The sequence below is a fragment of the Neoarius graeffei genome, chromosome 15 (assembly GCF_027579695.1).
Source record: "Neoarius graeffei isolate fNeoGra1 chromosome 15, fNeoGra1.pri, whole genome shotgun sequence".
Lineage (NCBI taxonomy): Eukaryota > Metazoa > Chordata > Actinopteri > Siluriformes > Ariidae > Neoarius > Neoarius graeffei.
The window spans coordinates 71,739,479-71,883,657 of NC_083583.1; the positions used below are offsets into that span (position 1 = coordinate 71,739,479).

Below are 144,179 nucleotides of genomic sequence, written 5' to 3' on the forward strand. Positions count from 1 at the left end.
GTTAGCCCTTTGATATCTTGGCAACCTTTCCAGGGTTTACCCCACCTCTTGCCTGAAGTCAGCTGGGATTGGCTCCAGTTTCCCCTGGGGCCCTGATAGATAAGCAGTATAGATAATAGTGGATACTTTGCTTACACTATATACATATACCAACCTAACAAACTAATTATAATACTAAAACTACAGAGCAAACAATCATTTACTACTTCATAGATTTATGTAAAATAGGATGTATGCATTAATGCACTACCATCTAATTAGATGTTTGCGTTTTCGTGTTGTCTCTGATTGTGCTGTGACTGACAAAGTATTCTTGTTACAAGAACACTGGTGTTGAAGTTTTGATGGAATTAGTGTATTTTTAGATACAGTCCCCTCAAAGTATTGGAACAGCAACCGCTGTTTTTGCTGTACACTGAAGACATTTAGGTTTGGAATGAAAAAAATAAGATGATAGAATTTCACATTTCATTTCCTGATGTTTACATCTGGATGTGTTGAACAACTTAGAACATGGCAACTTTGGTAGCACCCAATTCTTTGGTCAGTAAAAGTATAGGACCAGATGGTCTGAAAGTAAATTCATTTAAATAAATATGGTTGCATATCCCTTGCTTACAACAACTTCATTACCAAACTGTTTCATTCTTCTTTTATGATGCTTTTCCAGGTTTGCACTGCATCTTCTTTCAGTTGTTTGTTTTATGGTGTTTCTCCCTCCAGTCTCCTCTTTAGGAGGTGAAATGCTGCTCGATTGGGTTAAGGTCTGGTGATTGACTTTGTCAGTCAAAAACCTTCCACTTTTTTCCCTGATGAAGTTCTTTCTTGTGTTGGCAGTGTGTTTTGGGGTCATTGTCCTGCTGCATGATGAAGTTCCTGTCAGATTGGATGCATTTCTCTGTAAATTGATAGACAGAATGTTTCTGTCGACTTCCGAGTTCATTCTGATGATACCATCATGAGTTACATCATCAATACAGATTAGTGAGTTTGTTCCAGAAGTAGTCATGTAAACGCATGCCATGACACTTCCTCCACCCGTGCTTGACTGATGAGCTCGTATGTTTTGGATCATGAGCAAATCCTTTCTTTCTCCATAATTTGGCCTTTCCATCACTTTAGTAGAGGTTTATCTCAGTTCCAGAACTTTTGTAGTTCATTTTGGCATTTCCTCATGATTTACAATTTGGCCTCCTGATTCTTACTGCTGATGTTTGCATCTACTGGTATGGACTCTATATTTTTGCTTTCAAAGTATTCTACAACCGTGTGGAGGTTGTTGATAATGTCACTGACTGTTGGTTTTACTTCACAGCTTTTACAATGTTACTGTCATCATCTCCTGTTGGTTTCCTTGGCTGACCTGTTCCATGTCTAGTTATTAGTACGCCAATGCGTTATCCTTTTTAACAACAAATGCAGTTTTCACAGGGGAAACCCAAGGCTAAAAACCAAAAGTAGACATTCAGAGCCAAGTTTAAACAATCTATCTCGAAGGCCACATCTGGGCAACAAGAAACACCTGTCAGTCATGTGCTCCAATATTTTTGATCACTTAAAAAAATGGGTGGGTTCAAACAAAAGGTGCCATGGTCTAAGTTGGTAGAAATATCGGGAAATGAAAGTTGAAATTCTCATCTATTGTCTCATTCATCTTTTAATCACAAATCCAGTGTCTTCAGCGTACGTATAGCAAAAGAACTGGCCTTCTTGTTCCAATACCTTTGGAGGGGATACTGTGCATTTCCAGTGTTTGAATGCTGTAGAGTATTTTTTGCATAAAACTGTGCCAAACTGTATGATTTTACACAAAGGTGTGTGAAAAGTTCTGAAGAAATGAATGTGGTACTGAAAAATTCTTCTTAAGTTGTACAAAAGTTTAAAAATAAACACATTCAACTCTTATGCTAACTCAGAGAAGCGAAGTCATTTATTTATATGGGAAAACACTTCACAGTTTGCACAGATAAAATGATATCATACACTAACAGACACCATGCCATGAGAGCCAAACACAAAGGACAGGAAGCAAAAGACATAGAATATCAGAGGCAAATTAACTTCCGTTTCAGTTGTTTCCAGTATGCCTAACGTATAATGTGCACCCTGCTGACTCATAAGATGATACTGAAAGAGATGGATGGAATAAGACTAGTATAATTAGATGACTTTGGTACAGGAGCACAATTGTAACACACTGGTTTGATAAAGCCAGTGAAAGGTGACAGCACTGAGACAGAAAAGATGATCAGAGTAATCTTCACCTGTGGTAAAAATTTATTGTAATCGATGCAGAGTGCATAAATGTTATCCTTTTTTTTTTTAAAGATTTTTTTTGGGGCTTTTTGCACCTTTATTGGATAGGACAGTGTAGAGACAGGAAATGAGCGGGAGAGAGAGAGACGGGAAGGGATCGGGAAATGACCTCGGGCCAGAATCGAACCCGGGTCGCCCGCATTCATGGTATGGCGCCTTAACCACCTGAGCCACGACGCCCCCATGTTATCCTTTTTTAAACCCCAGAATAACAGTTAAACCATGGTAACCATAAACTAACCATACTGTATTAGTCAATATTAGTTTGATTACATGTTTAAATGGGTAACTATTCACCTATTTACATGTACTGTACATAATGAAGATGAAGTGATCTTTTTTAAGTACTTAATATTTTCCCAGCCACCCTAAAGCTATACCACACAGGCTAATAAATATAACATTTTATCAGAGATCCTGATGTACATGTAATTTTCCAGTGTTTTTTGAATGGTGAACAAGAAAGGTGGCTCTTGAACCTTTTGCTGCGATCGAAGGGACCCGAGTCAAAGAACATTCGACTTTTCAGTTTTCACTTTGTAAAAGGTTTGTAAATTCCTCTGATTTACAGTGCCTTGAAAAAGTATTCATACCCCTTGAGCTTTTTCACATTTTTCCACCTTACAACCACGAACTTAAGTTTTTTATTGAGATTTTATATGATAGACCAACACAGAGTAGTAGCACATAATTGTGAAGTGAAACGAAAATGATAAATGGTCTTCCAAATTTTAAACAAATAAAAATCTGAAAAATGTAGTGTGCATTAGTATTCAGCCCCCTGTACTCTGATACATCTAAATACAATCCAGTGCAATCAATTGCCTTCAGAAGTCATCTAATTAGTTAATAGAGTCCTACTGTGTGTAATTTACTCTCAGCATAAATACACTTGTTCTGTGAAGGCCTCAGTGGTTTGTTAGAGAACACTGAAGAACAAACAGCATCATGAAGACCAAAGAACTCACCAGACAGGTCAGGGATAAAGTTCTGGAAAGTTTAAAGCAGGGTTAGGTTATAAAAAAATATCCCAAGCTCTGAACATCTCAAGAAGCACTGTTCAATCCATTATTCAAAAATGGAAAAAGTATGGCACAACTGCAAACCTACCAAGACATGGCCGTCCACCTAAACTGACAGAGCGCGCAAGGAGAGCACTGGTCAGAGAAGCAGCCAAGAGGCCCATGATCACTCTGGAGGAGCTGCAGAAATCCACAGCTCAGGTGGGAGAATCTGTGCACAGGACAACTATAAGTTGTACACTCCACAAATCTGGCCTTTTTGGAAGAGTGGCAAGAAGAAAGCCATTGTTGAAAGACAGGCATAAGAAGTCCCGTTTGCAGTTTGCCAGAAGCCATGTAGGGGGGACAGCAAACATGTGGAAGAAGGTGCTTTGGTCAGATGAGACCAAAGTTGAACTTTTTGGCCTAAATGCAAAGTGCTATGTGTGGCGGAAAACTAGAACTGCTCATCACCCTGCACACACCATCCCAACTGTGAAACATGGTGGTGGCAGCATCATGTATGGAGATGCTTTTCTTCAGCAGGGACAGGGACGCTGGTCAGAGTTGATGGGAAGATGGATGGAGCTAAATACAGGGCAATCCTGGAAGAAAACCTGTTGGAGGCTGCAAAAGACTTGAGACTGGGAAGGAGATTCACCTTCCAGCAAGACAATGACCCTAAACATACAGCCAGAGCTACAATGGAATGGTTTGGATCAAAGAATATTCATGTGTTAGAATGGCCCAGTCAAAATCCAGACCTAAATCCCATTGAGCATCTGTGGCAAGACTTGAAAATTGCTGTTCACAGACGCTCTCCATCCACTCTGGCTGAGCTTGAGCTATTTTGCAAATAAGAATAGGCAAAAATTTCAGTGTCTAGATGTGCAAAGCTGGTGTAATTGCAGCAAAAGATGGCTCTACAAAGTATTGACGCAGGGGGACTGAATATTAATGCACATCACATTTTTCAGATTTTTATTTGTTTAAAATTTTGAAGACCATTTATCATTTTCGTTTCACTTTACAATTATGTGCTACTCTGTGTTGGTCTATCACATAAAATCTCAGTAAAAAACTTTTAAGTTCGTGGTTGTAAGGTGGAAAAATGTGAAAAAGTTCAAGGGGTATGAATACTTTTTCAAGGCACTGTATTTTGTTTGGATTTGCAAATGACTTTTCTTGCCATTTCCCATTATTTCATGGTGTTTTTAAGTTCAGGAGATGCTTAAATCCTCAGATATGTTTGTGTTTACTGTTAGATCATGGTCGCTATCTTGTAAACTAATGTGTATGTTTTCAGTTTATTTATCAGGATGTCCTTATAATATGCAGCATTTATTTATTCTCACTGCATTTTCTCTGTTTTAATTAAAAAAAAAACAAACATCGTTTGCTGGAAGAGAAGAGCAGGGAGTACTGAGAATTGAGCTGCTGTGGTTTGTTTACACTTGATGCTAAAACTTGTAGCGTCCTAGCAACCACTGCAAAGATGTGTACAAAAAGCCCAAACATGCCTACTTACCCAGGCATAAATGATGCAAAATTTATCTTATTGTGTCTTGATCCCCAGATCTTTAACCCAGCCACATATATTAAAAAAAAGTCGTATGCTTCCATGTTCTTCCAGGTTTTCATCTGTATGGCCATGTAGAATGATGTCTGCAGCACCAGTTAGTTTCAGATATCAGGGAACTCAACAGATGGATAATTGTTCAAATCATAGGAAAAATCCTTTTTTGCTAGCACGTAAGAGCAACTTCCTGAAAGTATCTTGACCATGCATTGGCCTCTAAACTACAAAAATAGTTGGAGACCGTTCACTAGCTCTTTGCACAATGGTGGCCAATTTGGTTTGCCTGACCACCACTTCATTCACCAGAAGTAAACACACAAGCAAAAGTCAAGTGACTGAATAAACCTATTTCTTGGGGCCCCAGGTTTTGGAGAGGCCACCTTAAAGCTAACACTACATCCATGAAAATTTCAAAACTCAGTGTGCAGAACTTGCCCAAAACCGTTGATGGATAATGTGCAATGCGATACCAGGAAGTCACCTAAAGGAGCCCCATCTTCCTTGCTTGTGGGATTTTATTTTGAATTGTCATACTTTTCTAAATGGCAAGAAGTTGTCATTCTAGAAGCTAGAAAAGAAAGAAAACAAGAAGAAGAGGAAAAGAGGGAGCAGAAATGTAGGAAGTGGTCTGTTAACAAAATCATGAAGGATGACAAATGTAGACTAAGCCATTAAGAAATGTAAAGCTTGACCAAGATGAATTTGGCAGGAAAACAGCTAGCTCGTATTTGGCTCTCGGTTCGTTGGTTGCTTGGTTTTGTAAAGTATATCCAGAGTATAACACCCAACACTTTACCATGGTATTCTATTGCAGCCTATGTGATGTAACATTGATTTATCTAATTGGGAAGCTTGATTGTATACACACACACACACACACACATAGTGGTACTTGAAAGTTTGTGAACCCTTTAGAATTTTCTATATTTCTGCATAAATAGGACCTAAAACATCATCGGATTTTCACACAAGTTCTAAAAGTAGATAAAGAGAAGCCAGTTAAACAAATGAGACAAAAATATTATAGTTGGCCATTTATTTATTGAGGGAAATGATCCAATATTACATATCTGTGAGTGGCAAAAGTATGTGAAACTTTGCTTTCAGTATCTGGTGTGACCCCCTTGTGCAGCAATAACTCCAAATAAAGGTTTGCGGTAACTGTTGATCAGTCCTGCACACCGGCTTGGAGGAATTTTAGCCCATTCCTCCGTACAGAACAGCTTCAACTCTGGGATGTTGGTGGGTTTCCTCACATGAACTGCTCGCTTCAGGTCCTTCCACAACATTTCCATTGGATTAAGGTCAGGACTTTGACTTGGCCATTCCGAAACATTAACTTTATTCTTCTTTAACCATTTTTTGGTAGAATGACTTGTGTGCTTAGGGTCGTTGTCTTGCTGCATGACCCACCTTCTCTTGAGATTCAGTTCATGGACAGATGTCCTGACATTTTCCTTTAGAGTTTGCTGGTATAATTCAGAATTCATTGTTCCATCAATGATGGCAAGCCATCCTGGCCCAGATGCAACAAAACAGGCCCAAACCATGATACTACCATCATCATGTTTCACAGATGGGATAAGGTTCTGATGCTGGAATGCAGTGCTTTCCTTTCTCCAAACATAACGGTTCTCATTTAAACCAAAAAGTTCTATTTTGTTCTCATCCGTCCACAAAACATTTTTCCAACAGCCTTCTGGCTTGTCCACGTGATCTTTAGTAAATTGCAGACGAGCAGCAATGTTCTTTTTGGAGAGCAGTGGCTTTCTCCTTGCAACCCTGCCATGCACACCATTGTTGTTCAGTGTTGTCCTGATGGTGGACTCATGAACATTCACATTAGCCAATGCGAGAGAGGCCTTCAGTTGCTTAGAAGTTACTCTGGGGTCCTTTGTGACCTCGCTGACTATTACACGCCTTGCTCTTGGAGTGATCCTTGTTGGTCGACCACTCCTGGGGAGGGTAACAATGGTCTTGAATTTCCTCCATTTGTACACAATCTGTCTGACTGTGGCTTGGTGGAGTCCAAACTCTTTAGAGATGGTTTTGTAACCTTTTCCAGCCTGATCAGCATCAACAATGCTTTTTCTGAGGTCCTCAGAAATCTCCTTTGTTCGTGCCATGATACACTTCCACAAACATGTGTTGTGAAGATCAGACCTTGATAGATCCCTGTTCTTTAAATAAAACAGGGTGCCCACTCACACCTGATTGTCATCCCATTGATTGAAAACACCTGACTCTAATTTCACCTTCAAATTAAATGCTAATCCAAGGGAGGGGGGTCACATGACCAACATGGCAGCTTAGTGGAGAAGCTCCAAAACCATGGGCTGCTTTTTTAAAAAAAAATACCCTTACAAACTTTCAACAACTCTCAATAAAGACACAGTGCGGTATGTCAAAGTCCTTGGCAGTGAAACAGTGTGACATTTTTACTTGTGGACGCAAGCAAGGCACTAAAGCAACTCCGTCGAGTCTATCGAGCAACACAGATGCTAATATGGCTAACATAACGGAGGTACTAAGCGAGCTAAAATCATTACGGTCGGACTTTGGAACAAAGTTGGATAACATCGACACAAAACTGACTGGAATGGCAAAATGCTTTGGCTACACTTGAAGGTACTGTGATGGAGATAAAACAAAATGTTTTGATTAATACAGCTCGTGTCAAAGAAGCCAAAACTCGCATTGACCAGACCGAGAGGGCAGTAGAGAAAGCTGAGACAGCTTTGGAATCGGCTACCAAGTGAATCACTTTCCTTGAGGCCAAAACAGACGACCTGGAGAACAGGGGAAGGAGAAAGAACCTGCACATATTTGGCTTAAAAGAGGGAGCAGAGGTAGAACAAACTCTCCTTAACTTTATTACCGACATGCTGCCAAGATGGCTGGAACTACCACCAGAAAAGTCATTCATATTAGAGTGGGTTCATCACACAATGGCCTCGAGAAAACCAAACCAAAACAGAGCGGTGCTGGTCCGCTTTCTAAATCGCCAAGAGAAGGAACTTGTGTACCGGGTGACAAGGAAATTAGAAATCATGCACACTGGGGCCAAGATCACATTTGCTCAAGATCTCTCTGTGGAGACGTTACGCATCCGACGGGGGTTTCACCCGATCATAAAGCTGTTTGTCGACATCAACGCCTTCCATGGATTCTTAGACAACCCCTGCAGGTTTAGGATCCTGTATGACAAGAAGATTTATATCTTCTCGACACCACAGGAAGCCGAAGATTTTTATAAAACTCTCCCACTACAAGCAGCAGCAGGAGAGGAGCCATGTGAGTGAGTTGTGAGGGACATGTTTCTGATGTAGCCTGGTGGCTGCATAAAGACACTTGGATGTACTACACAACGAATCACAGCAGGTGATATTCAGAATGTATGGCAAATGCAGGCTTAAAGAAATACGGTACAGGCTTAAAGAAATTAGTACACTCAAAGTACTTGATTTTTACACACACACACACATATATATACACACACATTTTATATATATATATATATATTTTTTTTTTATATTTATTTATATATATATATATATATATATATATATATATATATATATATATATATATATGTGTGTGTGTGTGTGTGTGTGTATATATAGTAATTATTATGTAAACTTAATAACACGGTTGATGGATACTGTTGGAGCGCTATCTGTTGAGTTCACACTGATTGGTTGCTCTCCAATATTGTGGATCAGCGTCTTCCAAATCCACCTTGATTCCAGGGGAAGGGTAGGCATTTTACAAAGGTAATGCCCATGTTTAGTAAGGGGTTGTTTATATTAGGTTCAGTGTGTGTGAGTGCTTGAATGTATGTGTAAACTTGCATCTCTATAATAAGGTTTCTCTCTTTTTTTTTTCTTTTTTCATTATTATTCATGTACGTCTGGGATAATAATGTTATAATTGTATATGGAGAGGACTAGGGCAGCATGGTGGTGTAGTGGTTAGCGCTGTCGCCTCACAGCAAGAAGGTCCGGGTTCAAGCCCCGTGGCCGGCGAGGGCCTTTCTGTGCGGAGTTTGCATGTTCTCCCCGTGTCCGCGTGGGTTTCCTCCGGGTGCTCTGGTTTCCCCCACAGTCCAAAGACATGCGGGTTAGATTAACTGGTGACTCTAAATTGACCGTAGGTGTGAGTGTGAATGGTTGTCTGTGTCTATGTGTCAGCCCTGTGATGACCTGGCGACTTGTCCAGGGTGTACCCTGCCTTTCATCCATGGTCAGCTGGGATAGGCTCCAGCTTGCCTGCGACCCTGTAGAACAGGATAAAGCAGCTAGAGATAATGAGATGAGATGAGATGGAAAGGACTAAACAGGAAAATAGTCTGATTGCTAATATTACAAGTTGGAATGTCAGGGGATTGAGGAAAACAGCTAAATTAAAACAAGTATTAAATAGGATAAAAGATCTAAAATCTAGGATTATCTTGATACAAGAATCACATCTGACCACAACAGATATACAAAGGCTAACCAAAAGATGGCCTGGCCAGGTTTTTCATGCTTCTCCATGCTTCCAAGCTAGAGGGGTTGCTATTCTTATACACAAATCGATACCATTCCAAACAATAAAACTCATCAAAGATCCACATGGGAGGTACATTTATAGTATAAGTCAGTATTCTGTCACAAAACATAAGCCTTATTAATATATATGGTCCCAATGATGATAACCCGTCCTTTTTTGAAAAACTATTCCTAACCGCGTTGGCTCTGGAGGGCCTATACATTATAGGAGGAGACTTTAACTGTACCCTAGACCCAGTTTTAGATAGATCTACTCAAACTGACAACACCCATACAAAAACCAGAAAAATACTCCATGATTATATACGAGACCTTAGACTATATGACATCTGGAGAATTAAAAACCCTAATAACCGGGAATATTCATGTTACTCTGGTTCATATAAAAGTCATTCACAAATTGATTATTTCCTAATATTCATAGAGTTACAACCTCAGGTTAAAAAATGCTGATATAACAGCATTGTAAATAGGGACCATGCAGCAGTGTCTATGGAAGTCCAATTGGGTAAAATTGATTATTGTCCAAAAAGGTGGAGATTACAGTCGTTTTTGTTAAAGGATCCAAACTTTGTCAAATTTATAGAAAACTCTGTAGACATGTATTTTGAATTAAATAAGAATGAAACCACAGCTAGTATTAGATGGGAGGCTTTCAAAGCCTACATAAGGGGAGAAATTATAAGCTATACCAGTAACAAAAATAAGCAATACAAACAAGAAATACAGTCATTAGAAAAACAAATTAAAAACATAGAGAGCGAGTTCTATCATGACAAAGATCCCAAAAAACTACAAAACCTAACTATTATGAGAGCTAAATATGATAAACTGACAACTGAAAGAGTGGCTAAGAGTTTAATGTGGACTAAGCAAGCATATTATGATCAAGGAGAAAAAGCAGGTAGATTACTGGCCTGGCGAATTAAGAAAACACAGGCTGAAAGGACAATTCATAGTATTAAGTCAAAAACAGGTAACTTAACGATTGACCCCACAGAGATAAACGATACTTCAGAGAGTTTTACAAGCTGTTATACAAATCAGAATATAATGGAAATGAAGAAGCTCAGAACACTTTTCTTGACCAGTTACAATTCCAGACATTATCAGAGGAGGATAAAGCAATACTTGATAGTCCACTAACAATAGAGGACCTTTTAGAAGCAAAAGGAGATGTGAATAGTGGTAAAGCACCCAGACCAGATGGGCTGCCAATAGAATTTTATAAAGAATTTAAAAGTAAATTGGTACAGCCACTTCTAGACATGTATAATGAATCATATGAATTAGGAATGCTACCTGATTCGTTGAGAATAGCTACTATAACTCTTTTATTAAAACCAAATAAATCCCCAACTGAATGTTCCTCCTACAGGGGAATTAGTCTTATGGGATGTGAAACCAAGATATTATGTAAGTCTCTTACTAGGAGACTAGACAAATATTTACCTAAATTGATAACTGATGACCAACAAGGTTTTGTTAGAAATTGACAGGGCTATCACTGTTAGGGTTTTGCTGGGATTCAAACCTGGTTTGTTGGTGTGATGATCCAGCAAACCCCCACTAGGCCACCAGGGGAATGACTCAAATGCAGCGGCGTGAGGCGGAAGTAGAAAAAGTAACAAAAGGTTTATTTATACTATGTACACTATATACAATCCAGGGCAAAACAAAAACAAAGAGTATAATTCAAAAAGAAAAAGGCAAAAATGCAAAAGCTCAGAAGATCCACAAAACACAGTACAAAGGAAACTGGAGATAAACATAACAGCACAAAGACTCCGTGACAAGAGGACTGAACTCAGGGGTATAAATACACAAACTAATTAAGGACACAGGTGAAGATAATCAGGACAAACAGGCAATTAACAAAAACACAAAACACAGGAACAGTGGCGGCCTCTAGAGGCCAAAATAAACATGACACGAAAAGGAAATAACAGCGGCCTCTAGAGGCCAAAACAGTCCAAGTCCTAACAGGACCCCCCCCTCTAGGAGCGTCTCCTGACGTTCCCAGGGCGATCCGGATGGGCCGAATGGAAGTCCCGACACAGTTCTTTATCTAGGACATCCCGAGCAGGAACCCAGCAGCGCTCCTCAGGACCATAGCCCTCCCAGTCCACCAGGTATTGCAACCCGCCACGGACCCGGCGGGAGTCAAGCAGGCGATGCACAGTGAACACAGTCTGCCCCTGGAAGATGCGGGGGGGTGGGGGGTTCCTAGGGGCAGGGGCATACGTAGACGTAAGTACGGGCCGCAACAGGGAAACATGGAAAGTGGGGTTGATCCTCAGAGTCCGGGGCAACTGGAGCCGGTAGGAGACAGGGTTCACCCTGCGCACCACCTTGAAGGGGCCAATGTAGCGAGGAGCAAGCTTGCGGTTCTCCACCCGCAGCGGAAGGTCCTTAGTGGACAGCCAAACCCGCTGCCCAGGGCGGAAAGTGTGTGCAGGTCTTCTATGGCGGTTGGCCTGAGTCTGGTTGGTTCTGGAGGTCTGTATGAGGGTCTTCCTGACCTTGCACCAGGTCTTGCGACACCGTCTCACATATTGGTTGACCGAGGGCACCCCCGCGTCCTCCTCCTGGTCCGGGAACAGAGGTGGCTGGAACCCGAATTGGCACTGGAATGGCGACAGCTTGGTGGCCGATGACTGCAGGGTGTTGTGGGCGTACTCTGCCCATGGCAGCCAGGTGCTCCACGATGTCGGGTTATCCATAGCCAGGCCTCGCAGGGTGGTTTCCAGGTCCTGGTTGAGCCTCTCCGTCTGACCATTGGACTGTGGGTGAAACCCAGAGGAGAGGCTGGCAGTGGCTCCGATGACCTTGCAGAACCCGTGCCACACTCGGGAGGAGAACTGGGGCCCTCGGTCTGAGACGATGTCCTGTGGAAGACCAAAGACTCGGAAGACATGATTAAATATAAGTTTCGCTGTTTCAAGAGCAGAGGGGAGTTTGCACAGAGGTATGAAGCGGCAGGCCTTGGAGAATCTGTCAACAATGACCAAAATGACCATGTTACCTTGTGACTCAGGGAGACCCGTGATGAAGTCGACTGCCACGTGGGACCAGGGACGCCGGGGAATGGTCAGAGGATGCAGGAGACCCTGGGGACGCTGTCGTGGGTTCTTGGTTCTGGTGCAAACCTCACAGGACAGGACAAATGACCTTACTTCCTGCTCCATGTTAGGCCACCAGAAGCGTCTTTTCAGGAAGTCCAGGGTCCTCCGAGCTCCCGGGTGGGCGGTGAGAGGGGAAGAGTGACCCCACTGGAGAACCTTGGCCCGGGCTTGATGTGGGACGTACAAGAGGCCCGGTGGCCCTGTCCCAGGACCGGGGTCCTGGCGTTGGGCTCGTCGAACAGCCTCCTCAATACCCCAGCGGACAGGGGCCACAATCCGGGACACCGGGATAATAGGCCCGACTTCATTCTCCCTGTTAGTGGCAGAGAACAGCCTGGACAGTGCGTCAGGTTTGGTGTTCTTGGAGCCGGGACGGTACGAGAGGGTGAAGTCAAACCGACTGAAAAACAGGCCCACCTAGCCTGTCGAGGGTTCAGTCTCTTGGCTTGCTGGAGGTACTCCAGGTTCTTGTGGTCAGTCCAAACCAGGAATGGATGTTGCGCTCCCTCCAGCCAGTGCCTCCACTCCTCAAGGGCCAGTTTGACTGCTAGCAGTTCTCGATCCCCCACATCGTACCGGGACTCCGCAGGACTCAGGCGGTGGGAGAAGTAAGCGCAGGGGTGCAGCTTTCCTTCCGAACGTTGAGAGAGTACCGCGCCGACACCACTGTCCGAGGCGTCCACCTCCACGATGAATGGTTGGGAGGTGTCGGGGAGGACCAGAATGGGTGCCGTGCAGAAGCGGGCCTTGAGGTCTTTGAACGCCTTTTCTGCCTGAGGAGACCAGCCATAAGATCCACCTGTCCCTTTGGTGAGGTCTGACATGGGTGCTGCCACAGAACTGAAGTTCCTGATGAACTTGCGGTAGAAGTTAGCGAATCCTAAGAACCGCTGAACCTCCTTAACGGACTTGGGAGTAGGCCAGTCCCGGATGGCCAGGGTCTTGGCAGGGTCCATTTGGAGTTGGCCTGTCCGTACAATAAATCCCCGAAAGGAGACCTCGGGAACATGAAATTTGCATTTCTGGGCCTTGGCGAACAGATTGTTCTGTAGCAGCCTCTGGAGAACCTGGCGGACATGGTGGCGGTGCTCCTGCACGGTCTTGGAAAAGATAAGGATGTCATCGAGGTAGACAAAGACGTACAGGTTAATCATGTCCCTTAAGACGTCGTTGATTAGGGCCTGAAAAACAGCTGGTGCGTTGGTGAGTCCGAAGGGCATCACCTGGTATTCGTAGTGCCCAGACGGGGTGTTAAAGGCAGTCTTCCACTCGTCTCCCTGTCGGATACGGATGAGGTGGTATGCGTTCCGTAGGTCCAACTTGGTGAAGACGGTGGCGCCTTGGAGCAGGTCGAAAGCAGTGGACATCAGCGGAAGGGGATATCGGTTGCGCACAGTGATCTTGTTCAGGCCCCTGTAGTCAATACATGGTCGAAGCCCCCCATCCTTCTTGCCGACAAAGAAGAAGCCGGCACCAGCAGGTGAGGTGGAGGGTCGAATGAACCCAGAGACCAGGGCGTCTTTGAGGTATTCCTCCATAGCCTTGCGTTCTGGCTGAGAGAGGGAAAACAGTCTGCCACGAGGAGGGGTAGTCCCAGGGAGCAAGTCGATGGCACAGTCGTAGGCCCGGTGCGGAGGAAGAACGGCGGCCCTGCTCTTGCTGAATACCTCATTGAGATCCCAGTACTCTGTGGGAACTTGAGATAACTCGGTGAGATCAGGAGGCTCGGCAGGAGACACAGGAGAGCTAGAGAGCAGACAAGAGGCATGGCATGCAGGGCCCCATTCCACAACCTGGCTTGTTACCCAGTCTATGCGAGGGTTGTGGCGAGTAAGCCAAGGAAGGCCTAGAATAACTGGGAACTCAGGTGAAGGAATCAGGTGCAGGGATATTTCTTCCTTGTGACCTTGAGACTGGAGGAAGACTGGAGAAGTAACTTGAGTGACTCTTCCATCACCTAACGCTTGGCCATCGAGGGCAGACACAGACAGAGGGACTTCAAGAGGTGCAGTAGGTATATTGATGCTTTGGGCGAAGTGAATATCCATAAAGTTCCCAGCCGCCCCTGAGTCTATCAAAGCTTGACAAGAGTGGACAGACTCACCCCAGGAGATGGAGACCGGGATGTAGATTCCTTGGCCAGGGAGTCCGGGAGAGAGGGTAGGCCCCGTCACAACCCTCCCTCGGCTGGACGGGGCGGTCCTTTTCCCAAGAGTTCGGGACATGATGCTCGGAAGTGACCAGGCTTGCCACAGTAGATGCAGCACTTGTCCCTCCTTCTGCGCTCCCTCTCAGATGCGGAGAGGCGAGTACGACCCACTTGCATGGGTTCTGGACAGTCACTGAAGGAGGTAGACGGTCTCCAGGTAGAGGTAGGGAGGCTGGGGGGGCTCAAGGCTTGGTGGCGTTCTCTCATCCTGTTGTCCAGACGAATAGCATGTGAGATGAGGGTTTCGAGGTCACTTGGGCATCCAATAGAGGCCAGACCGTCCTTGATGGGGTCAGACAGACCATGGTGGAAGGCTGACACCAGGGCAGTCTCGTTCCATCCACTTACTGCTGCGAGTGTTCAGAACGAGATGGCGTAATCTGCGACGCTTCCTCCTTGCCGGATGGACATGAGCTTTCGGGCTGCGTCGGTACTGATGTCTGCCTGATCGAAGACCCGAAGCATCTCTTCAGAAAACAGCTGGAAATCAAAGCACTCAGGTCCCTGTCTTTGCCAGATAGCAGTAGCCCAGGCTCGCGCCTTACCAGCTAATAAGGTGATCACAAAGGCAATCTTGCGGCGATCCGTAGTGTAGGTGGTAGGCTGAAGCTCAAAGGTGAGTTGACACTGGGTAAGGAACTCTCGGCACTCACTGTGCTTGCCGTCATACCTCTGTGGTGCAGGAAGGCTGGGTTCGCGAGGTGAAGAAGGCAGCATGGCAGGAGGCACTGGAGCGGGAGCTGGATCAGGAGCAGGAACTGGATCAGGAGCAGGAGATGCAGGCAGAGATGTCAGCTGTGCCAGGGTTTTCCCAATTTGCTGAAGCAGTTCCTCGTGGCGAGCAAGGGCCTCACGCTGGCTGGTGAGCGTACGTCCATGAGCGTCCATGGTCGCTCCGAAGCGTGTCAAAGCTGCCATAATTCCCTGAAGGTTGGCCGGGTAGACAGTTGAAGCAGCCTCTGCTGAGTCGGTCATGACGGAGTCTTTCTGTTAGGGTTTTGCTGGGATTCAAACCTGGTTCGTTGGTGTGATGATCCAGCAAACCCCCACTAGGCCACCAGGGGAATGACTCAAATGCAGAGGCGTGAGGCGGAAGTAGAAAAAGTAACAAAAGGTTTATTTATACTATGTACACTATATACAATCCAGGGCAAAACAAAAACAAAGAGTATAATTCAAAAAGAAAAAGGCAAAAATGCAAAAGCTCAGAAGATCCACAAAACACAGTACAAAGGAAACTGGAGATAAACATAACAGCACAAAGACTCCGTGACAAGAGGACTGAACTCAGGGGTATAAATACACAAACTAATTAAGGACACAGGTGAAGATAATCAGGACAAACAGGCAATTAACAAAAACACAAAACAAAGGAACAGTGGCGGCCTCTAGAGGCCAAAATAAACATGACACGAAAAGGAAATAACAGCGGCCTCTAGAGGCCAAAACAGTCCAAGTCCTAACAATCACAATATCAGACGGGTTCTAAATATATTATGTGAGAAACACAACACTAAGGTGGGGTTTACATTAGACCGTATCAGCGGATCATCAGATTAACGTTTTTAAAATGATTAGTGTGCACACAGCAACACCAATACACGATTCGCGTGCACACAGCAACACCAATACACGGATACGCTCGGCTCCGCAGGCATCCTGCGCTCCAAATCACTCTGTCCTGAACAGCGAGTGCCCTCTGGAGGGTGCGCACTCCGGCCCTGCGCAGCTCACAGAGCGCGCGAGTGAAGTGCACAAGCAGTGATTCGGGACTGAGCCGCTGTGTGTGTGATCCCAGTGCATATCACTTACCACTTGCAAGTGGAAGGATGGCAAGCCTAAAGACAATCATAACTACACAATGGGCAGCATTTGCATCAGTATTTGCAGTATTTTCATACTTTTATACTCTTTAATGAAAGGTGATACAAGGCGGAAGTCCGCGCCGTTTTTCAGCAGTCGCGTCACATGACCAACGCCAGCGAATCAGGAAGGTGGATGTCACAGTAACGTTGTCCAATGACGACGCCAGCTAGAGCTCAGCACAGCGTATCCGCGTATTCTCAATGTTTACACAGCACCGGACCAGACACGATCTGGATTGAATACGTGGACGCTGGTGGATTCCCGTTTCCCGGCGTTTCCAGGCGTTTTAATGTAAATGGACAGTGCATCCGCGAAGAAAATGAGACAGATACGGTCTAATGTAAACTTGGCCTTAAGACACAGCAATGTTAGCTCTAGATGCATGCCAAGCGTTTGACAGAATAGAATGGAATTATCTCCTGGAACTACTTCCAAGATATGGATTGGGTGAGTCATTCCTTCAATGGATTCGACTACTATATACAAATCCTACAGCACAAATTCTAACTAATAACATTTCAAAACCCTTTAGCCAACAGCGATCAACGAGACAGGGATGCCTTTTGTCACCACTACTTTTTACATTAGCAATAGAACCTTTAGCTGTAGCGGTGAGAACACATGCGGGAATATCAGGCATAAGAATTGGTAAAAGAGACCACCTAATTTCTTTATTTGCGGATGACATCATATTTTTTCTGACAGATTTGAAAAAGAGCATCCTGAACCTGACAAGGCTATTAGAAGACTTTGGAAAATTCTCTGGGTACAAAATTAATAATTCTAAATCTGTATTAATGTTTCTTAATGAGAAAGAGAGGGGAAACCCCACAATAACAACACCATTTAGAACAACTACTGAAGGTTTCAAATATCTGGGTGTTAAAATTACTCCACAACTCAATAAAATAATCCGATCAAACTATGACCCTCTGGTAGATGAAGTCACCAAATTATTAAACCGATGGTCTAATTTACCCATATCCATGATGGGACGAATAAATGTTATAAAAATGACAGTTTTACCTAAATTCCTGTACTTTTCCCAGACACTTCCTCTGCCATTACCAGCAACGTTTTACGATCATTTAACCAAGTTGTTCAGTCAGTTTATCTGGAACAATAGGAAATCAAGACTTTGCCTAAAAGTACTACAACCCCGATTCCAAAAAAGTTGGGACAAAGTACAAATTGTAAATAAAAACAGAATGCAATAATTTACAAATCTTAAAAACTGATATTGTATTCACAATAGAACATAGACAACATATCAAATGTCGAAAGTGAGACATTTTGAAATTTCATGACAGCAACACATCTCAAAAAAGTTGAGACAGGGGCAATAAGAGGCTGGAAAAGTTAAAGGTACAAAAAAGGAACAGCTGGAGGACCAAATTGCAACTCATTAGGTCAATTGGCAATAGGTCATTAACATGACTGGGTATAAAAAGAGCATCTTGGAGTTGCAGCGGCTCTCAGAAGTAAAGATGGGAAGAGGATCACCAATCCCCCTAATTCTGCGCCGACAAATAGTGGAGCAATATCAGAAAGGAGTTCGACAGTGTAAAATTGCAAAGAGTTTGAACATATCATCATCTACAGCGCATAATATCATCAAAAGATTCAGAGAATCTGGAAGAATGTCTGTGCGTAAGGGTCAAGGCCGGAAAACCATACTGGGTGTCCGTGATCTTCGGGCCCTTAGATGGCACTGCATCGCATACAGGCATGCTTCTGGATTGGAAATTACAAAATGGGCTCAGGAATATTTCCAGAAAACATTATCTGTGAACACAATTCACCGTGCCATCCGCTGTTGACAGCTAAAACTCTATAGTTCAAAGAAGAAGCCGTATCTAAACATGATCCAGAAGCGCAGACGTCTTCTCTGGGCCAAGGCTCATTTGAAATGGACTGTGGCAAAGTGGAAAACTCTTCTGTGGTCAGACGAATCAAAATTTGAAGTTCTTTATGGAAATCAGGGACGCCGTGTCATTCGGACTAAAGAGGAGAAGGACGACCCAAGTTGTTATCAGCGCTCAGTTCACAAGCCTGCATCTCTGATGGTATGGGGTTGTATTAGTGCGTGTGGCATGGGCAGCTTACACATCTGGAAAGATACCATCAATGCTGAAAGGTATATCCAGGTTCTAGAGCAACATATGCTCCCATCCAGACGACGTCTCTTTCAGGGAAGACCTTGCATTTTCCAACATGACAATGCCAAACCACATACTGCATCAATTACAGCATCATGGCTGCGTAGAAGAAGGGTCCGGGTACTGAACTGACCAGCCTGCAGTCCAGATCTTTCACCCATAGAAAACATTTGGCGCATCATAAAACGGAAGATACGACAAAAAAGACCTAAGACAGTTGAGCAACTAGAATCCTACATTAGACAAGAATGGGTTAACATTCCTACCCCTAAACTTGAGCAACTTGTCTCCTCAGTCCCCAGACGTTTACAGACTGTTGTAAAGAGAAAAGGGGATGTCTCACAGTGGTAAACATGGCCTTGTCCCAAATTTTTTGAGATGTGTTGTTGTCATGAAATTTAAAATCACCTAATTTTTCTCTTTAAATGATACATTTTCTCAGTTTAAACATTTGATATGTCATTTATGTTCTATTCTGAATAAAATATGGAATTTTGAAACTTCCACATCATTGCATTCCATTTTTATTTACAATTTATACTTTAGTCCCAACTTTTTTGGAATCGGGGTTGTATACCAGCCTTATGAGAGAGGGGGGCTTCAGTTTCCAAATCTCAGGTGGTATTATATGGTGGCCCAGTTAAAATCAGCTACACATTATTTTTGTACTTCACCCCCATCTTGGGTAAGCATTGAACAAGAATCAGTTCCAGAATTGTCCTTACATAGTTATTTATATTCTTCAGATGAAAAAAGACTTAAAAAACATACAAAAAATCCCTTCCTGAAAAACACAATTTTAGTGTGGCACGCTGCACACAAACATATGGGAGACTCTGTATTCTCCCAATTCACCCCTATCTGGGGTAATGAACAATTCACACCTGGTAAAAAAGATGGGGGTTTTAGATCATGGCATGCGAAAGGCATCCAGAGAATGAAAGATTTATAGATGGATGGAGTGTTGCTTACCTTCAGTCAGTTATGTGAAAAATATCAAATTCCTCCAAAGCATTTTTTAAAAATATCTACAATTGAAAAATTTCATGTCATCCAGATCCAGACAGATTATGCGTGTCCCACCATTATCAAAAATAGAAGAAGTCTCCCTTGGGTGTATGGGAAGGAAACACCTACCGGTACTTTCTCAACTCATCTCACTATCTCTAGCTGCTTTATCCTGTTCTACAGGGTTGCAGGCAAGCTGGAGCCTATCCCAGCTGACTACGGGCGAAAGGCGGGGTACACCCTGGACAAGTCGCCAGGTCATCACAGGGCTGACACATAGACACAGACAACCATTCACATTCACACCTACGGTCAATTTAGAGTCACCAGTTAACCTAACCTGCATGTCTTTGGACTGTGGGGGAAACCGGAGCACCCAGAGGAAACCCACGCGGACACGGGGAGAACATGCAAACTCCACACAGAAAGGCCCTCGCCGGCCACGGGGCTCGAACCTGGACCTTCTTGCTGTGAGGCAACAGCGCTAACCACTACACCACCGTGCCGCCCCATATATATATATATATATTATAAATAAACAGAAAAGCGGACATCTTGATATTGCTCCTTGTATAATCCCTGATGAAATGCAAATTAAGATGCCCCTGCTTTTTATAATCTTTATATATTGTATATGCTATGAAATTAATTAAACAATAACCGTATCTATTACTTTTTATCTCTGTGGGAGCATCAATAAACTGTCTTTCAGCAACAGAATAAAGAGGAACTAAAAGTGACAGGAGGGCCTTTTGCATTTTCCTGCCTGGGTTCCCCACACTCCCTAGTACCACCCTTGGGTAAAATTGTAACACAGGAATCCTTTTCCATCCATCCATGCATTATCAGTAACCACTTATCCTGTGCAGGGTCGTGGGCAAGCTGGAACCTATCCCAGTTGACTATGGGCAAGAGGCAGGGTACACCTTGGACAAGTCGCCAGATCATCACAGGGCTGACGTGTAGAGACAAGCAACCATTCACATTCACACCTATGGTCAATTTAGAGCTACCAATTAACCTAACCTGCATGTCTTTGGACTGAAGAAGAAGAACAACAACTTTATTCATCACACACTTGTGAAATTCCTCTCTGCATTTAACCCATCTGAAGCAGTGAACACACACATGCACACACACATGAGCAATGAGCACACACACATACCCAGAGCAGTGGACAGCCATGCTAACAGCACCCGGGGAGCAGTTGGGAGTTAGGTGCCTCGCTCAAGGGCACCTCAGCCCAAGGTCATCCCATATTAACCTAAATGTATGTCTTTGAACTGTGGGGGAAACTGGAGCACCAGGAGGAAACCCACGCAGACACGGGGAGAACATGCAAACTCCATACAGAAAGGCCCCCGTTGGCCACTGGGCTTGAATCCAGAACCTTCTTGCTGTGAGGTGACAGTGCTAACCACTACACCACTGTGCCACACAGGACTCCTTTTGGTTTTTGTGAAATTCTATTGTACTCATTGAAGGTATGGGGAAACATGCATGACAAGAGGTAAACATGTGCATGATATTATGTGAGAAGTATGAAGTTTGTAATGTAAATCATCTTTGAGTAACTGCAATTATACTGGCTGACCCCTATATACAAAAGTGTGCTATTCTGCCTGTATTTTGCATACTTCTATCTGTTGAAGATCAGTCAGTGTGCTAAAAGTAAAGTGTAAGAAAGAGAGTGATACATAGATGACAATGAAAGGGATGTGGGTTCCATATTTGCAGCTTATCACAGTAGATTCAGACATCCGTTCAGTCTTCCTTCCTTTTTGATATGGTTCTGGATGCATTTTAAAACATGCCAAGTGACAAGCAGTTGTTCCATTATTAGAAGACATTCCCTGATGAGAGGTAGGAAGCACTTTGATGAGTTATGAATTTGCACTGTTGAAATGGAAATTGATATTGATAAAATTATGTATTTTCAGTGCAGAGTTGTGTGCTGTGATATATGAAAGGTAAACAGAACTTTATTCTTATATTAATTTACTTCAGTAGTTTACATAATTGTATAATAAGGTCTCTCTCTTGTATGAGTGTAGCTTAAGTAATCTTTAATCACATTTACATCTATTTAATTAATTGAATTTGGATACATGAAGGTCAGGAATTATGATAAAATTATTTGCCTATCCTTCCACTTGTGAATTTATTAAAATAAATAAAAGAATTATAATTAACTGACAGACTGTAACTGAATTTATAACCTGTGTGGTCTACATTTCTAATCTGTCTTATTTCTGTGCCGTTTTGCAGTTTGAGAGAATGTGGTTCATTCTTATTCTACTGCATCTGGAATTGCATCTCCCACTCAGCCTTTCCTGCCCAAGTGGCTGTGTGTGCCTTCCAAATGGGGATGTTCGATGCACAGGGAACATCACTGAAATCCCACATCTGAAAGCCAATGAAACCTTCCGTCTGATTCTCAGTAACACTCGCATAACAACCCTTAATCCCCAAAGTTTTCAGGCTCTTTTTCTTTTAATGCGTCTCCAAATTAGCAGGAGTCCTCTTGCAACTATCCACCCAGAAGCCTTTCATAATGCTTCTCAGCTCCTGTCAGTTATGTTGTCATCTAACTCCATTTCTGTCCTTCCACCAAGAGTGTTCAGCAGCCTGGGGAACCTAAATCAGCTTGACATGAGCAAGAATCACCTGATGTCTCTCCATGCAGACATGTTTAAACAGCTGGTCAGTCTCAGACAGCTGGATATCAGCAAAAACCAAATTGTAAATTTGGATGCCAGAATCTTCCAGGATGTGACAAACTTGAATTACCTGAACCTGTGTGAGAACATGCTACAAAAGATCCCACAGATATTGTTCCACAACCTTAAGCAACTAAAATTCCTGATACTGTACTCCAACCAGCTGAATACAATAGAGGAAGGTTCATTTGACCATTTGCATAACCTGTTCAAGCTCATGCTGAATAAAAACCAAATTCGAGAACTCCCTCCTCGACTTTTTTGGCACATGCCCTCCCTGACAACCCTGACTCTGTCTGGCAACCAACTTCGTTATATTCCAAGAGAGACTTTTTACAATCTACCCAACCTCACTAAACTCACACTCTACGAAAATCCACTAATCTCACTGCCGGACCAGCTAGTAGGTCACATGTCAAGACTTCAGGAGTTCTACCTGTATGATACCAATCTTACCACTGTGCCCTGGAACCTTTTTGCTAACATGACTGGCCTCAGGATTTTGAAATTACACTTCAATGAGAAGCTTGCCTCACTACCAAAGGATCTCTTTTGTTGCTTGCCCAAGCTTCAAATTTTATCTTTACAAAGGAACCTACTTCAGGATTTACACCAAGACCAATTTTCAGCCCTAACCAATCTTAAGGTGCTACAGCTCCATAGTAACCGGCTCCAGTCCCTTTCGGCAAAGATCTTTCAAAATCTCCACAGTCTAACCAAGCTTGAGCTGAGTAACAACAGTCTAAATAATCTCCCAGGAGATATTTTTGTACATGTCACTACACTACAATCTGTTACACTTGGGAGCAACCCGTGGAAATGTACATGCAGTATTCTGGACATTGTAGAATGGATTAATGAAAAACAAAATGTAGTTACTGACCTGCATGATGTATTATGCCATGAACCATACGACTTACTTCATAAAACACTGGTGGTGTTAACCGGTGACAGTCTGAAATGTGGTGTCACCACTACAGGAGACCGGCATGTTGCTGTGACCACTGTAGGAACACATTCTTCAGAAAGAACAACAGCATCATCTTTCAATGGCAGAAGAACCACTAGCAATGTCACAACAAATACCCTCTCACCAACGACGATTCTTTCAATCCATCCAACCTCACTAACCCCTTCTACAATTGCTTCTACAACCGATGGAGTACATATTGATAACAGCAAGTCCAGTACATTCTATAACACTGTGGTCCTTGTTAGCAGCCCTGATATTGTCCATAACAATCACCACCAACAATGGGTATACCTGTGGACAGTACCGGCTACCGGAAAATACAGTGGGTTTTTGATGGCTTTGCATGTTGTTCTCATAATCAGCGGAGTTCTTCTGATCATAGTCAATGCTTATGCATTGTACCGTTTACACAAGGCTTTGTGGAAAACAGGGATGACTCCGACTAGAAATCACACAATCATAACTAAAAGATTGCGGAGTTTTAACGGCAAACTCTAGAAAAAGTATATTGCATTTTATCTTTTATCATTAATTTCTAGCCACAATGTTATTCAGTGACATATTCTGTTATCCTGACTTAATGTTAATGAATTATAACGTGAATATTACCATTTATGTACAACTTTGTTTCCGAGAGAAAAATCACTAAAACAAGCATGTTTGTCAAAATTGTCTACAAATGAGTTTTTCCACATTATTTAAAATTCATATTTCACAAGTTACTTAATCAGTTTTGATTTTTAAACAAAATAAAATGTCATATTATGAAATTACTACGGAGCCGTAGAGGGGACATGGTGAATAAAAAAATAACAAAGCGTGGGAACGACTTATAAGGCGTGTGCACGAGATATTAATGCGCGCGCACGAGTTATAACCCGTGCGCACGCTTTGCGTTAAGGCGTGCGCTCGGGTAGTTAAAAGTGAGGGGACGAGTTACAAATCGTTCCCTCGCTTTCATTAAGGCGTGTGCACGAGATATTAAATCGTTCCCTCGCTTTCATTAAGGCGTGAGCACGAGATATTAATACGTGCGCTCGAGTTATAAAGGCGTGCGCACGGGTTATTAAAAAGTGAGGGAACGTCTTAAAACGCGTTCCCTCGGTTTATATCCAAGGCGTGGGAATGATATCCTATGTCGTTCCCTCGACTTATTAAAATATTCCCACAATATCCTTGTTTTCGTTGATCTCGTTGCCTACACACACACACGTACACACAGGCTGTAGGTCACCATGGTAGCTCCGGAAATGCTAGACGCTATTTTATTATATTTTAATACTGGACTCAGATACACAGAAATCCTCGATGCACTTGCATCCCAATATGGCTTTATTATAAGTCTGAGACACCTCAAGAGAGTTCTGAGAGAGAATGGGCTTCGCCGTCGTAGTTTTTCTGACCTAGGAACGACTATAGATAGCCCAGGTCGCCTCCACGGGTACCGCTGGATGCACGCAAAGTGCCTGGAACATGGCATTCAGGAAAAAACAGAGGATGTACGGATTATCCTTCAACTACTGGACCCAGAGAGTGTTGCGCTACGCCGTCGTCGTACACTTCAGCGCAGACAGTACTTTTCCAAAGGACCCAATTTCATTTGGCATGTCGATTCTTCTGACAAACTAAAACCGTTCGGAATCTGCATAAACGGATGCATAGACGGGTTTTCCCGTAGGATCGTCTGGCTGAAAGCCGCACACACAAGTAGTAACCCGCGAGTGATTGGCAGTTACTATGTGGATGCAGTGGAGAGGTTAGGTGGATGCCCGAGAATCGTACGAACTGATTTTGGAACTGAGAATGTGACTGTGCGAGACATCCAGAAGTTCTTCAGGCGTGACGGAGAAGACGACAGGGCAGGGGACTACATCTCCGGGGCCAGCACTGCAAATCAGCGTATTGAATCTTGGTGGGGCCAGTTGCGTAGACAAGGGGCTGAAAACTGGATCGAGTTCTTCGGAGAGCTGAAGAACTTCTGGATGTCTCGCACAGTCACATTCTCAGTTCCAAAAAGTTCGTACGATTCTCGGGCATCCACCTAACCTCTCCACTGCATCCACATAGTAACTGCCAATCACTCGCGGGTTACTACTTGTGTGTGCGGCTTTCAGCCAGACGATCCTACGGGAAAACCCGTCTATGCATCCGTTTATGCAGATTCCGAACGGTTTTAGTTTGTCAGAAGAATCGACATGCCAAATGAAATTGGGTCCTTTGGAAAAGTACTGTCTGCGCTGAAGTGTACGACGACGGCGTAGCGCAACACTCTCTGGGTCCAGTAGTTGAAGGATAATCCGTACATCCTCTGTTTTTTCCTGAATGCCATGTTCCAGGCACTTTGCGTGCATCCAGCGGTACCCGTGGAGGCGACCTGGGCTATTTAGTTGGCTGATGATGAAATCTATAGTCGTTCCTAGGTCAGAAAAACTACGACGGCGAAGCCCATTCTCTCTCAGAACTCTCTTGAGGTGTCTCAGACTTATAATAAACAGAGGTGTCAAAAGTATTACCATTTATTACTCAAATAGAAGTATAGATACTATGGTTTAGAAATACTTTTCATGAAGTAAAAGTATCAGCTGAAGCTTTTTACTCAAGTAAAAGTAAAAAGTATACTGATTTCTAAACTACTTTAAAGTACAAAAGTAAAAGTAATGAAAGAGGAAAAAATGCTATTAAGGACAAAGGCGCAGCCTAGAAGTCCACATACAGTCCATTCTCCTGACCCATTAAAATGTGTTTCATGGAGCACAAGTAATAATGACTTGTTGTCTGTAAGTGTTGTAATGGTGTAAAACTTCATACCTCAGAAGTAAGTTATCAATACATTTTTATTGAAAATGTATATATTAAAACACACACACACACACACACACACACACACACACACACACACACACACAAACATGTCTCGACCACATCACCCCATCCTACTGATCCACACAGATGGAAAAAACAACTAAAGTAATACGATTTATTTGAAAAGATTGCAGCATTGTAATGTCCAAAATATTGTATAACGCAATATTTTTGCAGTATGCTGGCAATCATTTTGTGTCCAAAGTTGCATTGCATTCACTGTCTCAACGGCAGTAATAATACAGTATTTGAATGCTATGAATGAATGAATGAATGAATGAATACTACACTAACACTACTGTAAAATTACAGTTTTTTTCTTTTTCATATGGGACGTGCAGTAGAGGCAGCAGGTTCCAGTTAAAATGCAAGAAAAACACTTTCTCATCCCTACTAGTTACTGGCTCACCGAGAGAAGTCAACAGAATGTTTGTGTTCCAGCAATGCGAGGCTGAACACAGGCGAGGAGAGAAAGGGCGGCCGCTGGAATGCCGACACACTACAAGCTAATATAACGTTTACTAAGCTAAGACCTGTCACTTTACTCACTAACCCCCACCAAGATACCATAACTGCGTTTGTAAACTTAACCTGACTCAGAAAAGAGAATGCCGCATGGTTCGTGGGGGGGCGTCGTGGGGATTCCACTCCTGACAAACGAACGAGAGCCCGCAATTTACTAACGGTGTTGAAGTCAGAGCTCTGATTGCTGTGTGCTTGGAGCGCCCTGAGTGGCAGTTTATTAGGTGGACAAAGTAATATAAGTAATATAAAGATTGGCGCAATGAAATGCAAGTAACGAGACTATTATAAACGTAACGAAGTAAAAGTAAATGCTTGAAAATGTAACGAGTAGAGATAAAAAGTAGGTTGAAAATTATTACTCCAGTAAAGTAGAAAGTACCAAAATTTCTACTTAAGTAAAGTAACGAAGTATTTGTACTTCGTTACTTGACACCTCTGATAATAAAGCCATGTTGGGATGCAAGTGCATCGAGGATTTCTGTGTATCTGAGTCCAGTATTAAAATATAATAAAATAGCGTCTAGTATTTCCGGAGCTACCATGGTGACCTACAGCCTGTGTGTACGTGTGTGTGTGTGTGTAGGCAACGAGATCAACGAAAACAAGGACATTGTGGGAATATTTTAATAAGTCGAGGGAACGACATAGGATATCATTCCCACGCCTTGGATATAAACCGAGGGAACGCGTTTTAAGACGTTCCCTCACTTTTTAATAACCCGTGCGCACGCCTTTATAACTCGAGCGCACGTATTAATATCTCGTGCTCACGCCTTAATGAAAGCGAGGGAACGATTTAATATCTCGTGCACACGCCTTAATGAAAGCGAGGGAACGATTTGTAACTCGTCCCCTCACTTTTAACTACCCGAGCGCACGCCTTAACGCAAAGCGTGCGCACGGGTTATAACTCGTGCGCGCGCATTAATATCTCGTGCACACGCCTTATAAGTCGTTCCCACGCTTTGTTATTTTTTTATTCACCATGTCCCCTCTACGGCTCCGTAAATTACAGATATTTAAATCACAATTTCTACAGAACCAACAGCTTGTTTCCCAAGTTTCAATGTACAGTGGTGCTTGAAAGTTTGTGAACCCTTTAGAATTTTCTATATTTCTGCATAAATATGACCTAAAAGATAATCAGATTTTCACACAAGTCCTAAAAGTAGATAAAGAGAACCCAGTTAAACAAATGAGACAAAAATATTATACTTGGTCATTTATTTATTGAGGAAAATGATCCAATATTACTGGCGGCACGGTGGTGTAGTGGTTAGCGCTGTCGCCTCACAGCAAGAAGGTCCGGGTTCGAGCCCCGTGGCTGGCGAGGGCCTTTCTGTGCGGAGTTTGCATGTTCTCCCCGTGTCCGCGTGGGTTTCCTCTGGGTGCTCCGGTTTCCCCCACAGTCCAAAGACATGCAGGTTAGGTTAACTGGTGACTCTAAATTGACCATAGGTGTGAATGGTTGTCTGTATCTATGTGTCAGCCCTGTGATGACCTGGCAACTTGTCCAGGGTGTACCCCGCCTTTCGCCCGTAGTCAGCTGGGATAGGCTCCAGCTTGCCTGCGACCCTGTAGAACAGGATAAAGCGGCTAGAGATAATGAGATGAGATGAGATCCAATATTACATATCTGTAAGTGACAAAAGTATGTGAACATTTGCTTTCAGTGTCTGGTGTGACCCCCTTGTGCAGCAATAACTGCAACTAAACATTTCCGGTAACTGTTGATCAGTCCTGCACACTGGCTTGGAGGAATTTTAGCCCGTTCCTCCATACAGAACAGCTTCAACTCTGGGATGTTGGTGGGTTTCCTCACATGAACTGCTCGCTTCAGGTCCTTCCACAACATTTCCATTGGATTAAGGTCAGGACTTTGACTTGGCCATTCCGAAACATTAACTGTTATTCTTCTTTAACCATTCTTTGGTAGAACGACTTGTGTACTTAGGGTCGTTGTCTTGCTGCATGACCCACCTTCTCTTGAGATTCAGTTCATGGACAGATGTTCTGACATTTTCCTTTAGAATTTGCTGGTATAATTCAGGATTCATTGTTCCATCAATGATGGCAAGCCGTCCTGGCCCAGATGCAGCAAAACAGGTCCAAACCATGACACTACCACCACCATGTTTCACAGATAGGATAAGGTTCTTATGCTGGAACACAGTGTTTTCCTTTCTCCAAACATAACGCTCCTCATCTCATCTCATTATCTCTAGCCGCTTCATCCTTCTACAGGGTCACAGGCAAGCTGGAGCCTATCCCAGCTGACTACGGGCGAAAGGCGGGGTACACCCTGGACAAGTCGCCAGGTCATCACAGGGCTGACACATAGACACAGACAACCATTCACACTCACATTCACACCTACGCTCAATTTAGAGTCACCAGTTAACCTAACCTGCATGTCTTTGGACTGTGGGGGAAACCGGAGCACCCAGAGGAAACCCACGCGGACACGGGGAGAACATGCAAACTCCGCACAGAAAGGCCCTCGCCGGCCACGGGGCTCGAACCCAGGACCTTCTTGCTGTGAGGCGACAGCGCTACCCACTGCACCACCGTGCCGCCCATAACGCTTCTCATTTAAACCAAAAAGTTCTATTTGGTCTCATTCGTCCACAAAACATTTTTCCAACACTTTTGTCCACGTGATCTTTAGCAAGCTGCAGACAAGCAGCAATGTTCTTTTTGGAGAGCAGTGGCTTTCTCCTTGCAACCCTGCCATGCACACCATTGTTGTTCAGTGTTCTCCTGATGATGGACTCATGAACATTAACATTAGCCAATGTGACAGAGGCCTTCAGTTTCTTAGAAGTTACCCTGGGGTCCTTTGTGACCTCACCGACTATTACACGCCTTGCTCTTGGAGTGATTTGTTGGTCAACCACTCCTGGGGAGGGTAATAATGGTCTTGAATTTCCTCCATTTGTACACAATCTGTCTGACTGTGTATTGGTGGAGTCCAAACTCTTTAGAGATGGTTTTGTAACCTTTTCCAGCCTGATGGGCATCAACTAAGCTTTTTCTGAGGTCCTCAGAAATCTCCTTTGTTCGTACCATGATACACTTCCACAAACATGTGTTGTGAAGATCAGACTTTGATAGATCCCTGTTCTGTAAATAAAACAGGGTGCCCACTCACACCTAATTGTCATCCCATTGATTGAAAACTCCTGACTAATTTCACCTTCAAATTAACTACTAATCCTAGAGGTTCACATACTTTTGCTACTCACAGATATGTAATATTTGATCATTTTCCTCAATAAATAAATGATCGAGTATAACATTTTTGTCTCATTTATTTAACTGGGTTCTCTTTATCTAATTTTAGGACCTGTGTGAAAATCTAATGTTGCTTTAGGTCATATTTATGCAGAAATAAAGAAAATTCTAAAGGGTTCACAAACTTTCAAACACCACTGTATGAAGTGTTACTTTTTTAAGAGTAAGCTTTTTTTTTAAGAAACCTTTATTCATCACATGCACACTTCAAGCACAGTGAAATTCATCCTCTGCATTTAACCCATCTGAAGCAGTGAACACACGCGCACACACCCCCAGAGCAGTGGGCAGCCACACCAGAGCGCCCGGGGAGCAGTCAGGGGTCAGGTACCTTGCTCAAGGGCACCTCAGCCCAAGGCTGCCCCACTTCAACCTAACTGCATGTCTTTGGATTGTGGGGGAAACCGGAGCACCCGGAGGAAACCCACGCAGACACAGGGAGAACATGCAAACTCGACACAGAAAGGCCCTCGCCGGCTGCTGGGTTCGAACCTGGAACCTTCTTGCTGTGAGGCCACTATGCCGCCCATGCTAACCACTACACCACCATGGGGGGGGGGGGGGGGGGGGGGGACAAAGAAAACAACCTTAGTAAGTGAATACAGGTAAATGTATGCATTTCTTTTACACATTTGAGACTTATATTTGGCTTATTTTTTTAAGTAAATGCTTATAATGAAGGGGCACGGTGGTGTAGTGGTTAGCACTGTTGCCTTACAGCAAGAAGGTTCTGAGTTCGAGCCCAGTGGCCGATGGGGGGCCTTTCTGTGTGGAGTTTGCATGTTCTCCCCGTGCCTGCATGGGTTTCCTCCACAGTCCAAACACATGGCGGTTAGGATAATTGGTGACTCTAAATTGACTGTAGGCGTGATTGTTTGTTTGTGTCTATGTGTCAACCCTACAATGATCTGGCGACTTGTCCAGGGTGTACCCTGCCTCTTGCCCATATTCAGCTGGGATAGGCTCCAGCTTGCCCGCCACCCTGCACAGGATAAGCGGTTATGGATAATGGATGGATGGATGCTTAAAATGAGTCAAACAAATATCTGGAAATAGAACATGACTATTTCAAACTTGAAATGAGAACAAATATTTATCTATAGGTTTAATAATCATATTTGGTTTATTGCATTGTACTACTAGATAAATTTGAGCATATTCATGACGTCATTCATTTGAATCAGCTGATTAACTGAAATATTTCACATCTTAACTCATGGGTCTTTGTTTATTTTTAAAGTTTTCAAATGGAATTTCCTATTTTTGGTCAACATAGGCAGAAACCATCATCATGCAGAATGATTTAGTTAGCGTCACATGGTCAGGTTGGTATTGGTATGGTTCATGCAGCCACATTCGTACTTCTGCAACAATTTCTGGATATTAGTAACAATTAAAAGGCTATACAAATAAGTAAAGTAATCTAAGTAAAAGTTGCTTCCCTCGATGCACCAATTAAAATCCTATCAATATAATCTTCATGTCAGTGTTCATGGAATGTGCACTTCACACAAAGCGAGGTGCACATTTACTTGTCTGTTTTACCACTGTGCATTTACATGGCTAAAAATACTGCTGCATGCTATGTATGCAAAACTATTGGACTCTGACAGGCTGGATTATTACTGGCTGGGGTGGAGGGTGGTGTATTAGAGGGTTTCCACTTATTCTATGTATACTACAGCGATTTGCCAATTACATGTTTAGGTCAGATGTTTTAGGTCATATTTATGCAGAAATATAGAAAATTCTAAAGGGTTCACAAACTTTCAAGCGCCACTGTAAGTGCAGTTTTTGATTGCAGAGTTGTTCAGTATTGGGTATTTGTTTTCCACTTTTCATTTAAATGCTAGGTAGTTGAAAAAAAATCATTGATAGACGAGATGAGATGTTAAGCCCGATATATTGACACCGCGAAATATCGCGGATGGCAGGCTAATGTGGCCTACCAGTGCACTGTCAGGTAATCGTTCTCTATATCCACTAGGGAGGGCGGTTTAATCAAAAGGGCTCTTATTTAGTATTACAACGAAAGTAGGAATTTATCATAACTACCAGGATAAATCGTTTGGGCACAAGTCTTGTTGAGGTCAGGGGTCACCGCAATTAGAGTCAGCCGAGTCACTGTCCGATTCCGAGGCCGCACGGTCAAACCAGTGAGCCACATTCACCAATTGCTTCGCAACGGCCATAGCAATATACATATATGCTGTACTCGAGTTGAGGGGGGATGGGGGGGGATGCCATCCCCCCCTGGAATAAAAAATGGTCAAAATCATCCCCCCTCTAAAACGGGCATCCCCCCTCCCTTCCCTTGAGCAATTTTATCAATAAATGTGGACATTACTTCTACTGTATTTAACATTGGAATTAGAAATGCCATTCCATGTAGCTTTGCTGAAACTGAGCATACAATAAGCTACCACGAGAGAGGGCACGCGCAAGCAAAGCGTTTGAGGAGGTGACATTCAGTTGGGGTTCCGTTATTTTTTATTTCATTCGGCGTCAGTGACAGCAGCGGATTGCAGCATCATGGCCAAGCGGAGTGGACAGCAAGACCTAAGCAAGTTCGGATTTAAGATCGCAAGAAAAAACATTTCAGGAGGTAAGTCAAGAGTTACGAATATCAGTCACACTTTCTGTGAGCCCACTATCATGCTGTAAAGTTACCGATATGTAGCCTAATTTGTGGGCGGCGGATAACAACACAGCTATCGTAATGAATGTTAGTTTGGAGTCTAGCCAGCTATCGATAGCTTACTCAGGTTCATGTTAGCTTTGATTTCTTGTATAAGGCCATTAATTTAATCAGCCTGGACATTCGTTTGTTATTCTTCAGGCAACAAAAAGTGTTATTCAAGACTGGAAGGCTAAAATAAACGACACTAGCAGTTTTGAAGGCTTCATTGCCTCATTAGAGAGCCGGTCACAACATGTAAGGCAGAGCAGGATTGGTGTAGGACTCGACAAAGTGTCTGCTAAAATGCAGCTTTCTTTTTCTTCGTCATAGGCTCTTCTTCTGTCTCCTCAATGGGCCTTTTCCCCTTTCCAAAGAAACTTTCCAAAGATGCCTGCTTTTAACTCATTTTGCTAGCTTGTATCCAGTATGTATTAAAGTGCTGGTATGTATCGAAGCAAAGTATCAAAGTATCCAAGGCAGCTCCTTGGTAACTGTCAACGTTAAGGTGTCACGTGACTTAGATAACAGCGGGAATCAACGTTACAGAAAGAATCCGGTCATTTTTCAAAGCTCAAATCCTCGTTCAGATAATAAATAAATCAGAAATAACAGATTTAATTAAATTATCTTATCCACTGCTCTTTATTCCAGATGACAGTCAGCAGCAACTGCAACACAGTGCGACAGGAGCTGGAGGGGACCCGGAGTGTGAGACAATACAGGAGCAGGAGCAAGCAGGAGAACCAACAGCTGAAGATTTACTGTTGCTTGTTTTAGCTTATTGGTTTCCTACCTACCTCTGTATTTAGCTCAATGTTCCCAATGTTCAGCTTTGAATAAAAATTCTATTGACTTGACATGAAAAGATTCAGTTGTTCATTTACATTGCCTGCTGAGGTTTTAATAAATTATTTACCAAATGATTTAAAAGGAGCCTACCATGACTATGAAGTTACACTTCAAATTTGTCATCTGCATTTCACCCTAATATGGAGAATGTGGTAGGTATGTCAGCCAGGAGACTGACTAAATATGACACACGACATCCACACTGTGCATGTTTTACAGTAAAATACCAGTGTATTATGTTTTTTACAACAATAAAAAGGGTACACAGTGTGTACTACACACTTTATCAGCACAAAATACTGTATGTCTGGTAAATGAACAAGGTCCACAGACCTACGTTGTGTGCAAACTCTCCTAAAAGCAAACCAGTTTTCCACCGACGGACCGACCGATGGGTCGACACGCGACTAAAAATTTCACCATCCCCCCTGGTTTGATTTTACAACTTGACCACTGCATATGGTTTCACCTCTTGATATTTAATTTGGAGAGTTCCTACTTCAAAATCGGTATCGCTTTCAGACATTTTATACAACCTCTCATAACAAAAGTCTGTACATGTGTGCTTGGTTCGCAAGTAAACACAGAACTGCTCTCAGTCTGTTTGCCTTGAATGACATCATGACAACTGTCCCCTGGCAGTAAAAGTGCGCGCAAGTGAGATGTAAACAAACCTTCGGAATTTGCGCAAACCAGTATATTTTAACCATTTTATTCAATGTTAGGGTGCAAATTAGACACCAGGAAGATTGAATTCGCTTTTTGGGTCGTTCTTCTAGACAATAAAGTTGATATTCTACGTTCCACCGCCAACCCTTGCCTATGACCTTTAAGTGTTTATTGCTAGCAAATGATCAGCAAATAGAATGACAATTTTAAGCTTGAAATTAGGAATAGGTCTAGAGAAGGATTAATGGTCTTCCATGTTATATAATAATCTCATAACGAGGAATTTTAGATAATATCAAATCCTTAATAAAATAGAGCTCTTTTTATTGCTTCAGAGTGATTAAACCAGAGAAAAATTGAGAGCTAATAGCTACATTTTGATGATTTAGGAGCGCTGAGTTTTAGGTTGTGCTATAACCAAATTTGTGTCATATTTCCTATTATAAAATTACAATAAACCAAACATGCGATTCTGTTTAAGTTCAAGCCTGAATTAGTCTTGTTCTGTTAGCAGCTATTTTGACCATCTTTAAGCATTTTTATGCATATTACTCTACACTGCAAAATAATTAGATCTTAACAAGTGATATCATAAATATAGCCACATTTATCTAATATTACCTATTCTAGGATTATGTAATCCTTATGTAGTGTACACTAAACTAAATGATTTTTAAACCTTTTTCTGCACATTTTACTCATTTAAAGCTTGATACACAATCTTGTTCTTCTGCCAGATAATTTTTTTTAACTTAAAACAATTATTTCTAGAAAGAAACAAAATCATCTGCCAATAGAATAAGAAATGAGTAAAAGGACCTAAACAGGCTGAACAATCTTATATTTGATTTATAATAATCTCATAATAAAAAATATTAGATACAAAATAGATTTCAGCTGTTCTATTCTCATAATAAGTGAAAAAAAATCTGCCAATAGAGCAAGTAAAAATACAGATAAGAGTAAGAGTGTATTTTATTTTAGGAAGTATTAATATTTCTGCATTCCAAAATAACACGTCTTGGAAGTAGAAAGGGAAGCATGAGATGACATTGAAAGTTCATATATTTTTCCTCTTGCGTAGAGACACTGATAAAAGAAAAATTATAGAAAAACAACCCAAAGTGCATGGAAATATGTCTGTGAAGGTTCTCAGTCATCCAGAACATCGTAAACTGTAGGTAGTGAAGAAGGCAACTGGTTTGAAATCCTTGAAGATGTTTCACCTCTCATCCAAAAGTCTTCTTCAGTTCTGTCTGACTAGTGGGGAGTTCCAGGTATTTATCCTCTAGTGGACCAAAAGCAACCCTAAGGAGAGTCATTGAGGTCACATGGGTCATTGACCCTCTCAGTCATCCTGTAGGATCCTGCAGGGTCACTGGAGGTCAGGTGTGAACTGTGTTAGTAGCCTTGAGGGTTGTTAGGGTGATCTGTGGGTTGTTGGCTCTCTCTGCCATCATGGGAGTCATTGAAGTCAGCTGAGAATGCAGTTCTTGGCACACTTCCAAGAAAACTGAATACAAATCCACACCAAGACTCAGCTGACTTCAGTCAGTGCGTTTACATGCACATAGAGAAAATCGAATTTCTACCATAGCTCGACTGAAATCGAAGTTCTAAATGCCATGGAAACACCTTAGCTCGGCTGAAATCGAACCGAACTGGATTTCTCGTAATTGAGCTACGCGACCTAGATTATGTGATTGTAGCCGAACTACTTAGTGCATGTAAACCCTATCGAGCTACATAGTCAAGCTACATACTTCAGCATTGCCCCTTCCGGAAGTGACGAGTGACGAGATCACAAGCGGGAAACACAACAGCCTCGGTCGGCATGACAACAGTAGTAGAAACGTGCACTTCTGGAGCAATGAGGAGATAGAGTTCATGCTCATTCGGCTTAAGGAGTTTAATATATATATATATATATATATATATATATATATATATATGTTGCTGTCCTCGTCGTCGTTCTTCTTGTGAACACGGAACTGATAACTTTGTTTATACTCTTGAATAGCTCTTCTTCATGACGACAACGGGAAGTGTACCAACACGATGGGGCGTGTAGCGCCACCTGTGGCTCGGGTGCACAATGTACCTCACACAATAGCTCGATTTCCTTGTGTGCATGTAGGATTGGATTTCTCTGGCACCCCTGCTGGGACCCTTAGCTCGATTACCGACAGTAGCTCAATTTGGATGCGCATGTAAACGCACTGAGTGATTCACATGATGGCAGAGAGAGCCAATGACCCACAGATCACCCTAATGACCCTATAGGCTGCTAACACCGTTCACACCTGGCCTCCAGTGACCCTAACAACCTACAGGATGACTGAGAGGGTCAACGACCCATGTGACCTCAATAACTCTCCTTAGGGTTGCTTTTGGTCCACTAGAGGATAAATACCTGGAACTCTCCACTAGTTCTCTGAAGGGGGCTTCATCAGAAAAAATAACTTTTTGCAGGACTTTTTGCAGACTGCAGAGGACTGAGATAAAGTTATTTTCTCTGATGAAGCCCCCTTCAGACTGTTTGGGACATCTGGAAAAACGATTGTCCCTAGAAGAAAAGGTGAGCGCTACCATGAGTCCTGTGTCATGCCAACAGTAAAGTATCCTGAGACTATTCATGTGTGGGGTTGCTTCTCATCCAAGGGAGTGCGCTCACTCACAATTTTGCCTAAGAACACTGCCATGAATAAAGAATGGTATCAAAACATCCTCCAAGAGCAACTTCTCCCAACGATCCAGGAGAAATTTGATAATGAACAATGCTTTTCAGCATGATGGAGCACCATGTGACAAGGCAAAAGTGATAACTAAGTGACTCAGGGAACAAAACATTGAAATTTTGGGTCCATGTCCAGGAAACTCCCCAGATCTTAATCCCATCGAAAACCTGTGGTCAATCCTCAAAAAGTGGGTGGCCAAATAAAAACCCCAAAATTTTGATAAATTCCAAGCACTGATTATGTAAGAATGGGTTGGCATCAGTCAGGATTTGGCCCAGAAACTGATATTCAGCATGCTAGGGCTAATTGCAGGAGTCTTGAAAAAGAAGGGTCAGCACTGTAAATATTGACTCTTTGCATAAACTTGATGGATTTGTCAATAAAAACATTTGAAATTTATGAAATGCTTATAATTGTACTTCAGCATACCATATAAACATCCGACAAAAAGATCTAAAAACACCGAAGCAGCAAACTTTGTGAAAACCAAAATCTGTGTCAGTCTCAAAACTTTTGGCCATGACTGTGTGTATGTATATGAGAGAGAGAAAGAGAGATCAAATTCAAAATGAGAATATATTTTTCAAAAAACAATAACATTTCTCAGTTTCAACATGATATGTTGTCTTTGTACTATTTTCAGTGAAATATAGGGTTTCCATGATTTGCAAATTATTATATTATGTTTTTATTTCCAGTTTACACAGCGTCCCAACTTTTTTGGAATTGGGGTTGTTTGTATGTGTGCGTGTGTATATAAAACACACACACACACAGTGGTGTGAAAAAGTGTTTGCCCCCTTCCTGATTTCTTATTTTTTTTGCATGTTTGTCATACTTAAATGTTTCAGATCATCAAACAAATTTAAATATTAGATAAAATATAACACAAGTAAACATAAAATGCAGTTTATGAATGAAGGTTTTTATTATTAAGGGAAAAAAAATCCGAACCTACATGACCCTGTGTGAAAAAGTGATTGCCCCCTAAACCTAATAACTGGTTGGGCCACCCTTAGCAGCAATAACTGCAATCAAGCGTTTGCGATAACTGGCAATGAGTCTTTTACAGCACTATGGAGGAATTTTGGCCCACTCATCTTTGCAGAATTGTTGTAATTCAGCCACACTGGAGGGTTTTCGAGCATGAACCGCCTTTTTAAGGTCATGCCACAGCATCTCAATCGGATTCAGGTCAGGACTTTGACTAGGCCTCTCCAAAGTCTTCATTTTGTTTTTCTTAAGCCATTCAGAGGTGGACTTGCTGGTGTGTTTTGGATCATTGTCCTGCTGCAGAACCCAAGTGTGCTTCAGCTTGAGGTCACGAACAGATGGCCGGACATTCTCCTTCAGGATTTTTTGGTAGACAGCAGAATTCATGGTTCCATTTACCACAGCAAGTCTTCCAGGTCCTGAAGCAGCAAAACAGCCCCAGACCATCACACTGCCACCACTATATTTTACTGTTAGGACAATGTTCCTTTTCTGAAAAGCTGTGTTACTTTTACGCCAGATGTAATGGGACATACAGCTTCCAAAAAGTTCAACTTTTATTTCGTCAGGCCACAGAGTATTTTCCCAAAAGTCTTGGGGATCATCAAGATGTTTTCTGGCAAAACTGAGACAAGCCTTTATGTTCTTTTTGCTCAGCAGTGGTTTTCATCTTGGAACTCTGCCATGCAGGCCATTTTTGCCCAGTCTCTTTCTTATGGTAGAGTCATGAACACTGCTAAGGGTGGCCCAACCAGTTATTAGGTTTAGGGGGCAATCACTTTTTCACACAGGGTCATGTAGGTTTGGATTTTTTTTCCCTTAATAATAAAAATCTTCATTTAAAAACTGCATTTTGTGTTTACTTGTGCTATCTTTGTCTAATATTTAAATTTGTTTGATGATCTGAAACATTTAAGTGTGACAAACATGCAAAAAAATAAGAAATCAGGAAGGGGGCAAACACTTTCACACCACTATATATATATATATATATATATATATATATATATATATATATATATATATATACATACATACACACACACACGTATGTGAGCTCATGCATATGAAAAAGCGTGAATGGCATTTTCCTCCAAATGTGTTACAGTGCCATGTGACATCGCATGAGCAGCATTTTGGAAAGATCACTTTGAACATTTATGGAGAATTTTGAAAAATACATAGACAGAAAGACAGATAGATTGATAGATAGATTTTAATTGTCACTACAGAGTACAGGGACCCAGCAATGAAATGCAGTTTAGCATCTACCAGAAGTGCAAATAGTGTAAATTTAACAAAGTGCAGGTTGAATGTTTTTACCGATCAGCCATAACATTAAACCCACTGACAGCTGAAGTGAATAACATGAATCATCTCATTTCAGTGGCACCAGTCAATGAATGGGAAATATTAAACAGCAAGAGAACAGTCAGTTCTCAAAGTTGATGTATTGGAGGCATTAAAAAAATGGGAAAATGTAAGGATCTGTGCGACTTTGACAAAGACCCAATCGAGATAGCGAGACACTTGGGTCAGAACATCTCCAAAACAGTAGGTCTTGTGGAGTGTTCCTGGAATGCAGCATGTTCTCCCTGTGTCTGTGTGGGTTTCCCCCACAGTTCTAAGACATGCAGATTAGGTAAAATACCCAGCCACTGGGGTTTGCACAAGTCAGTGCATACTTAGTGCCAGTCCAAAGCCCAGATACTTTGGGGAGGGTTGTGTCAAGAAGGGCTTCTGGTGTAAAACCTATGTGGCTCATTATGAGCCGCTGTGGTGACCCCTAATGGGAGCAGCCAAAAGAAGTAGTAGAAGATGATGCACTCATGCTTTTCAAGTGGATATCAGACAGCAGTAAGAGCAGACCCTCTACCACTGAAGGATCTTTTCTTATTAATAACGCTACCATAAAATACCTTTGAGAGTTCTACTGAAAATGTTTTCTTTAAATATGTTAATAATTAGATAAAATTATACCTTGTAAATTCTGATCTATGTTTCTTTTGCAGCAAACTCCATATTTGTGCTTATAGTGTAGCAACAGTATACTTTCTTTGTGAAAGCAAATAGCTTTCACAAAGAAAATGCATCATCGCAATTCCTGTTTCTCATCACAGCAGCTGGTATGCAATAAATGTGATTTTTTTCCCCCCTAAAAAACAAACAAAAACCCCCCCCACACTTGTTTAATGAATGCATTCCTTTTATAATAATAATAATAATAATAATAATAATAATAATAATGTGTATTTGCATTAATAGTTTTTTTCTATAAACATTTTTTTAAATCTCAGAAGCTATATTTTTTATATCAGTTGATGGTTAAACTAAGTACGAACAAACAAACAAACAAATACAAAACAATACAGATTTCAATTACTACTCTTGAGGTTCTCACAAAATTCTGATGAGGGCCAGGCAGAATCAGTGTGTGAAACCCTGATCTAGAGTTAGCTAGTATCTAATATCTTGTTCAGCTGTCATTTTTTTTTATTAAACTGTTTTTCCCCATCCAAGATAATCAATTATGTTAATTTCTTCATATAAAATAATATGATCATGTGGGTGGAAGGGCCAGCATGTTAGTTGTCAGTCAGGTATTCATTTTCTTTTACCAATCAATAAAACATGCTATAAATTGTAACCAGACTGCATTTGGCATGTTTTACTGATTTATTTCCCACCACAAAAGCTCTGTCTTTCAAAGGCAACCACCCCCCAAAAAATAATTAAATAAATAAATAAAAATTAATAAACTCCTTTATACTGACAGATAATATCCATACAAGACATGTTTGAGTGGTGACTTGTTCATAGTTGCACCTGTATACCATGTCCAGATTTTATTTTGAAAGAAACACTGCCTCTGGGCTTTGCCATTTTACTCTCTGAAGTTAAAATATCACGCTCTGAATATAAATTATGGGAGAGAATCCGAGATTGTGACGTCACTTACACAATACATGATTTATCGAGGCTGAAATCTAGTGGATGCATTGCTTCTAAATTGTTGTAAACAACCTTAAAGATGCCTGAGTGTCAAACAAATTAAAAGCCTTTGTCACATGTACAGCTCTGAAAAAAATTAAGAGGCCACTGCAAAATTATCAGTTTCTCTGGTTTTACTATGTATAGGTACATATTTGAGGAACATTAACATTTTTGCTTTATTCCATAAACTACTGACAACGTTTCCCCCAAATTCCACATAAAAATATTGTCACTTAGAGCATTTAATTACAAAAAATGACAACCGGTCAAAATAACAAAAAAGATGAAGTGTTTTCAGATTTTGAATAATGCATAGAAATCAAGATCATATTCAATTTTCAGCAACACAATACTATTATTTGGTGGGTTCAGGTGTTGTTGCAGGCATCCCGACTGCCAGCATCCGAAGGAACCACCTGGTTTTCAAACTTGTGGAGAAATCCCGTATCCCGGGCAGCCTGGTGTCAAACATCAATGAAGTTAATACTCAACCGCGCCTTAACTGTAAGCACTTTGCTGTACATGCTGCAGAGCTTGAGAACAGCACCCCCCTCACCCCCAACTGGGTCATAGATCAGTGGCGCAAGGAATGAGAGGGTGCTAATTCCACCTTGCACAATTGCACCCCTGAGCCCTCCATTAAACCTGCTGGGCACTCCCTCCCATGCCCTGCCTGGGTTAGGCTGAACCGTCTTCGCACAGGTTGGGGAAAAACTCAGGCCTTCCTCCACACCACTGGCGTGGCAGCTTCTGAGAAATGCTCCTGTGGCGCCCCCCAAACTGTGAGCCACCTACTCGAACCCTGTCCTGTCTTCGGTGCCCCCAAAGGAACCCCGGTGCTAAAGACTCTTGATGGCCCCACCATCAACTGGCTCGCTCACCCCAACCTCCCACTGTGACTCCTGGTCGGTTCATACAAATGATGATGACGACGGACACAATACTAATGTTTGAACTTAGGATGAGTTCAGAAATCAATATTTTGTGGAATAACCCTGACATTTAATCACAGCTTTCATGCATCTTGGTATGCTCTCCACCAGTTTTTCCACATTGCTTTTGGGTGATTATATGCCACTCCTGGCACAAAAATTCAATCAGCTCAGCTTTGTTTGTGACCATCCATCTTCCTCTTGACCACATTTCAGGGGTTTTCATTGGGGTTCAGGTCTGGAGATTGGGCTGGCCATGACAGGGTCTTGATCTTGTGGTCCTCCAACCACATCTTGATTGTCCTGCTGGAAAACTCAATCCTCAGAGTTATGGAAGATTGTCAGAGCAGAAGGAAGAGAGTTTTCTTCTAGGATAACCTTGTACATGGCTTGATTCATGTGTCTTTCACAAACAAAAATCTACCCCATTGCAGCCTTGCTGAAGCACCCCCAGATCATCGCCAATCCACCACCAAATTTCACAATGGGTGCCGAGACACTATGGCTTGTAGGCCTTTCCAGGTCTCCGTCTAACCATTAGACAACCAAGTGATGGAAAAGCTGAAAACTGGACATATCAGAGATGATGACCTTACTCCAGTCCTCTATGCTCCAATCCGTATGGTCTTTAGCAAACCTCAGCCTGGCTCTACTTTGCTTCTCATTGATGAAGAGCTTTTTTTATGTAGCTTTTCATGACTTCAACCTCACCCAGAGGAGCCCGTTTCAAATTGTCCTTGCCATGCACATAACCCCAGCTGCCATTTGCCACTCTTTTTGTAGGTCACTTGATGGTAATCCTACAGTTGTTGAGTGACATTTGAAGGAGTTGATCATCATCCCACTCACTGGAGAGTCATTTTCGCCCTCTGCCAGTCTGTAACCGTGTTGTCCCCAGTGTCTGGTGCTTGACCTTGTTCTGATGAACTGCTGTCTTTGAAATTTTGAGGATGGAAGCAACTGGACGCTCACTGTATCCCTCTGCCAGTAAAGCCAGAATTGAGCCCTTATTTTTCTCATTCAAAACTTTTCTTTTTGAATCTTTTGGCATGATGAATCGATCATTTTTGTATTCCAATTCAATTTAAGGTACTACTAGCACTGTTTTTGCTATCTAAACTGGTTTTATTGCAAGAGGCTAGTGATGACCACAGCGTTTTTTTTTTTTAAATACTCTCATTAAATAAGATTTTGTTCAGGTGATCAACTAATCAGAAACTCATTCAGTAAAATAGTGTGTGCTTGTGTTGGAATTCCAGCACAGACACTGGAATGAAATGGCTGCCATACAGTACATAGAGATGCTGATTTAAGAAAAAATTGAAGTGGTCTCTTAATTTTTTTTCCAGAGTTGTACATTACAGCACAATGAAGCTCTTTCTCTGCATTTAACCCATCAGAAGCAGTGAAAACACACACACACACACACACAGGGGCACACGGGGATTCTTTTTTTTTTAAGAATTAGAAGCCTTTATTTGATGGCTGCATTACTAAGGTAAACTAGTGATCCGGTTTCGTCACAAGCAGATATCCAGTGCAAGGGCAAATGGCTGCAGCCCGATAAGCCCTATGTTTAGCAATATAAGAACTTTTAAAATGGATAAATTGTTATAAAGTTTTATTTTTAATATAAATGTGGGGGGCACATCAGTGCACTTACCATGATCAGCAAATGCGGTTTATTTTTGGGTTTTGTTTGACTTTAAAACTTTCTGCTGTTGGCCTGATTGTGCTTTCCGATCAGATTTTGCAATCTCTGACTTTCCATTCAAATTGTTCAATAATCTAGAAAATCCAAAAAGCTAATACCAAAAACAGAGCTTTTAGTAGGTTTGAATGGTGACAGAGGTTTTACAATTCAAGCATTAATGGGGAAATCCAGTTCCTGTTCGTACTTAAGTGTCTAGAATAGTACACAGGGATCACTTTAATGCAGAAATCATGTATTTTTATGTATAAAAATTACCCCCCCCCAAAAAAAAGTTAAAACAAAAGCGTGCTCAGAATTTTAATGCATCCTACTTAAATTTTTCCCGATTGCCTTGGCAAATCCATTAGGATTATGTTGTTTAACAAACAAAGCAAAAGTGAACAGAACAAAAACGTCACAACATTGTGGTCGCCTTCACATGACCTCATCGCAACTGCGGATTTGTTTATGCGGCCATGTTGCCTAGTGAGCTTGGTGTTGGACAATGACTGGTACAAGTGTACACGAGTGATTGTAAGCCCAGTCAGTACATGTACAGATAAACTTGAAGTTACTAGTGCATCTCAAAAAATTAGAATATTGTGAAAAAGCTCAATATTTTCCATCAGTTATTTAAGAAAGTGAAAATGTTATATATTATAGACTCATTACACAAACTGTTTCAAGCATTTTTCTATTTTAATCAGTATGGCATACAGTACAAAAACATTAAAAAAAACATCTCAAAATATTAGAATATTTCATTTCGAGTTTGAGTAAAACAGTATGAACACAGTGTATCTCTCGGTCTAGTTCAGTACACACAACCACAATCATGGGGAAGACTGCTGACTTGACTGTTGTCCAGAAGATGATCACTGATGCCCTCCACAAGGAAGGTAAGCCACAAAAGGTCATTGCTGAAAAGGGTGGCTGGAAAAGGTGCACAAGCAACAGGGATGGCCGCAGTCTTGAGAGGATTGTCAAGAAAAGTTGATTCAAGAACTTGGGAGAGCTTCACAAGGAGTGGACTGAGGCTGGTGTCAGCGTATCAAGACCCATCACGAACAGACATCTTCAAGAAAGGGGATACAACTTTCGCATCCCTAATATCAAGCTACTCCTGAGCCAAAGACAATGTCAGAAGTGTCTTATCTGGGCTAAGGAGAGAAAGAAATGGACTGTTGCTCAGTGGTCCAAAGTCCTCTTTTCAGATGAAAGTACATTTTGCATTTAATTTGGAAATCACGGTTCTAGAGTCTGGAGGAAGAGTGGAGAGGCACAGAATCCAAGGTGTTTGAAGCCCAGTGTGAAGTTTCCACAGTCTGTGATGATTTGGGGTGCTATGTCATCTGCTGGTGTTGGTCCACTGTATTTTATCAAGTCCAAAGTCAACACAGCCATCTACCAGGAGATTTTAGAGCACTTCATGCTTCCATCTGCTGATGAGCTTTTTGGAGATGCTGATTTCCTTTTCCAGCAGGACTTAGCACCTACCCACAGTGCCAGGACTACTACCAAATGGTTTGCTGACCATGATATTACTGTTTGATTGGCCAGCCAACTTGCCTGACCTGAACCCCATAGAGAATCTATGCGGTATTGTCAAGGGGAAGATGAGAAACACCCGACCCAAAAATACAGATACGCTGAAGGCCATTATCAAAGCAACCTGGGCTTCAATAACACCTCAGCAGTGCCAAAGACTGATCACCTCCATGCCACACTGCATTGACACAGTAATTCATGGTAAAGGAGCCCCAACCAAGTATTGAGTGTATAAATGAATATATTTTTCAGAAGTTGGAGATTTATGTATTGTAAATCCTTTTTTTGATTGATCTTAGGGAATATTCTAATAATTTAAGATACTGGATTTCTGATTTTCATGAGCTATAAGCCATAATCATCAAAATTAAAACAAAAAAGGCTTTAAATATTTCACTTTACATGTAATGAATATAGAATATATGAAAGTTTACCTTTTTGAATTAAATTATGAAAAAAGGAACTTTTTCATGGTATTCTAATTTTTTGAGATGCACTAGTACATCTAAAAGAACAATGCCAGAGAGATGTAGTGCTTTTGGACAAACAGATGTGGAGAAAAGCCTGGTTTAACTTTTCACCGCTTCCCGGTGTAGCCAGAAAGACAACAAAAATGGAAAGCCGCAGTTAAATAGATGATAAAAATATTCCCACGTGTATGGAGAACATTTTATATCAGGTTAGTGTGAAAGCTCTGTGTAACATTAAAATGTATATCTGGATGTGGGCTTTGGATGCAATGCATTTTACGCGACGTAATGCTTGGCAAGACGAGCAGCATGTTTATGTACTGATAATGTAGATGAGGCCAAACACCATAAAATTTGCTAGATCTAGGCTCTGGCTTGTTTATTACTATTAGAAGTCCATGTTTGAGCTTACCTTTGCCATAAGGCATTTTTCTTTATCAGGAATTTCCCATAATATTCCAGCACAAAACCTGCCTTGAAATATTGGTCAGCGTCTACACTTTTGTAAAGCCTTTAGCATCTCCAGCGTATTTAAAAATCCCAAATACTAAACAGGATGTCGTAGTGTCCCAAATACAGTAGCTGGTTTGCTGAACACTTCAAGTGGAATAAATACATTCGTGGGTAAATTAAGTAGTAAAAGAAGCCTTTATTTTTGTCACATGTAAATTCAAGCACAGCAAAATTCCTCATCTGCATTTAAACCCATCTGAAGTGGTGAGCACGTGCACGCATATACAGAGAGAAAGAGCAGAATACATACATTTGTGGGTAAACTATATGAATTCCTGATGCCTGCATGTTTTAGCTTTTGGATGTAATGCGATCTGATGGTATAAAATAAACCTTTAATTGCTTCAGAGAGATTGTACTGACTGCAATCCTCTTGATTTTCATTATTAACAGTCATGGCTGTTTCTTTGTGTGCCCAGCAATACGGCAGATGCTGCAAGAAAAACAAAAATCTGTGATATCAGTGAAAGTCCTCCATTTTCTATTCCAGGTTAACCACTTGCAAAAATTTACCAAAAAACCTTTAACTCTGGACTGTCAGTGGAAAAAAAAAAAAAAATGGCAAGATCGTGGCCACTCACTGCAACTGTACGGCAAAATATAATTCAATATTGTGTGCACGTTATATCTTCTTTTTTTCTCTGACTGTTTAATATAAATATATAAAATATTTAAGAAAAAAAAAAGCCAGGGTCCCAATTTGGCCAGTCATGTAGGTCCCTGGACCCAGAACAAAAAAAAAATCCCAAGTGCCATCCCTGACACCGTTGTGATTTCAGATGCAACCAAAGTTTGTTTAGTAGAAATAAATGGATGGGGAAATTTGACCATTTTTATTGCTGAACTACACTCATGCAAGCATGTGGTGATCGTGAAAACAACAAAAACACAATATTAATTTAAAACAAACACTCTTCTCTGAATGTAACTCCCAGTAACATTTCAAAATGTTAACACAATCCATCGTCAATATTTCTAATAATTGGTAAAATAAATGAATGAAACAAGTGGCAAGGGAAGGTTTTTACTTGAAGACTCAGCACACCTCCTTTTTGACAGTACTACCACCCTTTTTTATGTTCTGGAGTTTCCATTTAGGACACCTGTCAGTTTTGAACATTGTATTGTGTCAGTAACATCCACTATGTGGCCAAAAATATGTGGACACCTGACCATAACGTCCATATGTGGTTCTTCCCCAAAGTTGAAAGCACAACCCTGTTCCAGCATGACAATGCTCCTGTGTACAAAGTGAGCTCCTTGAAGACATGGTTTGCCAAAGTTGCATGTCTTAGAACTGTGGGACCCACATGACCAGAACACCCAGAGGAAACCCACACACAGAAGTCATTGAGTGTCCTTCAGAGAGCCCCGACCTCAACCCTACTGGACACCTTTGGGATGAACCCGGCACGCCAACTGCACCCCAGGCCCCCTTGTCCAACATCAGTGGACAACCTCACTAATGCTCTTATTTCCAAAGGCACACAAATCCCCACAGCTCACTCCAAATCAAGTCATAACATGTTCCTGAATTTTTTTTTTTTTTTATACACACACTGGAAATTATAATTTCCCATACCCATTGTTTCAAATATCTTAGTTTGTTGGAATCATGACACCATGTGGCTTTTTCAATAGAACTGCTTAAGCAGAGCAGGTTTGTCCAAAAGCCACAGTAACTGAGCAGAGATTAAAATGACCTTTGTGTACCCCAAATTGACAAAAAATTCCCAGGCTTGTTGAAATAAGAGTTAGCTCATTTGATGAAATACCAACCCTTGATGAAAATAAAAACAAACAATCAAACCACACTAGTTCTGGCAATTATATGAAAATAAGACAGGTTTATTTAAACATCTTTCCGCATGCAAACATGAAGTCTTATGAACATCACAGCAAGCACCACACTTGAATTCAGCATCTCGGTGTCATTATTATTATTAATATTATTATTAATTATTACAGATGGCAAAAGTACATTGAGAGATTGTGGAAAATTACACAAAGTACTGGAAAGCGTGTTGGTTGCTACTTTGCTTCTTGAATCTTTTTGGCACTTTGCTTTTCTTTAGCCTGATGAAAGAAAAAACAACAACAAATAATTAATTCAGTCTCACTTCAAAGACACTTTGGGTGTAAATGTTCTGGAAGTTAGTTGAAAGGCCAAATGCCTAGGTTTTAGACCATGTATATGGAGGACAACATGACTACAGTTGAAAATTGATGCCAAAATGTCTCTGATGCCCTCTAGTGTGTGACTACATTAAAAATGTCAAACACTTCACACCGTATACTCGAAGAGGCCGAGAATGAGGTTTTTTGCTTGTGTTCCGCTAGTCCTTAGAGTAAACTGTGTGCTAATATCTTACCTAATTATTGCAAAGAGAAATATGCATTTTCTATTTAAAAAAACAAAAACAACCCACACCTTTTTAAAACTCGCTTCAATCACAGAGCAAAAGGTCACCATCAGAGGGAGATATGAAAATTTGAACAGGGAACAGTATGCATTGGAAAATTGCTAAAAGACATTGTAAAGTTGGCAGCTGAACATGATGATCGATTTAGATACACCAATGTGTCTGCCCATCTGACTCCTATTAGTGCTGAGATGATCAGCAATGAGTGCAAGGGCGTAGGTTTGCATATGGACCACAGGGACATGTCACAACCAATATTTTAGGATGGCAAAATAGTCCCTACCAATATTTAGCATTTTATTTTTATATAACAAAATATGAATTTATTCACATTTTTTGCGAACTCAATAGTAGGCTATAATCTTAGTCACTAGTTTTTTCGACGTGCCAGAGTGACAGGTTATCCATGCTGCAATTTCATTGGCTGAAACAGAGTGTCTGCAGGCTCACGTTCTCCTCACATGGAAGTAAACAAAGCGCTTCTAGTGGTGGTAACGACGAAGAGACCACAGGTCCGTGTGTTGTGCTGATAACGTAAGTCGTCTGTGATAGCCTGCTACTGTACGTCTTCAGAAAAGTGTACAACTTAACATTACTGTTACCTTGGTATTCAAACTCATTTTGTCTGATTATCTGCTTTGTAGATAACCTAGACAATGCCACCAAAAAAGAAAAAAAGATATACGGAGCTATTTCAACACAGAGAGTAAGTAGTGCCCAGAACAGGTTGACATTATTTAGCTATAGCCTACAACACGACGCAAACCTATCATTACAAAATGTTATAGGCTAGGCTACCACCAGTCTTTCTACTGTGGAAAATTGAGAGACTGCTAACGTAGCCTACATATTAATGACAAGGGGCAATAATATTAACCATGCAATTCATGCCAAAATGTTAACCATCTCCTGTTTTGCTGTAGAAATTGGTAGGCTAAAGTTAGTGTAGCCTGTTACTAATGCTACTATTAAAGCTGACACTATGAAAGCTAATTAATGAATCATTTGTGTACAGGAAAGACAGCATAAGGCCAATGCAAACTTAGAACAGATTAATGAGGAATCAGTGCTTGAGGTGAGGATGTCATCATGTCATATTAATATAGTCATGTCAAGTCATGCCATAATTTTGGTTGTTTTATTAGTAGCTTAGGCCAAATAAATTTGCATGATAAAAGGTGTATTCCTACTAATGTTAGGTTTCTGGTTAATTTTCATTAACACATGATTTGATCACATAGGAAACTCAGAAATCCAGTACAAAGGATCTAGAGCAGGTTGAGAGAGAAGAAGCTGGAGGGCTTCAGGTGAGGTCTGAATGTTAAGGCATTTAGAAGCATCAAAGGATTAGCAATGAAACGGAAGGATCTTTGGAAAATTAGGACTGTGTTTTGGTTGTGATGCATTTTGAATAGGCTAGCAGAAAATGTCAGCTTATTTCCTTAATATTTCAAATTGATGTGAAATAAATGTAGGTGTAATACATAGAACTATGTATCCCAAGATAGGTCTGCAATTTATTCAGTTTTATTTATATATATATATATATATATATATATATATATTTTATATATATATATATATATATATATATATATATATATATATATATATTTTTTATATATATATATATATATATATATATATATATATATATATATATATATATATATATATATATATATATATTTTTTTTTTTTTTTTAAACATAGGATGCTCAGACATCCTGTGAAGATACTATAGGACAGGTAGAGTCAGAAGTGGCTGAAACTGCAGGGCTCCAGGTGAGATTTTGATTCTGTGATGGGAGATACTCATCTCATCTCATTATCTCTAGCCGCTTTATCCTGTTCTACAGGGTCGCAGGCAAGCTGGAGCCTATCCCAGTTGACTACGGGCGAAAGGCGGGGTACACCCTGGACAAGTCGCCAGGTCATCACAGGGCTGACACATAGACACAGACAACCATTCACACTCACATTCACACCTACGGTCAATTTAGAGTCACCAGTTAACCTAACCTGCATGTCTTTGGACTGTGGGGGAAACCGGAGCACCCGGAGGAAACCCACGCGGACACGGGGAGAACATGCAAACTCCGCACAGAAAGGCCCTCGCCGGCCACGGGGCTCCAACCAGGACCTTCTTGCTGTGAGGCGACAGCGCTAACCACTACACCACCGTGCTGCCCATGGGAGATACTATGCATTCCAAATTATTTTAGTCAATCTACTTCGTTGTTAGTGTTACTCTTTATAAAATCTTGCTACTGTGAATACAGAGCAGGTTAAGTTTTGTTTGCTCTCTAGGAGACAGTCAGTGAGAGTGACAGAGACTCTCAAGCAAGTCAGTGTAGCAGTGTCCTGGACATGGGGAGTAAACCATACCAGCCTGATCCAAAATTCATTGCAGTACAGCAACTGCCAAACAAGAAGCTATGGTTTCAGGCAAAGTGGTATAATCGCTATCCATGGCTGCATTATAGTCCCACACTACAAAAAGTTTTGTTTTGAGTGTGCAAGACATTCACAATCAAAAAGACCACTCTGGAATAAAAGAATGACCCTGCATTTTGCTTAAATGGTTTTGGTAACTGGAAAAATGCCACTGACAGCTTTAATCGCCATCAAGCAAGTAAAAGCACACCATCATGCTGTCACTGTCGATGCACTGGAACAGACTCCAGTTCATACCCAGTTATCAAGTGCAGTGGCCAAAACACAGGAGGAGGCAAGGCACTGTCTTACAGAAATCGTGGGATGTGTGAGGTATTCTGCAAGGCAGGGACTTGCTTTTCGAGGACATGATGTGAATCAAGGGAATTTGTACCATCTTCTCAAATTTAAGGCAAAAGATGACCTGATTCTGACCTCTTTGCTTACTCGTTGCCATGATTATGTCAGTCCACAGTGCCAAAATGAATACTTAACTTTGTTTGGCAACACAATTGTGAGAGAAATTGCCTCAACAATTAGGTCCCTCCTAGTAGTTCAGTTTTCGATTATAATGGATAGCACTCGGGATATACAGGGCAAAGAGCAGGTTTCAATATGCTTAAGGTATGTGGAGAAAGACCTAAATCCCACAGGAAGTATTTGTTGGATTATGAGAGATACCAGGGACAACTGGTGAGCAAATGGCCATGGTAGCGCTTGATGTGCTGCTGAGACTATACCTTCCTATCTCAGGCTTGCGAGGTCAAACTTATGATGGAGCAGCCAATATGGCAGGAAGGTTCTCTGGGGCACAGGCATTGCTTAAGAAGAAACAGCCACTTGCTTTATGTGCACTGTGGAGCACACTGTGTCAATCTTATTACACAGTGTGCATGCAGTGCCTCTCCCTTACTTCATGATGCATTACAGTGGGTCCATGAACTTGGAACACTGAGCAACCAGTCAGGGAAGTTCAAAGGGATATTGGCTGATCAGACACTGTCAGAAGGGCATACCAAAACTGTAAAACCTCTGTGTCCAACTAGGTGGACTGTACGTGGTCAAGCTGTTCAAATAGTACTTAGTCAGTATGAGGCTGTCTTGACCAGTCTGGAGGAAATGGCTGCAGTTAGTTCCGACGCCGGCACTAGGGCCAATGGTCTCCTAGAACGCTTTCGGAAGGGCAAGACAGTTCTTGGACTGCTTCTAGCCACAGAGGTGCTCTGAGGGCTAGTGTGTTTAAGCAGGTCTCTACAAAACCGCTCCCAAACAATTGGAGGTATGCAGACTGCTGTTGGCTATGTAAGCTCAACTCTTCAAGACAAAAGGAGTGAGAAGTTTACAGAGTTGTTTGAGAAGGCAGTGTTAATGGTTGATACTCTGGGAATTGAACCAATTGAAATCCCTCACCAAAGAAACCCCCCCCAAAAGATTTCCTGGTGGGGCTAGTCACCATAAGTCAGAGACACCAGAGGAATACTACAGAATTGAATTTTTCAAGGTGTTGGACAGTTTGGACATTCAATTTAAGGATTGATTTAACCAACCAGACATAGAGAAACTCAAGCAAGTTGAGAATGTGCTCCTCACAGGGAAAATGAGTGATGTGATTGGGGAGTATCCAGAGATGGATAGGGAGAATTTGAGGGTTCAGCTTTCAATGTTTCACTCAAAGCATACATTCATGTCAACTGGAGAAGCTGCAGATATCCTGAGAGGAATGCATAGTGAAGTAAGAGGCTTGTTTGATGAGGTTGAGAAGCTTGTTAAGCTCTTGTTGGTTGTCCCTATGGCCTCAGCTGAACGAAGCTTTAGTGCACTGAAAAGGCTAAAAAACTGGTTAAGATATACTGTACCATGACACAGCAGCACCTTAACAATGTAAGTGTATGCCATGTGCATCAAACGGAACTTGACCTAATAGATCTTGAAGATCTAGGCCAACAGTTTGTGTCTGTGAATGACAGACGGAGGCATCTGTTTGGAATGTTTGAATGTAATTATGTATAGAATAGATTATTCATTTCGGGTGCAATTTTGTTTTATCAGCTCTATGTCACTATTTGTTTGTTCAACTGTACTTGAACTTTACGTACCATTTGCAGTGTTTGTCATTAGAAATAGTAAATAAAGCGTTAAATTGTTCAGCATTATGTCATATCATATGTATTATGCTCTACTTGTGCATGTAATAGTATGGGTGGTTAAGTAAGTAGTTCGGCAGAGGATTGGTGGTGGTGGTGGGGATTGGTATTGTCCCTACCAAAGCTGAGACCAAACCTACGCCCTTGAATGAGTGGTTATAGTTAGGCCAAAACCATAACTTGAGAAGGAAAGGACAAGGGGATGATAACCTGCTAGAAATATTAGTAGCCAGGTTGATAAATGAGGTAAATTTGTTGAACCTACAATATCATTGTATTTAATGTAGCCTGTTTCTTACCACTGTATACACAAATTAAAAGACAATGACATTATGGGCTCAAACAAATGACCCTAACCCATAACTACGTCATCGCTTGTTTACTGCAATGTATTATGGGCGATACCCAGGGTCAGCTCCTCTATATTATTTACTTTCGACTTTGTTAAACACTGCATTGTTCTGTCTGGCTGGTTTTAACCATGCCTAAAGTGAATTGCTGTGTGCCTTACTGTGTCTCCACAACAAAGGGAACACCTAATTTGAGCTTTTATCAGCTGCCAGTCAGGGAGAAGAAAGAAATGGATAAGTTTAATCTGCAACGAAAACCTTCGTACTGAATTGAAATGGACAAATATTTGTAGCTTACATTTCTTTGGTGGGAAAAAGATGTACTTAAACTATGACCCAGCAATATTTCCATGGTCTGTGGAATGGCCTTCGGTTATAGATAACAATAGACACTGTTCATCGTCTGAAGCCTGCTTTGGTTTATACATCAATAATTCGCTAGGAGTTCCTTGTTATTTAATTCTAAAAACACTCCGTTAACAAAATCTTTGCCCCTCCCCTTCACTGGAGACCAAATTAATATTTTGTTTTCCCCCTGAACAAGTGCCTTTTTTTGACCATTGTTGGTTTAAAAATTTCAAATGGTATCCCAAGTCTCTCATCTCACACACAATTTATTTCACAATAATGAAGTCAAAACATCTCTATCAAAATAACTATTTACCATGACAGAACCCAAGAGTCCCATGTTTTTCAAATGAGGGACTTGAGTGGACATTAAAGATTTCATATGATGAGGGAAAGGTGGCAGGCCTTCCAGGGGTATCGGGTAATAAGAGTCTTCAAAACAGTCACAAAACGGTCAATTGTTCCAGAGTCAGACTGGCTCATCTGCCTTTTTTTTTTTTGTTTGTTTTTTGGGTGGGGGACCAGATGGGTTTAAATACTTGATGTCAACTGTTCAGAGTAACGGGGAGTGCAGAAGAGAGGTGAAAAGAGCGCAGGCAGGGTGGAACAGGTGGGGAAGAATGTCAGGAGTGATTTGCAAAAGAAGGGTACCAGCAAGAGTGAAAGGGAATGTGTACAAGATGGTAGTGAGACCAGCCATGTGATATAGACTGGAGGTAGAGCTGGAGTCAGAAATAAAAGATGCTAAGATTTACATTGGGAGCAATGAAGATGGACAGGATTAGGAATGAAGTATATTAGAGGGACAGCTCAGGTTGGACATTTTAGAGACAAAGCAAAAGAGAGAAGATCGAGTTGGTTTGGACATGTGCAGAGGAGAGATGCAGAGTGCATTGGGAGACGGATGCTGAAAATGGAGCTGCCAATCAAAAGGAAAAGAGGAAGGCCAAAGAGGTTAATGGATGTGGTGAGAGAGGACATGCAGGCGGTTTGTGTGACCATAAGATGCTGAAGACAGGACGAGATGGAAACTAATGGATGACAAGGACTCTTTTTGCATATGCGTACTTAAATGTGGTGCTACAGATTTTATGGTCATATTTATAATTTGGTGGTCTTTTCAATGGAACTGGAATGAAGTACAATTTTCTCCATTTAATGTTTGCACTTTTGGGGGTAAGCAGACAAAATGCTAGAACTTGATTCAGGGTGAAGAGAACATGAGGAAACTTCAGGTCAGGGAACGCTAAGAATTTTCAGAACTTCATGTATATATAGTAAAAATGTTTATACCATGTGAAGTGTATATGCAGGCGCTCTTCTAGGCCTCTACATAACTTGATGTGATTTCTTCAGCATCATGGTGCACTGAATATCAAATTGTAGTGTCAATGCAAGGCTCTCGATCTGATGCTTCTGTGCATCAAACACCACATTCACCTTTGCACAACAAAGTTGACTAGTTTGAAATGTATTCCACAATAAATCAAGCCCACACTCCCTGCTCTGAAAAATTAGCTAATATTTTTGCTATCATGTTACCATATTAGCATAAAATTCTTCTACCATTTCATCTGCACCAACATCACAGAGATGAAGAAAATTACAACTGATATAATGTTAAAATTTGGTAAACATTTAAAATCTTAATTTATACTATCCATTAAAATGATTAAAAAAAGGTTATTTTTATTATTAAAAAAGTATGCATTTATTTATTAATAATAAAACAAAGGAATTATTTATAAAATAATTGTGCAGTATGGCTATATTGCTAGCAGTACATTTTATATTACGATGCATACCCTGTATCGTACAAATCTTTGAGGATCATTATATTGCACTTTCCTCATGTCACCCAGCTCTAACCTTCTGCATCAATGGTTTTCAAACTTACCTTTTCAACTAATGGAATCAGCTGCTGATATTCAGCAAGAGTCTTCAGTAATTCCATGATGAAAGGTAGGTAGTTGTGCTTTCTTCTAATGTTTTCAATCTATAATAATAATAATAATAATATCAAGACAAAGTGCTTGGATCCAACAGACTATCCACATTAATGGGATCATGCTTCCATCTTGTGTGAGAACACACACTTTATATTTTTATACACACACACACACACAATATATACATGTGTATTAAATTAAAACAACGGAATCACAGTTCAAATGCATGCTTATGGAGATTTATAGTGTCATGTAACTATCTTTTGATGTAACGGCACATTTTAATTATCAAAAATGAATAAGACAGCATAAACAAGACGACAACACAATTTAAAGATTAGTATAGTATGTGACTAGGTACTTTAAAAACAATGCTCCTAAACAGCACTGACCATTCTAGCTACTCATATAAATAGCATTAAACATCACTGCAAGTTGCCAAACAAAGAGAAGAGAGATGATCAAGTTTTATGATGGTAGCTAAATGCTAACCGTGTAAACATACCTGCAGAAAACTGCAAAATAGCGGCCATTTTATTGTGTACCCTAACTACCATTAGAAATGCTCATGGGAGTCCCAGCATTATAAATGCTGCAAAATGCAACTTTTATGGCTTGAGTTACTGAATGAGCACATTAAAGAATTTTTACTTAACACCTTATTACACGCTTGCTTGTATGTGCAAATCAGACTTAGTGCAGCAGATAACAGGATATTTCAGGGGATTCTTTCAAAAATAGTGATAAGCACCAAATTTGGTACAAATTTTCCTTAGGCATTATTTATTTATTTAAAAAAAAAGAAGCCCACAGGCCACACTAATTTCAAAAGGTTGGCCATTTTCCAAGATGGCTGCCATGTCCAGTGCAAAAAGATTACTGTGTCATAATTTCGCACTGACTTGCCCGATGTGGATGATTCTGGCATTGATTCATACATTTTTGATGACACAGAATCCGAATTTTGAAATCCCGGATTACTCAGAAGCTTCCCTTCGCCATATTCTGGACATGGGCTTAGAATAACCAACTAACAGACCTCTAGTAATAACATGCATGTTTGGGGTGTAGGGTACAGTAGTAGAGGTAGTACCTTTGTTTCAGCAGTCAGCCACATCCCCGGGATGGACCTCTGGCTCTGGTCCTCACTACATACCCAACTCTCACCTATGGCTCCAAAAAGTTGCTTGTGCACAGAGGGTCTCTGTGTGTGATTGAGTATGTCCTGCTCCAACCAATTGTGCACAAAGTCAGCATCTATGTGGACACCTTAAGTATGATCATGAAGAGCACCGAATAATGGATGCACACTCACCGGAGAAGAGGAGAGCGACCAATTAATAGAGTGGACGTCGAGGCACAGCCAGGGCACACTGGTGACATTGCACTGCTGTGGAACCCAGCATGGGGTTCAGGGCTAGCTAAACATTAAAACGCTACTTAATAAAATGTTTATCACCTGCTGCATTTATTATTGCTTTAAATAGTACTGTCGTCTTCACTGCAACAATAGTATTACTTACTATAATAGTAGTACCAAGAATGTAGTAGTACCTATAGTAGTAATAACTATTAGTGGTAACTAGTAGTATAGTGTCCCAAACGCTATCTACTATAAAGCCCCATAACATTTAGCTAGTAGTAGGGTGCGTCAGCATGGGAGAGCCAAGCCAAGGGTAACAGGAGCTCTACATGATTTTGCATGTAGTTACCTGGAAGGTATACATATTGCATAGGACTTAAATGGCACTGGATGAATGATCGGGCTAGGTGTAGGCCATTACTTATGTTCAAACCTAGTTCTATCCCATATCTGAATGTGCATGTGGTAAAAGGATAACCCCTCAGCCTTGTATTATTGATCTATCATTACACAATGAGATGGAAAGTTCAGCTCCAGGGACATTTAAATGGGGAACTGACTGGAGCAAATGCTGTATCTGCCAAGAGGATAAGAATGGTGATAACCTGAAATCACCATCTACACACTATCCATGTGCACAAAAAGCACAGTGCCACCAGAGCTGCCAATATCTGTTCAACACCACCAAACTGGATAGGGCAAGAAAAAGAAGAGCTCGAGCCCTGTCGTACTAAGGCATACTAAGCTGTGAAGGACCAGTTGTGTGGTTCAAGAGTCTCATGTATGAAAAAGAAGAATCAGCTTCAAAGATGAGTCAGGTCATGACCATTCATCTTAACAAAAGAGTGAATGAATGCGCCAAAACTCTAAATGATGGAAGACTTCTGGCAGGAGTGAGATGTGTCATAGCACAGGAGCTCATCCTGCATGTTTGATAGCCCTGCACAACAGACAGCGAGCCCACCTAAAAAAAATCTGAAAAGCAGAAGCAAATGTGACACCAAGACAGATAATGCCTACCCACTGGCATTTTCAGAACTAGTGACCTACATAGTGGAGACCAAATCCAGCTTTGGAAGTCCTGCAATCTTCAGGCTTGCAGACATGGTCAACCTGTACAAGCAGCATCTAGAACAGCTGGGGACTGTGGCAGCTGATGTTAACTCCACCTGGCTGAAAGACAAGTTGTTGGCTGAGATCCCCGAGTTGGCGTTCCAGGAAGATGTTGGCTTGGCCCTGTCACAAGCCTGTGACTACTCTGATGCCATGACTCTTGCTAAAGCAGCCATGCTGTTTTCTGTCGTCTCACACGGCTCTCTGTCAGAGGCGGGGCCTCCCAGCATGCAACAGTTATCCAGCCAGGGTATCCACTGAATGGGGAAAAGACAACACGTTGCTCCATTGTACAGACCATAGGCGTAGAATTGGGTATGGACGTGTCCCTAACAATATCAAACGACGGCTGACATGTCCCTACCAATATTTGTGATTGAAGGGGGGAAAAAAGTAAAATAAAATCACGCTCCGTGCACAGTACACAAATGGTTACTGTAGGTTTCCACTGGGCGAAACACCACACAATTTGCTCATGAATATTCACTCTGGGGGCATGGTCATGAAAACAGCAAACAAGTTTGGCTACCGTGTCAATTAGCAAGTGCGGTTGCAGTGCAGTGACCAGCTGCTAACTAGCAAACTGTCCTTGAGGAATGTAACATTAGATTAGCTTGTAAAATGGATCAGTTAACAACAGTTCATATTCAGTGTGTAAAAACGACAACATACGAATATGACTGTTTATGTTCGTGTGGCATGTAAATAACAATCCGACTTGATACCGACAACAACTGGTGTTCATTAAGGTCACAAAGACATTAAATCATGTCAAATTGTGCTAATATTGCACCTAGTCTTGCTTGTGAAGTGCCTGCAAACTTTAGCAGCCCGCTAACCCTTAATTTGAAGTGCTTCAGTTAAGACCTGCAGAGAGCCCTGACCAGGTTCGTGTAACATGATGCATGTAAACAACCAACTCGATGGTGATGTGGACATTGTGGCCCAGACACCTTTTAATCAAATAAAACATTTTCACGTAATAAGCATAACAGCCTCCGCCTTCTTGATCAGAAAATTTTGGTTATTCCCGCCTCTATTTTGAAAACGTCACTTACCAAGTACATAAATACGCTGAACTGATTGGTTTTTGAGGGGGTTCATTTGAAAGCGGTAGGCTAAAAACTTCTCTGTAGAGCCCTGTCACTACCTCCTCTCCCTCCCCTCTCCGCTCTGGGCTCAAGACGACAACAAAAGGGCAATAATATAACAACCACCAATCAGAATTCAGATACATTCTGTTGCCAAGTAAAATTGTAACCTTTCAATGTGTCAAAGTTCTCGAGCCCTCGTCCTGTTTTACCATTAGAGCAATCACATATCAGCTTAAACTAGCATTCTAAAACTAGTTAAAGATCCCACAGAAGAGAGCCGACTCCCCCTGCCAGCCTCATGGAACGCAGTGTTTAAGGCTCCGGATGTGTTTTACTTCCATTTATGAGGGAAAGGAACATACTCCCTCCCGACAGTCAATGCGTTATTCACTTGTAAAACACATTTGCAAATTGGTAGAATGAGTTAATCACCACATGCAAGATTTGGAATTAATTAAATGAATTGCATATTATTATTATTATTATTATTGAATTACTACAGTTCTGAACTTCAAATTTTAAAAGTCTGGACTTTGGAGAGATGATGGAGACTCTTTTGGTGGAACACAACGGACCAAAAAACTGTGACCCTCTAATGTTGATCTGAAGTCGGCATTGGGTTTATGTCCCCAGCGATGTTAATACCAAACCTACGCCCTTGCCTACGTTATCTCGTTCTAATTGTTACTTTTATCCAAATGACAGCTGGCAATACGTTGTTACTTTGCACTTTTTGTTTATCTGGGTACTAATCTTTGAGAAACTGGATTGACAGAATGTTGCCTGTGAAGAAAAGAATGTCTTTTTATTACCCTGTGCCAAGTTAATATTTACTTAAAGCTCAGAGGCAACGGTTTTAATTTTACGCACATTTGAAACGGTGTTAAAAAATCCTCTGTAATTTTCTTCTGGTCCCAAGAAGTATTGTTAATAAGTAATAATTAAAATAAGTTAGCGCGGATCATGGCGAATTTCTGTCGGCTATTTTCGTGACCACTCGGCGCATGACGTCATTTAAGCCAAACAAACCGCTTGAGTTGAGTCCACTTCCGTTTACTTCCATTGCCGTTTGGCTTGAGCGCAGACGTGCGTTCGGGAATTTCTAAAGAAAAACCATGCCTTATTGTTGTGCAGTGAACTGTAAAATCGGGACCGATTCAGGAAGAAGTTTTTACCTTTTTCCGAGAGAGGAGAAGAGGCAGAGAGAGTGGGTTGGCTTTTTCCGAAAAAGGAGAAGAGGCAGAGCGAGAGGGTTGGCTTTTTCTGAAAGAGGAGACGAGGCAGAGAGAATGGATTGTGTGTGTGAAGCCAGAGGTTTTTTTTTTTTTTCAGGAAGCGGAGACGAGGCGGAGAGAGCGGATTGTGCATGTGAAGCCAGAGAGTTGGCTTTTTCTGAAAGAGATGAGGCAGAGAGAGTGGATTGTGTGTGTGAAGCCAGAGGTTTTTTTTTTTTTCAGGAAGCAGAGACAAGGCGGAGAGAGTGGATTGGGCGTGTGAAGCCAGAGGGTTGGCTTTTGCCAGAAAAGGAGAAGAGGAAAAGAGAGTGGATTGAGTGCATGAAACAAAATCAAGCAGTCAAAGAAGAAACGGAGCAGCAACGCTCAAGCCAAAAAGGAGAAGATTGGAGGTAAACATTTTTACCTTTGCTTGCAACTGACAAGTCAAGAATCCTGAGGGATCCTGTACAATCATTGCGGAAATGAGATAAAAGGGATATTTCCTCGCTTAGAGTAGGCTATAAACAGTATGATGGCAGGCTAATGTGGCCTACTGGTGCACTGTCAAGTAATCGTTCTCTATATCCACTAGGGAAGGCGGTTTAATTATTCTTCAAAAGAGCTCTTATTTAGTATTACAACGAAAGTAGGAATTTATCACAACTATCAGGATAAATCACTTGGGCGAGAGTCTTGTTGAGGTCCAGCGTCACCGTGATCAGAGTCGGCCAAGTCCCTGTCCGATTTTGAGGCCGCATGGTCAAACCAGTAAGCCACGCTCGCCTATTGCTTCGCAACAGCCATAGGTTCATACATATATGGCTTCACCTCTCAATATTTAATTTGGAGAGTTCTTACTTCAAAATCGCTATCGCTTTCAGACATTTTACACAACCTCTCACGACCAAAGTCCGTACACTTGTGCTTGGTTCCCAAGTAAACACAGAGCCGCTCCCAGTCTGTTTGGCTTAAATGACATCATGATGACGGTCCCCTGGCGGTGAAGTGCGCATAAGTGAGATGTAAACAAACCTTCGGAAATTGGGCAAAACAGTATATTTTAACCATTTTATTCAATTTTAGGGTGCAAATTAGACACTAGGAAGAATGAATTAGCTTTTTACAATGGTGCTTGAAAGTTTGAGAACCCTTTAGAATTCTCCATATTTCTTCATAAATATGACCTAAAACATCATCAGATTTTCACACAAGTCCTAAAAGTAGATAAAGAGAACCCAGTTAAACAAATGAGACAAAAATATTATACTTGGCCATTTATTTATTGAGGAAAATGATCCAATATTACATATCTGTAACTGGCAAAAGTATGTGAACCTCTAGGATTAGCAGTTAATTTGAAGGTGAAATTAGTCAGATGTTTTCAATCAATGGGATGACAATCAGGTGTGAGTGGGCACCCTGTTTTATTTAAAGAACAGGGATCTATCAAAGTCTGATCTTCACAACACGTTTGTGGAAGTGTATCATGGCACGAACAAAGGAGATTTCTGAGGACCTCAGAAAAAGCGTTGTTGATGCTCATCAGGCTGGAAAAGGTTATAAAACCATCTCTAAAGAGTTTGGACTCCACCAATCCACAGTCAGACAGATTGTGTACAAATGGAGGAAATTCAAGACCATTGTCACCCTCCCCAGGAGTGGTCGACCAACAAAGATCACTCCAAGAGCAAGGTGTGTAATAGTCGGCAAGGTCACAAAGGACCCCAGGGTAACTTCTAAGCACCTGAAGGCCTCTCTCACATTGGTTAATGTTCACGTTCATGAGTCCACCATCAGGAGAACACTGAACAACAATGGTGTGCATGGCAGGGTTGCAAGGAGAAAGCCACTGCTCTCCAAAAAGAACATTGCTGCTCATCTGCAGTTTGCTAAAGATCATGTGGACAAGCCAGAAGTCTATTGGAAAAATGTTTTGTGGATGGATGAGACCAAAATAGAACTTTTTGGTTTAAATGAGAAGTGTTATGTTTGGAGAAAGGAAAACACTGCATTCCAGCATCAGAACCTTATCCCATCTGTGAAACATGGTGGTGGTAGTATCATGGTTTGGGCCTGTTTTGCTGCATCTGGGCCAGGATGGCTTGCCATCATTGATGGAACAATGAATTCTGAATTATACCAGTGAATTCTAAAGGAAAATGTCAGGACATCTGTCCATGAACTGAATCTCAAGAGAAGGCGGGTCATGCAGCAAGACAACGACCCTAAGCACACAAGTCGTTCTACCAAAGAATGGTTAAAGAAGAATAAAGTTAATGTTTTGGAATGGCCAAGTCAAAGTCCTGACCTTAATCCAATCGAAATGTTGTGGAAGGATCTGAAGTGAGCAGTTCATGTGAGGAAACCCACCAACATCCCAGAGTTGAAGCTGTTCTGTACGGAGGAACGGGCTAAAATTCCTCCAAGCTGGTGTGCAGGACTGATCAACAATTACCGCAAACGTTTAGTTGCAGTTATTGCTGCACAAGGGGGTCACACCAGATACTGAAAGCAAAGGTTCACATACTTTTGCCACTCACAGATATGTAATATTGGATCATTTCCCTCAATAAATAAATGACCAAGTATCATATTTTTGTCTCATTTGTTTAACTGGGTTCTCTTTATCTACTTTTAGGACTCGTGTGAAAATCTGATGATGTTTTAGGTCATATTTATGCAGAAATATAGAAAATTTGAAAGGGTTCACAAACTTTCAAGCACCACTGTAGGTCATTCTTCTAGACAAGAAAGTTGATATTCTATGTTTCACCTCAGACCATTGCCTAGGACCTTTAAGTGCAATTTTCAAGAGCCATAGATTGTATTTCATTTATTGTTTTTGTTGAGTGGTTTTGTTTGATTATTTTATTTCTTTAGGTTATTTATTTATATATTTTTTACATTCCACTGTTGAATAAGTTGACTTAAAGTTTACTGTTCTTTGAAAGGGTATTTGCATGATTATTATTTTACTAGTGGCATAAAATTGTCTTGAAAAGATGTCAACAATAATAGTGTTTATCGCAATAATTTCTGAGACAATACAGTATATCGTCCAACAAAATTTATCATCGTGACAGGCATATCTTGAGGAGACACATGCTCAACCACAAGTCTTCATTTGATGGCAACTTCCATGAGGGATGTATTGAAGAGTCAGTTCCATGCAGTCCCTTCAGTTTGTGGGCATGGTTGAACATGGTGCTGACATCAAAGCTCAACTAAGATTTGGTGCCTCAAAGACAGACCTTGGCAATTGCACAGCTGCTGCAATTCAACGGTTATGCAAGATACAAAAGAAGAAGCAGTGCCCCACAGACACTCCAAAGATCAGGAGACACCATTCCTTGTCTACATGGGGGCATCAGTTTATACCAAGACCAGAAAGAGGAAGCTGGTAGAAGAAGTGCTTCACGATCATGGCATTAGTATTTCATATGACAGAGTGCTGGAAATCTCCGCAGAGTTGGGAGGTGCAACAGTGAGCAAATACACAGAGGATGGGGTATCAGTCCACCACTTCTGCAGAAAAGATTGTTCATTACAGCAACCATGGATAATATAGACCATGACCCACCGCAGCCACCTCTTTCCATAGCACCAGCATCTCAGTTTTCCAGCATCCAACCAGAGATGAAAAAGACCGTGAACCATTGAAGTTTGGAGGAGAGAAAGTTAAGACAATTCCAGAACTTCCTGATTCCTTCACCAATATCCATCCTGCCTTCAAGAAGAATCCTTCTCCTCCACAGAGTGATATGACAGATCTGAGCACCAACCAGCTAGGACCACAACTGGCACTCAAATATGAGTGGCTGGAGAAGGTCCATGTGACCGAGGAAACAAATGGAGCAGTCAATCTGACCTGGTCAGCCCACAATGCCTCCAAAAACAGCGGCTCTGAATTTGAGCCAAGCATCATATCACTGTTGCCTCTCCTTCAAGACCCAGCCCAGGTCTTTTCCTCTCTGCATTTAACCCATCTGAAGCAGTGAACACACACATGCGCACACACGTGAGCAATGAGCACACACACATACCCAGAGCAGTGGGCAGCCATGCTAACAGCGCGCCTGGGGAGCAGTTGGGAGTTAGGTGCCTCGCTCAAGGGTACCTCAGCCCAAGACCGTCCCATATCAACCTAACCTGCATGTCTTTGGATTGTGGGGGAAGTCGGAGCACCCGGAGAAAACCCACGCAGACATGTGAAGAACACGCAAACTCCACAGAAAGGCCCTTGCCGGCCGTTGGGTTCGAACCCAGAACCTTCTTGCTGTGAGGCGACCGTGCTAACCACTACATCACCGTGCAACAAGTACTACTTGATGGTGATGGACAAAAAGTTAATAAAAGACAGTTAATACAAGTTTCACAGTGTTCTGTTAATGTTTTCAGCATATTAGAGACACATGATATAAGAGCCCATAGAGTTGAATTTTTGGCTTCTCTATAGTGAAAAACCTACTTTTGGACACCAAGGTCATCCAAATTGGTCCATGTGGTGAGATTCTGTGGTAAAGCACGCAAGTTGTATGCCAAAATGGCCACCATCTTGAAACTGAGTATTTGTGCCAAATTTGGTGCTTGCATCAACGTTTGAAAGATTGATTCAGTGATCTGCTGCACTATTATGAGTATTGAGAAAGTTATTAGAACTTAACTCCACCCTCTATGCAGCAATCAATGCCATAACCTTTTCATACATCCTCAAAATCATCCAAACAATCTTCAGTTACAGCTGTTTGAGCGTGGCATGCGTCAGCCAAATTGTTTAAAATTGCCAAAATGTTTTGGATAAATTATTGCGCTTGGGTCTCCCTTGAGAATTTTAATAATTTTGTGAAAGTTGGCCCAAAATCCTAAGGTTAGTTTGGAAAAGCAGATTTTGCAAACGATACTAAATGTAAGTCAGTGAATTTGGATACAAGAGGATGTTCACTGCACACGCCAAAATTTTATTTTTGTTTTAATGTGGAGAAAAGAAAAACATGAACCTGCCACTGTAGTCAGTCTGCCTCAAGTTTAGGTGCACCATCCAGTTGCTTTTCTGCTCACCACGGTTGTAAAAAGTGGTTATTTGAGGTATTGTACACTTACTGACGGCTTTTATCACTCTGACCTCTCTCAACACGGCATTTCTACCCACAGCATGGCTGCTTAGGGTTGGATGTTATTTTTGTTTTCCACACCATCCTGTGTAAACTCTATAGATTGTTGTGTGCGCCACAGAAGCTGTTTAGCAGTTTCCAAAACACTGTGCCAGACAGGCTGGTTTGAATCAATCATGTCTGGGTCAAAGTCACAGAAATTAAATTATTTCTCCATTACGATGCTTTATGGGAATATTAACTGAAGTATATATCCGTAGACTTAGGATGCCTGCATTTTAACTACATTTTTCTCCTACCTAAAATTTCAAAAATAGGAAAGAGAGAAAAGTCCTGGGGCGTCACAGTCTTCAAAGACCCTTGTAAAATCTTAAAAAAGGGGGGGGGGATGCACACAAGGGAATATCACCTTCACAGTGAGAACGTCCATAGAAAATGGACCGAGAGTGAAATATAAAATCACAAATATGACTGGCTTCAACAAGATAGAACGGATAAAATATGAACATACTTTATACTTTTTTAATTTCTGGTTCTCCTCCTCAATCAGGAGCTGGTACTTGGCAATCTCTGACTGGATGGAACTCAGGAGATTAGCACTTTGGTCGGTATCCATTGGCTCTTCCTGTGATCACAATGACAATTCTTGTTTGATGGAAATAGCAGCTGAACAAAGCATTTAAAAAAAAAACCACCACCCTTCCTATCAGCGAGCGCTTACCTCTGTTAAGTGAGCCTGTAGCTCTGCAATTTTCCGCTCATAAATCATCTTGCGATCAGATACGATGGCCATTAAGTTGAAACGGATTTCTCCCTCACTGTATCTGATGTGAGCAAAAGTACAAGCACAATTTTTTTTAAAAATCCACTTGTAAGGAACATAGCATTTAATTCAGTGCAACACTTACTTTTGTATTCTTTTCTCAATAACTGGCCGAACTGCACTGATCCAGTCTTCTTGGTTGCAAGTGCCTGAATGACAGCTAGTTATTTAACACACACTTTTGCAAATTCACTGATGTATTAAATGAAAAACAGAAAACCCAGTAGAAGGCACATTAATGCTTATTCATCAAACGTTGCACAGAAATGAGGTTTGATTGAAGTGCACTTGAACTAAAAAACATAAAACAGAGTAAAGGAGCTTTGACTTTTCTTTTGAGGTTTTTTTTTTTTTTAATGTTGATGGAACCAAGTAATCAAAACATCTTTTGAACATAAAATGAATATATAAAGAGAGTATTAGACAATAATTAAATATAGACATTAATGCCTTTATGTAAAACCTCCAGCGTGACGCTAATTGAGATGCCAAGATGATGCTATCAGAATAATAATCAAGAGTTTGAATCACGAAGATATCATCTGCTATCTCTGGCTGGGAGAGGTGTCATACTCTCTTTCCCATGTCAGAGTGACACTAGCTAATCCTGGCTGTCTGTGAGCTCATGTATGCGGAAGGCGGTAGACAGTGGTTTCTCCAAGTGTGTTAAACTGTCTTGTGATGCAGCCATGAGCAGCAGTCAAAAAGATGCAGCTGGCTCCAGCCAGATGAAGCCTTCACCTTCCCCGATTCGTAGCAGTCATGTGATGGTGGGAACTGACAAATGCCATAGATTGCTTGTTGCATTATTGGGATATGAACTCGTGATAGAGCTAAAATAAACCAGTAGAAAATACTAAAACTGAATAAACATTTGAGTAGGTGTGTCCAAATACTTGACTGGTTGTGTCTATAGGCAATTTTGAATATTGATTTTTTTTAAATGATACAAGTACCGGCCATTATGCAATTGAGACATAGTTTGGAATTCTCCTATGTGAATGCAAACCTGCCATGAGTCCTACCCCAAATTAGCCCAGAATTGGTTCAGAGTATTCAGACAAAGTGTGAAGTTTGCCTCTGGAACTGTTAAAATGCCATGTACATAAGACTGTATGGAAGTGTTTGAGAGGGGGCCCTCTTCCTGAGAACATCTCCAAAATCTATTATTTCACCAAATATCATTGGACCTACAGTTATTGTGTGCTGCGGTCAAAAACTTTTTGGACATGCACACCATCGGCACAGAGTTTTAAAAAAAAAAAAAAAAATTCAGACTACACACAAGGAGAAGCACCTGATACCCCAGTGCCAAAAGTCTTGGTGGTTCAGTGATGCTTTTGGGCTCTTCTGAAACTTGATGGCATCATAAATTGTTAAATTCCAGAATATTTCAGTTCAAACCCTGGTTGCCTCCACCAGGAGGTTCATACTTGGCCATGGAGCTTTCAACAAGATAATGAGCCAAATATGCTTCTCAGAAATGATGAGCACAAAATCGTTGTTCTGAAATGGGCATCTCAGGTTCCAGATTTGAATCCTACCAAAAACCTTTGGTCTGAAGAGTGCAGCGCACTTGAACAAAGCTAAGAACAGGGAGATTGAAATGTTCTTAAAGCATCACTTACTGCATGTGTTATTTTTATAGCTTAATTTTTAGTTTATTTTCGCTCATATTCAGGGGGTGGTGTATATTGCTTTAAAACATGTGTAATTTACACGTGTTCCAACTGAATGCACATTTGATTACGTAGACGATCTAATAAGGAAGCCATCAGTGGAATCTGCAATATGCTTAATATTTACAGTTAGATCGGACAATAGCTAACTTTGATGAATAAGCGCTGTTATGTGCTTCAATAAAGAAAAAAGTCAAGGCTCTTTATATAAATAAACAAAAGTTTACAGATCTGGAACTTTACCAAGGTCAATAGGTCCTTCACGAAGTCCATCCAATTCATAGAGTCTACCATTCACAGGCACATAGCTCACAAAATGAAATGCATCTTCATCTTTTGCTGTTGACTTTGCATCAAACTCAAACATCTGCTGCCTGAAAAGAAATTGGGAAGCCTCGGACATGTGCAAAATTCAAAATTTCACTATGTTTAATATTTGACCAATATCTGATCCAAAACCAATTGATAGAAACTACCCAGGGTGGGTATAATCAGGCAATACATCCTTGCTGTTTTGAGCTTGCTTTAGTCTTGCTACAACACATCAGTTTTATTATAGTACACGCTGCAGGCCTAAATCACTGCACATGCATCAAATGGTATTAAACTGTTGTTCAATCTTGATACAAAAAGCCGTTATAAGCTTCTGAATACTTTTGGCAGTGTTAACACAAAGGGGTCATTAATATAACACGCAATTCATATACAATTGGCACTTTTTAGCCCTTGATCATATACAGTACCAGTCATCAAAAGGACACACCTAATTCAAATGTTTTTCTTCATTTTTATTAATTAATGGACACTTCATGCTTTAAAGTAATGTCATTTTTCTATACCTAGTTGAGTGGTTCTTGACATATGGATTACTACGGTTGTTAAATGGGGCAATTTACTGTATTTTTATTATTTGATAATCTCAAAACACATTAACAAGGCAAGAAATTCCATTAATTAATGCTGGGCATACACTGTGCGGTTTTTGGCTCGATTTTGACACGATTTTCACTCGTGCGACTATTTTGGACATCGGGCCGAGTTTTGGCTCAATCGTGCGTCTTGGATTGTGTAGTATACATGGGGTAACGACAAGCGATTAACACCTCACGACCTCCTCCCGATCGATTGGATGAAAATCAAACCTGTTTGAAATCCTGAGCATTGCATCCGAGCATCGGATCGTATAGTGTGAGAACAGGAATCGTAAGCTGCGTGCTGTTTATCCCTGCGATTCACTCGTACAGTGTGAGCAGCAGCTGAATACTGCGATTGGGGGGAAAAAAAAAAAAAAAAATCGCACAGTGTATGCCCAGCTTAACTTTTGAAGAGGCACATCTGTTAATTAAAAAGCATTCCAGGTGACTACCTCATGAAGCTGGTTAAGAGAATGCTAATAGTGTGTAAAGTAACATCAAGGTAAACGGTGGCATATTTGATTTTTTTTTTTTTTTAAACCACAATTCCATACATGTTCCAGGGTTCTAACTCGGCCTTTTCAGCGTATCGGGCCGATACGCAATGTTTCCTTCACGCTACACCCACAATATTGCTGACACGCCTGTAAAAGTTGCCGCTACGCTAATAAAAAGACTCATCAATCTTGAAAATGTAACCTTTTGTTTAATCTTCTCTTATCCCTACGCGTCAGCGAGCCACCATGCGAACGTTCTACATTTGGACATACTCCACTCCCCGTCCACGTAAACGCACAGTGTGTAGCTGCCTGAGTAGTTCTGTGTGGACATCGTCACTCCTCATGCTAGTTCGGTTTACCTCCTTCCTTAAGCTGTGTTCGCGGTAAACTGCCATCCATGTCAAGAGGCGCTTATGCGCCATGCACATAATGCGTGCCGGTCCCCGGCAAATTAATGAAAAACCATAACATAGATATGAGTTAGATCTGGATAGTCATGTACTGAATGGCTGAAGCTGAAAATAAAGCTGACACTTGGTGAAAATCAATTGGTTGTTTCATTCTTATTCCATAAATGTCACCAATATAATTGAAAATTATAATAAGAGTCTTCAATCAAAAAAAACAAAACAAACAAACAAAAAAAAACCTTTAAATGTTACCAAAAAAAAAAGGGCCATTATGACTGGTGCCACTACGCTGATATTTTGGTCTAGTTAAGAACTCTGTGTTCCACATTATTTTAGTTTTTACACCTTCAGTATTGTTCTAAAAATGTAGAAGATAGTCAAAATACAGAAAAAAATATAAATAATAAAGTAGGTGTGTCCAAACTTTTTACTGGTACTGTATACACAAATGGTGTCCAATTTCTCCATTTCCTACCAGAAAGAAGACACTCCAGCCTACTTTCCATCTAATTTATAATGACACACTTCCCAGGTTTCCAAATTTCCCTGGGCAAAGCTACTACATCAGTCAGGAGCCAAACTGGAACTTTTGTACAAGACAGGAAACAAGTTTGATATTTTTAGTACATGTGCAGATGTGTGAATCTCAGCTTGCATCATATAGACTGGAGAATAAAGTGTCAGTTATTCAAGGGTACAAAACATCTGCACATCTGTCAATCACTCCAGATTCATAATTGAGTTAAAATATTGAATTTGCTTGGAAAACGTGTCAAGGTTGGCAGGTCTGTGACACTATTAAGGTGTGTAGCTCATTACCATTTTTTTTTTTAGCATTTTTATTAATTACTTAAAGTTAGGAGGATGGCCAGGAATGAGTGTTTGAGTGAATATGAAACAATAAGTAAAAAGCAGCATTATTACTCCTACTGCACCAAAGGCCATACATATATACATAACATTGCTATTTAATTCAGTAATACTAGTGTATCTATATAAATTTACCACATACGCAGTAAGGTTAACTAGACAGAACTGAACCAAGAGTAATGGAGTGAGCCTCTATCTTTTTTTTTTTTAATGGTCGTTTTACAGTTAAAACATTAACCATTTTTTATTAAAGGGCTGATGACACAAACATGACTCTATGCAATTTCTTAAATAAACTATACAACATGGCAAACATGTTAGATTTCTGTTATAATTACGTGAAAAGAAGCTGTTACGCGAATATCCAACTTTTAATTGCACAGCGCAAGAAAACTGGGTCCGTGGCTCGCGGCCATGCTGTGACGTCAGCGGAAGAACACGCTGCGGTTCACTGGCTGTTCTACTCAATGGAAATGGCGCATGAAAACGCCGGTGAACTCTCTAGTGCTAGCTCTTCCTCTGAACAAAAGAACAACCAAATACTGGTACTTTAAGCAGTGATCATGATGGCATGATTTTATCTGATTTTAAATAAATGAGATTGATAATTATGTGAATGTTCACAACTAGTACATACAAACTCTGCAGCTTCTGATTCAGCAGCTGCGTCATACTCCGCAAAAACATCAGCAAGAACCTACAATATAAATGGAAATGCAATACACTAAGCTCAAATGACATTTGGAAAGTATAATTTCTAAATTTTTTCTACATATTCTTGAAGTCGGTCATCGGGGTACTTGCTACCGTTCCCTAACAATGCATGGCAAAGGGTAAAGTGTAGTGTTGCTACGAGTACTTGCTAAAGCCTCCGATGGAAGATCCTCGATGTGCTGATAAGACATACAGTTCTATATAACACACAAGTGTCACGATAATCACAAAACGGATGCAAATTGTTAAAATACCTAATTTTTAAGCAATCATGTATTGATCTTCCGAATAGAATCTATGATAGCCTACCCTCTTTACCCTTTGCCTCTCGTTGCTAGGTGGCAGTTACATGAAAGCCGCAAGCTTTCACAAGCAAATACATGACTGATATCACGCCGACTTTATGATTACATTTATGATTATCATGAATGTGTACTCTATGATGTGTACTCTATGAGCGCTCTGGAGCGAGTGACTTCCAAGATGGCCACGCAGACCGCATGGTTACTATTTTCAGCATCATGTCGGAGCACTCTATAGCTCTACGTACCTTTATCTTATGTCGTTTCTCAACACATGTTCTGACAGGAGGACTGTCTTTGGAGGAGTCGCCTTGTCCCAGGCAACTGCTGGATCCGGCATAGCTACTAGTAGACCCCCTCCGGAATACTGTAGGCACTGCTGATGGTAGGAGCACACGTTTGTGCTGAACTGAACACCCAAGAGATTCTTTTAAACTGGGAAGGGTGTCAAAACAATCCAAATCGAAGTGTTCAGAGCACAGGACGGATGTTGGTGAGGGCTCCCACTTGTCACGAGTGCGCCTGACTTGCTTCACCCACTTCGCATGCAGCTCGGGATCTCTGGGAAACTTGAATAAACTTACCCCATCCTTGTGGGTTTTGGAGCAAAAGCCGGCAACAGAACGCGAAGGCATAATAACTATATATGTATAATAATAATAATAATAATAATAATAAATGATAAACTGAACACCTGCCGCATCAACAACAAACTGGTAAGTTAGGAGGAAGATTCTTTCGCTGACATCATATAGCTCCTCCTCCTCATTCGTCTCCTGGGTGCTGCAGCCCCATCAAACTTGCCCAAATAGCCGCGTTTATCATCATAACTTGTAAAATAGGCGCATTCATGAATTAATATATGGATCATCGGGAATTATTTTTTATGTTATAAAACATCGCCAAAGATGTCAAAAACGTGTCATCAGCCCTTTAAAAGTTGTTTACAAACAGAAAAACAAGAACTCTGTTGTGGCATGTCCAGTACAAAAGCATGTACTTTTTTTTTTTAAATAAATTGTGAGATAAATTAGCTGCACAATAAAAGTAAAGCATTGACCTTGACTTTCAGCTTGCTGAAACAACTTTCAGCGTAGTCTTTTTTTTTTTTTTAAGCATACATCTGCAAAATAATAGACTGGCTGAGATTTTTTTACCTGGCAAAGCTGTTGTGAACTTGTCGAATTACTTCAGAGTTACTGAGAGCAAGACCTTTCATCTTGGAAAGGAAATGACAAAAACAAAGAACATAGTATTCAAACAAAAAAAAAAAAAAATCATTTTCAAAAGAAAACCATTTAACTTGATCTTTTCACATTTTAAGCTTTTTGATGCTCAAATTTGATATGACTGGTGTTAAAAATTTGCATTGCCTAAATTATTTCATTTTCAATTGATTAAAATATTCAACTTCATAAAAGTATATCAAACAACCAACTAACAATCAAGTGTTTGAATGTGCATTAGAACGGAACATCAGAATGGTTAATCAGAATACATTCAACGTTAAAATGCGGAGCTCCTACACATGTAAAAGCTGACCGATCTGCTCCTTTTTTTTTTTTTTTTTTAACTGTTACACAATAATACTATTTATTTTATTTTGAGAAACAGAACATACTTCGACCCTAAATAAAATTGAATAGCTTAGAACAGGGCTTTTCAAAGTGTGGGGCATCCCCCCCAGGGGGCGCCAGAGTTCTTCAGGGGGGGCGCAGCTCGCCTTTGCCAGAGACAAAATGGACCGATTTTTAGTACCTAAAGCTACAGTGTTGCCCCTTTTCCACCAAAGCAGTTCCAGGGCTGGTTCGGGGCCAGTGCTTAGTTTGGAACCGGGTTTTCTGTTTCCACTGACAAAGAACTGGCTCTGGGGCCAGAAAAAACGGTTCCAGGCTAGCACCAACTCTCTGCTGGGCCAGAGGAAAGAACCGCTTACGTCAGCGGGGGGGCGGAGTTGTTAAGACCGACAACAATAACAAGACCGCGAAAGATCGCCATTTTTAAGCGGCGAGAAGCAGCAGCTGTACAAGTGCAAAGTCATCCATTATTATTATTATTGTTGTTGCTGCTGCTTCTTCCGCGTTGTTTTTGCTTCGATATTCGCGCCAAGGTTTATACAAACGTAGGGACGTAACTGATGTATACAGCGACGTAATGACATACAACGACGTAAGTGACATATACAGCGACGTAATGACGTGTCTTCTCTTAGCATCGCGAGCGATGGAAAAGCAAACTGGTTCTCAGCTGGCTCGCAAGTTGAACGAGTTGTGAACCAGCACCAGCCCCGAACCAGCCCTGGAACTGATTTGGTGGAAAAGGGGTACGAGTGAGGACACAGTCTGGGCCAAGCAAAAAACCAGACCCTCCAGGATTTCGCGATGTTGCGATTTGCAAATTCAACCAATCCCTGCGAGTTCAGGGCGGTGTTGCAATTATATCCAATCACCGCAACTTTCCCGCAAATTTGACCAATCGTTGGCGTCGTCTTGAGGTGACGTCGACAAACTACCTTCTGCCTTACTTCAGTGTATACGTTCAAGAGAAGCAGCATGTGCGCAGTGTTGCCAGATTGGGCGATTTCAAGTGCATTTTGGCGGGTTTTGAACATATTTTGGGCTGGAAAACATCAGCAGTATCTGGCAACACTGTGTGCGAGTCAGTGTTTATGTAGACTTAAATTCTGTTACTGAAAGTGTGTTATGTTTACAGTGAAGGACTGTGTGCACTTTACATTATTTTTTTTTTACTTAATACAAGAAATTAATGGATGCCAACATTTTGCCAAAATGGTATTTTATTTTCCATTGTTTAGGCAGCTTTAGCATCATACTGTGAGATTCTGTTCAAATTGTTGTTTTTCTTCTATGAAGCCTGAGACATTTATTTTATTAGTTTATAATTATCGTTTAATTTAGTCTTCAGGAGAGACTGCCTGCACACAGTACTAGTATTAATAGTTTTTTTTTTCTTACATGAAAGCTGAGGCATTTATATTATATTTTAAGGTAACTTCATGTTGTGCTGTGAGGTTCTCTGCACTTTAACTTTTGAACCAACAGGTGCATTTGGATAAGTAAACCCTATTTTTCTGCATTTTTGTAATCCTGGTAATCTTTTATATTGGTAAAGTTGTTTATAGGATCATTTCTCAGTGTCTTTGTTTTTTAATCAACAGTTTTTCAGTAATAACTTTAATATTTAACATACCACTCAATTTTAAATCACAAAAAGAGAAAATTGCAACAATTTCTCGCAACTTTCACTTCCTCCCGCAATGTAATCGCAACAAAAACCTAAAAAACACCGCAACTTTCATCGCAATTTTTTGGAAAACACCCCGCAACAATCACAAAAAAGGCCCACGAAATCCTGGGGGGACTGAAAAAAGAAGGAAGTATGACCACGATTATTTAAAGTTTGGATTTTCATGGACTGGATCTGAAGATGCTCCACTGCCACAGTGTGTTGTCTGCCAAGAGGTGCTAGCTAACGATGCTATGAGATGTTTAAAATGTGTAAAAAAAGATGTTTTAAAAAGCACAGATGTTTAAAATGTGTAAAAGAAAAAAATAATGTGTACAACCACCATTTTTTAAAAATACGAATGGAACATTAAGTATAGCAACAACAAAAATTGTGAGGGGGGGCATTGACTCTCCCACACTTTGAAAACCCCTGGCTTAGAATATTAGCAATGTCTGGAAACAGGAAGGATATAGTGGTGGTGTCGCAGCTATCAGCAGACTTTCTAACAGTTCTTATGTCCAATGACTTGGCAATAAAAAGATCAAACTTACTGCAGCATCAAAGCTTTGTGAGAACTCTCGGAACTCTGTCAGCGTTTCCCCAAGGTGCATGTCAGGATGAGAACAGTTCAGTAGCACACTGACTATTGCTTGGGTCGCACAAGCATTGTTGATGACCTAAAACCTCAAGAATATGAAGCTGGATCATTTCCCTGGCATAAGCATAAACCACACCATAAATAAATAGCACCACATATGTATAAAAGAATAAAACAACGTAATTCTACGAAAATAATCAACAGGTTGGTGTGAGGCATTTCCTAAACAAAGCAGTTACTCTTAACGTCACAAGGGTGATTATTTTCCAACAACAGCATATAACTATAAAGACAACACTATATTACAGTGAATACAGTAATATAAACCTGCAATTTAGCTTACTGTCTGCAGTTATAGAAGCTTAAATCAACACCTTCTGACCAATCAGAACAGATCAGCGCAGTGGTATAACTGCATAAAATAAGTCATAATATACCTGCTTAGCAAAAAAGATCTGGTCGAGTCTTGAGTCCTGCACGATTGAGCCAGCTGGTTCCTCACCAGGTTGCCATTTGAAGAGAAATATTAAGCCATGAACTGGTCTGGAATACAAAAGACAAAATCAAGAGATATTTTGTTGACTGATATTACACTGTGTTAGATTTGCCAACCTTGAAAAGGAACAATGTGTAGTCCTGGGTAACAAATCACTTGCACCGAAGAAAGACCAGTGTGTGTTATACGTGTAGTTATAACTCAGTGGGCTTGACCCTGCTGTTTGATTAAAAATGCTGGTTTCTGTCCTGTGCTGGTCAACATAGCCACATTCAGTTACCATTACCGTTAGTATTACAATTATTCGCAAAGCATTTGGAAAAAACGTGTCACCCTGTTGGAATCCGATTTAAAAGAGCACCTACCAATCCACAAACTCTGAAATAAGACAATAGAGTCAAGTTTCTTTTAGGATGCTGTGGCAGCAAGGGCATGGTCGAGTGTCAACTGTGAATGGCGATGAGGCAGGCTGAATCAGTAGGTAACATGATTAGGCGCACCTGTGTCTAATTACTGGCTGTCTATTTACCTGCGTCTTTCAGACAGCCATGAACGAGAGAGAGCTGCGACACCCCGTCGCGTGCACGCATGGTTATAAAATCACTGAAAAGTGGCAAAAACCACACACGCGTTCTGAAGCTTGCTTCCAGCTCCTCTGTTCCCTCAAAGTCAGAGAATTGTTACACTAGTGCCGAAACCCAGGACTGAGGAACGAATGCCACGATGGAGTCTGAACCAGCCAGAGAGCTCCTCCAAACGCTCACCAACGACCTCCACCGCCAGCAGTATGCCCTCATTGTGCTGACAGAGCAGGAGCAGCGATTCGGGGCTCTTCTTGAATGCCAGGCAGAAGACCAGTAGGTGACCTGGAGCTGGATCCAGTCAACAAGTGCTCTAGCGGTCACCCCTGTGACCAGCATGCCCATCCAGCTGGTCAAGATGAGGCCGCAGGACAACCCAGACACCTTCCTCAAGCTGTTTGAGTGTATCGCGGAGGCGAGCTCGGTGCCAACTTCACAGTGGGTGGCTCACCTATTGCCGCTCCTGTCGGGGTGGGGCAGCTCATGGCTCCACAGCTCCTGGCCACTAGCATACTGGAGGTACCCCAACCTGAAGTGAGCCATCCTACAGCGGGTTGGCACAACCCAGAAGAGCAGCGCCATCCCTCTCTGGCATACGGCAAAATGGGCCGGTTGTTTACGTTCGTCCAACAGCTCCGGGCCGCCAGGCAAGTGGGACATTGAGACCATCCTTGAGCAGTTTGTTACCCAACTGCTGAGCGAGACGTCAGCGTGGATCCGGTATCACCAAGCGGCATTGCTGGAGGAGACTGTCCGGCTCGCCAAGGACCACCCGACGGTGTTTCCGGGAGCAGGCGCTCTCAACTTCTCTGCTCTCTCTCTCTCTCTCTCTCTCTCACTTTCGCTTTCTCTCTCTCTCTCTCTCCTCACCCCTCCCCTACCTCAGCCCCATGAAAAAGGGGGCCCAATTCCCCTAAAACCTGCTCCCCACACCTGTGTCCATCCTTGTTTCTTCTCTTCCTTCTCCTTCTGTGCCACCATTAAACACCCGCCCTCTCTCCACAGGTGAATGCCTCCATGCCCACCAAAACAAAGCAAACCCGGGTAGGTCTGTCGGCATGGAATTGGCCCTTCTGCAAGGAGGCGGGGCTACCGATTCACAGCCCTGACGCACCACAGGCTTCTCCTGATCTGAGTGGGGGCATACAGGATAGTTATAAGGATTCAAGGGGGTACACATCAGGCTTTGGTAGATTCTGGTTGTAATCAGACCTCCATGCATCAAAGCCTGATTCAACGTGGGACACTGGGAAATGCAGAATTGTTGAAGGTCAAATGTGTGTATAGTGATGTACATAAATATCCACTAATGCCCGTCACTATTCACTTCTGGCAAGAAAAGCATAGTGTGGAGGCTGTCCATGTCAGCTGCACGGATGAGACAGAGTGGGGGGAGCTCTCTCTCTCTCTCTGGGGAGTCCATTAAGGGATTTCCCATTGGAGCAGGCGCATGACGAGTCCCTGGGACACGCTTTTTACAAAGTGAAAGTAATTGGTCAAATCCTCCAACCTAACTTTGCACTCTCCTTCACATATTTTTGTATCGTTAAGGATAGGCTAGGGCTGGGCGGTATATTGATATTACAAGTTATACCAATACATTTTAGAATGAGATGTAGATGGGACAATACTTTAATACCGATATATCTTTGATGTTGCATTATGACCACTTTTTTTTTTAGTAAGGCTGTCTGCTCCCCTCCCAGTCCATAGAAAGTAGGCAGTTTTCACTACACTGCTCATACTACCCACTAAACCCCGCCCCATGCAACTGCATGCAGGACTCTCCCTCTACTCACACAATTTTCCAGCAATATGGAGGCAGACATGGCACTGGTAATGTGGAAAAACTAGTTTCTAAGAAGGGGTGGGAGAAGAACACGTTTCTGTAATTTGGAGATATTCTGAATTCAGGACTTCAGATGAGGAGCAAAGCCAAGTCATCTGTAAAGACTGCCATAAGCGAATTTTATCAAAAGGCGGAAGTACTTCCAAATCTATTACATCATCTACAGTAGCACCACAAACTGCTTTACAAAGAGTGTGAGAAACTGTACGATGCTGTGCAGCCTTTAAGCCCTCACAGCCCATGAAATCTGCCCCAAAACAAAGCTCATTGCAAGCTTCGTTCAGTAGTGCTGTGCCTTACGAAAAGTCCCCACTGACGTGACAAAGGCAGTGGCCTACCACGTAACTAAATATATGGCTCCTATTGCAACAGTGAAACAAGATAGCTTTAAAAAGTTGCTAAAAAAATTGACCCAAGATACGAGTTACCCAGTCGCAACCATTTTGCAAGAGAAGCTCTGCCAGAAATATACTACGTTCCGACAACTTAACTGACAGACTTGTAAACACATTACATTTCAGGCTAACTACTGATATGTAGTCAGCTGTCCAATTATCAGCCAATACCAAACTTCCACTTTATCTCCAAGATCCTTGAAAAAGCTGTGGCACAGCAGTTATGCTCATATTTACATAGGAATAACATCCATGAAATGTATCAGTCAGGATTTAGACCTAATCATAGCACAGAAACAGCTTTGGTTAAAGTACTAAACGACCCACTGTTGGCGTCTGATCAGGGCTGTGTCTCGATACTTGTGTTGCTTGACCTTAGTGCAGCATTTGATACCATTGATCATTCCATTCTTCTGGATAGACTAGAAAATGTTGTGGGAGTTAAGGGAACGGCCCTCTCCTGGCTCAGCTCTTATTTAACCGATCGTTATCAGTATGTTGATATAAATGGTGATATTTCTAGACGTACTGAGGTAAAGTTTGGTGTTCCACAAGGTTCTGTCTTGGGTCCACTGCATTTTTCCTTTATTTATACATGTTACCTCTGGGTGATATTATTCGTAAACATTGTATTAGTTTCCACTGTTATGCTGATGACACACAGTCGTATGTTTCAGCTTTACAGAATTGAGGAATGTGTAAAGGACATTAGACACTGGATGCTTATTAATTTCCTTCTGCTTAACTCTGACAAGACTGAAGTACTTGTACTAGGACCACATGCAGCTAGAAGTAAGTTTTCTGATTACACAGTAACTCTGGATGGCCTTTGTTTCTTCACATGCAGCAGTACAAGACCCTGGAGTGATTATTGACCCAAGTCTTTCATTCGAAACTCACACTGATAACATTACCCGGATAGCTTTCTTTCATCCCAGAAATACTGCTAAGATAAGAAATTTAATGTCACTATGTGACGCGGGAAAACTAGTTCATGCTTTCGTTACCTCCAGGTTGGATTATTGTAATGCCTTACTGTCTGGATGTTCCAATAAGTGCATAAACAAGCTCCAGTTAGTTCAAAATGCAGCAGCAAGAGTCCTTACTAGAACTAGAAAATATGCCCACATCACCCCTGTCTTATCCACGCTGCATTGGCTCCCAATCAAATTTCATATTGATCACAAAATACTACTACTGACCTACAAAACACTAAATGGTCTCGCACCACAGTACCTGAGTGAACTTCTGCTCCTCTATGACCCGCCACGCCTACTTAGATCAAAAGGTGCAGGCTATCTGCTGGTACCTTGTATAGTGAAGGCTACATCAGGGGGCAGAGCCTTTTCTTACAAAGCCCCACAGTTATGGAACAGCCTTCCAAGTAGTGTTCGGGAATCAGACACAGTCTCAGTGTTTAAGTCAAGACTAAACATATGTTTTCAGCCAAGTCTTTTGTTAATGGTGTTTATGGGGTAAAGGTGTAGATCTGGAGGGTCCTCAGACATAGTGTTTTGGTAAACTGGGATGTATGGATGCTGTCAGTCCCCACTCGCTTGCTCACTCGAGTTTGTTGACGGTGTAGTGGCTGGCTGCTTTATGTCCCGGGGCTCCCTCATGCCTGTGTTACCTTCTGGCTCTCCCCTTTTAGTTATGCTGTCATAGTTAGTTGCCGGAGTCCCTGCTTGTACTCAGTGCAATATGTATACTGTTCCTACTTATTCAGGTGACATTGGGCATACCTAACAACCTGTGTTTTCTCTCCCTCTCTCTCTCTCCCCAAATCTGTCCCTCTGAGTTACATGTTGGTCCTGGGATCGAGATGCTGACCTCTTCTGCTCCTCGGACCTGCCTGATCCATCCTGGTGCCCTGTGTCTGGTTGGAGTCTCATCGCATCGCTCCTGTGGAGGACGGCCCCAAGTGGACAGTTGAAAAAGTCACACCTGGAGGATGCTCTGGACTCTTACAGTAATGCTTTTACGGCTGAGGACTACAGTTGACTTGCTAACTTTAGAACTGCAGTTGTCGAACAGTTTTGCACTCAAGTTTCCATCAATGAAGAGTTTATAACATCAACAAAACTGACTTCTTGTTAAAACTGTTAATGTTCTAGTCATGCTGTCTGTTGTTGTCCAAATGAGGATGGGTTCCCTTTTGAGTCTGGTTCCTCTCGAGGTTTCTTCATGTCATCTGAGGGAGTTTTTCCTTGCCACCGTCACCACAGGCTTGCTCATTGGGGCTAGATTAGGGATAAAATTAGCTCATGTTTTAAGTTGTTCAAATTGTGTAAAGCTGCTTTGCGACAATGTTCATTGTTAAAAGCGCTATACAAATAAACTTGACTTGACTAGACTAGTCAAGCCGCACATGCGAACAATACGCGTGTGTGATGGTGCATTTTACTGAAGGTTGGGAAATGAAAACTGCATGCCTCCAAACCAGCCATTTTCTGCAAGACCACACAGGGGAGCACATAGCCAAAGCCCTACAGGACACCCTTACTAACTGGAAGCTTGACAAAAAGGGACTCCTTCAAGCTGTCTATTAACCTGTCTTTGTGTGCCTTTCAGACAGCCAGGAAAAAGTGCTCTCACTTTTTCCTGGCTACGACACCCCGTCACATGTGCACGTGTCTTTATAAGTCAATGAAAAGCATCAAAATAAAAAACACACCTGTTCTGAAGCCTGCTTCCAGTTCCTCTGTTCCCCCAAAGTCAGAGAACTGTTACAGATCTCCATTTCAGAAAACATGTACTTCAACAACCTTTAAAATTTGGTTCCTCTTTCTACATCACAAGAGAATTAAACTGCTTTCACCACTTTCTACATTTCATGAGAATTATACTGCTCCCCAGTATTTTGTTGGTAACTCGCCAGCGCCCCCTATAACGATCCCACAATTCCTTGCGTGCTCCACCCGGATGTGACGTAAGGTGGAACTGATTTAACTGTATCGAGAGCGCCTCGATTCGTCCTCTCATGTTCTGGCTACTGGAGTGGTCGGACGGACTGTTGGCACGCTCGCCTACAGTGTTGAGACTAACTGCTATTGTCTGAGAACAGCCTGTTCAAATTAGTTTCGGCCGAACTTTTGAACGACCCGCTAAGTTTCAGCGATATAGTGGTTTTGATTCCAAACCTTTGCAAAGTTTAACTACAGTTAAGTAGTTTTCCACGCTAAGAGGCATTTGCGGACAGCTTCGCTCCTCTCAGCTTTTTCTCGTCGACGCATCACCGGAGGTTTCTCCTGAAGCACCGTGGGCCAGCTAGGCCTCCATCTCCCTGCTTCGTTAGCCGCGGTTGGACGCAACGCGCCGCTAACCTCCTCTCCTCGGACCGCGACCCTCAGCGCGGACATCGGAGAAAGAACTTCCATCGCATTGAGTAGGCACTTGGGCAAATTTTTAATTTGTAGCTTATTCAGATGGTTGTTAGGGTCATGTTTAAGCTTTGAGCTATTTAGCATACCCGCTCAGACACGGAAGGTGTTTGTTTGTTTTTATTGTTTGTTTTGGTTCTGTTTTTTTTTCTTTGAACTTGTTAGACAGGGTATCTTGCATGATATCTTTCCTTAACTCCATTGCTAGCTTTCCCTATCTGATTAGCAGCGCAGCGACAAGTTTGTTATTTTAAGCTCCGAGGCTAGACCGCTACAAGGCCTAGTTCTCTCCATCCAACATCTATTACACACACATATACACACACTCTCTCTCTCTCTCTCTCTCGTGTTGAGTTCTTTGCCTAGATAGTCTGTTGGAAATTGTTGTTAAGTGCAGTGTTTGGATCCAGCTGTAGCGTGGTCAGATTCTCCTTAGCAACTTATTGCTAGCTACCTCAGGGTGATACGCTAGCTCGTAGGCTTGTGTTCTCGACTAGGCCTGCAGGCGCCATTTTTCCGACGCCATTTTGATACCTTCCTCATTGAGTTACCTGTGATACGACACCTAGGCACTGACCGCCATTTTGTTCAAGCATTGCCAGAGTGGCTAGTCATTAGCATCTGCCCACAGATACCTACACAAAGCACACATTAGCCACAGAGCTAATCCTTTGTTCTAGGGTATTAGTCAGAAAAAGAAATTTACCAGTCAAAAATAATATTTTATATAATCCTGATAAGCGCCGCAGGTGCGAAGACGAGCGCCGCAGGCGCGAAGTCCCTCTAGGGGGGTCTGGGGGCATGCCCCCCCAGAAAATTTTTGAAATTTAGACTTCATTTCCTGCATTCTAGGACATTTTCAGGGTGAAATGGCGTGTAATTTTTGATCAGAAATATTGCATATTTTTACTTTGTATTTTTTTCAGTTTCACTCCTGAATGTATCAGATGTATGTATGGTGTTTGATTTGGTAACAAAAGTGAAAAGAAAATAAACAACAATGAATTGTATATAATCTTTTGATCTAGTTACAGTATTTAATAAAAAAAAAAAAAACCAACAGTATTCTATTTTACCATACCCCAATGAAACCCCCTTGTTAATCAATGTATCACACATACCTTTTCTGTCTTTTTGTGGAAAAACGAATCAGTTTTTGTCACATTCAATTTGGGGCGTTTGTTGGGATTCATCTTGATCCAGAAGAGTGAGTCAGCAAAAAAAAATGCGGTTCTCCCGCCAAGAAAGAGGAAACTACAACGCAGGGTGTTTGGCAATTTTCGACCAATCAGAATTCGCGATTTATTCAGTCCGCATGTTACAAGATTCAGTGCGGGCCAAAATGGCGGAAACGATGAAATATTCTGATTTTTCATTTCAAGTTTTCAGTATTTTTCGTATTAAACTGTGTTTCTTACGATTTGTAAATGATGGCGGAACCACACACGGACTGGCCATCGGGAGTAGCGGGAGTTTTCCCGGTGGGCCGGTGGTTCAGTGTGGGCCAGCGGAGAAAAAAAAAAAAAAAAAAACAGTTGCGCGCTGGCCTTTAATATGATAAGCAATGTTAACAGTTTCTTTAACAAACTGTTAACATTGCTTATCATATTAAAGGCCAGCGCGCAACTGTAATAAGCAATGTTAACAGTTTGTTAAAGAAACTGTTAACATTGCTTATCATATTAAAGGCCAGCGCGCAACTGTTTTTTTTTTTTTTTTCTCCGCCGGCCCACGCTGAACCACCAGCCCACCGGGAAAACTCCCGCTACTCCCGATGGCCAGTCCGTGTGTGGGCGGAACATAACTGGATTTATCGGATGACATGTGGGAGTATTCATGTGCGAAAATTTTCGGCATTATCGTCCGTTTCAGTATCCGTCTGTGTGTATACTTGCCCGTTGAAATCGGCAATCGCCCGTCAAATTTACGGGTGGACGGGTCTCTGCCTAATACCTTACTTTGTTCTATTTAGCTAACATTCCTTTGTTTTAGCTAACGACAAGCTAGGTCTCACACACACACACACACACACAAGGGATTCTCTTTTTCTATCTTTTTCTTTCTCTCTTTCCCTCAAATTTATAGTCCAGGTGTAATTGTTCCATTGTTTTGTCTTGTTATTACCTTTGCCGACATTGAATGTATTTTGAGATTATTATTATTAGTGAGTAGTAGACAAATAAACGCTAATAAAATTGAATTGCATTTTACTTGTTCCTGTTGTTTATTCACAAGGTCAACTATTTAGAACTCCTTTTTCCTTCAGAATTTAGCTTTTGTATACAACTGGGTTTCCCATCTAATACAGAGCTACCATTAATCTTGAATGTAACCATTCACGGTGAGTATTAAGATTAATAATGTAAGATTTTATGAGACTGATCTTTATTTATAAATTGATTAATTTAATTATCAATTATTACATAATTTATAATTTAATTAATCCCAATTCAACCTACATTAAAGTGGTGCCCCGTGTGAGGAATAGTTTAATGACCTTGTGAATTTCTCAACAATAACTTGTAAACTGCTGTATACCCAAAATCAACTGCCAAGGTATAACACAGATGACTTTAATGGTGAATCATTAACAGTGTGTTAATCACAGAACTGAAATTCAGCTGCCAACCACAGTTAGCTGATAAACTGGTTTAATTGATTAGTACATTAGAGTAATATCTAATCCAAGTACTTAATTAATATTATTAATAATAATCATTATTATTAACTAATTATTAATTGAGCTAATTAATACAAGTGAAACATTAGTGAAAACAAAGTAGCTAAGAAACCACATCAATTATTTAGCAACTTGGATTGAATTAAATTCTAACCTAATCAATCCCTAGTATTAATTTCCTTTAAGTTAATACATTTCGAACAAAATGTCGCGTTCCCCATCAAGGGAGTCAGAAGGGCCCCTCCTCTCGCTCTTCGACGTTGTAGGCGATTTAGGCCAAGTCCCGGAGGATAGGAGAAATTACTTCTGTGATCTGGACCAAAAGGCTCGCTTTGATGAAATACACATAGCCGTTAGGGAACTTAAGGAGCGTACTATGACTCTCCCAGAAGGGCTACCCAAATTGTTCATGATCTACTATAAGGAAATGGAACATGTGTGTATGACCCTCGAACAAGAGAAAAGAACACTAAAACGACAACTGGCCGAAGCTCAAAGGAGAGCAGAAAGCGCGGAGAGTAGCCTCGTGGGCCTGAGAGCCACACAAGATGAACTAAAGCGCGAAATAGAATACCTCAGAGAAGAAGTGACGCAAGCACGTCGCTCAGATGAGGGATCGGCCAAACCCTCCCAAGAACAGAGTTCCGCTCTGGAGGAGGAAGAACCTGAGCTTAGAACGGTAGATCAGACACCGCACTCAAGCTCAACTCGCGTGAAAGTCGCGCGATCGCCACCTCGTGGCGCTGGGAGTTTTTACTTTACTCCCCACTACACCCCCTCGCGCTTCAATATCGCTGCAGCCTCTAGCCCGCAGAAAACGCCGCGCTACGTACCCTCAGACTCCTCTGACGGAGAGGCCGCCTACAAGCCGAAACGCAGACATAGGCGATATGAGAGCAGCTCAAATAGCGAAGACAGCGAGGACCCCTACGGGTCAAAATCAAAACGCCTCGTCGCAGAACGCAAAACTAGGATCCGCCAAATCGACGTCCTTGCGAAAGACATAGAGCGTTTTGAGCCGGAAAATCATAGACACCGAAGCGTTAATGATTATTTCCGGGAAATTGAGCGTAGCCTCCTGGACCTGCCAGAGGCTACGTCGCATGAAAAGGCCAGACTAGTCTGGAAAACTTTAGGTAGTGGCGTACGAGCATTCGTTGAGACCCTACCGCAGTCAGTCCTCGACGACTACAAGAAAATACGTAAGTACTTGAAAGAGGAATACTCGTTGTACGAGGATGAGACTGCTGCGACGATGGGTGCCATTCTAATCAGACAGAAACAAAGCGAACACCCTCGCGAGTACTACCGTCGGCTCCGTGCAGCGTACTTTCAGGGCAGAAGCGAGCCCGGGCTAGAGGAAGATCGTAACTTCAAGTCCCTCTTCCTCCATAACCTTCACCCGTGCATCCGTAACCAAGTAACACTCGCGTGTCGCCAGCGCCCCCATACTATGAGAGAAATGCGTCGCACCGCACAACTAACGTGGGAGACGTTCGTCCGACCCACAGACCGCCACGAGGACGATCCCAGAGTCCTCAGCCTATATGAGCAGGAAGGTCAGTCCTTAGGCCTAGAAGGGGGTGAAGCCCCAAACCGCGGGCCCCCTTGGGCGAACCCAAACCCTGGCCACCAGACGTCGAGTCAACCCAAAGGTGACTGGAAAGTTCGACAAGCTGGAGCCAAGGGGGAACAGGGCCCCAACGCCAACGGGCAAGGTAACCGCAAACCTGGCAGTCACGGCCCTAAATCTCAGAATAGCGGACAGTCAAGGCCCCATCGCAACTCCTCTCGAAGGGAGCGGAGCCCTAAGCTAGCTACCGCTAAACAAGCCAACCAAGAGCCGCTTGGGATGGCAGAACTGAGGGCTGAATTAGCACGGATTAAACAAGCCAACCAAGAGCCGCTTGGGATGGCAGAACTGAGGGCTGAATTAGCACGGATTAAACAAGCCAACCAAGAGCCGCTTGGGATGGCAGAACTGAGGACCGAATTAGCACGAGTTAAACAACTGCTGAGCAATAAGAACAGGAAGGGTAAGCCGAGCAAGGACAGGGACGAACCGTCAGCATGACTAGGCCGGGACCCATCCCCACCACCACCGCGTGTCTACCTTGTGGGGTGGGGAAAGGACCCCTGCCCAATAGGCAGCGATGAGTTGAAACCACCCCCTCCGTTAGTGAAGCCTGACCCGCAGGATGCACCCCTGACGCAGTTTCTTGGAGATTTGGTTAGGAAAGGCAACGCCAAGCGTATCTATACCCCAGTGGTGGTAGAAGGCAACATTTCCCTCCAAGCTCTCTTGGATACCGGGTCAGAAATCACCCTGATGTGTTCCAAAGTCTTCGCAGAGGTTTCTGATGCGCGGCGCGCGCAAGGTAGACCCATCAGAACCGAACATTGTGACGTCAACTTGGTTAGCTTCACCCAGAATCAAGCCCCAGTAACAACCATTGCATGGTTAGAACTCACCTTCCAGGGCATGTCCATCACTCACCCCATTTACATCTGCTCTGTTGGGGTAGAACCGTTCCTCATTGGCCAAGACCTACTAGATAGGCTAGCGCCCCTCATTAACTGTCGTCGTGGGCAACTGTGGGCCCAGGTCGCGTCCCCACAGACCCCAGATCCTCGTCGTCACAATCGAGCCTGTTGCGATGAAGTTAGCGTGGAGGCTACTCCACCGATAGCTGAGTCAGGGCAGGTCCCCGAGAGCCTCGAGACCACTCCGCTCCACCCTGAGCCGAGTCAAGACGCACCAAACTCAACCGACACTCTTCTCAACCGCAACGCGCTTGATGGCCACCCGTCTTTCCTTTGCTTTCTTGGCGAATCTGCCCCAACCAGGTACTACCCCTGGATATCTGGCAACATTATTGTCAACGGCGTCACGGCACCTGGCGTCAGGTTAGCGCTTTGGTCAGAGAAGTCAGCCATCAGCCAAACGTGGTTCGACATAGTGCATCAGAGCACTCCTTCCCCTGTCTTTGTGCAGAAGAGCCACTGGCTACTGTCAGCCGAACAACCCCAGAGCCCCATCAAAGCCACGGGCATCTGCGCCGTGTCGCTCGCCATCGGTCAGAGAGAATTCCTTCATTTCTTGAGTGTCGTCCCCGGACTTCCTGACCCACTGGTCATTGGGGCAGACATCTTGGTCAGACTGGGAGCCCAACTGGACCTAGTCAACCGGGTCATCTGGACCCAAGCCGACGCTGCTAAGCACCCGTTCCAAGCTGACCCGGAACAAATGCGGTCAGGACAAACGATTCCCCAAGCCTGCCATGTCGCTAGCGAATTTGACATCGTCATTCCCGCTAGGACTGCTGGTTCCCCTCTTAAGCTGGTCATCATGAAAGACCAACAGTTTCGTAGCTCCCAGGCGTTCTTCCAGCCTCTCAGATTCTTCATGGAGCTTGACTTAGCCGTGTGTGGGACTCCTGCTTGAAGTGAGTCATCGTTCCGCTTACCTCCTGGTTCAAAACTCCACGCGGGACGCCATCACGATCCCCGCCCGTCGGCCTTTAGGCCTTCTGATAGACCAGGCATTCCATGACTTTGAACTCACCATTCCAGTCATCGGTGAGCTGCCAACGCCGGACACTCATTCCGATCCAGTGGAACCTCCCTGGATCACTCTTCCTTTCCACATGATCCGCATCGAACCTCACAACATGCTTCGCGACAAGCGCATAGTCATGACCAAAACTGACACCCCGAAACACATGCTGGTGTACGCTCTTGCCACGCAATCGAGCAACGACACCCCTGCAACTGAGGTCGTCGATTCAGCTCTAGGTGAACCGTACCCAGGCTTCGAACGAGAAGTTCAACAACAGCTGGTGAAAGCTGACAGCCTGACCACGGACGCCCAGAGACGACAGCTCCGTGAACTGTTCTACGACTTCAATGCGATTTGGGCGTGAGATTCTAATGACTGCGGAGTCACGGACATCCACACCGTCCGAATCCCAACAGATCCGAACGCTCCACCGACGTTCGTGCGGCAATACAAAATCCCGTTAGCCGCATACGACTCAATACAAGAAACACTGGACACTCTGCTGGAAAAGCAGATCATTCGCGAGTGTAACTCGACTTACAACTCCCCCTTGTGGCCGGTGCTGAAACCGAACGGCAAGTGGCGTCTCACCATTGACTATAGGCAGCTGAACAAGCAAGTGTCCTTGTCAAGATGGCCCATGATCCATCTGGATCAAGAACTTGCCAAGGTGAAGGGTGCAAAGTTCTTCTCCACCGCCGACGTGGCGAGTGGATTCTGGACCATGCGCGTGGATCCAGCTGACCAACACAAGCTGGCCTTTTCCTTTGGGAACCGCCAGCTAACTTTCAACCGATGTCCGTTCGGCTACGCGAACTCCCCCGCTGAATTCAACATCATCTTGCATAAGGCAATGAGCGATGCCGCAGCTCGTGGCAACTTGATCTATGTCGATGACATCCTCATTAGGTCACAGACTTTTGATGCACACCTCGAAGAGATACACCATGTTCTGTCTCAGCTGTCCAGAGCAGGAGCGAAGCTCTCTGTCACCAAAGGGCAGTGGTGTCGCACCAAAGTCGAATACGTTGGGCTGTGCGTTGGGCCAGATGGTATTGAACCCCAGTCGGGGAGGGTGCGGGCTATCCAAGACATCAAAGCCCCATCCAACGTACCCGAACTCAGGAGCTTCTTAGGGGTCTGCAACTACTCCCGACAGTTCATCGAGGACTACGCGGAGATAGCACGACCGCTCACCGAGCTCCTCCGAAAGGATAAACCCTTCCAGTGGAGTGAGTCTCAAGAACTCGCGTTCAAGAGCATGAAGCAGAAGCTCTGCTCTGCTCCCTGCCTCACGTATCCCGACAAAGACAAACCGTTCTTCTTGGAGGCTAGTTTCTCCACCCACTGCCTGAGCGCTGCACTGTCACAGCAGCATGACAAAGATCGCCGTGTCGTAGCATACGCCAGTCGGCCCCTCAGTGCTGTGGAGTTGAAATTTTCAGACTGCGAAAAAGCCCTGCTGGCCACGGTCTGGGCCGTTGAACACTTTCGCAGTTACATTGGTGGCCAGAAGGTGGTGATAGAGACCAATCATCAACCGGTCTCGTTCTTGAACAGCCAGAGGCTGAGAGAGGGAAGAGTTTCGAACAGTCGCATCGCAGCTTGGATGATGGCATTACAGGGCTACGACGTCGAGGTGAAGTACGCCCAGAACCACAAGATGGCGCTTGGCCGAGGCCTGGCGGAATGCCAGCATTGCGACTGCGAGAATAGTCCGGATCAAACCGAACTAACAACCGTACCTGCTCTCCCCTCCGACCACCACTACTATGACGAGAACGTCTGCAAAGACCTCCCCACCGCTTACATAGATGGATGCTCATTCCATCATGAACGCAAAGTCCAAGCCGGTGTCGGTATCGTATGGGCGAACGGCCCTATACAAGGGAAATACCAACATCGACTCGGGGCTAAGACTAGCCAATATGCGGAGGTAGCAGCCGTGCTCATCGTCCTGCAACAAGCTGCCCGTGAGAACATCAAGCGGTTAGTCCTCTGCTCTGATTCAAATTATGCCAGGCATAGCTTCGTCTCACACTTTCCCTCATGGAAGGTGCAGGACATGAAAAACGCAAGGGGCAAGGAAGTGAAACACTCCGAACTCTTCCTAGCATGCGATCGACTCGTAACCGAACAGGGAATGTGCGTCTGTTGGAAGAAGGTGAAGGGACATTCTCAAGTCCCAGGACCTGACAAAGTCGGTAACGATGAGGCAGATGGCCTCGCCAAAGCGGGAGCCGTAGACGGCCCCCTTTGGGAATTCCAGCCGTCATGGCTTCCCGAGACGCCACGCCATAACGTAACCGCGATTACTCGCCGACAGGCTAGAGCAGGTCAAACTGACGCAGTACCCCAAGCAGGAACAGTGCAACTCGGCAGACTGCCCCAGGATGCCGACCTGGTGTCTATGCAGGAAAGGGATCCCGTGATCCACCAAATCCGTAAGTTCCTTGCGGACCCCATGGCGTCCCCAATTTCCCCACAAGAGTTGCAACAGTCCCGAGACTTAAATCACCTTCACAATCTCAAAAACGGCTTAAAACTCGAGAAAGGACTCCTGGTGTACACACCACGCAACCAGGGACCTCCCCGGTGGGTCGTGCCCACAGATCATAGGGGGGGTCATGTTGCAGTACGCTCACGACAGCCCGTGCGGGGGCCATAGGAACGCTCAGGCGACCTACCAGACACTCCAACAGATTGTCTATTGGCCCTTCATGATTCAGGACATTACCGAGTATGTTAAAGGGTGCTTGATTTGCTGCCAATTCCGACCAGCCCAACCGTTGAACCGCGCCCCACTGCAAAGCAAAGGCATCTCATTCCCCTGGTCTAATCTCCAGATAGACTGGGTCGGACCGGTGCCGAAATCGGCTCGAGGTAATAAGTACCTCCTGACCGTCACTTGCGCGTTCACGAAGTGGGTGGAATGCTTGCCCGCCCCAAACGAAACCGCAGAGACCACCGCTCTCCTTCTTATGAACCATGTGTTCAGCCGTTGGGGCTTGCCCCTATCCATTGATTCCGACCGAGGTACTCATTTCACCGCAGAGGTCATGAGAGTGTTGTGGGAGATGCTCGGAGTCGAGGCAAAATTCCACATCGCGTATCATCCTCAGTCTTCCGGTCAGGTCGAACGCGCCAACCAAACCATCGTGAGCATGCTTCGCAAGTATGTGAGTCACCATGGCAAAGATTGGGACATCAAACTCCCTCTGGTGCTGATGGCCATTCGGTCCACTCCTCACCGCACCACCGGAGTCACCCCGTTCGAAATGATGACTGGCCGTGAAATGGTTCTTCCCTTACACCTCCTCTACCGACCAGAGGACCTAAGCGTTGCCACTGCGTACACCGCACACCAGTACGTCACCGACTTGCAACGCCACTTGCAGGGCACATTTGCGTGGGCCCAGGAACACCTCGAAAAGAGTGCGAAAGGACAGAAAGCTTACTACGACAGAAAGGCGACACACCGTGAGTACGAAGTAGGCGACAGAGTCCTATACTTCAATTTCACCAAACCGGTAGGAGTAGCCAGAAAATTCTTACCCCGTTGGTCCGGTCCTTTCGAAATCATCGGTAAACTGTCCCCCGTCGCCTACCGCATCAAAACTTCGAAGCCCAGCCAGGCGCCTTCGTATAGATGGGTCCATAGCAACCAAATAAAGCTTTTTGAGCAGTCCACACTCCATAGGGGGGTGGACAAACAATAAGTTATAGCCTGCCCAACTTAGTTGCATGCCTCTCAATCCATAAGCGTGCATCTATAAGTAACCACCCTTGTTACCATTCAAAACGGAATAACAAACTCCTGTATGTTGCAGAATGGCCCCTCTCTGGATCCTCGGCATCTTCCTAGTCCTGCAGACCACATTGGCCGGTAACATAGTGGAACCAGGTCCGCCAAGTGGCATCGTTCTCCAAGATGCCCCAGGACTGCTCCTCACCAATTGCCGCGTCCATACCCAGCGCGTGTACACCCGCCTCGATCCTTGGGACGTGTACCGTAAGCATTTTAGATCGCCCACACAAACAAACCTCGAAACCGGGCCTGACTCTGAGATTGGGTCCAACATCGAACACGCCAAGCGTACCACAGTTCATATGCTCGAACAGTTACAGAAGTTCATAGTCACTGAGGAGGAACTCAGCGGCAAAACACGCCCTAAACGGTTCCTCGGAGGACTACTCACTGCTGCATCCGCCATTGGCTCTCTGTTCTCAATGGGCCTCTCTGCCGTTAACACCGTTAGCCTGACCGCGGTCAAACGAGAAATGAACATTCTTAAGGAAGAAATGCCAGAAATCCAGGGTAGACTACTAACTCAACAGGAGGAGCTGCAGGGCCTAGGCAAAACCCTGCAGGGAACCATACTAACCGTTAACATGCATTCTACATTAATCAAGAACACAGTACATGCCGTAGACAGGCTAGCGACAATCATGAGAAGCGAAGTCAAGTACGTCCGAGTAATCCGAGACCTAATGCAGGACCTGATGAGAGAAGTAAGTAGCTCTCTCAGCACCCTGAGTGGAGGTAAAATCCCACCATATTTGATACCCCTCAGCATGGTTGACAGCATACTCCGATCTACTACCACGACTAAGGTTTACTCATCACAGATTCATCTGGCTTATAGTCTTGGCAGTGCTATCCCCATTTTTGTGAACCCTCAAAACCTAGAAATAGGCTTCATCCTCAATCTCCCCGTTATTGAACGGCAAAACATATACAGAATCAAATCTGTCCTTAATGTAGGTTTCTGGAACAACGACGTACACGTACGTTTGCAGACACCTCCCACCATAGCCTATCACGATGACAACCCCTCTATCTACCTCGTCCCTAATTTAGACATGTGCACCTCTACCAAAGATATCCACTGGGTCTGCCCCAGCAATCCCTTTATCCGAGACACCACAGACCGTCTCTGTGGATTGACAAAAGTCCCCGAGCAGAAGTGTGCAGGCAAATTGTCTATTAAAGATGAAGGAATAGGAACTAGAGTAGAAAGAGCTGGTAATCGGTGGCTAATCAACACTCCCCAAACTGAGATTCTGGTATCATATGATCAACATAACACTGCCACTAGAATGAAGATCCCTAACGAAACCTCTCTCCTAAGTGTCCCACTAGGAGCCACTGTTCACGTGGGTGACATCACCCTCCATCACCTTAGCGCTGACCAGTATGAGACCGAGATAGAAATGCCCGATGCCTTCCCAGGTCACGAACTTGAGATAAACTCCACCCTCCAAGCACAACTACTGCTGGAAGGGACCAAAACCGTGCAATTCGATCTTAAGCCCACTGGCATCGCTACCACTTTCTTGAATAACCGCGCAAACCCTTCGTCCGATCAAGGATCTTTAATAAGCCGAATTGCGCTGGGATTTCTAGCTAGCGGTTGGGTTATCACAGTCTTCATAGCCATCACTCTACATAGGTACATACTGACACTACACCGCAAACTGGACAAAACGATCTACGCACCTGAGAAATTAGATCGTGGCATTGTCCGATTCTCCATCAGGCCTAAGGCCTCCACTAACTTTCTTGAAGAGTAGGCTTGCTAACACGCTAACTAACCCCTCTTTTCCATTTTCCTTTATGGAGTTTTGATTATAATTTTTTTTTTTTTGTTTGCTGTGTGAAATATTGTATGTAGAAGGTAGTTAAGTAGCCATAGTGTAATTGTTTTCATGTCCAAGTGCCTATGCTTTCATGCCCAAGTGCCTATGCATCTTATGGACTGTATGAAATGAATTGAACTGTTGAACTGTGTCTGAAAGACTTTTCACAGAAAGGACCCTTGGAACTACCTCATTGTGGAACTACCTCATTGTGGATTACTAGGGACCGTGGGCCGCAGACTAAACACCATGTGCCCATACGGTATCACTCCTTTCAGCGCCTATGGCCAAGGGGGGAATGTTGGTAACTCGCCAGCGCCCCCTATAACGATCCCACAATTCCTTGCGTGCTCCACCCGGATGTGACGTAAGGTGGAACTGCTTTAACTGTATCGAGAGCGCCTCGATTCGTCCTCTCATGTTCTGGCTACTGGAGTGGTCGGACGGACTGTTGGCACGCTCGCCTACAGTGTTGAGACTAACTGCTATTGTCTGAGAACAGCCTGTTCAAATTAGTTTCGGCCGAACTTTTGAACGACCCGCTAAGTTTCAGCGATATAGTGGTTTTGATTCCAAACCTTTGCAAAGTTTAACTACAGTTAAGTAGTTTTCCACGCTAAGAGGCATTTGCGGACAGCTTCGCTCCTCTCAGCTTTTTCTCGTCGACGCATCACCGGAGGTTTCTCCTGAAGCACCGTGGGCCAGCTAGGCCTCCATCTCCCTGCTTCGTTAGCCGCGGTTGGACGCAACGCGCCGCTAACCTCCTCTCCTCGGACCGCGACCCTCAGCGCGGACATCGGAGAAAGAACTTCCATCGCATTGAGTAGGCACTTGGGCAAATTTTTAATTTGTAGCTTATTCAGATGGTTGTTAGGGTCATGTTTAAGCTTTGAGCTATTTAGCATACCCGCTCAGACACGGAAGGTGTTTGTTTGTTTTTATTGTTTGTTTTGGTTCTGTTTTTTTTTCTTTGAACTTGTTAGACAGGGTATCTTGCATGATATCTTTCCTTAACTCCATTGCTAGCTTCCCTATCTGATTAGCAGCGCAGCGACAAGTTTGTTATTTTAAGCTCCGAGGCTAGACCGCTACAAGGCCTAGTTCTCTCCATCCAACACCTATTACACACACATATACACACACTCTCTCTCTCTCTCTCTCTCGTGTTGAGTTCTTTGCCTAGATAGTCTGTTGGAAATTGTTGTTAAGTGCAGTGTTTGGATCCAGCTGTAGCGTGGTCAGATTCTCCTTAGCAACTTATTGCTAGCTACCTCAGGGTGATACGCTAGCTCGTAGGCTTGTGTTCTTGACTAGGCCTGCAGGCGCCATTTTTCCGACGCCATTTTGATACCTTCCTCATTGAGTTACCTGTGATACGACACCTAGGCACTGACCGCCATTTTGTTCAAGCATTGCCAGAGTGGCTAGTCATTAGCATCTGCCCACAGATACCTACACAAAGCACACATTAGCCACAGAGCTAATCCTTTGTTCTATTTAGCTAACATTCCTTTGTTTTAGCTAACGACAAGCTAGGTCTCACACACACACCTCCACACACACGCACACACAAGGGATTCTCTTTTTCTATCTTTTTCTTTCTCTCTTTCCCTCAAATTTATAGTCCAGGTGTAATTGTTCCATTGTTTTGTCTTGTTATTACCTTTGCCGACATTGAATGTATTTTGAGATTATTATTATTAGTGAGTAGTAGACAAATAAAAGCTAATAAAATTGAATTGCATTTTACTTGTTCCTGTTGTTTATTCACAAGGTCAACTATTTAGAACTCCTTTTTCCTTCAGAATTTAGCTTTTGTATACAACTGGGTTTCCCATCTAATACAGAGCTACCATTAATCTTGAATGTAACCATTCACGGTGAGTATTAAGATTAATAATGTAAGATTTTATGAGACTGATCTTTATTTATAAATTGATTAATTTAATTATCAATTATTACATAATTTATAATTTAATTAATCCCAATTCAACCTACAATTTCCACCCACAGCTTGAGAACTACCTTCACAAAAGATATGCCATTTTCTTCCCCTGCATGTCTGGTCACTCCCAGTGGTTTCCCACTGACACAGTGAAATATCAGAAAATGTGTCACTCAGATCCACGATGTATTTCGGATGAAAAAGGCAAGTTTTTCAACATGAGATGATAAACTTCATAATCTTCAAGCCAACGTGTTATTTTCCTTATCATCATATAGACACATTTACCAAAAAAGGGTTCCCAAATTTACCAAAAATCAATGCATCGATTTCTACATGAGTGACAGAGATTTGTGTCATGGTTTTGGTTCTCCATGTCCCGGATGTAGCTCGTATGAAAAATACAAGTGGTGTCTTTCCCAGTAAAACACTCACATCCATATATGTATTTATTCTATCCACATTCACTGGATATGAGCAGTCACACGCTCTGATTGGCTACTCTACTACTAGGCTTTCAGCTCACGTAACATGAGTAGATAAAAACAAAAATGGTGGGGCGTGTTGCTGAACCAACCGAGGACGGGGGGGAACCCAACTCTACTCAAAAACAACCATCTCCAGTGCCATGGCGCAATGGTGGAAGTCGAAGGAGGAAGACTAAGTCAGAATTCAGAGACATGGTGAGACAGACATTGGGTGAAGAGGTATTAGATGATTGGACAACTATGGCCAAAGTGGTGAGGGAGACAGCTCGGAAAGAACTGGGAGTGACATCAGGACAAAGAAAGGAAGACAAGGAGAACTGGTGATGGAATGAGGAAGTCCAGGAGAGTATAAGAAGGAAGAAGTTGGCAAAGCAAAACTGGGATGGAGAGAGAGAGATCAAGAGAGCAGACAAGAATACAAGGAGATGTGAGGGAAATCAAAGAGAGCAGTGGCAAAAGTGAAGGAAAGGCACATGAACTATATGAAAGCAGGGTTCCTACATATTTCCCATTTCAAAATTCCATGCTCAAATTCCCAGACTTCACGGTACATTTTTCAGACCACATTTGACACCACAGTACAAATAACTAGATGTTTATTATTTAAATAAATTATTTTAAAATCCAATTCTTAATATGCACGTTACATCATGATTATATAAGCTAGTATGTTGCCAAATAATTGCCAGAAACAAGCAATTGCTGATGATATATTCTGTCACATGGGTGGCACGGTGGTGTAGTGGTTAGCGCTGTTGCCTCACAGCAAGAAGGTCCGGGTTCGAGCCCCGTGGCCGATGAGGGCCTTTCTGTGCGGAGTTTGCATGTTCTCCACGTGTCCGCGTGGGTTTCCTCCGGGTGCTCCGGTTTCCCCCACAGTCCAAAGACATGCAGGTTAGGCTAACTGGTGACTCTAAATTGACCGTAGGTGTGAATGTGAGTGTGAATGGTTGTCTGTGTCTATGTGTCAGCCCTGTGATGACCTGGCGACTTGTCCAGGGTGTACCCCGCCTTTCGCCCGTAGTCAGCTGGGATAGGCTCCAGCTCGCCTGCGACCCTGTAGAACAGGATAAAGCAGCTAGAGATAATGAGATGAGATGAGATATTCTGTCACAGGGTGCAAAATGTCTCGTGGCACCCCTGTGGCTCATACAAATCAACTAAAACCAAACCCAGACAAGTTCAATGCACAGTATTTTATTCAAGCTGCAATGCTAAAACAAACAGTGCAGTGTTATTCTGTTTCTGCCATGTAAATTTAACAAACTAAACTGATCTCTTCTACTTGTAACAGTAATGGGAGGGATGTTGATGTACAACTCCTCGAACGAAAAGGGAACAGAAGTGCACTGACTTTGCTTCACTGAAGATTAGATGGAGTAAAACTGTTTATATTTATAAAAAAAAAAAAAAAAACCACCACCACTGGTCACAAAGTTTAGACCCCCCGTCTTCTGTCTCTCCTTTTGTCATAAGAGTGCATGCACGCACACAGCACAATGGAAACACAGAGAAAACCAGTTGCATCCTGCTGCAAAGACTGGTTGAGTGACAGACATCTATACACATGTTCAAATATGAAGATAAAACATGGCAGTAAGACAGTGATCAGGCTAAGAGGTCTTGTGCAAGTGCACCACACAAATAAGTAAGGGCAACTATGCTCTCTCACACTTCTGTTCTAAAACATACACCTGCATACACCGAGAGAGAGAGAAAAAAAAATTAAAAAACGCATTGTCATGCAGACACACAAATACACAGACATACACACCAGGGATGGAAATTAACTTTATCCACCTGCCACTGTGGCTGGTGGATTCTAAAATCTACCAACCACTTTCTTATTTGAATTGAAAGTGTATATCTGCATGTGAATAATACAGTAAGAGCTATAATATTCAAGCATGGTTATTTAGGTAAAAATAGCCTAAGTTAAATATTTACACTTGAGAGAGAAATAAAATGTCATTTTTTCGCGGTCTGGTTTCCAACAAATCCCGTGCTCTGACTGGCTGGTGAGGACCTCTGGCGACTCGCTCGTTCACAGCAACAACAAGCATAATGGCAATTTTTGTCAACATTTATTTTCGCATTTCTCAGGAGAATAGCATTAATTTTACATCACGGATAGTGATAACGACAGCAGGGTTTTTTCTAGAAAAATTTAGTATGAGGGCGCTCACCATGGCGAGGGAGCGAAGTGACCGGGGGGGGGTGCCGGTTGTCCCCCCCCCCCGCCGTGCGAAGCTTTTGAAAAACTGAGGCTACAATGGGACAGTCTGAGGCCATCTGACAGGGAAATTGTAACAAATTGTCTGTCAACATTGAAAAAGAAAGTAGTAATCTTCTTCTGCCCCGGACAGTCTTTGGCTTTCTTCCGTTTTGTGCCGAGGGATGACATCTTTAAATGCCCAAGTGTCAACAAAAACAACTCGCGAACTACTTCTGTCAAAAGCTCCCGCGCCGGTGGGTGAAAGGTCATTCAGTCTCGAGAAATCTCGCTCTACAAGTCAGCTGACCTTGTATGTAACCTATGTCAAATCTCGCAAGAGCAGCTGCGACAACTAAACAACATGGCGCCTCAGCCTGGAAAACGCCAATTCGGATTGTTTTTGCACCGTCTGGCGGTGCATCTACTATGATTGGAATATTTTTGGAGTAATTATAACGTATTTGATGATCAGACACATTGTCACGTGGTGTTGCTGGGATGTTTTCACGGAGATGAGATCGTTTTGAGAAAGATTGCATGTTGTGCAGTAGCATATAAGTGCATGGCCTAAGTGTGACTTGGGGTTCAATCGGCATTTCGGTAAGGGGGCGCACGCCGAGAGTAAGAGGGCGCAGCGCCCCTGTTCCCCGGTTTAGACGAAAGCCTGAACAGTCTTCACAGCAAAAGAGAGTTTTACTACCCTGAGGAAGAAGAAATAAAATAAAACATTTCAGGAGAAAGCTAAAAAACCTGTAACTGTTGTTAACGCTGAGCAAAAACATGGCTGAATCCTGAACTCAATTTTGTATAAATAGGGGACTACATAGGCAGCAAAATGTAGTTTTTTTTTCCTACCATGGAAGTGCACTTGTATACCGAGGAGGAAGCCATCTGCGTGACAGCCGTGAACGAGGATTCAAAATGGCGGCTCGCCTCGGCTCGGTTTTCCCTTTCGGGCGCTCTCATTTTCTGTTAGAATTTGGTAAAGAAAAAAAATGCATTATTTACCAGCTTAAGGTCGGTCCGTATGGTGAAATACCGTAACCTCGGCCTAGAGGCCTCGGTCAGTACTTTCAAGACCTCGGTCACAGTATTTCATGATACGAACCTCCCAGCTGGTCAATAACATATGTATTTCTCTCTCGCGCGCACACACAATCATAAATTGATGGAAGTTATGCTTGAGGAGTTGGGCCGATTTTAAAATAAATAAATAAACCAACCACAAACCATTCATGGGACTCTCCATTGTTGGCTTTTCTCCACTTCTCTTTAATTTAACCTTCCCTTCTTTGGCCTGCATCTTCTGGGAGGTTTTCACTTCAAACCTCTAAACCCTGACAATGCAACATTTTTTGTTTGTTTGCTGCAGCGCTAGCCTCAGCTGCCTGACCTGAGGTAACTCTCTTCAGCTGTCAGTCAGTAGTTGGCATTCTATGCTCAAGTTTCCATATTGAATCCGAGGCTTGTTTCACTTGGACAACAAGTTCACGTCTGACTGAAATGTGCAAACTCACGATTCAATCTGCGTTGTGGAAGGTCACAAATAGTTGTTACAATTGTATTATTTCTTTATTGTACTTTAATCTAACCACCATTGTGGCTGTTAGGTTGAGCAAATTCACCCACATGTGGTGGGTAGCAGGTGCTATTTTCCAACACAGAGACAGACAGAGACACACACTTGCCATTATTCACGCCTGGGGGTAGCCCCATAACACCGGCAAAACTTGCCAATTACCCATTCTTACATAGGTAGTCTTGCAATGTGTGTTTGTGCCAATTTTTTAAGTTCTGTATAGGTACGATGGAGCCTAACGTGCTGACAGGATGGCAGATGCCACAGAAGTCACCACAGACATTCATTCAGTAAATTATTTAGTGTGTGTATGGATGGATGGATGGATGGATTGGCTCTATGTTTTATTAATTGCGCTGCTGCTCATCTTGGCCAAGACACACTTGTAAGAGATTTTTAATCTCAGTGTGTCTTTTCTGGTTAAACAAACATTGTGCACACATCTTGCCTTGCTTAACCCTCTGGGGTCTGAGGGTATTTTCTGGCACTAATGATTTTGGCATGCTCCAATGTTGTCAATTTCAACAAATCTAAGCAGTATTTCCAAAGTCATATGACTTTGTATTCAGCACAAGTTCAGCTACATAGATATTACTGTAATGTCATGATTGTACTTTTAAAAAAAATGTTGTAAAAAACAGTTTTAGAATGGTGTTGGAATGTGTGAAAAACAAAACATGACCTTACCCATTGTGACGAACCATTCTGGTCACTTGACGCGATTCTGTTCAGTCTTAGGAATGTATCAAGCACAAAAACTTAAATCTGCTCCATTGATTTGGACAATTAACTGGCCATGAAAAAAATTAGGTTCTATTGTTTTGGGATAAGGGGTTGGCAGTGGGAGGGGTATTCAATGAGAAGGGTAAAAAATTCCATTCCATTCAATGAGAAAAAAAAAAAAAAAGTGAATACCCCTCCCACTGCCAACTCTTAATCCCATCAGGTCAAGGTGACCAAAACGGTTCGTCACAACGGGTAAGGTCGTGTTTTTTTCACATGTTCCAACACAGTTCTAAAACTGCTTTTTACAACAGCTTCATTTATCTGTTTAAGTACAATCATGATATGCATACTACATAGATATTATTGTAGCTGAACTTGTGCTAAAAAAAAAATAAAGATATTATACATAGTCATGACTGAAAATACTGCTTAGATCTGTTGAAGTTGACATCAGAGCATGCCAAAATCATTAGTGCCAGAAAGAAACAAAGAAGAGAGACCAAACAAGTGAGACTGCACATTTTACTTACTCAAGAAGAATGCAACGATTATGCACGACAGCGCACGCATATCAACTGGTGTGCTCATAAGAAATATTTACACTTATCCAATTTGCTCTTCAGCTGGATCAAGTCAAAGTGGCTCCTAATCAGTGTCACAGTTCTCAAGACTGAATTGCTGTCCTGAATCATCCGAAGCATCTCCTGAGCATCAAATCGTCCGCGCCATCTCGTGACAAGTTTGACTCCAAACAGATAGCCTAACCCGTGGCAGACAGATTTTATCCTGTTTACGGCAGGCGTTCCCACCACAAAAGAGAAACCAATCAAAACCCAGAGAGAGAGAGAGAGAGAGAGAGAGAGAGAGAGAGAGAGAAAGTGATTATCATGCTTACCATGTGACAAGTCTTTTATGAATGCTAAGTGGGCGCTCAGCGCACCGACTCTGGTGTGACTAAGGTGACAAGCTTTGTTTCATCTAATTTAGGTAACTTAAATATATAATATTTGGCAGTGGACAAATAGCAAAGTATAAAGTTTGTCAATACGTTTATCATGCTTGTATGATAAAATCTCAAAAAAGATATTAAATACATGACCTACTCATTCTAAACCTGCCATGCTTCACCGGTGAAGCTCTCGAACCCAGAGGGTTAAATTCAAATGACATCAGACTCGTACTGATTTGACCATTTTAGCTTAATTTTATATTTTAGAAAAGAAAGTAGGGGCAATATTTTGGAAGCAGAAATATTTTCCCAGACTCTATTTTCCTTTTTCCATACTTATCCAAACCTGCAAATCACTAAAATCAAATTCCATACTGCGTAGGAACCCTGTGAAACCATGAGCAAGACAACGAGATCAAGCTGGGAAAGATGTGCAGCAGGTTAGGCTGATAAAGGATGCAGATGAAAATGTGCTGACAAGTGAAGAGGGTGTGTTGAGAAGGTGGATGGAGTACTTCTGAGAAGCTGACGAATGAAGAAAATGAAAGGAGAGAGAAGGTTGGCCGAAGTGGAGATAGTGAATCAGGAAGTACAGCAGATTAGCAAGGAGGACGTAAGGAGAGCTATGAAGAGAGTGAAAAGTGGTAAGGCAGTAAGCCCAGAGGATATATCAGTAGAGGCATGGAGTTGCTTAAGAGAGATGGCAACTGACTTTTTGACGAGATTGTTTAACAAGATCTTGGAAAGTGAGAGGATGCCTGAGGAGTGGAGTAGTAGTATACTGGTACCAATATTCAAGAACAAGGGTGATGTCCAGTGCTGCAGTAACTATAGAGGCATAAAATTGACCAGCCACAGCATGAAGTTATGGGAAAGAGAAGTTGAAGCTCAGCTAAGAGGAGAGGTGGAGATGTGTGAGCAGCAATATGGTTTCATGCCAAGAAAGAGTACTACAAATGCAATATTTGCTTTGAGACCATTGATGGAAAAGTATAGAGAAGGCCAGAAGGAGCTGCGTCGTGTGTTTGTGGATTTAGGGAATGCATATGACAGGGTGCCGAGAGAGGAGTTGTGGTACTGCATGAAAAATCAGGAGTGGCGGAGAAGTATGTACAATTGGTGCAGGATATGGATGAGGACAGTGTGAAACGATTGAGACATTTAAGATGGAGGTTGGATTGCACCAGGGCTCAGTGCTAAGCCCTTTCTTGTTTGCAATGGTAATGGACAGGTTGACAGACGACACAAAGCAAGATGCCCCATGGACAGTGATGTTTGCAAATGATAGTGATTTGTAGATTATTGTAAGTGCAGTGTGGGAAATAAGGAATTTTAATCAGACCGTCACAGGACAGACGAGTCCGAAATGTTGTCCATCTGTCCAAATTTCAGCCTGTCCGAATGATGGGCCAAAGGCCTGGAACAATGTGGCCGGGGATCCGGGGCCCACCTTAGGGCCCTAGAAGCCGAAGGGCTTCGGATGCCTGAAGACAGCTTCTCAGCCATTTCCAGGCACATTTTTGAGATCTTCAAAAGGCCAAATTACACTAGATATTAGTTGCTAATTAAACTACAAATTGAATACAATTTACAAGAAAAATGTCATAAGACTCAGGGGGGGAAAAAAAAAAAACATGCTTCAGGTTCTACCCAAGAAAAAACAGTAGCGCGCACAGGTCAGTTCCATGACTAGAAAAAAGTAGGGGGAGAAGGATGTTCCAGTTGGTTACAACTTACTGGTACTCATTATATATATATATATATATATATATATATATATATATATATATATATATATATATATATATATATATACACACACACACACACATACTATAATACACACTCATGAAACGTTGTGAATGACTATTTTTATACTATGTTTATAATAAAGTGTATAAGAAAGTTAGTAATCAACAGTAAAACTATTCTTACATAATACAGTTAAAATTTTGAGTCTGAGATTCTCAGTAACTTTGTAACAAAATGACTCAAAACTAGACATGGTCATATCATTTGGCATTCAGAATAAAATCTGCTGGACTGGAACTTAAAAACTATTAAAATATAAATCCGCATAATCCAAAGCATATGACTGACCATTCTTATTATGAATATTTAAAAAAAAAAAAAAAATCCACCACCGATTGGCAGTTTGGCACTTAATACTGTACTACAAATTTCATGTAAACTGAACTCTTAATCAACTGACTGGATCAATCAGATACCGTCAACCCTAAAACACTAGTTTAGCTGAATCATACAATATAAAACAGTGAATACAGAGTCTATTATCATTGTCTTATTTAGTGTGCCAGCTGTCATTTGGATAAAAGTAACAACAATTAGAACGAGATAACATGTAGGCAAAGGCGTAGGTTTGGTATTAACACTGGTGTGGACATAAACCCAATGCCAACCCTCAGTGGCGCCAACTTCAGGTCAACATTAGAGGGTCACAATATTTTGCTCCGTTGTGTTCCACCAAAAGAGTCTCTATCATCTCTCCAAAGCTCAGACTTTTAAAATTTGAAGTTCAGAACTGTAGTAATTCATTAATAATAATAATAATCAATTAATTTGATTAATTGCAAATCTTGCATGTGGTGATTAACTCATTCTACCAATTTGCAAATGTGTTTTACAAGGGAATAACGCATTGACTGTCAGGAGGGAGTATGTTCCTTTCCCTCATAAATGGGAATAAAATCCATCTGGAGCCTTAAACACTGCGTTCCATGAGGCTGGCAGGGGGAGTCGGCTCTCTTCTGTGGGATCTTTAACTAGTTTTAGAATGCTAGTTTAAGCTGATATGTGATTGCTCTAATGGTAAAACAGGACGAGGACTCGAGAACTTTGACACATTGAAAGGTTACAATTTTACTTGGCAACAGAATGTATCTGAATTCTGATTGGTGGTTGTTATATTATTGCCCTTTTGTTGTCGTCTTGAGCCCAGAGCGGAGAGGGGAGGGAGAGGAGGTAGTGACAGGGCTCTACAGAGAAGTTTTTAGCCTACCGCTTTCAAATGAACCCCCTCAAAAACCAATCAGTTCAGCGTATTTATGTACTTGGTAAGTGACGTTTTCAAAAGAGAGGCGGGAGTAACCAAAATTTTCTGATCAAGAAGGTGGAGGCTGTTATGCTTAAAACATTCTCACGTAATATTTGATTAAAAGGTGTCTGGGCCACAATGTCCACATCACCATCGAGTTGGTTGTTTACATGTGTCATGTTACCCGAACCTGGTCAGGGCTCTCTGCAGGTCTTAACTGAAGCACTTCAAATTAAGGGTTAGCGGGCTGCTAAAGTTTGCAGGCACTTCACAAGCGAGACTAGGTGCAATATTAGCACAATTTGATATGATTTAATGTCTTTGTGACCTTAATGAACACCAGTTGTTGTCGGTATCAAGTCGGATTATTATTTACATGCCACACAGTCATATTCCTATGTTGTCATTTTTACACACTGAATACGAACTGTTGTTAACGGATTCATTTTACAAGCTAATCTAATGTTGCATTCCTCAAGGACGGTTTGCTAGCTTGCAGCCAGTCACTGCACTGCAACCGCGCTTGCTAACTGACACGGCAGCCAAACTTGCTTGCTGTTTTCACAACTATGCCCTCAGAGTGAATATTCATGAGCGAATTTTGCGTGGTCTTTCGCCCAGTGGAAACCTGCAGTAACCATTTGTGTACCGCGCACGGAGCTTGATTTTTTTTTCCAATCAGAAATATTAGTAGGGACATAGCTGTCATTTGATATTGGTAGGGACACGTCCATACCGTATTCTACACCTATGGTCTGTACAATGGAGCAACGTGTTGTCTTTTCCCCATTCAGTGGATACCCTGGCTGGATAACAGTTGCATGCTGGGAGGCCCCGCCTCTGACAGAGAGCTGCGTGAGACGACAGAAAACAGCACGGTGTTTTATTCAGTCAATGCGTCAAGCTAATACTCTGGTGACTTCCCTATGTAGATGTACAGCGTGTAAATGCCAAAATCGTGGGAACCCAGTTCACTTTTTTTTTCGTTTCCGGTTGAGAGTACGTCGTGCACGTTCTGGCTGCCGCTTCTCACCGGAGCTCTTATTTTATTTCTTTCCTGTGTGTTTGTGTAGTTTGGCGTTTGAGTGTTTTGTCCGCCGGTTGTGGTGTAGCTCCGGACCCAGTTTGGGACGTCGGTTCCCTCCAGGCCTTGGTTCGCCGTGGGCGATGCTTGTGCTCTCAGCTGTGGACTGCAGTGAGCCTGTTGCTCAATTTACATCGTGGTTGTCCAGCGCCCTCTGCTTTAACGCTTGGCGTGATGTTCTGAGCGATGTTGCTCGGTGGTGTCGCGGCGGCTGTGCAGGCGGTTTGGGACACACCAGCGCTCTGCGTGGCGGTGCTTCTCTGCTCGCTTTGTGGATCCATGACGTGATGTTCTGAGCGATGTTGCTGACGGCGTCACGGCGGCGGTGCTGGTGGTGTAGGACTTGTTTTCGTGCGCCTTTTGGTGGGACTGTGGCTGCTACACCACGGGAATTACATCTTGACCCCTACTTGGTGGACTTTTTACTTTTTATATTTTTATTTATTTTTTTCTTTCCTTGTCTATAATTGTAAAGCGTCCTTGGGTTTTTGAAAGGCGCTATATAAATTTAACTTATTATTTATTATTATTTTCATTTACCGTACGATAAGTCGGTATATCGACTATCACGACAGGCCTACCCATATCTTTACAATTGTTCATGGGCCATCCAATCTAATGCTTTTGAAACACAGACAGACAAATGTGAAAATTATCGGTAAATGTCTGCCAGTCCGGCCTTATTTCCCACACTGAAGTCGAGGAAAACTTAGAAACACGGGGGTATGCACTAGAAAGAAGGGGAATGAGGGTCAGTAGCAGCAAGACTGAGTACGTGTGTGTGAATGAGGGTGAGGACAGTGGAATGGTACAGCTACAAGGAACAGAGAAGTTCAAATATCTGGGGTCAACTGTACAAAGTAAAGGAGTGTGTGGAATACAAGTGAAGACGACAGTGCAAGCAGGTTGGAATAGATGGAGGAGAGGGTCAGGAGTGATGTGACAGAAGGTTGCCGGCAAGAGGGAGAGAGAAAGTGTACAAGACAGTAGTAAAATCAGCTATGTTGTATGGTTTTGGAGACTGTGGCACTGATAAAAAGACAGGAGGCTGAACTGGAGGTGGCAGAGTTGAAGATGACATTCTGACTGGGAGTGACAAAGTTGGACAGGCTTAGAAATGAGTACATTAGAGGGACAGGACACGTAGGACAGCTTGGAGACAAAGCGAGAGAGGCGAGATTGAGATGGTTTGGACACGTACAAAGGCGAGATCCAGGGTATACTGGGAAAAATATGCTGGAGAATGCCATGTTGCCAGGTAGAACAGAAAGAGGAAGACCGAAGATGAGATTTATGGATGTCGTGAAGGACATGAGGACGGTTGCTGCTACAGAAAAAGATATGGAGGACAGGAGGGACATTATCCGCTGTGGCGACCCCTAACGGGAACAGCCGAAAGATGATCAAACATGAATGACCCAAATAAATCAGCAAATGATCAGAAATAAGCAAGCTTCCATGTCAAAAAAGGCAAACTGTCCCAAAGAGAGAATGAATAAGCACTACTTGTTTTTATCTATGTCTATTTGTGTATATTTGTAAATGTAAATGTCTGGTCTCTGTAATGATTCTTTTGTTTGTTTGTTTTTGTTCGTTTTTCTTCATTGTTCAATAAAAACTAAATTTAAAAAAAAAAAAAAAAAAGGCAAACTGTAAGTGCAGTTAGTGCATCTAATGTACAGAACCATTTCTATTACAAAATATACTGCAAAACGGAAATGAGAGAGCAAAAAGGGAATTTCTGTTGTGAATGCATCTGAAATACATGTTCTCCACACAGGCAGACAAAAAGAACATGGCTCCCATTTCCAATGTCTTTGGGTTAGTTTCAAGTCTTCTTGATAAAACCTGGCCACCCTGGTTAATGATATTACTTTGAACACAGTTAGGCCAAAAAAAAAAAAAGTGTGTTTTTTTCCGGTTACGTAGATTTCAAAACTAGGGTCGGTAGGCAGGCATTTTTTTTTTCAAGATGGCTGCCATAACCTATATTTAGACAGGAATAATTTCACAAAATATAAGGAATTTCTTTGCAGGTCACCTGAGTTACCACCTTCTGATGAATCTGATGCAGCATGAGACACCTTTTAACATGAATGTTTCTGTAAATATAACAGCTCAATACACCATGAGAGAGAGAGAGAGAGAAGCAGCCCCTCCCCTCTCTGCTCCCTGAGTGGAGCTCGTCGCCTTGGTAACAGTGCAGGGAAGACACACAATATAACAAGCAAAGAGCGCTTTTTCTCAGAGTTCCCTCTCATCGAACAACGCTGATTTACACGGAAACGGAAGGAGCTATTCACAAAATTATTTCACATTGAGTGCTACAAGGCTCCCATGAACACATTAATGTAATTTTTTTTGTCCCTAGTGTAAAAAATGTGGACACTAGAGCGAGTTAAAAACAAGTGACATTTCTGATTTTGCAGTAAAAGCGCTGCCACGTTTATAATGTGAGTCTATGGGAGAGCGCGGCTGTCCTCTCCTTACTTTCAGGCTTCTCATTCAAAAACTAAGTCCTATCGCTCAGGTAGACACATTGTGTGAATCAAGACAAGTGTGACTACAACTTTTGAGAAAATTGTGTGTAGAGTGAAAATTGTGGCTGAGAAAACAGTTTAAATGAGAAAGTTAGAGCTTTTTTTTTCAAGCTGCCTACACTCTAAACTCCTGAGCGCCACTGGCGTGTAACGCCATAGACACCCATTATAAAGTCTGAATTTCTCCAGATTTGCTCATGGTGTTTGATCTGTGACTGATCAAAAAGTATAGAATCTAGGAAAAACGTTGAATGCCAGATCCATACAGGAGAATTTTGTCTCCGTTTTCAAGTTTGAATCATGTCTCTAGGTGAAAGACAAAATAAGCGTTATCTCTGCTTCTGTTCCCTCCGACACACTACTGCCTCCGCCGAGTGCGCGCACACACCGCATGTCGGGGCCGCGGATGAGTTACTCTCCCTGATCAACGAAGTCGGTGAGGAATTTGTGGTTATTATCGGTACAAACAGCGCGAATCACAACTTAAATGAGTGCGGTTCAGTTTGACATTATTGTCAGTCCGTTAGATAAACATTTAATTTTATTAAAATCGAAAATTAATATTTAGAGCCTGTGGGCTACAAAAATAAGTCATTAAAGTAGCCGGCTGGACTTAATTGTGTAGTCCGCTGTATGGCCGGCAGCCGGCGCTTGTGGAAAGCCCTGATTTTCCCAGTGAATGACAAAACTTCCAGTTCACGCGGTTGGGTTATATGTAAAAGTCGCGACTGGGAAAAAAACAAAAAAAAAAAGTTTAGGGTCGGGCGGGTAACCGAAAACACACTTTTTTTTTGGCCCTATGGTCTATTTTTTTTTTTAGAAAAAGAGGGGCAGGGCTTACAGAATGTTATTTAATGTGAGAGTTTCAAACTCAAACTGTCAATCAGACCAGGTGGAGATGTTGACGCTCATCTTTCATTTTAATTGGAAGGAAAAAAAAGAAGAATGTCCTTTTTGAGAATTTGAGCTGATAACTTGTAATAGTGTGTTCTGATGTTAACTGTTGAGTTCCTAGTTAGCATGTCAGCTGTTTACATGTTATTCACCATAGATTACTCCTTACTTGAGATTTTGAAAATTCTCTGGCTCCATGCTCCATATTTCTTCAACTTGTGCTCCTTTGCATCCTGGCATGATGGGGGGGGAGACAAACAAACACAAAGCTTTAAAGGGTGATGCTTTACCTAGAACAGTCACATTTTTCATCTGCAATATTTACTTTTCTCATTGTACTTTTAGTAGTCAAGGGTTTAATTTAGACATTAAATTCATATCATCTCTAGCCACTTTATCCTGTGTGTTTTATGTCATGACAGTACAAATCACTGAATGGTTATCGCTTCACTTTGATAACAGACAATGGTTTAAAAAAAAAAATCCGAAAGGACTCTGATGTTCATACCCATGTACTACTTAAAGGAGACACGCAGAACCATGGCCTCACTTTTTGCTTATAAATGCCTCAAGAATGGCATAGAAATAGTTTTAAGCGTTAAAAATTACTATTAGGTTTATTGTTAAGAGTAAAAAGTGATTCATATAGGTAGCAGTCTGAGTGAATGACCTTGACATCTGTGACGCCACAGCAGGAAGGCTAATCTGTCTCATCGTCATTTCCGCTATACTAAAACACAACGCTAACTGCAACTTCAATCCTCCATTTTGAGCTAATTTATCGCCATGCCATGTAAATGTGTTGCTGGCAGATGCAGCAACACGACAGAGGGTGGATTTATGTTGCATTCATGGCCCAAGAATGTTCAAACTGCAAAGATTTGGACGAGTTTTGCGAGAAGTTCACGGGCACATTGGGCGCCTATGAAGTGGTCTCCCCTCTGCTTTGCACACTTTACTGAGGGCTTGTACGAGACCTCTGATCTGTTGAGCGTTGGCTAGAAGTCCGTATTGAAAGACGGTGCAGTACCAACAATTAAAGGAAAACTACAAAAAAGGAAAGCAAGTTCAGTTGCACCAGTTCTCCTGGAGCGTGAGCCGAGGGTTGCTGGTAAAACCCGGGATGGAACAGAATGTGACATTATCGCTCGGGCAGTGACCTCCCCACGGTTGTTGCTAAAACCGGTGAAGTCTCGTCCCGGGTTTTAGTAATTGCCTGAGCCGAGCAGTAATGGCGGCGTACTCCGTATGGAGAAAAGACAGTATGGAGTGGAGCAGCCGTCTGATTTCTCCGCTGGATATGCTCATCTCAGCAGCAATATTTTGCAAATGAATGGAGAACTGAACAAACAACTGAAAAAGTCAGTCAGACTGTTTCAAAACAAATCGGCCACAAAATCAGCCTTCAAGAAGTGAGAACGCAGACGGGCAAAATGCAAAGATCATCATTTGGATACAAAACACTACTTCTTGTTTACCTGCATTTAGATTAATACATATAACTTGTGGCGGCACGGTGGTGCAGTGGTTAGCGCTGTCGCCTCACAGCAAGAAGGTCCGGGTTCGAGCCCCGTGGCCGACGAGGGCCTTTCTGCGCGTAGGGGTGGGCGATATATCGAGATTTGCGATATATCGATATGTTTTATGAACACGAAAAAGATTTTGGCATATCGTATATATCGAGATAATGCTCTAAATTAATATGATTTCGCCACTGTGCTTAATTTCCTTCACTGTGCTATGGTGCTGCCCGCCCCGCCTCCTTCTTGTGTTTGTACCCCCTCCCCTCGCGTGTAGGCGGCGTGTTAACTCATTCAACATGGCGGCGCCCACAGAAAGCCCGGAGGCGGCAGAACTCGTACCAAAAAAAAGGACAAATGGCTCCATTATATGGAGATATTTTGGTTTTAAACCGTCGGACGAACAACAGAAAGAGGTCTACTGCCGGGAATTCAAGAAATTGGTGGCAACCAAAGCGTCGAGCACCACAAACCTGTTCAACCATTTACAGGTACGCCACAAACTTTTGTACGAGTGTGCCAGGCTGAGAGTTAATGCGGTGAGAGGAGTTTGAGTTTTGTTTTTAAGGAAAAGGAAGGCAATATGTACAAGTCAAATTAACATTTATGAAATGAGTTTTTTTTTTTTTTTGTTACTTAAATGTTTAAGACGCACTTTATAAGAACTGCCTACCCTCAGGTTTTATATTTGTAATTAAAATAAGGCAATATACTACTTCTTTGGTTTGATAATTCATGTTAAAAATGGTGCACAAGCACTTTGTTACTAGTACCTGTCTACCTCTAGGCACTTGGCTGCCTACCTGTTTGCACTTCAATAAAAAAAAAAACACACCTTGCTGAATTTGGTGTGTCTGTTTTTTGGGGGTTGTTTTTCCTGCATAGACATCGAGATATATATCGTATATAAAGATTTTTTTTTTTTCTCCATATCGCCCAGCCCTATCTGTGCGGAGTTTGCATGCTCTCCCCGTGTCCGCGTGGGTTTCCTCCGGGTGCCCCGGTTTCCCCCACAGTCCAAAGACATGCAGGTTAGGTTAACTGGTGGCTCTAACTTGACCGTAGGTGTGAATGGTTGTCTGTGTCTATGTGTCAGCCCTGTGATGACCTGGCGACTTGTCCAGGGTGTACCCCGCCTTTCGCCGGTAGTCAGCTGGGATAGGCTCCAGCTCGCCTGCGACCCTGTAGAACAGTATAAAGTGGCTAGAGATAATGAGATGAGACATATAACTTGTATCGTGTGTTTAAGTTAGCAGTATAAGATTATTTAATTTGCTCCAGAATGTGATTGTCTCCGTTCATATGATTATTTAATTAGCCTTTTACATTTTATCAGTGAAAAGCAACATACATGTACATGCATGCATTAAGTTATAAGACCTATCCTGTTTTAATGAGAGTCAACCCACAGTGAAGTCAAATCAGTCTTAGTTGAGCAAGTCAGTAACATTATTTCTTACTTTCACCATAAATTTATAACTTTGGTCTCGAGCTGTCAAAAGGCCTCGGCCTTAAAAAGTTCCTGCTGTGACGTCACGCACTCAGGGCTGGCTGGCTCAGCGGGGCAGCTCGAATGCCAACTTTGCGGTCGATTTTAACTCTCAAAAATACACATTTTTTTAATTTACATTTATGCAGCACACAAGAGTCAAGGCTGGAGATGCTATCCAATCAAATTTATTTAAAAATAAAGGTTCCACATATCTCCTTTAAATATAAGGCAATTATTTTAATACTTTTACACTAAGTATATCTTGATCAAACATTTAAGTATAAGCTTAATATACTTACTTTTCAGTATAAGCCAAGTATACTTACGTATAACTTTATTAAGTATATATAAGTAAATAAAAAGTAAACTGAAAGCATACGCTCATTTTTAGTTTAAAAGAAGTATACTAGAAGCACACTTGAATAAGCTTCTTTTTTGTAAGGGACGATGTAAACCGAGAACATAAACAGTCGAGTTGCTCCAAGCGACCGCTACCTGACGTCATCACATACGTCACCACCGCAGGAAGCCCATCTGACATTTTAAAGACAATTCATTTTTCTCAAACACTATTTGGTCTCCGAAAATGAAAGTTTGATTTGATTTTTGAAATCTACAACTAAATATAAAATAAGTTTGAGAATAAATCTGCTGGAGGATCCCTTTAAATAACCATGTACACTAGTGTTATTGTATATAGCACTTTGTTTTGCAGACATACTAGAGTCAAATGAAATTGTGCCTGAACCCCTCCCAGCAGAGACGCACACTGAAAGTGGTTGCCAGATGGAACTTACTGGGTTACAAATATTTCAAATGGAGCAGTGCAATAGAGGTACGACTTGTGAATTGGTGAAACTTAAGAAAAAAAAAATATTAGAAGCCGATTTAACTTGATCAGATTGCCAAAGTATGCTGTGCCTTGTGTAATTTATCTCCACTGATTGTTCCTTTTGATTGGAGTGATTTTACTTTGTCTGTGAAAAGAAATTAGCATAAAATAGTACAAGAGCGGCAACTACAATTATCAACAGTCCATAATTAATTAGACACCTTTTCAGATTTACCAATATTTAAAAAAAATAATAATTTACAAAAGGTGAGTTTCAGTTCCAACAGTTATTATTGGTTAATCAATCAATCAACCAGAAGACCCCCCCCACTCTTTGATCTTGTTGTCTGATGACACAGGTCGTTACCGGAGATGGAATTTTTTTTTTAAGCACAATCAACTATTTTTTTGGAAAACCCGGACGTCATCATCGCAGGTAAGCATGGTGGAAAGCTCATGGACATGTTTTTACTGATCAAATTCACCGATATTTCATCTCCTTGTCGAAACCTACTTTGTTTCTTACTCTTTCATTTGACAGTCACCATTTTTTATCTAAACGTGCATTTGAGAAGTCACGTGAGGTGTCGATAATAGTGATCACTTTCACCGGTGTCCACCATTATCAACACCCTGTGGAATTAAGTGACACATTTACAACTGTCACACATCACTCTGTGTAACATTGTTGAAGTCGATGAAGTACTTTTTATTTAAAAAAAAAAAAAAGTGCTGTGATTTATATACATTTTTCTGATTCATAACAGAATGGAATGCTTAGAGTATTTGGAATCCTATTGCAATAAATAGAATTAGACCAGAATTAAATTCCTAACATATTAAAAAAAAAAAAAATTACATGCTTGAAATATTCAGATTTTTCTATTCCATTCAGATTTTTTTTTTTTTTGCAGTTTGTTGTAAATATCTACCACATATTATAATATCAGTAGACATTTTATATTTTGGTTCGAGGAATGACATGCGACCTTTGACCTGGATTTTCATGTGGTTACAATGTCCATTGCCTGTTGACATTTAATGGTAAACTACAAAATGTCATCTATGAAAATACTTAGAAAGTGGAACAAAGATTTGGCACAGGTTAAACATCAATTCATTTGGTTAGCATGCTCCCAACTCATTCGTGAAAAACTTCAAGATGTTGCCAGGCGAGCCTACCGTAATTACCATAGTAGACAGTCCAACCTCCGCAGCAATGCAGAAAGAGGGTAAACAAACACTGCTTTACTATACAGGATTCATGTGAACATTACCTGAGGATGCAACAATGGCGGGGGGGAACCTAGCCTGCATCAATCCCCAAAGTGCAAAAAGGTAAGAAGGTAATGGATAAACGCCATTTGACACACGGGGACAGACCTCTCATGGGCTGACTGGAATGATCCTTCGGGTACAAAAACGGCACATGCGCAGCTCGTGTGCTCTGAACATTCTGAAGAAAAATGTCACTGGTGCTATGGTCCATTTTGTCAAACATGGCCGTGTATTGTAAGTGATGTCACACTTTACGGAAACCATTCGGAGTTCTTTTAGGTATACAGGAATTTGTTTGTGGAATCGCCGACCTCGATCAGCGCAGTCTAGTCAAACACGATCATTTTAAGAAACAGGTGAAAGTTTTTATGGAGTAAATTCCAAAACCAGTTTTATAATGTGTATATTACTAATTTTTAATAATTTTGGTGCCATTTCTGTAATCTAGTTGTACTCTGATCTGTTAGCATTTTTTTTTATGAGTTTTTCATTATTGTTTATACAACTTTGTCAATTTATTATTGTCTCTTATATTTTATTGTTTCCTGCGGTCATCAAGAGGACCACATTGGAAATAAGTGTATTTTATACTTTGTGTTGTCCTCGGTGCTATTTATACTGTATCTTTTACATGTATGAATTTTACCAAATAAATCCATACCATACCAGCAGCTCGGGTGTTTCCAGCAATATTTCCGCCTTTTTCCGTACAAGTGCATCCTGCTGTAATGCTCACATGAATCCTGTATAGTAAAGCAGTGTTTGTTTACCCTCTATCTGTGTTGCCATAGAGATTGGACCACGGTAATTACGGTAGGCTAGCCTGGTGACGTCTTCATGAGGAAGGTTTTTCATGAATGAGTTGAGAGCATGTTAACAAGTAGTATAACACATAGTTTCAGCCTCGTTTTACAGGTAAGAGTTCAGGTTTGTCCATAAGTCAGGGTTGCAGCTCATTAATACGCCATTTCAGATATACAGTTGGGGGGGGGGGGGGGGGGGGGGCCCACACCCACATTGTCACCTTAGTAGACCTTTCGCTTTGCCCCTTCAGTACTGAAGTATACACTCAGCCTTGCACCCAAATAACGTCACGCATCGCCCTTCCAACAGGCAACATGGCAGCCTCCTGGTGGCATTAGAGTAGCGATATAAAAACGCTTGTAACTTTCCTCATAAATGGTCAAACATGCCTCAAACTCTTCTTACAGGCTCTCAATATTACAAGCTACCAACCCATGCATGTATTTACTTACATTTTCTATTCCTTTAAATAAAAAATTGTTTTGTTAACTTAATACCACATATCAAATACTTTTTTATAAAATCAATCATCTGGATGTTGAGAATTGTGGAATGGTGTTGATAACTGTGGACAAAGGTGTCAATACTTGTGGAACAGTGTCACATGATCTAATACGCCAAGTAATCGGGAATCAACTCATTTTTTTTCCAGTGGAAGTTTGAGTAATTATTCATACACAATTTACATTTTGAAAGTCTTTTCTCACTCATGAACAAAACTCCTCCACTTTCTATAAACACTTTCAAAAAGCGCAAGCATCCCCCCAAGGGAAAAAAAGGGACCCCCCCGAAAATATCGGCATAGTTCGAACACTGGGTTGGAGAAAGTAATGGCAAATAGTGAGTGCACAAACCATAGAAGGTAAACTGTACACAGCGCCAGGGCAGTGTGATGGTATTTCTACTTTTAGATTGTGTTAGCTTATCAATGAACACACTCGTCACTCGACGAGTTTCAAGTCTTTACGACGGATACTTAAATGTGTGTTAGGTATTATTGTTGCAGTCTAAGCAGTCATTGTAGCAGCTAGATGAGCGAGAACCGAAAGGGTCTGTGCCATAAACCGTTATTTCTTCATGTCCAAAATGGCGGTCGCGTTTACGAAGGTCACGTGAGTGAAAAGGGTCTATAGCCAGAAGGCAGTGGCGACGATATCTTGTGACCGACATCGTTGGTGCACTACTTGCACACGTGCGTAGACATAAAGCATAGCGACATACACTAGTATATGCACTTTTAGACAATACACGCGGAGAGAGGGGCCGCTGCGTCCGTTCGCGCTGCCATCTTGATAATCTAATAAGGTGTCGCTAATTGTAGCCGCCACTCTACTTATGTACATGTCCTTGCAGTTTGGATTTGTACATCATCCAACATGGCAGCAGGTGCATATGTCACACTGTCAGATGGTTGCACACGAGGAATAAAGTTTGTAGAGGGCGTCGTGGCTCAGGTGGATAAGGCGCCATACCATAAATCCGGGGACCCGGGTGCGATCCCTCCCTGTCTCTCTCTCCCGCTCATTTCCTGTCTCTACACTGTCCTATCCAATAAAGGTGAAAAAAAAAAAGCCCCCAAAAAAATCTTTGAAAAGAAATTAAAGTTTGGATGGAAAAAATAGGGTGCCTAAGACTTTTGCACAGTGCTGTATATGAAGTAAAGGCTAGAGAAAATAGTTAATCTTAACATTACACTCGTTACGTTATAATAAGCAAGTTCGTGTTGTTTTGTACGTTATGCAATAATAAAAGACAACTCGAAGCGTTTTCTGCGCATGCATGTTACACATCAGGTAGGGGAAGCGAATCAGGTAACCACAGTCCTGCCCACCCAACACGAATCAAAAAAGGAGAAAATTGCATAGAAAATCTTGATCAAAAACCACCGAGATAACAAGAAGCCAGTTACAAAACTGACTTTAAGCTGAAACGCGAAACAAAAAAGGCCACACGCTAAGCAGCAGCTTCATTTCACGTGCGTTTGGGTTTTGGATGGGGATTAGCGGTCATGCTAGTTAGCTCCATAATGATAACAGAGACATTTAGTTGACGAGCAGTGAAAGATTAGCAGAATCACTCCAAACGCACGGCCACTCTCAAAAACCGGGTTTTCCTGTGACTCACAACACTGCGAACTACCGATATCCAAACCTGCATATGATACTCTAATAAACAGTATGTTAAAGAGTTTTCTTGCCATGTGTTGACTGTCTCTATTTTAAACCACTGTGCAATCCTCGCTCTCCCCCTTAGCATGCTAAAGTAGCTCAGGAAACACGCAGTGCTTACCAAAGCCTTTTATCAGCTCTGTGAAAACTCCGGGGTCACTTTCCATGAGACACCACTCTCCAGCACTTCCTGCCATTTTTATATTTTACTTATATAAAAGAGAAGTATTACACCATGTAATAAATAACAGAACGAGCAGGCAGGGTTACTAAAATATTCAAACACTGCCAAGCATTCATTCACGAACACACTAGCATCTTTTTCTTCTTCTTAACGCTTTTGTAGAGGGCAGACCAGATAACGTTGCAATTACCGCCCCCTGTTGACCTGGAGTGTGGAGTGGCGCTAATCCCAGGGTTTACCAAACTTTTTGGGGAAAAGGACCCCAAACGGGCTTTTCATTCATTTTCTATTCGCCCCTTTCACATATCCCACAATCCACTGCGCAGTTGGGAACTTCTGGTAGCCAGGCCCAGGCTGCTGATAATGGTACAAAAACCACTGGGCTCCATCCATCCATTTTCTGTAGCCACTTACCCTGTACACAGGGGTCTTCAATCCTATCCACAAAGGGCCAGTGTGGCTGCAGGCTTTCATTCCAACCAAGCAGGAGCTACACCTGATTTCACTTGTTTAATCATTTCACCCTCGTCTCCAGTCAACAATCAAGTGAGCCTCCAATTTGGCTGTAATGAAAGCCTGCAGCTACACCGGCCCTTTGCGGATAGGATTGAAGACCCCTGCAGTGTCGTGAGCAAGCTGGAGCCTATCCCAGCTGACTATGGGTGAGAGGCGGGGTACACGCTGGACAAGTCGCCAGATCATTGCAGAACTGATACAAGTTGTCTAATGAATCGCATCCAAAGCCCACATCCAGACAGACATTTTAACGTTGCACAGAGCTTTCACACTGACCTGATATTAACTGTTCTCCACACACTGGGATGTTTTTATCATCCAATGTTCTTGTTTAACTGCAGCTCGCCATTTTTTTCATCTTTCTGGGTTTGGCCGGAAGTGGTGAAAAGGCAAACCAATCTTATCTCTACATCTGTTATTACATGCACTACAGGTCTCTTTCAGTTTCAGGTGTTCTTTCAGATGTAACTTCCTTCCATCCATCCATTATCTATAACCACTTATCCTGTGCAGGGTCGCAGGCAAAGCTGGAGCCTATCCCAACTGACTATGGGCGAGAGGCAGGGTACGTCCTGGACAAGTCGCCAGGTCATCACAGGGCTGACACATAGAGACAAACAACCATCCACACCTACAATCAATTTCAAGACCTAACCTGCATGTCTTTGGACTGTGGGGGAAACCGGAGCAAACCCACGCAGACACGAGGAGAGCATGCAAACTTCACACAGAAAGGCCCCTGCTAGCCACTGGGCTCAAACCCAGAACCTTCTTGCTGTGAGGCAACAGTACTAACCACTGCGCCACCCTAGAGGTAACTTCTACAAGTTTATCTGTAGATGTTTACTGAATTTGGCTTACAATCACTTGTGTACACTTGTGCCGGTCATTGTCAAATAAACAAATCCACAGTTGCGATGACATCACGAGATCTTCACCTTCACCTGTCCTCCTCATGCCTCACAGAGCTCCTCCACCTCTCCTTGTTGGCCGCCATGACCCGCACCTTGTCCCATGTACTCCAGCCCATCTCTCTTCTTTCCTGTTCCATAGTCCGTCTCGATGTTGTTTTTGGTCTTCCTTTTTTCCTTTTCCCTTCTGGTGCCCAGGTCACTGCCACATTACAATCAGACTTGTAGTGCTTCATTCAGCCGAGTTAGTTGTCATTGGTTGGTAAGGGAAGGTTTTGCTGTGTTTTTGAATGAAGCAAAGACATCACATTTTTAAATTTACCAAAAATAATTAATCATTGAGTGGTTAGCGCTGTCGCCTCACAGCAAGAAGGTCTGGGTTCGAGCCCCGTGGCCGGCGAGGGCCTTTCTTTGTGGAGTTTGCATGTTCTCCCCGTGTCCGCGTGGATTTCCTCCGGGTGCTCCGGTTTCCCCCACAGTCCAAAGACATGCAGGTTAGGTTAACTGGTGACTCTAAATTGAGCGTAGGTGTGAATGTGAGTGTGAATGGTTGTCTGTGTCTATGTGTCAGCCCTGTGATGACCTGGCGACCTGTCCAGGGTGTACCCTGCCTTTTGCCCGTAGTCAGCTGGGATAGGCTCCAGCTTGCCTGCGACCCTGTAGGATAGAATAAAGCGGCTACAGATAATGAGATGAGAGAGAATTCATCATTGGGGGTGCCACGGTGGTGTAGTGGTTAGCACTGTCACCTCACAGCAAGAAGGTCCTGGGTTCTAGCCCAGCGGCCGGCGACGGCCTTTCTATGTGGAGTTTGCATGCTCTCCCCGTGTCTGCATGGGTTTCCTTCAGGTGCTCCGGTTTCCCCCACAGTCCAAAGGCATGCAGGTTAGGCTAATTGGTAGCTCTAAATTGACTGTAGGTGTGAATGTGAGCATGAATGGTTGTCTGTGTCTATGTGTTAGCCCTGCGATGACCTGGCGACTTGCCCCCCCCCCCCCCCCCCCAAAAAAAAAAAAAGCTCAGCAGTTAACAATGCTGAAAGTATCTAACAACAAGGGTGTACTACCAGTCCAGTCAGTTATGTAGCCACACATTAATCTAACAACTCTTAAATGAATTTAAAAAAAACCTAATCACACAATACTTCACTGGATCTTTGTTTTATTTGCAGAATGATTAAAAGTTATAACAGTAAATGCCACCAAAGGTCACCAAACATAATAGGCCTGCATGAAAATTGAGCACCTTTGCATTGGGCTGAAGAGAACAGATTTTTATCAAGTAGCTTACTTATTACATAAAAGAAAAATGCCATTTCCAGATTTCTACATTAACAAAATTCTTCCTTTAGAATTAAAGGTAAACAAAACTTGACTCTCTTGTCATTTTTCATTTTAAAAAGGGCAAAAAGAAAACAGGCTTCCACAAAGTGCTAAACACTGGAATTTACACCCCAGTTAGTGCCCACTGATGGGTCTTCTTGGTGGCAAAATCATTGATGAGGTCCTTAAAGTCCAGTTTTCTTGCCAACTGACTTTCAATGGCGAGAAGGGCAAGGCTGTTCAATATATCCTGGCTCATTGTTGATCTCAAGTAGTTTTTAACCAATTTAATCTTGCTGAAAGCCCGCTCACCACCAGCAACAGTTACAGGTAAAGTGCAGAAAATCCTCAATGCAATGCACATTTCTCCAAAAATGCTCTGTAGCTGCAGCTTATATATGGCATTAAGGAGCTGAAGAGGGGACAGGTTATGAGGAAATGTGGCATTATGTACTGTATTTAGGAGCAGCATCTCATTCTCAAATTCAACTGTGAGATCTGGGTATGTTCTTGTCAGAGCCCGGCACGTTGCTTTTATCTGTTCTTCTGTCATATCTCCCAACCTCACTTTGTTCTTCTACGCCCTTTTTGAGGAATGTATTGTCGGACTTAAACCAACATTGAAGAGGTGAGATCGCTCCTTTTTTTCCCTATTTTTGCTGGTGGGATTGTTTTTGTTTTTGGAAAGCAGTGAAAATATTTTGTAAGCGCGTTTCATGAACCAAGTTATAGGATTTGTTGACAACTCACATTGTCGCACTTCTACCCGGCGTGAAGCACTGACAGTCATGTGGTTGTGACGTCATCGTAAACAAATCCATTCTACTCATCCAGACGACTTCGCAACAGCGCCATTGCCAGATTTTTCCACTCTGGAACCCGTTCTCAAAAGATTTCCTTTTGGGGCACCCAAAATGCCGGTGCCGTGTGGACGCCAGGCCGAAACGATAAACAATTTTATCAGATTCACCTGAATCCATTGCCGTGTGGACAGGGCCTGAGGAGGCTTCAGTGAGAAGAGAGTCCCATTCATTGAGGATAGCCTGCATTTTCTCCTGTAGAGCCTTAATGTTTTCAGCCTGAATATGCAAAGAAATATCCCCTGCCTGAAGGATCAGGTTTCTATTCTCAATGCACTGCAGCACCTTTACCCACACAGTATGAAGAACTACAGCATCAAACTTCTTGAAATAATTGTGTAGGCCATTTGCCTTAGATTTGGCTTTGCTTGTAAGGTTGCATGTGTCTAACACACCTTCTAGTGCCACCAGAACAGAGGGTAAATGATGGGCCACAACTCGCACAGCAGCAATCCGTGCACCCCACCGAGTGTCAGACAATCTATGAAGAGAGCATTCTGTTTCATTTTTCAAGATTGCCCATCGCTCTGGACTAGCACTGAAGAAATTGTAAAGGCGATTAACACTACCAAAAAATGTTGCAACCTCCGGACATGATTCAGCTGCGTGTACACCTACCAAATTTAGGGTATGGGATGCACAGGGGGAGTATATCGCAAACAGATTTGCTTTTAGAATCTGAGCTTGCACGCCTTTCAGTTTCCCTGACATGTTGGCTCCGTTATCATAACCTTGTCCTCTACAGCCTTCTAATGATGTGCCACTGTCTTGCAGTACAGCTTGAATCATTTCAGAAATGTCTTAGCCTGTCTTTTTATAAAAGTCTTTAAATTGACAGACTCTCTCAGTTATCTTCCAAACACTGCTTTCAACATCTTGATGCACATATCTTAATCACAGTACATTCTGTTCAGTGTGGGAGATGTCTGGTGTTGAGTCACATATCACAGAGTAATAGATTGCAGTTTCTCTTTCTGCCAGGATGGTGTTCAGTACTCTTTTGCCACAGACATCAATGAACTCATTCTGTGTCTCAGGACTCAGATAGTGTGTTAGCCTTGACCCTTCCTTCTTTTGCCTTACTTTCTCCAAGTGCTCTTCTAAAACTGAATCATATCGTGCCAGCAACTCTAAAGTCCCTAGAAAGTTTCCATTGTGTACATCATCTAGATTTGAAGTTTTGCCTCTGAATGGAAGATTTCTTGATGCTAAATGAAGGGTCACATCCAAAAGCCTCTCAAAAATCATTCTATTCTTTTCTATTTCTGTCTGTATGTGAAGGAAGCCAGAATAGCTTCAGACCCGGGCCCCAGTGGTGTTCCATACACCGTGTACAAGCGCTGCCCTCAACTTTTCCGTCACCTGTGGAAGATTTTGAGGGTGATCTGGCGCAGGGGAAAGGTTGCAGGCCAGTGGAGATGTGCAGAGGGTGTGTGGATCCCAAAAGAAGAAAACTCCAAGGACATCAGCCAGTTTAGAACCATCTCGCTGCTAAGCGTTGAAGGCAAGATATTTTTCAGTATCTTATCACGACGGCTAATGGAGTTTCTTCTGAAAAACGGCTACATTGACACCTCTGTGCAGAAGGGCAGGATTCCTGGAGTGCCTGGCTGTCTGGAACACTCAGGCGTGGTGACACAGCTCATCAGGGAGGCACGCGAAGGAAAGGGAGATCTGACCGTACTGTGGCTGGATCTTGCCAATGCGTACGGCTCCATACCGCATAAGCTTGTTGAGCTTGCACTCCTGCGGCATCATGTTCCCAGCAAAATCACAGACCTTATCCTGGATTACTACAACAATTTCAGGCTAAGAGTCACTGCTGGGTCAGGGACATCAGACTGGCATTGACTGGAGAAAGGCATAATAACCGGCTGCACAATCTCCGTCATTTTGTTTGCCCTCGCCATGAACATGATAGTCAAGTCAGCAGAAGTGGAGTGTAGGGGACCCTTGACAAAATCAAGAGTACGCCAGCCCCCTGTAAGAGCTTTTATGGACAATCTAACTGTCACCACCACATCTGTCCCAGGCAGTAGATGGGTCCTTCAAGGCCTAGAGAAGCTCATCACATGGGCAAGGATGAGTTTTAAGCCGGTGAAATCTAGGTCTCTAGTGCTCAAGAAGGGAAAAGTGACGGACAAGTTCCGCTTCACTCTGGCTGGAACCAACATCCCATCTATTATAGAGCAGCCAGTTAAGAGCCTGGGGAAGTATTTCGACTGCAGCCTCAAAGACTCTACATCAATCCACAGAACCAACAAAGAGCTGGAGGACTGGTTGAGGCGCGTCGATACATCAGGCCTACCTGGGAGGTTTAAGGCATGGATTTATCAGCATTCCATATTGCCCCGGGTGCTGTGGCCTCTGCTGGTGTATGCGGTGCCCATTACAACAGTTGAGGCCATGGAGCGGAAGATAAGCAGCTTTTTGCGAAGATGGCTTGGCCTACCCCGCAGTCTGAGCAGTTCTGCCCTGTATGGCAGCAGTAACATCTTGCAGCTCCCGTTCAGTGGACTCACTGAAGAGTTCAAGGTGTCCAGAACACGGGAAATCCTGCAGTACAGGGAATCAAGCGATGAGAAGGTGGCATCTGCTGGTATCCAGGTACGAACAGGAAGGAAATGGAGGGCAGACAAAGCTCTGGAGGTGGTGGAGTCACGGCTGAGGCAGAAAGCACTGGTGGGGTCCATAGCCTCAGGGCGCGCAGGTGTGGGCTACTTCCCGGCAACCAGGGCAGACAAGGCCCAGGGTAAAGAGCGACAGCGCCTTATTCAGAAGGAGGTGCGGGCAGGTGTGGAGGAATAGCGAACTAGCAGGATGATGGGAATGGGGCAACAAGGAGCATGGACTAAGTGGGAGAATGTTCTGCAACGGAAGGTCACTTGGTTCAACCTCTGGAGAGCAGATGTTCATAACATCAGATTCTTAGTCTAGGCCGTGTATGACGTCCTACCAAGCCCAAGTAACCTCCATGTCTGGGAAAAATAGAAACACCATCTTGTCCCCAGTGTCCAGGATGGGGATCCCTGGAACACCTCCTCAGCAGCTGCCCAAAAGCCCTTGGAGAAGGGCGCTATCGTTGGCGCCATGACCAGGTCCTTAAGGCAGTTGCTGACAGCATAGCCACAGCCATCAGCACCACCAAGAGCCATAGCAGGGTACAGACCATCAAGTTCCATAGAGCCAGAGAGAAGCCCGAGAAACAACTACGGGCAAGGTCAGGCCTCCTCACCACCGCGGCTGACTGGCAACTACAAGTAGATCTAGGCAAACAGGTGAAGTTTCCAGCCAGGATAACATCTACGCGGCTCCGACCAGACATGATCCTTTTGTCAGAATCCACCAAGCAATTGATCATGCTGGAACTCACAGTTCCTTGGGAAGCGCGCATGGACGAGGTCAACGAAAGGAAATGCGCCAAGTACCAGGAACTGGTGGACGAGTGTAGGAGTCAGGGCTGGAAAACCTTCTGTGAACCTCTGGAGGTGGGCTGCCGAGGATTTGCAGGGCGGTCCCTCTGCAAAGTTCTCTCAGTGCTGGGCCTCACAGGGGAGGCGAAGCGGAAGGCTATCAGGTCCGCGACTGAAGCCGCCGAGAAAGCCACAAGGTGGCTATGGATTAAGAGGGCAGATCCATGGGCGAGTGCTGCTGGGACACAGGCCGGAGTCTGATCACCTCCAGTCGGGTCACCTGGGCGAGGGTGTCTGATGTTGAAAGACCCGAAACACCCAATGACCCCAGGTTACATCACTGATGATGTGTCCCCGCGCATCCGTGAGATGTATCTTTCAACTGTCACAGTATGATGCTGAAGCTGCCTAAACAATGGAAAATAAAATACCATTTTGGCAAAAATGTTGGCATCCATTAATTTCTTGTATTAAGTAAAAAAATAATGTAAAGTGCACACAGTCCTTCACTGTAAACATAACACACTTTCAGTAACAGAATTTAAGCCTACATAAACACTGACTCGCACATCATGCAGTGTTGCCAGATACTGCTGACGTTTTCCAGCCCAAAATATGTTCAAAACTCGCCAAAATGCACTTGAAACCGCCCAATCTGGCAACACTGCTCACATGCTGCTTCTCTTGAACGTATACATGGAAGTAAGGCGGAAGGTAGTTTGTCGACGTCACCTCAAGACGACGCCAACGATTGGTCAAATTTGCGTGAAAGTTGCAGTGATTGGATATAATTGCAATACCGCCCTGAACTCGTGGGGATTGGTTGAATTTGCGTTGAAGTTGCAAATCGCAACATCCTAGATGGTTATGTTAGCCTTTATGAGCTAACGTTAGCCGGTGTTATGTCCCTGCTGGAATCGTCACAAATTCACAAACATATTACTGGCGATTTTTAAGTCGCTGCTCATGTCTACCACAGCGGTAGATATGAGGATGCTGTAATGAACTTCACTTACTGAAGTGAATATAAACAAACTGCATGGAAATGCAAGTGAATGATTTACGTTTAATGTCATTTCTTTAACCCTTATGCCTCACTAAGGACATTTTTGGCTTGTCACTTGTTAATTTTCTTTATTATTTTGACTGTGTTCATACATATAGAAATATAATAAGGTCAGTAGAATATAAAGTATGGCAAATGTGCTGTACATTAACTCCACAAGTAAATGTAACACTTATGTTTCCAACACTCACACATGCACATTTATTTCTCAATACACATCCCACTCTAATCTAAGGGGAAAAAGAGGCACAGGGGTTACCTTCCTCTAGTGTTAGGGTCGGCACCGACCCGTTTTTAGGTTTAGCATGCATAAAAGTACTACATAAATTTGTTTATTGCATCAAGACTTTTTGACTTTGTCAGGAACTTCTATTTAAACGAAATAAAATCCAAAAAAATAATTTTACTAAATTATGAAATGCTCTGGTGAAAATTGTGACCTTTGTGTTGTTAGGGTCAATTTCGAACCAGTTAAAATATAAGATTATAAAACAATAATAAATGCCAAAACTGAAATCATAAACACACAATCAGCCTACAGCCAGCTCTTCCTCCAACCACTTGAGCTTCAGTCAGGGGCTTTTCTCTTTGCCTGTTTGACAGAACAAACAAAGACAGACATGTCCAGGCATGTAAGGCCAATTGAGTTTAGAGTTGGTGACTTGCAGAGTACACATCTCCAATTTACAGCATGCAACAATGAGAAGAGGACTGAATGTAAGCCAAGCTCTGGATCATATCTTTGCTGATAATGAGGCAGAGGACACAGAGCAGTATAGCGATGGAGATGAGCAGGTCTCTGAGGAGGAAGATGATGTGGCGTATCAACCGGAAGACAGACACATCTGATCAGTCTGATGAGGTCGTCACCGGTGCTGAAGCTGCTCCTGCTGAAACATTCAGATCCAAAAGTGGCTACATCTGTTGGCGCTCAGTACCTCCTGACGTACATGGCAGGACAGCTGCTGCAAATGTCATCAAAATGACCCCTGGGATCACAAGGTTTGCTGTGACGAGAGTAAGTGACATCAAGTCATGTTTTGATCTGTTTATGCCATTGTCACTAAAAAAAGTCATAATTGCTATGACAAACCTTGAAGGAAAAAAAGTCCATGGCAACATGTGGAATGACATTGATGAGGAATGCCTGGATGCCTACATTGGTGTTCTTCTCCTTGCTGGAGCGTACAGATCCAGCAATGAGGCCACTGATAGTCTCTGGGACGCATCGACAGGCAGGAATATTTTTTGAAAAAAAAAAAGACTTGTTTTTTTGCCCTTTTCTTGAAGTAAATATATATATGGGTCGAAATTGACCCGAAACACCATAGATGTTACTATAGTTGATGATATTAAAATTAAAATATATATACGTATTTTTTGAACATTTAAGAGATGTGATCTAATACCCCTTAGTAATGGTCAGGTAACAGAACAACCTTTTATTTGTTTACATTATTCTCTTGAGGCGGCACGGTGGTGTAGTGGTTAGCGCTGTCGCCTCACAGCAAGAAGGTCCGGGTTCGAGCCCCGTGGCCGACGAGGGCCTTTCTGTGTGGAGTTTGCATGTTCTCCCCGTGTCCGCGTGGGTTTCCTCCGGGTGCTCCGGTTTCCCCCACAGTCCAAAGACATGCAGGTTAGGTTAACTGGTGACTCTAAATTGACCGTAGGTGTGAATGTGAGTGTGAATGGTTGTCTGTGTCTATGTGTCAGCCCTGTGATGACCTGGCGACTTGTCCAGGGTGTACCCCGCCTTTCGCCTGTAGTCAGCTGGGATAGGCTCCAGCTTGCCTGTGACCCTGTAGAAGGATAAAGTGGCTAGAGATGATGAGATGAGATTATTCTCTTGAGGTTCATTTGACCACTTTTTTATATTGAAAACAAGGGGTATGCTGTTAAAAGAAAGGCCCAGGGGGCCACAACAAAAATATTAAAACCAATCTTTTCATGGATAAGGGAGCCTAACAAGGTAACCAAGAGGTAAGAAACAAATTGGATAATAAATAATTGTTTTTAGGGTATTTTATGGCTGATTTAAGACACGGGTCAAAACCGATCCGTTAACATAAGAGATAGTAACAGAACGCTAACACCAGAGGAAGGCTATGTACCATGATGAATATTTGTTTGAGTATTGATGACTCTCCACACGTTTATTTACCTATACATTTTTCTCTTTACAGGTAATCTTGCGACTGATGGCAAGGCGGAGATCACACGGCGATAGACCGGCAAATAATGCCACCGGAGCCTTAAATTCAGCGACAGCGATGCTGGAGGCGATGGTGCCGCAATCAGAGCCTGGTAAGTTTCTTTTCAAACATTTTCGCCTTGCATAAAGTTTTTTAGTGAGTGACCGTTACTAGTTACTTCAGTTAATGTTTGTTTGTATAATGTTATAATGAAATTTGGCGCATAGTTTCATTAACTAGTTCATTTTTGTAACTGTGTGAACTTAGTTCAAAATTTTTCATTATGAACTGAACTAGCTCATTTTAAAATTTGTGAACTGAACTTTGAAATAGTTCATATAGAAAGTGAACTTTCCCAACACTGGCTGTTTTTATGTGGTTTATAGAGTTGCCCACCATCGGGGACGAGGACCTGTCGTCTCCACTCCACTGCAGCTCTCCTGCATCATCCAGCAGCTCAGGACAATCGCAGCAGACCAGACCTGGTAAGTTGTTGTGCTGAGTATCCAGTAGTCTGTCTCACCAGATACTATGTAAACATGGATATATACCTAATAGTGTGACTTTATAATATAAATACATGCTGTAATAAGTGACCAGTCATTCATATAAAATCCCCTACCAACTGTAAACAGTTAACTAATGCTCTTATTGCTGAGCTGACATGGTTCTTATATTGTATTGCTGAACCTGTGTTAATCTACTTATGACTTAATAAAAACTTTTAAACTCATTATTCTGTTCTTGTACACAGCTAAGAGGAAGCGAGACAGCAACACTGAGCCCCTGGACTACCTTGAGCGGGCGGACAAGAGGTTCCTGCAACACAGCAAGGAAATGAACGATGCCTTGCTGCACAAGCTGGAGGCAGACAACAGTGCGTTCCTCAGTATAATGGGGCGCATGGTGTCTGTAATGGAGGCGCAAGCCAGAAAATAATCGTACCACTTTTCTTGTTTGGCACCTTTGCACTGTTCACGTCACTTTATGTTGTGTTTCTACGCCCTATGTAAATAAATGTTTTTTCTAAAGAGACATGTCTGCTTGTATATGTTTTCACTAGTGATGTAAAATTTATTTTAACTGTGTAATAAGTACAAGTAAAGCTGGTTAGAGCTTGTGAAAACAAATAATAATAATAATAATAATAAGTTCAATTTATATAGCGCCTTTCACAAACCCAAGGACGATTTACAAAAGAGTTACCACCAAATAAAAAAAAAAAACTAGGAAGAATAGTGTGAGGTAAAGAGAAAAGTTTTCAAGTTAGCTTTGAAGGAAGAGAGAGTGGAACAGTCAAAGTGATTGTGGTAACGAGTTCCAAAGTTTAGAAGCAGCAACACTGAATGATCTGCCACCCATAGATGCCAGTTTAAAACGTGGAACAGTCAGAAGTCCACAGACAGAAGATCTGAGGGAGCGGGAGGGACAGTACAAATGAATTAGCTCACAGAGATAGGAAGGAGCGAAACCATGAAGAGCTTGTAATGAAGTAATGAAAGAACAACAAGCTACCTTTTATAACACAGATGTTGTCAGTCACTTTATTTACAAATAAAACGACTCATTTCTATGAACTTATCGAACTGAACAATTAAACAACATTGACATGAAGTAAATAGCAAAATAACCAAACAAATTACTCGTTCCCTCTGTTAAAATAGGCCATTAAAGCGGCTCTAATGTCAGCCCCTTCTTGACTGCCATGTTCAGGTAATGCCTGACGAGGAGGCTGGATGTTGGCATGTCTGTCTTGGTGCTCCTCAGTGAAATTGTCGCCATGTTCCTTACAGACGTTATGAAGGACACAGCAAGTCAGCGCCATTTTCTTGCACAGTTCCAGCTTGCAGTCATTTCTTTTTAGTAGGCACCTCCACCGTCCTTTCAATTTCCACAACCGATCGTGCACTGCTGAGTCTGTAATTGTAGGTGTGTTGTTCAGGGGTCAATCTGCCAGTATCAAAGGGCTTCATCAGCCAGTTCTGCATGGGGTAGGCTGGATCACCTATCAGGTAATGTCCAACCTCACAGCCAGAGATGGTCACTTTGCTTTGACCTAGAAATTCCCTATCATTTAGGACTTCCCACAAATGTGACTGTTTTAGGACTCTTGCATCATGCAAACTCCCTGGAAAGCCAACACACACATCCCAGCAAAGACCTCTGCCATCTACAACTGCTTGCAGAACAACCGAATGCCATCCCTTCCGGTTGTAGTAGTCTCGGGGATACTCTTCTGGTGCTAAAATGGGAATGTGGCTTCCATCTATTGCACCAACACACTGTGGCACTCTCCAACGACTCTGAAAGAGCGCAGCCATTTCCGCTAACCTCTCAGCATCAGGGCATGTAATGTGGGCAGGGAGCAGCACCTTGATGACTGTGTTACAGAAATCCTGAATGCAATTAAAGACTGTGCTCACGCCTACTCCAAAAAGATGGCTGATAGTCCTGTATTCACTGCCAGTGGCCAGCTTCCAGATGGCAATAGCCACCCACTTCTGGTTTGGGACACACAAACGGTAATTTGTGTTCCTTCTCCCCAAGACATGCCTCACCCGACTGCAGATATATTCAAATGACTCTCGGGACACACGGAAATTCTGCATGAACTGGCGAGAGGTGAAATCAGGAACAATTGTGTCCCACCAGTAGCGAGATCTTGGGTGTGCCCAGACAACATGTGATCTCCGCCTTGCCATCAGTCGCAAGATTACCTGTAAAGAGAAAAACGTATAGGTAAATAAACATGTTGTGTGGAGAGTCATCAATACTCAAACAAATATTCATCATGGTACTTAACCCCTGTGCCTCTTTTTCCCCTTAGATTAGAGTGGGATGTGTATTGAGAAATAAATGTGCATGTGTGAGTGTTGGAAACATAAGTGTTACATTTACTTGTGGAGTTAATGTACAGCACATTTGCCATACTTTATATTCTACTGACCTTATTATATTTCTATATGTATGAACACAGTCAAAATAATAAAGAAAATTAACAACTGACAAGCCAAAAATGTCCTTAGTGATGCATAAGGATTAAAGAAACGACATTAAACATAAATCATTCACTTGTATATATCCATGTTTGCATAGTATCCGGTGAGAAACAGACTACTGGATACTCAGCACAACTTACCAGGTCTGGTCTGCTGCAATTTTCCTGAGCTGCTGGATGATGCAGGAGAGCTGCAGTGGAGTGGAGACATCAGGTCCTCGTCCAAGATGGTGGACAACTCTAAAAACCACATGAAAACAGCCAGTGTTGGGAAAGTTCACTTTCTATATGAACTATTTCAAAGTTCAGTTCACAAATTTTAAAATGAGCTAGTTCAGTTCATAATGAAAAATTTTGAACTAAGTTCATACAGTTACAAAAATTAACTAGTTAATGAAACTATGTGTCAGATTTCATTAACAGGGGTTTTCAAAGTGTGGGAAAGTCAGCCCCCCAAGAGCAAACAAACAACAGCGCCCCCCCTTACAATTTTTGTTGTTGCTATAATGTTCCATTCGTATTTTTAAAAAATGGTTGTTGTACACATTTTTATTTTTTTTCTTTTACACATTTTAAACATACTGGTGTGCACGCGAAAGTTTCTGGTGCGCACAAGAAACCCTTAGTTTTTTTTTCACTTGCACATGTCCTTTTAAGGGCTCCGTATAAACATCTGTGCTTTTTGAAAACATCTTTTCTTACACATTTAAAACATATGAGCTTTATTAAAACATCTTTTTTTTTTTACACATTTTAAACATCTGTGCTTTTTTAAAACATTTTTTTTACACATTTTAAACATCTGTGCTTTTTAAAAACATTTTTTACACATTTTAAACATCTGTGCTTTTTAAAAACTTTTTTTTTTTACACATTTTAAACGTCTGTGCTTTTTTAAAACATCTTTTTTTTTTTTACACATTTTAAACATCTGTGCTTTTTGAAAACGCTGGTTACGAATGTAACCGTGGTTCTATGAATAGTGGAAGACCGCCAGAGGCAGTTCTTATAGTGGAATATCATGCGCTCGCGCATGGCAACGAGAACTTATTGATTTGTTGTCATCTCGTGACGTCATGACGCCCAAGTAACAAAACCTGTAAACGAGTCATGATCTGTCTTAATGGTCATTCTCGCAATTCCGAGTGACCCAAGACTCTGGCGGTCTTCCACTATTCATAGAACCACGGTTACATTCGTAACCAGCGTTCTATTTCATACTTCCAGACCGCCAGAGGCAGTTCTTATAGTGGAAGACTTATACAACCAAGTCACGAGGAATAACACACTCCAGTCAGTCCTTCAATTGAACTCAAAACCTTTATTGATAAACAATGCATGCATCACACCTAGACATCACTAGGGAGCAAAGCTGAAGAAACTGGCGGAAGTGGCACCACATTCACACGGTAAAACCTGGAAAAGGTACACGGTGATGACCAAGTAGCCGCAGAACAGATATCAACAAGAGAAATTCCTCTTAATGCAGCCCAAGATGTCGCAATAGCACGCGTTGAGTGGCATCTTGCAGAAGCAGGAGCTGTTTTATCAGCAAAGCGGTAGGCACTGGTAATGGCCTCCGAAACCCAGTGTGCCAGTCTCTGTTTTGAAAGGGGTGCTCCTTTCCCACACTCCCCAAAACGGATAAACAACTGGTCTGTTTTTCGCCACTGAGCAGTCTGAGAAACATACTGGCGCAAAGCACGCACCGGACACAGTTCAGAGCGGGGCTCATCATCAGGGCGGAATGCCGCCAGAACAATCGGCTGATTAGCAAACTGAGGGGAAAGCACCTTTGGTAGAAAAGCAGGATTAGGCCATAATGTCACCTGACTGTCTTCTGGTCCCCAACGCATACACTGAGCACTAACAGAAAGAGCATGAAGTTCACTAACTCTCTTGGTAGAAGTGATAGCCAACAAGAACGCAGTCTTGATAGAAAGCCACTTAATCTCTGCCTGCTCTAAAGGCTCGAATGGTGGAGAACACAATCCATTCAGAACAGTGTGCAAGTCCCAAGAAGCACAATCCGTTCGTGGGCGCGGGTGTAGTCGTTGGGCACCCTTCATAAAAGCTACCACTAACTTGTGAGCACCCAATGAAACCCCTTCAGTTGGTGCCCTGTAGGCAGCCAGTGCTGCGACATATACTCTCAAGGTGGCAGGAGAGCAACCATTATCCAGCAGATGTTGAAGAAAATCAAGAATTGTTACCACAGGACATTCAAGGGGGTTCAAAGAATGAGTAGTGCACCAGGTAGTGAAAAGCTTCCATCTGTTTTCATACATTGTCCTAGTAGATTGAGCACGAGCATTCAGAACAGTGTGCCTAACCCCTTCTGAACAGTCCATGACACTTTGGTTCCCCCCAGTGGCCAAACCCAGAGTTTCAGCCTGTCTGGACAAGGGTGCCAGAGCTGCCCCTCCATTTGGGACAGAAGATCCTTCCTCATTGGCAATGGCCAGGGAGGCCCCACGGTTAGAATCAGTAGTAAGTGAAACCAAGGCATGCTCGGCCATCTGGGCGCTACCAAGAGCACCCTGTGGCCCATTTCCCATACTCGATTGAGCACACCCCAGATCAGTGGAATAGGTGGGAACGCAAACAGTAGCACATCCGGCCACTCGTGAGTCAGAGCATCCCTGCCCAGTGACTCCGGTTCTGCCATCTCTGCATACCACAGAGGGCAATGTGTTGTCTCCTTGGACGCGAACAAGTCTACTGTCGCTGTGCCATAAGTGTTCCAAATTTTCTGCACAACCTCCTTGTGCAAGTGCCAGTCTCCTGCCCTCTGTCTCCTCCGGGACAGTGCATCGGGCACCACATTGAGGTGACCTGGAATGTGTGTTGCACGGAGGGAGAGGAAACGTGTTTCTGCCCAAGTCAGGAGTGCCTGTGTCAGACGAAGAGAGGGAAGGGACCTTGTGCCTCCCTGGTGATTTATGTGAAACACCACAGAGGTGTTGTCTGTCCTCACCATCACATGTTTTCCCCTCAGAACACTCTCGAAATGCTTGAGAGTCAGGAAAACAGCTTGTAGTTCGAGAACATTGATATGGCAGCGTTTCATGTGAGGATCCCATTGACCGCTTACCCCCTGATGTTGCCACACCCCTCCCCAGCCTGTGAGAGAGGCATCTGTTGTGATTACCTCCCTGCGAGCGGGGGGTGGGCCCATTTGGACTCCAGACCGTAGGAAGTCTTCCTGTTTCCATCGCTGGAGGTGCAAGCTGCAGCTCCTTGTCATCTGTACCAAGGTATACCGGTTGTGAACCGATGACAGGCGCAGCTCTATCAGCCACCGTTGAAATGGCCGTAGGTACAGTAGGCCAAACTGAACGACTGTGGTTGCTGCTGTAAGCAGTCCCGCCAGTCTTAGAAGCTGAATGTATGAGATCCTGCGTCCTGGACGAACTTTTGCCAGGGCATGCTGAATCGCCAACCGTCTGGCTTTGGTGAGAGTGGCCCGCATGGTCCTGGAGTCTAAGTGCATGCCGATGAAATTCACTGATTGGGCAGGAGTTAGGCAGCTCTTCTCCCAATTCACCTTGAAGCCAAGCTCTGTGACATGATGCAAAAGGCGGCTGGTGTCCGCCATCGCTTGTTCCGGGGTTGCTGCACATAGCAGCCAGTCGTCCAAGTACGGCAGGACTAACATGCCTTCCGCTTGGAGAGGTTCCAGTGCAGCCTGGACGCACTTTGTGAACACCCGGGGGGCTAGAGAGAGTCCAAATGGAAGAACTCTGTATTGGTAGGCCTTGTGTTGAAAACTGAAACGGAGAAACTGCCTGTGCTCCTCTGCAATGGGCACATGGAAATAGGCCTCCTTTAAGTCTATCATCACAAACCATGTGCCTGGTTCTATGGCTCGAACAACATCCATAGTGCGCAACATCCGGAAAGGTAAACGCTTGAGGAACCTGTTTACATGTCTTAAATCTAGGATGGGCCTGAACCCGCCATCCTTTTTTGGAACTAGAAAATAACGGGAGTAGAGACCCTCCACCTGAACTTGGGGGTCTACCTCCTCTATGGCGCCTTTCTGCAGTAACTGCTGAACTTCTGCAGTAAGCGCTAGAACTTGCCCTGGGTCCTTTACTGCCGTAGGACAAACGCGGGCACAAGGTTGTGGTCGACAGCGAAACTGTAGGCGGTAACCTTTTTCGAGCGTCTCGAGAAGCCACTCGTTGGAAGTTATTTCTCTCCAGCGCTGAATATGAACCACTGAAAAATGAGTCGCCGTCGACCCCAGGCAGTCAGCGCCGTCTGCTCGCTGGTTCATTGGCTTTGGGGGGGCGCTGGCATGGAGGCTGCTGTGCAGGCCAGGGGCGTGAGCGTTGGTTCGAAGCGCCATGATGGGCCAAGTGTGTAGGCCTGGCGTACTGGCCACGGAAGAACCTGTTAGGACTGCGTGCTGGCACCGGCTGTGGGGGAGCCTGGCGGTTCGGATGTACACTTACTCGAGGGTCGTCAAAGCCTGAACGCCGTGCAGCATGCTGAGAGCGTGACTCTGTAACCCGTACTCTTCTTTCCAGGGCCTCCTGTGCGGCTGGCCCGAACAGGTGGCCCGGCGTAAGCGGCAATTGGCGCAGGTTGTTACGACAAGCTTCTGGTAAGGACGACTGTGCTAGCCACACTTGGCGTCTGGCATGAGCAAGGAGGCCCAGAGCCCTCCCACAATCACTAGCCATTGCACCAAGAGCTTGAAGGGAAGCATCCAGCAGACCAGAGACAGAGTCATCTGTGGAAGTGGAATCCAAGGTAGCATGTAAAGCCGACAGAAGATGGCCCATAGAATTGCCAATACGGCCCAACCTGGCAACTGTGTTGTAGGTTTTGACCAGTGCATTGTCAGTGCGCCTGCACTCCTTATTGGGGCATCGCACGTCCGGACGTAGGGCTTCATCTGGTGATACAATGAGGGATGCCACACAGGGCTCTAATGCTGGCATTGAGCCAAGGCCAGTAGTATCTGGTGCAGACATATCAGATAGCATGCGTGCAACACGATCAGGCCGGAATGAAAGAGCTGATCGGAAAGCTGCAGACACGACCTCTGTAAAGTCCTTACAATGCGGAATAATCACCTCTTTTGAGCCAGGTACAGAGCGACACAAGAGGTTGGTAGGGCCTGACTGAGCATTTGGAACATCCAAATTCAACTTTGCAAGCGCCATTTTAATGTTACCATGCATTGACATAGCAACAGAGGCTCCGCTCTCTGATTCAGATCCACTGCCACTTACTGTGTACAAGGAGGATGGCCGAGACGGTTGTTGTGCTACATGAGCCTGCTGATCATTGCTCTCCGAAAGGAGAGAGTCAGTCGCTGCCAGTGAAATTGCATCGCTCTCTTCTGGTTCCACATTAGGTGGATGCTCAGTTAAAAGAGGAACGTGAGCATTGAGATGCGTTGCATTGTCCGTCTGATCCATGCTATCATTAACCGCTGACATAGTAGGACCTGATAAAAGCGCCTGTAGTCTTTGTACAGTTGCAGTAAGCTCGTCCATGCGCTTCGCTAGCTTACTAGAAGAAGCACGTCGCTTCAGTTTCCGATGCTCCTCAACATCCGGACGTTTACGTTTAGTCCCGCGAGTATCAACTGCAGCAGGAGTTAAAAGCTCCGATGCGCTCGGAGAGATGCTAGCAAGACGCTGCTGGCGGAGCTCGAACGGCATAATGCTACAATCGGGGGAAGGATTAGATAACGCATCTTCCAGATGCTGTAGTCCCAAGCAGGATGGGCAGCGATCATGCCCATCTAACATATCCATCCCAGCATAGCACTGCGTACAGAGAGCAGGGTGATCCATATCCACGAACAACGCAGAGCCGACACGACGGTTATGTTGTTAAGTGGACAAGGCCAGAGAGCCAGTCGGCTATGGAGGCAACCGCTCCCGAGGGTTAGCCTACTCTTACTCAACCAACGAGAGAACCCTGGAAACCAAGAGGTACTCGTTGGGAAGATAATTCACCAGGCGAGGGAACCTTGGAACCCAACAGGTACTCGCCGGTAAAGGTAGATTCAAAGTAAATAACTTACCTGATAAAATTCAATCAGAGTGTTGCAAGTGTGTCTGTATCACCGAACGAGGGAACTTTGGGCAACCAAAGTACTCGCCGGTTAACTCCAATCCAGTTCGCAGACAACAGCTAGGTGGGGAAGCAATTAGCTAAGCCCAATAGAAAAAGCTGTCGAAGTCCACAAAAATAGTTCTCTGCCTTGCGAGAATGAAAAGGAGACAGATCATGACTCGTTTACAGGTTTTGTTACTTGGGCGTCATGACGTCACGAGATGACAACAAATCAATAAGTTCTCGTTGCCATGATATTCCACTATAAGAACTGCCTCTGGCGGTCTGGAAGTATGAAATAGAACATTTTTTTTACACATTTTAAACATCTGTGCTTTTTTAAAACATTTTTTACACATTTTTAACATCTGTGCTTTTTTTTTTTTAAACATCTTGTTTTACACATTTTGAACATCTCATAGCATCATTAGCTAGCACCTCTTGGCAGACAACACACTGTGGCAGTGGAGCATCTTCAGATCCAGTCCATGAAAATCCAAACTTTAAATAATCGTGGTCATACTTCCTTCTTTTTTTTTTGCTTGGTCCAGACTCTGTCTCCTCACTCACTGTAGCTTTAGGTATTAAAAATCGATCCATTTTGTCTCTGGCAAAGGCTAGCTGAAGTTCGCTAAATGTCCGCAATAGTAACTTATTCTGGTTTATTTTTCCTCACATTGTGCCCCCCCCCCCGAAGAACTCTGGCACCCCCTAGGGGAGGCGCGCCCCACACTTTGAAAAGCCCTGCATTATAACATTATACAAACAACATTAACTGAAGTAACTAGTAACGGTCACTCACTAAAAAACTTTATGCAAGGCAAAAATGTTTGAAAAGAAACTTAACAGGCTCTGATTGTGGCACCATTGCCTCCAGCATCGCCATCGCTGAATTTAAGGCTCTGGTGGCATTATTTGCCGGTCTATCACCGAGGACCGAGTCCAGAATATTGAAGTGGGGGTTCTTCCTCGGCTGCCCGTTGCCGCTTCGACCGAGGTCCTTTTTTGGTCCCTGTAGTCTTTCTTCAGTTTCTTTAATTTGTTGCTGATCTACTCGAGAGTAGGTTCGTACCCCACCGCAGCCATCTCTTTTTGTATTTGGTGTAATAGAGTCCGTGTAGCACCCTCCAGTTTCACCTGGACTTCATCTGTGGACCATATCGCTAGGAGACAGGTTGTTGTCTCCTCCACAGACCACTGCTGCTTTACTGCATCCATGATATCTTGTCGCTTTAAAAATGGCGCCCTCTCGCGGTCTTGCTATTGTTGTTGGTCTTAACAACTCCGCCCCCCGCTGAAGTAAGCAATTCTTTCCTCTAGCCCAGCAAAGAGCTGGTGCTACCCTGGAACGTTTTTTTCTGGCCCAGAGCCAGTTCTTTGTCAGTGGAAACAGAAAACCCGGTTCCAAACTAAGCACTGGCCCCGAACCAGCCCTGGAACTGATTTGGTGGAAAAGGGCTGTGTGTGTGTATGGTTATATTATATTTTACAGTTATAAATATTATAGTTCTTTCCACCTCATTGCTCAGTGTAATTCCTTCATCTTAAAATATAAACAGTTTACAAGTCTAGGAAATAAGCATTTGTGTAAAAACTGAAATGAACCCTTTTTGAATGTTTTTGCTTTAACTGGTGAACATCTGCACGATTCACTTTTTTACAGCTAAAAATTATGTGCAATCTGTCATTTATTTATAGATTCAAAGGAATTTGGGCTCAGTGAATTTTTGGCCAATGAATGTCAGTCACATAGCTATTTGCTTTTCTCCTGTGCTCCTTAGAAGAGGACAACCATTTTCATATTATTTCATCATTTAACCTCAGTGAAACAAACCTGAAAAAAATTTAGTTTTTGAATGATTACCAAAAAGTTCAACTTGGGCTCATCAGCTGAAAACACATTTGCTGTATTATTAAAAGTCAAGCACAGTACATCATAAAGCCCATTTGCATACATTCAAATTAGACAGAAAGCATTTAACAGAATGCAATCCCATTTAGAATTAAGACCAACCTGGATGAAATTAAGCCCCTCCCATTTGGAGTAAGTTCTCACTGAAAACACTTCTGATGTTTACATTCGTCTGTATTCAGCGTTATCAAGCAGCTCTTGTAGCAGTTTCAATACGAGTTGCTATGGTTTACTTCACCTCCATTGTATCTTTATTAGGAGTCTGTTAGATGAAAAAGAAAGTAAAGTGTGCAATCCTGCAGGATTAAGCTGTTCCTTAAAATGAGTTACAGCTGGTTTAAGGCCGTGCACCTTACATTCACACACAAGTATAATACAATTAGTATTTGTCCACTGAGTTCAAAGGGAAGTGTTTGTTTATTTTGGCAGGAATCAGTTAGTGATAGTATAGAATCTGATGAATGTTCTAAGAAGATTATGAAAAGGTGTGCTAAATAAGCCAGCTGGTGCTAAGACAAAGTATCACTAATGGTATGTGGATTTTATTATGCTGCATCACTGAACATACATGTTAACGTTGAGCCACACTACATGAGGTATAACATAATTTTCCAACATTTATCTTCCTACTTGATTACCTTGCCATCGGAACACTTTTTATGCTTCACAAACATTCCTTTACAGCTGAGCATCATGGGCATCTTGACATCATATTAACAAAATTTGTTTAAACAATAGCCACTAAACACAGAAGTGTATGCGATTAAACAAGAGCTAGTGTTTGTACATAGTAACAGTTTAATCATCTTCAGAGAATTCCACGTTTGCCAAAAAGGCAATTCATACTTTGTTGTACGATTATTTTAAAAATTATACAGGACTGAATACTACTCAGGTAGGAACACATTAAAAATAATATACACCAAAATAATGAAAGCCTGATGCCAGTCACTTTTTTTTTTTTATCTCAGTACTCACTGATTTAATTCATCTGGTTTGCAAGAGAATGGTAATAGGTCATAAATTAATGAGTTGTGTTTGTGAAAGGCACTAAATAAATTTAACTACTTGTTAATAATAATAATAATAATAATAATAACTTATGAAGCATATTGCCCACTGCCTGATCCCTCTGCAGCATTATTCAAGCAGCATGGATTACACTTCTCAATGAGTGGCAAAAGTTTGCCCTGTTCATGAAGCTGTTGTGTCTCAGAGCCTCCTCCAATGCACTGTCCATTGATAAAAACTCTTGGGACCTAAAAGAAACCAGACCATTAAAAAAAAAAAATTCAAAGCCACCATAGCTATATTTATACAGAGTGACTTGCTTTTTTGTTCCATTATAACATTAATAATAATACATTTAATTATTTCACGCCTTTCACGTCACTAAAGGTCACCTTTCATCACATAAAATCAATAATAAAACATACAATAAGGAACAGTGCATAAATTAGCAAGGAGTTAAAATCAGTATTGTAGAATAAGATGCAGTTAAAGTGAGTAAGCTTGTTAAAAGCATCTTAAAAAGATGAGCAGGTCACGCGGTGGTGTAGTGGTTAGCACTGTCGCCTCACAGCAAGAAGGTCCTGGATCCGAGCCCAGCGGCTGGCGACGGCCTTTCTGTGTGGGGTTTGCATGTTCTCCCCGTGTCTGCGTGGGTTTCCTCCGGTTTCCCCCACAGTCCAAAGACATGCAGGTTAGGTTAATTGGTGGCCCTAAATTGACCGTAGGTGCGAATGGTTGCTCGTCTCTGTGTGTCAGCCTTGCGATAACCTGGCGACTTGTCCAGGGTGTACCCTGCCTCTCACCCATAGTCAGCTGGGATAGGCTCCAGCTTGCCTGCGACTCTGTAGAACAGGATAAACGGCTACAGATAATGGATGGATGGAAAAAGATGAGTGTGGCAGCAGGGGCGTGGCCAAGCATTGGTTTGTGAATGGAGGGCGGGGCCAGGGAAGGTGAGTGGAAAGTCAGTACACCTGTTGCCAATTAATGCTGTGTGGGTGCATTTTGCAGTGACGACGAAGAATAGAAAAGGAAGGAGCGAGTGGAGAGAGAGAAGAGAGGGGATCTCTCCCAACCAGAGCACACGGTGTGTGTGTGCGCATACATGAAATTCGTAAAGCTGAAAAGCAAGCCTGAAGTGAAAGAGTCTGTGTTAACATAATTTCCCAGCTGCCGTGCTTCAGTATTCTACCCACGTCAGGGAGTTACTATAATGAGTTAAGAATAATTAATAAAACTAAAGAAAACACATTGAATTACATGTTACACACAGAATACCAATCAACAAAGGACTCCCCTTCTAATTTAGTGTTTTTTCTTTTTTTAATGAATTAAAAGACATGAAGCATCTTAATGTAAAGATGGACTGTCGTTTCTCTTTACTTAGTTAAATGATTGACATAATATAGATGTGGCAGCGAGGGTGTGGTCTAGCGTCAGCTGCGAATGGTTGAGCCAGCAGGTAACATGTAACAAGTTACACCTGTGGCTAATTACTGGCTGTCTATTAACGTGTGTCTCTGTGTCTTTCAGATGGCCAGTAAAAAAAGAGAGAAAAAAAACCCCTGTTCCAACACGTGGTGTGTGTATGTTTGTAAGCAGTCACTGAAAAGTGAAAGAATAGAAATAATAAAACATGTCTGTACTGCCAAGACCGTCTCCCAGTTCCTCATTTACCTCAGCATAGAAAGTGTCACAATGGATTACTACAGTTGTCAAATAACGTCATCTACTGTATTTTACTATTTATTGTATGATGGTCTCAAATGCATTAAGTAGGCAAGAAATTCCACAAATTAACTTTTGATTAGACACACCTGTTAATTGAAAAGCATTCCAGGTGACCACCTCATGAAGCTGGTTAAAATCATGCCAATAGTATACAAAGCTGTCATCGTCAAAATACAGAAAACCTATGAATGAGTAGACGTGCCCAAACTGTTTACTGGTACTGTGTATATATAATAACTGGCCTTAAGTTAATAAGATACCACTAATTTATACAGTGAACATGCATATAACTGAACGCAGATACCTTACCGTTCTGGCACCGGTGATTTGCGCTAAAGCCTCTTGAATTTGGTGGCCATTATTATGTTCATCCAGTTCAATCACCTTATAGGCAGCTCCTATTTGATTGAAGACATTCTTGGCCATCTTGCAATAAGGACATGTTGTCTTGGAGAATACAACAACGCAGTTATGAGACACTGCATCCTAAGGGGGGGGGGGGGGGGGGGGACACATGTAAGGAATAAAACAAGATGGGGTGTGTTATAAGAAAATGATACATGCTGGGATAGTGTGACGCCACTCAGGCATGAGAAAAAGTGGATTGCTTTTCCTTTAACTGCACATCCTGAAGTGTTTTTCATCTTGTACTACAGCAATTAGCCAACAATTCCAATTTAATGGGGAGCATGAACCATTTAGGAATTATGGGCTTTTTTTTTTTTAAAAACACAGTCCCTCTATTTTCTCACAGTCTATGGGTTCAAGACTTCAGGTGGTTATTGACTGCAAAAGGACTAAAAATAGCCATTATATTTATAATTGTATTAGTTTGTCCAATTATTTTCAAGCCTGTGAAAATGGATCAACTATGTAAAAAAATGGCTGTAATTCCTAAATGGTTAATGCAATATTTTTGTTAAACCCTTGGATTAAAGCTGAAAGTCTACACTTCAATCGCATCTTGATGGCTTCATTCCAAATCCACTGTGGTGGTGCAGAGGCAAAAGTATGAAATGTGTGTCACTGTCCAAATGCCAGCTGTTCCCCTCTCATTAAATTACTGAGGAAAAAAAAAAAAAAAAATGCAGATTGCCATGTTAAGCCGAGGTCACAACCGGACGTACGATTTTTTGGCCGTGCGATTTTTAGCGTTTCCCAAATCGCTGCAGTTTTTTTTGTTCGTGGCGAAAGACGCACGTTGGCCGCAAGTTTGTCTTGCAACCTGAAAAAAACGTAAGCGCCCGTAGAGTTTGTTTGACATGACAAAGAACCTCTGCGGCCAGTCTACGGCTCAAAAATCAGCACATCACATGCACGCCCTCCATGCGTTTCACGCGCGCCCTCTGTGCGTTTCTTGCACGTAGACCGGCCGTAGGAGCACGTACGGCCGGTTGTGACCGAGGCTTTAATGAAAAACCACAAAGAATAAAACTTTGTCCTGAAAACTTTTTTTCCCCATGTCAGTAAGTTTTCTGACTGCTACAAAGTACTTACAGTGGAGACTCCTTTCATAGATGTTAAATCCTAAGAAAAAAAACTTTACCAAACCAACAATACAAGTTTTTTGTTAAATTACAACACAGTTCTTAGACATTCAGACTGTTACAAAAACACTCACACTGGAGACTCTTTCCATAAATGTTACGCAAACATCACCTCGCAAAAAGCTTCATCAGATTGATGTTTTTCTTTGTTCATTAACAACAAGGTTTTTAAAAACAGATTATGCAGATCAGGGGGTTCTCAATGTTTTTTTGTAGCCAGGAACCCCTTTAAGTATAAAATAAATTCCAGGGTACAGTACAGATTTATTTAATGAACATTATTTGAAATGCCTACAATAATAATCTGTCTATTTGTTAGAGCAAGAGATGTTTCTGTTCCTCAAGTTTCCACATTTAAATAATTTACATGTGACTTTTTTTTTTGTTTTTGAGTTAGTGAGGTTTGGATTAAAC

At 42.6% G+C, this 144,179-nt stretch overlaps 3 protein-coding genes across 5 annotated transcripts in view; 1 reads left to right on the forward strand and 2 right to left on the reverse strand.

Annotated features, from left to right (window-relative positions):
* The first annotated feature begins 21,636 nt into the window (after positions 1-21,636).
* Positions 21,637-24,175, forward strand: LOC132898966 (platelet glycoprotein V). 2 transcript variants are annotated; one of them, XM_060940628.1, is made up of 3 exons: positions 21,637-21,676; positions 21,754-21,783; positions 22,082-24,175. In XM_060940628.1, the coding sequence occupies exon 3, from the start codon at positions 22,091-22,093 to the stop codon at positions 24,002-24,004; it is 1,914 nt and encodes a 637-aa protein (XP_060796611.1). In that variant the 5' UTR covers positions 21,637-21,676; positions 21,754-21,783; positions 22,082-22,090; the 3' UTR covers positions 24,005-24,175. The 2 variants fall into 2 exon arrangements, with proteins under 2 accessions (XP_060796611.1, XP_060796612.1); XM_060940629.1 differs by lacking the exon at positions 21,754-21,783 and having other exon boundaries at positions 21,654-21,676.
* A 23,909-nt stretch (positions 24,176-48,084) lies between these two features.
* uchl5 (ubiquitin carboxyl-terminal hydrolase L5) lies at positions 48,085-118,353 on the reverse strand. The gene is made up of 11 exons (XM_060941828.1): positions 118,143-118,353; positions 110,097-110,160; positions 76,310-76,415; positions 75,826-75,951; positions 73,183-73,244; positions 68,559-68,689; positions 66,722-66,785; positions 66,535-66,637; positions 66,325-66,438; positions 55,864-55,962; positions 48,085-48,342 (listed from the first exon to the last, which is right to left on the reverse strand). The coding sequence occupies exons 1-11, from the start codon at positions 118,216-118,218 to the stop codon at positions 48,298-48,300; spliced, it is 990 nt and encodes a 329-aa protein (XP_060797811.1). The 5' UTR covers positions 118,219-118,353; the 3' UTR covers positions 48,085-48,297.
* A 21,643-nt stretch (positions 118,354-139,996) lies between these two features.
* Positions 139,997-144,179, reverse strand: part of glrx2 (glutaredoxin 2) — a 20,512-nt gene continuing 16,329 nt past the window's right edge. For both annotated transcript variants that reach the window (XM_060941829.1, XM_060941830.1), the window contains exons 3-4: positions 142,528-142,704; positions 139,997-140,735 (exon numbers count right to left, since the gene is read on the reverse strand). In XM_060941829.1, the coding sequence (XP_060797812.1) occupies positions 140,577-140,735; positions 142,528-142,704 (336 nt within the window). In that variant the 3' untranslated portion in view covers positions 139,997-140,576. The remainder of the gene's footprint in view (positions 140,736-142,527; positions 142,705-144,179) is intronic.

Excerpts from the sequence above, each read along its gene's own strand:
- LOC132898966 (XM_060940628.1), top strand. The coding sequence starts at position 22,091 with ATGTGGTTCATTCTTATTCTACTGCATCTGGAATTGCATCTCCCACTC.
- uchl5 (XM_060941828.1), bottom strand. The coding sequence starts at position 118,218 with ATGGCAGGAAGTGCTGGAGAGTGGTGTCTCATGGAAAGTGACCCCGGA. Across the intron at positions 73,245-75,825 it reads CACAAAGCTTTGATGCTGCA|ATGAAAGGTCTTGCTCTCAG; the intron begins GTAAGTTTGATC and ends TTCCTTTCCAAG. Across the intron at positions 66,439-66,534 it reads TACAGGCTCACTTAACAGAG|GAAGAGCCAATGGATACCGA; the intron begins GTAAGCGCTCGC and ends TTGTGATCACAG.